This window comes from Neofelis nebulosa, chromosome X, assembly GCF_028018385.1.
Source record: "Neofelis nebulosa isolate mNeoNeb1 chromosome X, mNeoNeb1.pri, whole genome shotgun sequence".
Classification (NCBI taxonomy): domain Eukaryota; kingdom Metazoa; phylum Chordata; class Mammalia; order Carnivora; family Felidae; genus Neofelis; species Neofelis nebulosa.
Window position 1 is genome coordinate 98,651,821 of NC_080800.1, and position 144,179 is coordinate 98,795,999.

At 45.3% G+C, this 144,179-nt stretch overlaps 2 protein-coding genes and 3 long non-coding RNA genes across 8 annotated transcripts in view; 1 reads left to right on the plus strand and 4 right to left on the minus strand.

Annotated features, from left to right (window-relative positions):
* Positions 1-14,678: 14,678 nt before the first annotated feature.
* On the minus strand, positions 14,679-36,980 carry LOC131502822 (uncharacterized). 2 transcript variants are annotated; one of them, XR_009257201.1, is made up of 4 exons: positions 36,367-36,980; positions 31,988-32,089; positions 17,227-17,301; positions 14,679-15,959 (listed from the first exon to the last, which is right to left on the minus strand). It is a non-coding gene; the product is annotated as an uncharacterized LOC131502822 (long non-coding RNA). The 2 variants fall into 2 exon arrangements; XR_009257202.1 differs by lacking the exon at positions 31,988-32,089 and having other exon boundaries at positions 36,367-36,943.
* Positions 36,981-42,678: 5,698 nt separating this feature from the next.
* On the plus strand, positions 42,679-50,276 carry ZBTB33 (zinc finger and BTB domain containing 33). The gene is made up of 2 exons (XM_058713847.1): positions 42,679-42,815; positions 45,299-50,276. The coding sequence occupies exon 2, from the start codon at positions 45,301-45,303 to the stop codon at positions 47,317-47,319; it is 2,019 nt and encodes a 672-aa protein (XP_058569830.1). The 5' UTR covers positions 42,679-42,815; positions 45,299-45,300; the 3' UTR covers positions 47,320-50,276.
* An 865-nt stretch (positions 50,277-51,141) lies between these two features.
* On the minus strand, positions 51,142-107,326 carry TMEM255A (transmembrane protein 255A). 2 transcript variants are annotated; one of them, XM_058713853.1, is made up of 10 exons: positions 107,113-107,326; positions 100,301-100,443; positions 90,082-90,144; positions 87,634-87,723; positions 81,756-81,824; positions 80,397-80,468; positions 79,895-79,983; positions 70,225-70,387; positions 62,935-63,078; positions 51,142-53,526 (listed from the first exon to the last, which is right to left on the minus strand). In XM_058713853.1, exons 1-10 carry the CDS (start codon positions 107,168-107,170, stop codon positions 53,368-53,370), a joined length of 1,050 nt encoding a protein of 349 aa, XP_058569836.1. In that variant the 5' UTR covers positions 107,171-107,326; the 3' UTR covers positions 51,142-53,367. The 2 variants fall into 2 exon arrangements, with proteins under 2 accessions (XP_058569836.1, XP_058569838.1); XM_058713855.1 differs by lacking the exon at positions 80,397-80,468 and having other exon boundaries at positions 107,113-107,325.
* A 769-nt stretch (positions 107,327-108,095) lies between these two features.
* On the minus strand, positions 108,096-116,510 carry LOC131502827 (uncharacterized). The gene is made up of 3 exons (XR_009257210.1): positions 116,477-116,510; positions 110,789-111,000; positions 108,096-108,302 (listed from the first exon to the last, which is right to left on the minus strand). It is a non-coding gene; the product is annotated as an uncharacterized LOC131502827 (long non-coding RNA).
* Positions 116,511-135,367: 18,857 nt separating this feature from the next.
* LOC131502829 (uncharacterized) overlaps positions 135,368-144,179 on the minus strand; it is an 11,011-nt gene continuing 2,199 nt past the window's right edge. For both annotated transcript variants that reach the window (XR_009257213.1, XR_009257212.1), the window contains exon 2: positions 135,368-136,381. This is a non-coding gene — a long non-coding RNA (uncharacterized LOC131502829). The remainder of the gene's footprint in view (positions 136,382-144,179) is intronic.

Consider the following 144,179-nt stretch of genomic DNA (forward strand, 5'->3'; position numbering starts at 1 on the left):
CAGAGGGCTCCGCTTTCAGCGCGTTATTGCAAAACCCCAGAGCAAGCAAGCAGCCCCCCAGCTAATCGTTTCGTCTGAATCGCCAGCCCGGCTCGTGGACTCTGCGTGCGAAGGGAGCCAAACCAGAGAGTCCCGTCCATTAACTACCGACTTCTCGGCGGGGAGAGGCGCGCTCAGAGCCCACGCGGCGAGGGCGACCACCGTCGCTTCCGTGCTGGGGCTGCCAGGGGCCCCGCGCTTTCTCCAGCCCTCCGAGTCCCTCGCCCCGGAGGAGCTTAGGGCGACAGCCCTGCACCAACCTCGGTGCAGCGACAGCCCGGCGGTGAGACGTTCTCGCCACACTTCTCCCAGGGCTCTGGGGGCTGGTGGGACGTTTCGTGCCCCGCCCCCGCCCCGCCCCCGGCTGGCTGGCACCGCCCAGCAAGGCCCCTGCCCCAGGGTAATGCCCCGGGTAAGGGGCGAGTTAAAGCCCTCGGGCACGCCCCCTCCCGCAGCACACTTCCGGCAAGCGCTCCGCCTACCTCGTGGCCACGCCCCAGCCTCGTGTGCTCCCCGGCAGGTCCCGCCCACCACAGCTGGGATGCCGGGTCTCACGAGCTGGACTCGGGCGAGACCGGGAAGAGCCACGGGGTGAGAGCCTGGGCCGAGACAGGTGCTTTGGCTAACATCAGACGTTAACATCTTCCCCTGGGAGAGGCGAGTTGCGGGACGCCGCCGCTGCGCTCCGGTCGCGGCCCTTCCCCGCCCTCTACCCTCTCTGCCTTTCCCCCTTTCCAGATAGGAAGTCTTGTATCTCAGTGAAGGTAGAGGGAGAAGAGGAGGAAATGTGGTCCAAAGTGGGCCAGGGTGGAGGCGGGGTGGGAAGGACGAGGAGGCGGCGGCGGCCCGGAGCCCAGGAAGCAGCAGCTGGGCTGTCCTCCTGAGGTCCCTGAGGAGCAGCAGCCCGGGGACAGGCAGCAGCGCCCCTGCCACACCACGTTCCTGGCCACACCCCCTCCCTGGCAGCTTTTACACCGCACGGAATACTCGCACGCGTCCCTTCCGTGTACGGCGTGCTTCTGGAGATGCCTGGTTCTCCAGGGGCTCGGTTGCCTCTGGATAGCTTCCGGAGAACCCCCCCCCCCCACCTTCTTCAGGGCCAAAAGCCATCTAGCGGGCCCAAGGCCACCCCGGCCCCCATCCCAAGACTCCGGGGTGGGAGCCGACTACTGGGCATGAAGGTAAATATTTTCATGCAGTATTTAAATCCAAGTAGGGAAACATTGGCAGGAAGCCAGTTTTAAGTAATGTTTTAGTAGAGCTGTGGACGATGCACGGTGGAGCAGGTACAGGATCAGGTCCTACCTATATTTAAATTTTGATAATTTGGGGGCACCTGGGTGGCTCAGTCGGTTAAGCCTCGGACTTCAGCTCAGGTCATGGTCTCATGGGGCGGGTGCCAGCGGAGCCCCACGTGGGTCTCTGTGCTGACAGCTTAGCCTGGAGACTGCTTCGGATTTTGTGTCTCCCTCTCTCTCTGCCCTTCCCTGGCTCACGCTCTCTCTCGGCCTCTCAAAAGTAAATAAATAAATTTTGATAATGTTTAAGTCATGAGTTATTTTTGCAATAACTTGTTCATGTTAAATACTGCATTAAAACATGTATGTTGATTACGGATTTACTTGGCTCCACATTAATTTTGCATGGGACCCAAAACTGTCCCCTAAAGCCAGCCTCAAACTGGGTATTACAGAAAAGTGTCCTGGGGGAGGGGGAGGGGTATGAAGGGGAGAGAAATTTTAAAACAAGCATGAAATAACATCCGTATATTTAATCCACATCTCTGAAGACCAAAACACTGGTGATTTTCTCCTCTCAGAAAGGAGCTTGCAATAAGCATGGGTGTGAATGAAGCCAGGGTGCAGGTGAGTCCATCTGAAAAAAGCACTTGGGCCAGACAGCCATTCTAAAACGTGCTTCAGGGCTTTTGTCCTGGACATTCTCATGTTGGTTTGTTTCTATTGCTTTTTTCCATTACTGGAATATAAGTTTTGAATTTGGGGACTTTAAGGGATAGAAAATGGGATAAATTCCAGTTTATGGAAACTGCCCATTACCAGTGGAAACATGAGTTCCTGGAGGAAAAAAAAAAAAAAAAAGAACATTTTTCCCACACCTGTACTATACATGCACGCATTTTTCTTTTTTTGCAACAAAGCTCAATTCCTAACAGCAATCCTTTGGGATGGATGGTAACCCTCCATAAAGGAATATTTCTGTCTCCTGTGTAGTCATGTTGGGACTCCATCTGCCCCGGAAGTATTTACATTAATGCACTGAGGAGCTGGGTTAGAAGAGTTCAGTTGTACTCAATTCTTTAAAATGTTTTTTTTTTTAATTTTTTTTTTAACGTTTATTTTACTTTTGAGACAGAGACAGAGCATGAACGGGGGAGGGTCAGAGAGAGAGGAAGACACAGAATCGGAAGCAGGCTCCAGGCTCTGAGCCATCAGCCCAGAGCCCGATGCGGGGCTCGAACTCACGGACCGCGAGATCGTGACCTGAGCCGAAGTCGGACGCTCAACCGACTGAGCCACCCAGGCGCCCCTCTTTAAAATGTTTAAAACCAAGCAGAACCTCTGAACTAAAAGGAGTAATTTTTGTAAGTATGTTGGCACTGGTGCAAGGGAGTAATTCGTTCACAGAATACAGGCCAGGAGTGCCTAATGTCTGCTTAGTTATGTTGAAACTGAAGGAGGAAGAGAGCTTCAAGTCCAAGTCCTCCTATTGTTGCTTTTAAGCATTCAGTAAAGCAACGTAGGAAGTGGCATCCCTAAATTTGTCTAAAACAAAACAAGGAACTACGAATGAGCGTCCACTGACCTAAAAAGGGTGAAAATGGCAGTTCTGACCTACACATTGCAGATACCACACAAGTTCGATGTTATGAAACTACCAAAGGCAGAAGTGAATATTCTCTTAAAGAATTTCTAACATCTAAGGATTTTTTTCCCCTTTCGGCAGTACAATTATGAACAAGTGGGTTTTGTGGAAATTGCTGGGGGGTGGGGCAGATCTGTACCTGTGTTAATTTGAAATACTTTTTCATTTTCCCAAGCGGTGATGACTTGTAGGTCACGGGATCAAAAAGCGACTACTTGAGATGATAGAAAACCGGAAGTTGCATCACAGAAGTATTGGTAGGGGGAACACCAGGAGGAGCTTATCGCCGGCTTTTCTGCAGAGCGTGTGTGAGTGCACTGTTGGAAACAGGCTGTAGAGCTAGTGATGGGGTGTCTGAAAAGCAGCTCAACAAAGCAGGCCACGTGAGGCCACAGCTGGCCTCACCAGTCTGGCCGGGGCTTGGGAGGCCAGGCCTCTCTGCTTTCTCAAACAGGCAAAGCAAACTCAGAGAAAACGAAAAAAGTTGCTGACTTGCTTTCACTGGGTTTACAAACTGGTCTCTTAATGGAGTTCTGAAAGAAGAGCCACAAGAAAGAAAAAGGGAAGAAAATGTTCTCATCTACTTTCAAACTCTTAATGTATGCTTTTCCCTTTCTCTTTTGCAAATGTAAGAGACTCGTTTTACGAACCAGTACTGGGAATAGAGACCCGATAAATTGGCCCAGATGACAGCCCGCTGTGGGCTCTGGCTGTTTATGGGTTTGACCACTGGTACATTTGAATCTCCCCCAAATGAGCTCTATTACCCTGGCCTTAAGATTATATACTCATGCGGAGGAAGGATCCTAGATCCTGAATCTGAGAGCAAAAGTGAGGAGTCAGACAGGGAGAGGAGACCCACAGTGTCACAATTTATAGTTGGGAGACTTCCAAAAGGATTAAATACAATGTAAATTCCATTAACCAGGGTGCTGAATGGACAGTGAGGTCAACTGACAGTTTTTAAAATTAATTTTATTGAGACATAATCAACATATAACAGTTTCACGTGTACAACATAATGATCTGTATACATTGCAAAATGATCACAGTTAAGTCTAGTTAACATCTGTCATCAGTTACAAAAATGTTTTTCTTGTGCTGACAGCTTGAAGGTCTACCCTCTTAGCAACTTTCAAATATGCAAAGTAGTATTATCTTTTTAATTATTATCTTAGAGAGAGCGTGCGAGTGGGGAAGAGGAGGAGAGAGCGAATCTTAAGCAGGCTCCATGCTCAGCATGAAGCCTGATATGAGGCTCAATCTCACGACCATGAGATGATGACCTGAGCCGAAACCAAGAGTCTGATGCTCAACCAACTGAGCCACCCAGGCGCCCCGCAATGCATCGTTAATAACTATAGTCACCATGCTGTACATTACATCCCCATGACTTATTTTATAACCAAAAGTTTGTACCTTTTAACCCCCTTCACCCATTTCTCCCACCCCCTCCCCACCTCTGGCAAATGCCAGTCTGTTCTCTGAGTTTGGTTTCTTTTGTGTGTGTGTGTGTGTGTGTGTGTGTGTGTGTGTGTGTGTTAGCTTCCACGTGTAAGATCATACCATGTTTGTCTTTCTCTAATTTAGCACAATGTCCTTGAGGTCCATCCATGTTGTCGCAAATGGCAAGGTTTCACTCTCTTTTACGGCTGGATAATACTCCATTGTGTGTGTACGTGTACACACAGGACATTTTCTTGGTCCATTCATCCACTGATGGACACTTAGGTTGTTTCTGTATCTTGGCTACTGTAAATAATTCTGCAGTGAATGTGGGGGTGCCACCCGTCGACCTGATTCTAAAATGCCTAACACCACTCTCCTGCCATAGGAACTGGTGATGGGAACTGGGGTCTCCTCGTGACGGAGAAGAGCCAGCAGGACCCAGGGTGCTCCACCACTCTGGGCAACACCACCTTCCACCCAGAATCCTAAAGCGGGGGCTAGAATCAGGTCAGTTGACAGGGTCCTGAACCCAGGAACGGTGAAGGGTGGGGGCAGGCTGGCACATGCAGAATTGCTGATGGCATGCCGCTTTCCCTCCAAACTGCTGACTGGGCAGAAATGGAGCTGTAATGAATTTGAACTTAGTTCAGCTTAGCATTAAAGGCTAAAATACCGAGACAGTGTCCAGAGCTTCAGCAAGTCTCATATTCCAGCTAGAGGAGCCACAAGCTTCCTTAGCCTCCTTACCAGACCACCTTTTTTTTAACGTTTATTTTTGAGAGAGAGAGAGAGAGAGAGAGAGAGAGAGAGAGAGAGAGAGAATCCGAAGCAGGCTCCAGGCTCTGAGCTGTCAGCACAGAGCCCGACATGGGGCTTGAACTCACGAACTGTGAGATCACGACCTGAGCTGAAGTCAGATGCTCAAGTGACTGAGCCACCCAGGTGCCCCCATCCCAGACCACCTTTTTAACTCTCATGAGGTTTCAGAGGATGACTCTTTAGTCATCCTTAAAGAAACTTTCTAAAAATCTAATGTGCACCTACTGATTAGCTACCTCAGACTGAAGATGGGCTTTACAAATAAGGGGCTTTTATTTTATTTGAGAGAGAGAGAGAGAGACAGACAGACAGACAGACAGACAACACATATCCCAAGCAGGCTCCACGCTCCATGCAGAACCTGACACAGGGCTCAATCTCATGACTATGAGGTCATGACCCGAGCTGAAATCAAGAGTCAGACGCGACTGAGCCGCCCAGGCGCCCCTCCCTCAGACTGACTTTCAAAAGGACCTGCTTTTGACCATGCTCAGCTCTGCCCATCAGCAGGTAGCTCTAACGAGGAGGGGGCAGAGCATCTGGATGGCTGATGGTCTGCTGTCAAGACGGTAACACTGCTTTATGCTGTTAGCAGGCAAAGCATAACAGCAAGGACACCATGCAATTCACTAGTCTTGCATCCAAGGCCTGGAAAATCATTAAAGAACATTTAAAGTGGGAGAAGAAAAGCAAAGCAATGAGCCTAGACCAGAGCTTGGCACAAAGTCCATGCTCACGAAGAGTGAGCTGAACAGAGGGAGTGCAGTATTAACTTTCCGAAGATATTTTAGCAATAATGAAATTTCTCCCATTGTGGTTTAAAATCTCAATAGCATATAGATTGGTACGTTGTGTTTTTCTATTAAGACTTTTTCAATATACTAAACCAATCCCTTTTTTCTCTCTGACTGAAGGTTTGGTTCAAGAATACGAGGGCCGGGGCGCCTGGGTGGCGCAGTCGGTTAAGCGTCCGACTTCAGCCAGGTCACGATCTCGCGGTCTGTGAGTTTGAGCCCCGCGTCAGGCTCTGGGCTGATGGCTCGGAGCCTGGAGCCTGTTTCCAATTCTGTGTGTCTCCCTCTCTCTCTGCCCCTTCCCCGTTCATGCTCTGTCTCTCTCTGTCCCAAAAATAAATAAAAAAAAAAAAAAAAAAAAAAAAAAAAAGAATACGAGGGCCAAGTGCTGGCGACATCAGAGGGTTTTAATTCTCAGAAATATGTCCCCGTTGCCATGGGTCACCTTTCCGTCATAATCTTACATGTGCCCTGTAATGCTGCTTTTCTTCTGGAGCCCAAATCGAGAGGGGTTCTTCTGGTGCCCCTGCAGCCCAGAACACCCACGGCTAATCTATTGGGTGAGATAATGGTATTGTGTTTAAGTAAGAAAATGATTTAAAAAAATTATTGTAGAGACAGAGCATGCGAGCAGGGGAGAGGGGCAGAGGGAGAGAGAGAGAATCCCAAGCAGGCTCCACACTCAGCACAGAGCCCGATGCGAAGCTCAATCTCATGACCGTGAAATCATGACCCAAACTGAAATCAAGAGTTGGACACTGGGAAAAGGGTCGAGATGGTAGAACAGCATGGAAGTTCTCAGCTTCTCTCATCCCTGAAATGCAGCTAGATCAGCACCAAACCACTTTGCACACCTAGAAAATTGACCTGAGGATTAACACAACAATCTGTATAACTTGAGCCACAGAACTCGGCAGGTACATGGCGCAGAGGTGAGCTGGGGGGGAGAGAAGCCCTGGAGGGTAAGGAGCTGTATTTGCAGAGAGAGGACAGAGAAAGGGGGGAGAGTACAGGAAAAACACTCCCCACACAAGTAGCTGGAGAGAAAGAGAGTGGGAACACCCACAAGTGATGGAACTTTCAAGGGAGAATGGAGAAAGGAGAGAGTGTCAACACCACCAGGACTCTATAAACAGGGGAAAGCAGTGTCGGAAATTCCGCAGCTCAATACCTGGTGGTGCTCTGGTGGGAAGGGCGAATCACCTTGCAGGCAGCGAGGTCTGAGGGGTCTGCAGGCTACACAGGGAGAGGCAATTCCCCTGCTGGGAGGACATTTGGTAGAGGCCCTATAGCCTCCCCACAGGCAAAGGTCCCAGCGGACCCCAGAGAACAGCCACGTTTGCTGGTACTGGAACAAAAAGGCCAGGGGGCGGTGAAACCTGGCACTGGCTGTGTGTTGTGTTTTGCCATAATCTCTAAACCTCTGCTGTTTCGGGATCCCACGAACATTCCTTGGGGCAAGCCGGCACCCAGACACAATCGCACGAACGTTCCCGGGGGGCAGCTGGCACCTGGCCACTGCATGGCGAGACCCTCCCCCAGAGGGACGGAGTGGGTCCAAGTTGCAGGGCTCTCTGAGGTGAGGGGTCTGGAAACACAGCCCCATCTGAGATATAACTCAGGAGGGAAGTGCTGCCTGGCGGGCTGATGGCTTGGACAACATGGACAGTGTGGAAGCGGGGAGTGGACAGAAGCCGGAGATAAAAGAAGGGTGCTTGACTTCTGGTCAGTGAGAGCACAGATTTCTAATACCAGACCGGGGAGCTGGGTGATGCCATTTTCACCTCTCCTGCACATGCATATACACTGCACCACACCAATCCACCCCAGCAAGTTATGCGGTGCCACCTAGTGGAGAACGGAGCTATTACACCAAGCACCGCGCAACTGCGCCAACCAACCTCACCACACATCTCTCCTCCTGCTTAGTGTAGGAACTATAAAGTGCTTCATAGTTAGACTTCTAGAGAAATGGATGTAATTTCATTCGGATTTCATTCTGTTTGTTGGTCCATCTGTTTTTTTCATTTCTTATTCTTTTCGCATTCTTGGGTACAGAAAGAGAAAAAAAATATTTTTATTTTCCATTAACATTTTTAAAATTTTTTTACTGTGTTGTTTATTTCTTGTAAATTTTTTTATTCTGTTTTACTTCATTTTATTCTATTTTATTGTATACATCTTTTTAAGGTTTAAACATTTTCTTTTTTTCTTTTCCTTTTTTTCCCTTTTTTCTCTATTCTATCAAGTTTCTTCCAACAAGACCAAAACACCTAGGATCCAGCTTCCTTTATTTGACTTTTTCGTGTTGTTTTACTTTTTTAATTTTAATATTCTATTTTATTAATTCTTTTTCTTTCTCCAAAATGACAAAACAAAGGAATTCACCCCAAAAGAAAGAACAGGAAGAAATGACAGCCAGGGACTTAAGCGACACAGATATAAGCAAGATGTCTAAACTAGAATTTAGGATCATGATAATAAGAATACTAGCTGGGATTGGAAAAAGCATACAATCCCCTTCTGTGGAGATAAAAGAAGTAAAATCTAGTCAGAACAAAACGAACAATGCTATAACTGAGATGCAAATCTCAAATGGATGCCATGGCAGCAAGGATGGACGAAGCAGAGCAGTGACTCAGTGATATAGAAGACAAAATGATAGAGAATGAAACAGTAAAAGAGATGGAAACTAAGGCAAAAAAGCACAACACAAGAATTAGAAAACTCAGTGACTTATTGAAAAGGAATAACATCCAAATCATGAGAGTCCCAGAAGATGAAGAGAGAAAAAGGGGTAGAAAGTTTACGTGAGCAAATCACAGTGGAAAACTTTCCTAACCTGGGGAACATACAGACATCAAAAATCCAAGAAGCACAGGGGCGCCTGGGTGGCGCAGTCGGTTAAGCGTCCGACTTCAGCCAGGTCACGATCTCGCGGTCCGTGAGTTCGAGCCCCGCGTCAGGCTCTGGGCTGATGGCTCGGAGCCTGGAGCCTGTTTCCGATTCTGTGTCTCCCTCTCTCTCTGCCCCTGCCCCGTTCATGCTTTGTCTCTCTCTGTCCCAAAAATAAATAAAAAACGTTGAAAAAAAAAAATTTAAAAAAAAAAAAAAAAAAAAATCCAAGAAGCACAGAGAACTCCTATTAGATTCAACAAAAACCGACCATCAATAAGACATATCATAGTCAAATGCACAAAATACACAGACAAGGATAGAGTTATGAAAACATCAAAGGAAAAAAAGTCCTTAACCTATAAGGGAAGACAGATCAGGTTAACAGTAGACCTATCCACAGAAGCTTGGCAGGCCAGAAAGGAGTGACAGGATATATTCAACATGCTGAATCAGAAAAAATATGTAGCCAAGAGTAGTTTATCCAGCAAAGCTGTCATTCCAAATAGAAGAAAGGAGAAAGTTTCCCAAACAAAAAGTAAAGGAGTTCATGACCACTAAACTAGCCCTGCAAGAAATTTTAAGGGGGACTCTCAGAGGGGAGAAAAGACAGAGAAAAAAAGACCAAAAGCAAAAAAAGACTAGAAAGGACCAGAGAACACCACCAGAAACTCCAACCCTACATGCAACATAATGGCAATGAATTCATATCTTTCAGGATTCTATCTAAATGTCAATTGACTAAACTCCAATAAAACACAAAGAATAACAGAATGAATAAGAAAACAAGATCCATCTATATGCTGCTTACAAGAGACTGATTTTTTTAATGTTTAGTTATTTTTGAAAGACAGAGTGTGAGTGGGGGAGGGGCAGAGACAGAGGGAGACACAGAATCTGAAGCAGGCTCCAGGCTCTGAGCTGTCAGCACACAGCCCCACATGGGGCTTGAATACACAGAAAGCAAGATCATGACCTGAGCTGAAGTTGGATGCCCTACCAACTGAGCCACCTAGGTGCCCCTACAAGAGATTCATTTTATTTATTTTTAATTTTTTTACATTTATTTTTGAGAGACGGAGTGACAGCATGAGCGGGGGAGGGAGCAGAGAGAGAGGGAGACACTGAATCTGAAGCAGGCTCTAGGCTCTGAGCTGTCCGCTCAGAGCCCAATGCAGGGCTCGAACCCACAAACCGTGAGATCATGACCTGAACCAAAGTCACTTAACCGACTGAGCCACCCAAGTGCCCCAACAGACTCATTTCAGACCTAAACACACCTTCAGACTTTAAGTAAGGGGATAGAGAAACATCTATCATGCTAATGGTCACCAAAAGAAAACCAGAGTAGCCATAGTTATATCAGACAATCCAGATTGTAAAATAAAGACTGTAACAAGAGATGAAGAAGGGCATTATATCATAAATAAAGGGTCTATCCACCAAGAGGATCTAACAATTGTAAACATTTATGCCTCCCATGTGGCAGAACCCAAATATATAAATCAATTAATCACAAATATAAAGAAACTCATTGATAATAATACCATAATGGTAGGGGACTTCAACACCCCACTTAGAGTAACAGACAGATCATCTAAGCAGAAAATCAACAAGAACACAATGGCTTTGAATAACACACTGGACCGGATGTACTTCACAGATACATTCTGAACATTTCATACTAAAGCAGCGGAATACACAAACTTCTCGAGTGCATATGGAACATTCTCCAAAATAGATCACACGCTAGGACACAAATCAGCCCGCAACAAGTACAAAAAGATTGAAATCATACTGTGAATATTTTCAGACCACAACGCTATGAAACTTGCAATCAAATGAAACTTGGTATCAACCACAAGAAAAAATCTGGAAAGACAACGAATAAGGAGATTAAAGAACATCCTACTAAAGAATGAATGGGCTAACCAAGAAGTTAAAGAGGACATTAAAAAGTACATGGAAGCCAATGAAAATGAAACCACGACAGCCCCAAACCTCTGGGATGCAGCAAAGGCAGTCATAAGAGGGAAGTATATAGCAATCCAGGCCTTCCTAAAGAAGGAAAAAAAGTCTTGAACACACAACCTAACTTTACACCTAAAAGACCTGGAAAAAGAACAGCAAATACAACCCAAAACTAGCAGAAGACAGGAAATAATAAAAATTAGAGCAGAAATCAATTCTATTGAGAAAAAAAAAAAACAGATCAATGAAACCAGGAACTGGTTCTTTGAAAGAATTAACAAAATTGATAAAACCCTTAGCCAGTTTGATCAAAAAGAAAAAGGAAAGGACTCAAATAAATAAAATCAAGAACGAAATGGGAGAGATCACAACCAACACAGCAGAAATACAAACAATGATAAGAGAATATTATGAGCTATTATACGCCAATAAAATGGGCAATCTGGAAGAAATGGACAAATTCCTAGAAACATATAAACTACCAAAACTGAAACAGGAAGAAATAGAAAATTTGAACAGATCCGTAATCGGTAAAGAAAGTGAATTAGTAATCAAAAATCTCCCAAAAAACAAGAGTCCAAGGTCAGATGGCTTTCCAGGGGAATTCTACTAAACATTTAAAGAAGAGTTAACACATATTCTTTTGAAGCTGTTCCAAAGAATAGAAATGAAAGAAAAACTTCCAAACTCATTCTACAAGGCCAGCATTACCTTGATTCCAAAACCAGACAAAGACCTCACAAAAAGGAAACTATAGACCAATTGCCCTGATGAACATGGATGCAAAAATTCTCACCAAGATACTAGCCAACCGGATCCAACAGTACATTAAAAAATTATTCACCACGACAAGTGGGATTGTTATACCTGGGATGCAGGGCTGGTTCAATATCTGCAAAAAAATCAATGTGATTCACCACATCAATAAAAGAAAGAATAAGAACCACATGATCCTCTCAATAGATGCAGAGAAAGCATTTGACAAAATACAGAATCCTTTCTTGATAAAGACCCTCAAGAAAGTAGGGATAGAAGGATCATACCTCAAGACCATAAAAGCCATATATGAAAGACCCACCGTTAATTTCATTCTCAATGGGGAAAGACTGAGAGCTTTCCTCCTAAGGCCAGGAACACGACAGGGGTGTCCATTCTCACCACTGTTATTCAACATAGTATTGGAAGTCTTAGCCTCAGCAATCAGACAACACAAAGAAATAAAAGGCATCCTAATCAGCCAGGAGGAAGTCAAACTTTCACTCTTCACAGATGGCATGATAATCAATATGGGAAACCCAAAAGATTCTACCAAAAAACTGCTAGAACTGATCCATGAATTCAGCAAAGTTGCAGGATATAATATCAATGCACAGAAATCGGTTGCATTTCTATAAACCTATAATGAAGCAGTAAAAAGAGAAATCAAGGAATTGATCCCATTTACAATTGCATCAAAAACCGTAAAATACGTAGGAATAAACCTAACCAAAGAGGTGAAAAATCTATACACTGAAAACTATAAAAAGCTCATGAAAGAAACTGAAGAAGATACACAAAAAAGGAAAAAGATTCCATGCTCCTGGATTGGAAGAACAAATATCGTTAAAATATCGATACTACCCAAAGCAATCCACATATTCAATGCAATCCCTATCAAAATAACACCAGCATAGAGCTAGAACAAACAATCCTAAAATTTGTATGGAACCAGAAAAGACCCTGAATAGCCAAATACAAATCAAAACCACAATGAGATACCACCTCACACCTGTCAGGATGGCTAACATTAACAACTCAGGCAACGACAGATGTTGGCAAGGATGCGGAGAAAGAGGGATGCTGTTGCATTGCTGGTGGGAATGCAAACTGGTGCAGCCACTCTGGAAAACAGTATGGAGGTTTCTCAAAAAAATTAAAACTAGAACTACCCAATGACCCAGCAATTGCACTACTAGGTATTTATCCAAGGGATCCAGGCAGCTGTTTCAAAGGGGTGCATGCACCCCCATGTTTATAGCAGCACTATCAACAATAGCCAAAATATGGAAAGAACCCAAATGTCCATCGACAGATGAATGGATAAAGAAGATGTGTGTGTCTGTGTGTACACACACACACACACACACACACACACACACACAGACTGGAGTATTACTTGGCAATCAAAAAGAATGAAATCTTGCCATTTGCAACAACATGGATGGAACTAGAGGGTATTATGCTAAGCGAAATTAGTCAGAGAAACACAAATACCATATGACTTCACTCATATGTGGAATTTAAGATACAAAACAGATGAACATAAGGGAAGGGAAGCAAAAACAGGGAGGGGGACAAAACTCAAGAGACTCTTAAACATAAAGAAAAAACTGAGGGTTGCTGGAGGGGTCATGGCTGGGGGAATGGACTAAATGGGTAAATGGGCAAGGGGTATTAAGGAGAACACTCACTGGGATGAACACTTGGTGTTATATGTAGGGGATGAATCACTGGATTCTACTCCTGGAATCATTATTGCACTATATGCTAACTGACTTGGATGTAAATTATAAGTAAATTAAAAAAAAAGAGTTGGGATGCTCAACTGACTGAGCCACCCAGGCGCCCCAAACTGTCTTTTTAAAAAAATTTTTTATGTTTAATTTTGAAAGAGACAGAGTGTGAGCGGTGGGGAGGGGAGCACATAGGGAGGAAACAGAATCTAAAGCAGGCTCCAGGCTCCAGGCTCTGAGCTGTCAGCACAGAGCCTGACGCAGGGCTCATGAACCATGAGATCATGACCTGAGCCAAAGTCGGACACTCAACCAACTGAGCCACCCAGGTGCCCCAAAAATGTTTTTTAAAGAGCTGCAGAGGGGCGCCTGGGTGGCTCAGTCAGTTAAGCGTCCGACTTCGGCTCAGGTCATGATCTTGCGGTCCGTGAGTTCCAGCCCTGCGTCGGGCCCTGTGCTGACAGCTCAGAGCCTGGAGCCTGTTTCAGATTCTGTGTCTCCCTCTCTCTCTGACCCTCCCCCGTTCATGCTCTGTCTCTCTCTGTCTCAAAAATAAATAAACGTAAAAAAAATAAAAAATAAAAAGCTGCAGAGATATTTAACATCAAAGTATGATATTTGTAATTTACCTTGGATAACTCAGCAAAAAACCCATATTTAAAACAAATACGTAAAAATGCTAACAGATGTTAAACCTGAGTGGCAAGTATATGGTATTAATCATCATCAAAATGAAAAGGATATATTCATAATGAAATATATTCATAATGAAAAGGGAGGTAAACCCCATGTGTTTAGGGCAGGGGGCACACTTTCTAGGAGCTCAGTCTAATGGAGGTGACGGAGGTAAAGAGAAAAATAGAATCTGGAATGATACAGGGAAGCATGGGGTACTCTGGGCATATAGAGAAGTGTCAAAAGCAGGCGGACTTGGGGAGGGTGATTAAGGAATGGATGACCAGGAAAGGGGGGCTCTTAAGCTGGTTCTAAAATCAGTTTTATTACATAAGTAAACATTTATGTTTAAAAAACATCAGAGGGGTGCCTGGATGGCTCAGTCAGTTAAGCCTCCAACTTCAGCTCAAGTCATGATCTCATGGATCGTGAGTTCGAGCCCCCCGTTGGGCTCTGTGCTGATGGCTCAGAGCCCAGAGCCTGCTACAGACTCTGTGTCTCCATCTCTCTCTGCCCCTCCTGTGCTCTGTCTCTGCCTGTCTCTCTGTCTCTCTCTCAAAAATAAACATTAAAAAATTTTTTTAAATAAGTAAAGTCAGTTTTATTACAAAAGCACTGCATGCCCGCTGTTGAAGTGAGGAAGGCACGCCGCACGCAGGCAGATGGACTTCTGTACCAAGTAACAGAAGCGAGAGAAAGAACACGGACTACTGAGGAGACGGAAAGCACATCTCAGGCTACAGAGGACGCTGCAAGAGTGACAGGGCACGTGTGATTAGACAGAGAGCCAGCAGGGTCCAAACTTTACCCTGAAGGCCACAGAGAGCCACTGAAGGATTGTAAGTAGGGGACAGACACGCTCACACCTGTGCTCTAAGGAAGTTCGCTCTTCCAGCAGTGAGGAAGAAAAGTGACAACGGGGGCCAGGAAACCCAGGTGACATCAGAGGAAAAGACACCTTCATGTCATGTGTCCCCAGAGGTGGCACCCTCTGGTCAATCATCAGCCAGGAGAGGGCACAAAAAGGTGGCTTTTTGAGAGGCACCACCCCACAGGGGGTGTCTTCCATAAACCAGCTGCTGGCCCGAAAGGGTCCTTTATGATGTGCCTTTTTATTTATTTATTTTTAATTTTTTTAATGTTTATTTATTTTTGAGAGAGAGAGAGAGAGAGAGATGGAGTGTGAGCAGAAGAGGGGCAAAGAGAGAAGGAGACACAGAATCTGAAGCAGGCTCCGGGCTCCGAGCTATTAGCATAGAGCCCGACGCGGGGCTTGAACTCATGAACCACAAGATCATGACCTGAGCCGAACTCAGATGCTTAACCGACTGAGCCCCCCAGGCGCCCCTAGGATGTGCCTTTTTGACAACGGCACCGAGGTGCCCACCGAGCGTGAGGATGACACACAAGGGCCGCTCCTCGGGGCCGACGCGGCCCTATGGCTTGCTCGCTGCCACACGTCTCCCAGCCCAACCTCGCCCCGGTTCGCTTCCACACGCCTTGTGCAGCCACACACAGCCAGTCGGGAGCCACGCTGCTCGGGCTTGAATCCCAGCTGTGCGACCCTGAGTGCCGCGCTTACCAGCTGCTCTGGGCCCCGCGTCCCCGGCTCTAGGACACATTCCACAGTTACCGCGCGGGGCAAGCAGCGACAACGAACACCGAGCGCTTGGCAGGGTGCCTGGCACGGAGGCAGCGAGCGTTCCACAACTCTTGGCTGCCGTTACCGCGTTTAAGAACCTTCTTTGGAAATAAATTCTAAGTAGAATGAGTCGTGAAGCCAGGCTTGCAGAGCGATGCCGGCCTTCTTACCACTGGAGTCCGTTTCAGAGTCAGAGTCACTGTCGCTGTCAGAATACTTCTTGCGTTTTCTTTTAGATGATTTTTTCTTTCTCTTTTTCTTGGACCTTTCTTTTGAATGACTAGACTTCCTCTTCTTCTTCTTTGACATAAAATACAATAATAAAATTAACTTCAGGGCACCTGGCTGGGTCAGTCAGTGGAGCATGCAACTCTTGACCTCAGGTTGTGAGTTTGAGCCCCACAAATTGTGGCTGTAGAGATTACTTAAAAAATTTTTTTAAATATGAAATTATCTTCCGGGGCACCTGGGTGGCTCAGTCAGTTAAACGTCTGACTCCTGATTTTGGTTCAGATTTTGTTCATGGGATAGAACTCCACGTTGGGCTCTGCAGACGGTGCTGAGCACAGAGCTTGCTTGGGATTCTCTCTCTCCCTCTCTCTCTCTCTCTGCCCCTCACCCACTCTCTCTCAAAGTAAATAGACTTAAAAAAACATTTTAATATACAAAATTAACTTTTTTTAAAGTTTATTTATTTTGAGGGAGACAGAGCAAGCAGGGGAGGGGCAGAGAGAGAGGGAGAGAGAGAATACCAAGCAGACTCTACATGTCAGAGCGGAGCGTGATGTGGGGCCCAACCCACGAAGATCATGACCTGAGCCAAAACTAAGTGTCAGATATGTTCAACTGATTGAACCGTGCAAGTGCCCCACAAAATTAACTTCTAAACAAGATTTCTGAGTGTCAGTTTTATTGTATTTGAAATACTGAAGAAGAACAGAGGACAAGCAATTTGAGTAAAGGTAAAGTCTATTGTTCAACAACTTATGAACATTGTTTTTCAACTTCTTAATAAAAAAAGCTCTGCAGTATTTTTTTTTTTTTAATTTTTTTTTCAACGTTTATTTTATTTTTTGGGACAGAGAGAGACAGAGCATGAACGGGGGAGGGACAGAGAGAGAGGGAGACACAGAATTAGAAACAGGCTCCAGGCTCTGAGCCATCAGCCCAGAGCCTGACGCGGGGCTCGAACTCACGGACCGTGAGATCGTGACCTGGCTGAAGTCGGACGCTTAACCGACTGCGCCACCCAGGCGCCCCAAAGCTCTGCAGTATTTTTAAAATACCTTTTGGTGGCACCTGGGTGGCTCAGCTGGGTCAGTGTCTGACCAGCTCAGGTCATGATTTCACATTTGTGAGTTCGAGCCCCACATCAGGCTCTTTGCTGTCAGCACGCAGAGCCTGCTTCAGATCCTCTGTCCCCCCTCTCTCTGCCCTTCCCCTGCTTGCATGCTCTCGCTCTCTCTCTCTCTCTCTCTCTCTCTCTCAAAAATAAATAAACATAAAAAAAGAGCCAAATAAAAGCCCCATGTCTCCTGCATTTGGCTCATACTACAAAAATATGTACCTTTTGAAGTAGAAACAGAAGTGGTGCTTTTCTTTGGCTCTTCATCTCTACTGGTGTGTGTTCATCAAAGCTGAACTGAAAGAAGATGGTTGTAACAATCAGAAAAGTGATAAAATATGAACCATACAATATTAAAAATATGGAATTAAAAATTTTCAGTAATGACACTGATTGTCCAAGAACCACTAAAAGCAAACGGGGGGGAGGGGGGGCTGGCTGGTGCATTTAGTTAAGCGTCCGACTCTTGATCTCGGCTCAGGTCGTGATCTCACAGTTCACCAGGCTCTGTGCTGCTGGTGCGGAGCCTGCTTGGGATTCTGTCTCTCCTTCCCTCTGCCCCTCCCCCACTTGTATGCACATGCTCCCGCTCTCTTTCAAAATAAATAAACTTAAAAAAATTTTTAAAAGCAAACACTGAAAAAATTTTGTTCAAGCGTCTACCATCTTCATAATAATATAATAATCACTTAGGTTTGCATAAAGCCTTGGAGTTTACAAACTGCTATTCGAACTGAAAGCAACATGTAAGATTTATACTTTCAATGCTGCCTACAAGATACTCACGTCAGAACTAAAGGCATCCACACTGAAAGTGAAGGGATGGAAAAACCTGTATCATGAAAATGGAAGCGAAAAGAAAGCTGGGATAGCAATAATTCTACCAGGCAAAACAGACTTTATTGTTTTATTTTTATTTATTTTTTATTTTTAGTGATCTATATGCCCAACATGGGGCTTGAACTCATCACCCCGAGATCAAGAGTCACATGGCCTATGGACTGAGCCAGCCAGGGCCCCTGTTAGTTATCATTTTAAAGTCTATTTTTTAAAAAGTGCCCCTCCACCACCTGGGTGGCTCAGTCAGTTGAGTGTCCGACTCCAGCTCAGGTCATGATCTCACAGCTCATGAGTTCAAGCCCTGCGTCGGGCTCTGTGCTGACAGCTCGGAGCCTGGAGCCTGCTTTGGATTCTGTGTCTCCCTCTCTCTCTGCCCCTAACCCACTTGCATTCTGTCTCTGTCTCTCTCAAAAAAATAAACATCAAAAAAAAAATTTTTTTAAGTGCCCCTCCCCAGCTTGCTCACTCTCTATCAAAATAAATAAACTTAAAAAAAGTCTATTTTGTCTGGAGCGCCTGGCTTAGTCGGTAGAGTGTGCAACTCTCGATCTTAGGGTCATAAGTTTGAGCCCCACATTGGGAATAGAGATTACTTAAAAAAAAAGACTAGCAAGACACAAAGAAGGACACTACATAATGATAAAGGTAATAATCTAACAAGGGGATATTACAACTGTAAATATTTATGCACTCAACATGGAAGCACCTAATAGTGAATACTATACTACCTGAATTACTATTAACAGACACAAAGGAAGAAATTGACAATAATATAGTAATAGTAGGGGGCGTTAACACCCCACTAACATCAATGGATAGATCATCCAGACAGAACATCAACAAGGAAAAAACAGTGGCTTTGACAGACAGATGGATCAGGTGGACCTAACAGATATATTCAGAACATTCCATCCCCAAACAGAATACATATTCTTTTCTTTTAAAATTTTTTAATGTTTTTATTTATTTTTGAGACAGAGAGAGACAGAGCATGAGCATGGGAGGGGCAGAGAGAGAGGGGGGGAAACAAGAATCTGAAGCAGGCTCCAGGCTCTGAGCTTTCAGCACAGAGCCCGACACGGGGCTCAAACTCACAGACTATGAGATCATGACCTGAGCCGAAGTCGGACGCTTAACCAACTGAGCCACCCAGGTGCCCCAGAATACATATTCTTTTCAAGTGTACACAGAACATTCTTTAGAAGAGATCATATGTTAGGCCACAACACAAGTCTCAATAAAGTCAAAAAGACTGAAGTCATATCATGCCCCTTTTCTAACCACATTATAAAACTAAACATCAATCACAAGAAAAAATTTGGAAAGAACACAAATACATGGAGACTAAATACCAAGCTACTAAACAATGAATGGGTCAACCAAGAAATCAAAAGGGAAATAATAAAAAATACATGGACACAAATGAAAATGAAAACACAATGAAAATGAAAACACAACACATCTTTGGGATACAGCAAAGGCTGTATCTAAGATTATTTTAGCGATACAGGCCTACCTTAAGATGCAAGAAAAATCTCAAATAAACAACTGAACTTTACACCTAAAGGAGCTAGAAAAAGAACAACAAATCAAGCCTGAAGCCTAAAGCCAGCAGAAGGAAGGATATAATAAATATTATAGCAGATTGAAGACGAAACCTTGGGGAGGTCAGGCGCTGTCTCTCCTTCCCTCCCAGCCCGGTGGCTCCTCTACACTTGCGACCTGCAGGGGCCAGGCAAACACCACCCTCTGAAGAAGCCAAGTAGCGGACGGCGGCATAGGAGGACGCTGGGCTCACCGCGTCCTGTTGATCACTTAGATTCCACCCACACCTGCCTAAATATCCCAGAAAACCGCCAGAAGACTAGCAGAACGGATTCTCCAGAGCCAAGTGTAGACAAGAAGCCCAGGGAAGAGGGGCTCCTCCCAAAGCGGATCACCAAAAGAAAAGCGAGCTGAGCCTGCCCCTCCCGCCCCTGTGCACCTTGCCGATCCACCCCAGCTAATTATGCCAGATCCCCAGCTCCACAAGCCTGGCAGTGTGCAAGTAGCCCAGATGGGCCACACCACCCCACAGTGAATCCCGCCCCTAGGAGAGGGGAAGAGAAGGCACACACCAGTCTGACTGTGGCCACTGCTGGGGGCAGACATCAGGTCTGACTGCGGCCCCGCCCACCAACGCAAGTTATTCAAGATAGCACAGGGGAAGTGCCCCGCAGTTCCGCACCACTCCAGGGACTATCCAAAATGACGAAAGGGAAGAATTCCCCTCAAAAGAAACTCCAGGAAGTAGCGACAGCTAACAAACTGATCAAAAACGATTTAAACAATATAACAAAGTGAATTTAAAATAATAGTCATAAAATTAATCGCTGGGCTTGAAAACAGTATAAAGGACAGCAGAGAATCTATTGCTACAGAGATCAAGGGACTAAGAAACAGCCAGGAGGAGCTAAAAAATGCTATAAATGAGCTATAAAATCAAATGGAGGTGACCACAGCTTGGATTGAAGAGGCAGACGAAAGAATAGGTGAACTAGAAGATAAAATTATGGAAAAAGAGGAAGCTGAGAAGGAGATAAAAAAAATCCAGGAGTATGAGGGGAGAATTAGAGAACTAAGTGACACAATTAAACGTAATAACATACGCATAATTGGGATTCCAGACGAGGAAGAGAGAGGGAAAGGTGCTGAAGGTGTACTTGAAGAAATCATAGCTGAGAACTTCCCTGATCTGGGGAAGGAAAAATGCACTGAAATCCAAGAGGCACAGAGAACTCCCTTCAGACGTACCTTGAATCAATCTTCTGCATTACATATCATAGTGAAACTGGCAAAATATAAGGATAAAGAGAAAATTCTGAAAGCAGCTAGGGATAAACGTGCTCTAACATATAAAGGGAGACCGATAAGACTCGTGACGGATCTCTCTACTGAAACGTGGCAGGCAAGAAAGGAATGGCAGGAAATCTTCAATGTGATGAACAGAAAAAATATGCAACTGAGAATCCTTTATGCAGCAAATCTGTCATTTAGAATAGGAGAGATAAAGGTCTTCCCAAACAAACAAAAACTGAAGGAATTCATCACCACTAAACCAACCCTACAAGACATCCTAAGGGGGATCCTGTGAGACAAGGTACCAGAGACATCACTACAAGCATGAAACCTACAGACATCACAATGACTCTAAACCCATATCTTTCTATAATAACACTGAATGTAAATGGACTAAATACACCAACCAAAAGACATAGGGTATCATAATGGATAAAAAAACAAGACCCATCTATTTGCTGTCTACAAGAGACTCATTTTGGACCTGAGGGCACCTTCAGATTGAAAGAGAGGGGATGGAGAACTATTTATCATGCTACTGGAAGTCAAAAGAAAGCTGGAGTAGCCATACTTATATCAGACAAACAAGACTTTAAATTAAAGGCTGTAACAAGAGATGAAGAAGGGCATTATATAATAATTACAGGATCTATACATCAGGAAGAGCTAACAATTATAAATGTCTAGGCGCCGAATACGGGAGCCCCCAAATATATAAAACAATTAATCACAAACATAAGCAACCTTATTGATAATAACGTGGTAATTAAAGGGGACTTTAATACTCCACTTACAACAATGGATAGATCATCTAGACACATGGTCAATAAAGAAACATTCAGCATAAGGGCCCTGAATGATACATTGGATCAGATGGACTTGACAGACACATTTAGACCTCTGCATCCCAAAGCAACAGAATATACTTTCTTCTCGAGTGCACATGGAACATTCTCCAAGATAGATCACATACTGGGTCACAAAACAGCCCTTCATAATTATACAAGAATTGAGATCATACCATGCATACTTTCAGACCACAGTGCTATGAAGCTTGAAATCAACCACAGGAAAAAGTCTGGAAAACCTCCAAAAGCATGGAGGTTAAAGAACACCCTACTAAAGAATGAATGGGTCAACCAGGCAATTAGAGAAGAAATTTAAAAATATATGGAAACAAATGAAAATGAAAGTACAACAATCCAAATGCTTTGGGTTGCAGTGAAGGCAGTCCTGAGAGGAAAATACATTGCAATCCAGGCCTATCTCAAGAAACAAGAAAAATCCCAAATACAAAATCTAACAGCACACCTAAAGGAAATAGAAGCAGAACAGCAAAGGCAGCCTAAACCCAGCAGAAGAAGAGAAATAATAAAGATCAGAGCAGAAATAAACAATATAAAATCTAAAAAAACTGTACAGCAGATCAATGAAACCAAGAGTTGTTTTTTTCAAAAAATAAACAAAATTGATAAACCTCTAGCCAGGCTTCTCAAAAAGAAAAGGGAGATGACCCAAATAGATAAAACCATGAACGAAAATGGAATTATTACAACCAATCCCTCAGAAATACAAGCAATTATCAGGGAATACTATGAAAAATTATATGCCAACAAACTGGACAACCTGGAAGAAATGGACAAATTCCTAAACACCCACACACTTCCAAAACTCAATCAGGAGGAAATAGAAAGCTTGAACAGACCCATAACCAGTGAAGAAATTAAATCAGTCATCAAAAATCTCCCAACAAATAAGAGTCCAGGACCAGATGGCTTCCCAGGGGAGTTCTACCAGATGTTTAAAGCAGAGATAAAACCTATCCTTCTCAAGCTATTCCAAAAAATAGAAAGGGAAGGAAAACTTCCAGACTCATTCTATGAAGCCAGCATTACTTTGATTCCTAAACCAGACAGAGACCCAGTAAAAAAAGAGAACTACAGGCCAATATCCCTGATGAATATGGATGCAAAAATTCTCAATAAGATACTAGCAAATTGAATTCAACAGCATATAAAAAGAATTATTTACCATGATCAAGTGGGATTCATTCTTGGGATGCAGGGCTGGTTCAACATTCGCAAATCAATCAACGTGATACATCACATTAATAAAAGAAAAGAGAAGAACCATATGATCCTGTCAATCGATGCAGAAAAGGCATTTGACAAAATTCAGCAACCTTTCTTAATAAAAGCCCTTGAGAAAGTCGGGATAGAAGGAACATACTTAAACATCATAAAAGCCATTTATGAAAAGCCCACAGCTAACAACATCCTCAATGGGGAAAAACTGAGAGCTTTTTCCCTGAGATCAGGAACACGACAGGGATGCCCACTCTCACCGCTGTTGTTTAACATAGTGTTGGAAGTTCCAGCATCAGCAATCAGACAACAAAAGGAAATCAAAGGCATCAAAATTGGCCAAGATGAAGTTAAGCTTTCACTTTTTGCAGATGACATGGTATTATACATGGAAAATCCGACAGACTCCACCAAAAGTCTGCTAGAACTGATACATGAATTTAGCAAAGTTGCAGGATACAAAATCAATGTACAGAAATCAGTTGCATTCTTATACACTAATAATAAAGCAACAGAAAGACAAATAAAGAAATTGATCCCATTCACAATTGCACCAAGAAGCATAAAATACCTAGGAATAAATCTAACCAAAGATGTAAAAGATCTGTATGCTGAAAACTATAGAAAGCTTATGAAGGAAATTGAAGAAGATATAAAGAAATGGAAAAACATTCCGTGCCCATGGGTTGGAAGAATAAATACTGTTAAAATGTCAATACTACCCAAAGCTATCTACACATTCAATGCAATCCCAATCTAATTGCACCAGCATTCTTCTCGAAGCTAGAACAAGCAATCCTAAAATTCATATGGAACCACAAAAGGCCCCGAATAGCCAAAGTGATTTTGAAGACCAACTCAGGAGGCATCACAATCCCACACTTTAGCCTCTACTACAAAGCTGTAATCATCAAGACAGCATGGTATTGGCACAAAAACAGACACATAGACCAATGGAATAGAACAGAAACCCCAGAACTAGACCCACAAACGTATGGCCAACTAATCTTTGACAAAGCAGGAAAGAATATCCAATGGAAAAAAGACAGTCTCTTTAACAAATGGTGCTAGGAGAACTGGACAGCAACATGCAGAAGGTTGAAACTAGACCACACTCTTACACCATTCACAAAAATAAAGTTAAAATGGATAAAGGACCTGAATGTGAGACAGGAAACCATCAAAACCCTAGAGGAGAAAGCAGGAAAAGACCTCTCTGACCTCAGCCCCAGCAATTTCTTACTTGACACATCCCCAAAGGCAAGGGAAGTAAAAGCAAAAATGAATTATTGGGACCTCATGAAGATAAAAAGCTTCTGCACAGCAAAGGAAACAACCAACAAAACTAAAAGGCAACCAACGGAATGGGAAAAGATATTTGCAAATGACATATCGGACAAAGGGCTAGTATCCAAAATCTATAAAGAGCTCACCAAACTCCACACCCGAAACAAATAATCCAGTGAAGAAATGGGCAGAAAACATGAATAGACACTTCTCTAAAGAAGACATCCAGATGGCCAACAGGCACATGAGAAGATGCTCAACGTCGCTCCTCATCAGGGAAATACAAATCAAAACCACACTCAGATATCACCTCACGCCAGTCAGAGTGGCCAAAATGAACAAATCAGGAGACTATAGATGCTGGAGAGGATGTGGAGAAATGGGAACCCTCTTACACTGTTGGTGGGAATGCAAACTGGTGCAGCCTATCTGGAAAACAGTGTGGAGGTTCCTCAAAAATTAAAAATAGACCTACCCTATGACCCAGCAGTAGCACTGCTAGGAATTTATCCAAGGGATACAGGAGTACCAATGCATAGGGGCACTTGTACCCCAATGTTTACAGCAGCACTCTCAACAATAGCCAAATTGTGGAAAGAGCCTAAATGTCCATCAACTGATGAATGGATAAAGAAATTGTGGTTTATATACACAATGGAGTACTACGTGGCAATGAGAAAGAATGAAATATGGCCTTTTGTAGCAACGTGGATGGAACTGGAGAGTGTGATGCTAAGTGAAATAAGCCATACAGAGAAAGACAGATACCATATGGTTTCACTCTTATGTGGATCCTGAGAAACTTAACAGAAACCCGTGGGGGAGGGAAAGAAAAAAAAAAAGAGGTTAGAGTGGGAGAGAGCCAAAGCATAAGAGACTGTTAAAAACTGAGAACAAACTGAGGGTTGATGGGGGGTGGGAGGGAGGGGAGAGTGGGTGATGGGTATTGAAGAGAGCATCTTTTGGGATGAGCACTGGGTGTTGTGTGGAAACCAATTTGACAATAAATTTCATATATTAAAAAAACAAAAAAAAAAACAAAAAAAGATTATAGCAGAAATAAATCTTATAGAAACTATAAAAAAACAAAAAAACAAAAACACACAATAGAACAGATCAATGAAACCAGGAGCTAGTTCTTTGGAAAAATCAACAGAATTTATAAACCTTTAGCCAGGCTCATTAAAAGAGGGGGGAGGGGAACTCAAATTCAGAAATGAAGAAGGAGAAATAACCAGTATCACAGAAATACAAAGGATTATAAGAATATTATGACAAATTTTATGCCAACAAATTGAACATCCTAGAAGAAATGGATAAATTCTTAGAAACATAATCTTCCAAAACTGAATCAGGAGTAGAAAATCTGAACAGATTGGGGCACCTGAGTGGTGCAGTCAGTTAAGCATCCAACTCTTGATTTCAGCTCAGGTCATGATCTCATGGTTTGTGGGATTGAGGCCCCTGTTGGGCTCCACACTAGCCTGCTTGGGATTTTCTGTCTCCCTCCCTCTGCCCCTCCCCTGCTCGCACGTGCTCTCTCTCTCTCTCTCTCTCTCTCTCTCAAATAAACATTAAAAAAAGAAAATCTGAACACACTGATCACTAGTAATGAAACTGAATACTCAATACTCAAAAACTCCCAGTAAACAAACAAACAAACAAACAAATCTCCCAATAAAGTCCAGGACCTGATGGCTTCAGACGTGAATTCTACCAAACATTTAAAGAAGAGTTAACCCCTCTTCTTCTCAAACTATTCCAAAAAAAAGAAAAGGAAGGAAAGCTTCCAAACTCATTCTGAGGCCAGCATTACTCTGAAACAAAATCGGATAAAGACACTACAAAAAAAGAAAACTACAGAGGCTCTTGGGTGGCTCAGTTGGTTGTGCATCTGACTCCTGACATCAGTTCAAGTCATGATCCCAGGGTCCTGGGATCAAGCCTTGTATCAGGCTCCACACTCAGCATGGAACCTCCTCGAGATTCTCTTTCTCCCTCTGTCCCTCTCCCTCTTCACGTGCTCTCGCTGTCTTAAAAAAAAAAAAAAAAAAAAAAGAAAAGAAAAAAGAAAAAAAATGACAGGCCAATATCTCTCATGAACACAGATGCAAAAATCCTCAACAAAATACTAGCAAACTAAATCCAACAATACATTAAAAAAAAGTCATTCACCATGATCAAGTGGGATTTATTTCAGGGATGCAAAGGTGTTTCAAAATTTGCAAACCAATGAACACAATGCATTAACAAGAGAAAGGAATAAAACAATATGATCATTTTAATAGATTCAGAAAAAGCATTGGACAAAGAACAGCATGATAAAAGCCCTCAACAAAATAGGTTTAGAGGGAACATACCCCAACATAATAACAGCCTTATATGAAAAACCCACAGCTAACATAATACTCAATGGTGGAAAACTGAGAGCTTTTACCCTGAGGTCAGGAATGAGACAAGGATGTCCACTCTCATCACTTTATTCAACATAGTACTGGAAGTCCTAGCCTCAGCAGACAACAAAAAGAAATAAAGGCATCCAAACTGGTAAGGAAGAAGTAAAATTTTCACTATTTGCAGATGACAAGATAGCATATATAGAAAACCCTAAAGACTCCACCAAAAAACTACTAGAACTGATAAATGAACTCAGTAATGCTGCCGGATGCAAAATTAATTTACAGGGGCACCTGGGTGGCTCAGTCAGTTAAGTGTCTGACTCTTGGTTTCAGCTCAGGTCATGAGCTCACAGCTTGTGAGTCTGAGCCCTGCATCAGGCTCTGCATAGAGCCTACTTGGGATTCTCTCTCCCTCTCTCTCTGCCTCTCCCTGGCTGGTGTGCACACACACACACTCTCTCTCTCCCTCAAAATAAATATACTTAAAAAATTAATATACAGAAATGTGTTACATCCCTATACACTAACAATGAAGCAGTAGAAAGAGAAATTAAGAAAATAAGAATAAAATACCTAATAATAAACTTTACCAAGGAGGTAAAAGACCTGTACTCTGAAAACTATAAAACACTGATAAAAGAAATTAAAGAAGACACAAATAAATGGAAAGGTATTCCATGCTCAGGACTGGAAGAAGAAACAGTGTTAAAATGTCCATAGTACCCAAAGCAATCTACAGATTTAATGCCATCCCAATCAAAATATCAACAGCATTTTTCACAAAACTAGAACAAGTAATCCTAAAATTTGTAGGGAACCACAAAAAAATCCCAAACAGGCAAAGCAACCTTGAAAAAGAACAAAGCCAGAGGTATCACAATCCCATATTTCAAAATATACTACAAGGATATAGTAATCAAAATAGTATGGTACTGACACAAAAACAGACACACGGATCAATAGAAGAGGATAGAGAGTCCAGAAATAAACCTACATACACTTCGATGGTCAATTAGTCTATGACAAAGTGGGCAAAAATATACAATGGGGAATGACAGTTTCTTCAAGAAATGGTCTTGGGAAAACTGGTTAGCTGCATGCAAAACAACAAAACTGGACCACTTTCTTACACCATACACAAAAGTAAACTCAAAATGGATTAAGGACCTAAATGGGAGACCTTTCTGAAACCATAAAAATCCTAGCAGAGAACACAGGTAGGAACCTCTTTGACATCAGCAAATGATATATCTGATAAGAGGTTAATATCCAAAATTTATACAGGTGCCTGTGTGGTTCAGTCAGTTATGTGTCTAACTCTTGATTTTGGCTCAGGACATGATCTCCCAATTCATGGGATTGGGCCCCACCTCGGGCTCTGTGCTGACAGTGTGGAGCCTGCTTGGGATTCTCTCTCCTTCTCTCTGCCCCTCCCTAACTCACACATGCGCACTCTCTCTCAAAATAAATAAATAAACTTTAAAAAGTACCCAAAATAGGGGCACTTGGGTGGCTCAGTCGGTTAAGTGTCCTACATTTGGTTTTGGCTCAGATCATGATCTCACGGTCCATGGGGTCAGGCCCTGCATCCGGCTCTGTGCTGACAGTGCAGAGCCTGCTTCAGATTCATATTCTCTCTCTCTCTCTGCCCCTACCCTGCTCATGCTCTCTCTCAAAATAAATAAATAAACTTAAAAATTATCTAAAATATATAAAGAACTCACACAACTCGGGGCACCTGGCTGGCTCAGCCAGTACAGCATGCGACTCTTCATCTCAGGGGTTGTAAGTCTGAACTCCAAACTGGGTGTAGAGGTTACTTAAAAATAAAATTTTGGAGTGGGGGGCGCCTGGGTGGCTCAGTGGGTTAAGCGTCTGACTCTTGATTTTGGCTCAGGTCATGCTCTCACAGTTTCGTGGGTTCTAGCCCTACACCAGGCTCTGTGCTGATGGGGTGAAGCCTGCTTGGGATTCTGTCTCTCCCTCTCTTGCTGCCCCTCCCCTGCTCATGCTCTGTCTCTCTCAAAAATAAATAAAACTTAAAAAAAGTTTTTTAAAATAAAATAAAATATTGGGGCACCTGGGTGGCTCTGTCAGTTAAGTGTCCAACTCTTCATTTCGGCTCAGGTCATGATCTCATGGTTTGGTAGTTGGAACCATGTGTCAAGCTCCACACTGTCAGTGCAGAGCCTGCTTGGGATTCTCTCTCTCTATCCCTCCCTCTCTGTCTGCCCCTCCCCTGCTTATGTGCTCTCTCTCTCAAAATGAATAAACTTAAAATAATAAAAGTAAAAAAATAAAATCTTTAAAAAAAAAAGAACTCATACAACTCAACACCAAAAAAATCAAATAATCCAATTAAAAAATGGGCAAAGGTGAGCGCCTGGGTGACTCAGTCAGTTAAGTGTCCGACTTCAGCTCAGGTCATGATCTCGCAGTTTGTGAGTTCAAGCCCCGCATCAGGCTGTGCTGACAGCTCGGAGCCTGGAGACTGCTTCAGAGTCTGTGTCTCGTCTCCTCTCTCTCTCTCTCTCTCTCTCTCTCTCTCTCTCTCTGTCCCTCCCCTGCTCGTCGTGCTCTGTCACTCTCAAAAATAAATAAACATTTTAAAAATGGGCACAGGACCCGAATAGAAATTTTTGAGCCAAAATCAAGAGTCAGACACTCAACAAACTGAGCCACCCAGGCACCCCAAGAGAGAATGAAATCTTGCCATTTGCAACATGGACTGACCTAGAGTATATAATGCTAAGTGAAATTAAGTCAGAGAAAGACAAATACCATATGATTTCACTCATACGTGGAATTTAAGAAATAAAGTGAACAAAGGAAAAAAGAGACCAAAAAACTAGACTCTTAAATACAGAGAACAAGGGTGCCTGGCTGGCCCAGTCAGTAGAGCATCCGACTCTGGATCTCAGGGTTATAAGTCCGAGATGCACACTGGATGTAGAAATTACTTAAAAATAAAATCTTAAAAAAATTACACAGAACTGGTAGTTGCCAGAGGGGAGGTAGGGGAGGAAATGGATGAAACAGATTAAGAGGATTAGGAGTACATTCATTGACATGAGCACTGAATAATGTATAGAATTGTTGAATCATTATAGTGCACACCTGAAACTAACATAATACCATGTTAATTACACTTGAGTTAAAAAACACACGGAAGAATCTTGTTTAGCAAAATACATATTGCTAAGTAAAAGAAGCCAATCTGAAAAGGCTACATACCTACTATATGGCATCCTACTAAAGGCAAAACTATGAAGACAGTGAAAAGATCAGTGGTTGGAGGGGAGAGAGAGATGAACAGGCAGAGCACGGAACATTTTTTAGGGCAATGAAACTCCTGCGTATGGCAGTATAATGGTGAGTACATGTCATGATATGTCTGTTCCAACCCCACAGAATGTGCAACACCAAGAGCGAATCCTAATGTAAACTATGGACTGTGGGTGATTATGATGTATTGGTGTAGGCTCACTGATGTGATTTATATTTTCAGAAGAAACCACAGGGCAAATGTAGGGAACTATAAGAAGAAAAAACTAGAGACAAGAAGGCTGAGGAAAGACCTCATGATTTGATTCTATGTATATAAAGGACATACGGTAGAGCAGCAACTACTCTCTGTCCCCAAAGCAAGAAGAACCTAACACACTACAATATAAAGAGATTTCATTCTGTGGTAGAGAATTCTGAAACTGAATATTGTTAAAATCCTACAATAGGTTAAAAGGGGAATTTCCATATCATATAATCTTTTCCTCTGGAGATGATGTCTGGAATAATTTAAGGTATTGCCTAGAATATTATTTTTAGGGTTCCTTCCAACTCTAATTCTATGATTTCCGATTCTTGTAAGCATTTCTATTAAGAACAAGTATCTGTTTTGTTTGTTTTTAAAGATTTTATTTTTAAGTTAGTTCTATGCCCAGTATGGGGCTTGAACTCACAACCCAGAGATCAAGAGTCACAAGCTCCACTGACTGAGGCGTCCCTTAAGAACAAGTTTCTGATAACGCTTTATCACCCTGTCACAATTACAAAGTTTACCCACCAAAGCACATTGTCTGAACTCAACCTAAAGTAAACAGGGAAGCAGATGAGAGGTGGGGTGCCTGGCTGGCTCAATTGGTACAGCACATGCCTCTTGATCTCAGGGTTGTGAGTTTGAGCCCCATTGTGGGTGTAGAGATCACTGGGGGAAAAAAAAGAAAGAGATGAGAGGGAAGAAGCTGCTTATGAATAGCACCAAAGAGGAAAGAAATAAGGAAAAAGAAGCATTAAGCCTTCAGAGAGTACTGACTTTAGGAAATTGAACTAAACCAAACCATGCTAGTATATTCATTTTTAAATCCCTTTGTAATGCTAAAATCTGGCAAGCAATCTGCTACTGGGTTAGCTGAGAACAGAAATTCAAAATAATATAAACGTATCATTACACTGAACCCTTCTATGAATAAGAGATTAGCATTATAAATTATAATTATAATGAATATAATTTTCTTTAAGTTTATTATTTTGAGAGAGAGCATGTGAGCACACACATGAGTTGGGGAGGGGCAGAGAGGGAAAGGGAGAGAGAGAATCCCAAGCAACGATGGACTTGATCTCACAAACTGAGATCGTGACCTGAGCCAAAACCAAGAGTCAGATACTTCACCGACTGAGCCACCCAGGTGCCCCCCCCGAATTATAATTTAAAGAGAACATTTAGCATCCTAAAATATACTGGCAACATGTTTTAATTCTTACATATGTTCCATGTTTTTATTTTTAAAACTATTTTTTCTATTTCTTATAAAGTAATCTCTATGCCCAACATGGGACTTAAACTCATGACCCCAAGATTAAGAGTCACACACTTCCCCAACTGAGCAAGCCAGGCGTTTTTAAAACATAAAGGATATAAGAGGATAAATCACAAGAAAGAAGAAAAATTTAAAAGGTATTTAAAGTTCTTTACTTAATAAAAAACTTGACAACAGGGGTACCTGGCTGGCTCAGTGAGGACAGCATGCAAATCTTGATCTTAGGATTGTGAGCTCAAGCCCCACTTTGGGTATGGAGCCTACTAAATAAACGAATAAATAAATAATAAGATATTAAAATAAAAATGGGTGAATACTATCTTCAAAAAAAATTTGACGGGGTGCCTGGGTGGCTCAGTCGGTTAAGCATCCGACTTCAGCTCAGGTCATGATCCTGTGGTTCGTGGGTTCGAGACCCATGTTGGGCTCTGTGATGACAGCTCAGAGCCTGGAGCCTGCTTCAGATTTTGTATCTCCCTCTTTCTCTGCCCCTCCCCTGCTCATGCTCTGTCTCTCTCTCTCTTTCAAAAATAAATAAAACATTAAGAAATTTTTTTTAAAAAATTGACAACAGACTCCAGATTTAACAAATGTTATACTTATTTTAAAATTATATTTTTAAACAACCTGCTTTCAGGATTGTTATTAGTCAGCTGTGGCTACCATGATAAAATATCACATAGTGGGTGGATTAAACAACAGAAATTTACTTTCTCACCATACTGGAGGTTAGTAGTCCAAGATCAGGACTGATTTCTGGTAGAAATTTCCTGGCTTGCAGACTGGTGACTTCTCCCTGTGTCCTTACATGGCCTTTCCTCTGTGCACACAAGAGAAGGGGGGAAGATATCTGGTGTCACTTCCTCTTCTAAGGATACCAGGCCTACTGAATCAGGGCTCCATCCTGATGACCTCATTTAACCTTAATTACCCTCTTAAAGGCTTTACTGCTAAATATAGTCACTTTTAGAATTAGGGCTTCAACATTTGAATTGGGGGTAGGGCGGGACACAATTCAGTCTATAACAAGGATTCTCTGGAGAAAGTCTTCATACTTAGCTCCCAAATCTGCAATCCTCTCTCACTTTAATCTCCCAGAAGATATAGGCATGCAAATTACAACTCAATGACTAAATTGTGTTATATGTATGTGTGTATGTGTATGTGTGTATGTGTGTATGTGTGTGTGTGTATATATATATATATCTCAAATTCGAGAGGTCCAGTTAAGTCCTATTTTCCCCTTACATTTTAAACTTTAAATTGACAAAAACTTGGCATAAATGTAAACTCAACACTTAGGAGCTGATGTTCTGAAAGTTCAAATGGTACAGACAACAGCCAGCCTGAGCAGCCGGGCTAGAAATGCAGCCTGGGAGGCTGTCAAGTGCATCCCTTCTGCCTCATGCATGACATAGCTCCTCACTGCTCATTTGATCTTCTGCAATATGTGACACAAACAGTTTTACATTCAGAAATAGCTTCATTTGTTTATACATATTTATGAAAAGAAAAAGAAGTCTGTTTCAACTTGGTTAAAACTTTAGTTTGCAGAAACCTGAGAATCAGTGAAGACAATTTAAAAAAAAGGAAGCATTAGAAATAGATGACACTAAAGGGAGCCCTGAAAAGTTCCATGTCACAAACATTGTACTCAAGGAGATTCAGAGTTTCTTCCAACTCTATGTTTTCCATTTAGTTCCTTTTTGGAAAAGGAGTACATTGTCTGTCTGCTCTTTGGAGGACAGTAAAAACACTTTTAATTTTATTATAATGTTTGTCATTTCTTCTGTTTTGATTTTTGCTGTTTTGCATAAACTGAAAAGAATAACAGGGGTGCAATTCCCCAAAATTTAGCGCTTATGTCTCTATTTGATTTTTCCAAAAAAAATCCTTACAAAATTAATATATTTGGTTTCATTGTTTGAATAAATTTTTATTTCTTTATTCAGTGGAAAAGGTATTGTTACTACACAGAGTTGGACTCAGACGTTCTCCCACTTCAAGAAGCAGACAATCTAAAAATAAACATACAAATAACAGTTCTTGGAATATATGAGGATAGGGGCCAATGCAAAGACACACAGTTCTTGTGCTATAAAGCCTAAAATTAAGGCTCATTATTAGGTACTGCCTTGACATCTGGGAAAACCAGTAGGGCCTCCAATGTCCTAACTGCAAATTCCCCTCCCCACTCTGCTTCTGCAGGTAAGGTCCCCTAGCCAAACAACCGTCTCTAGGACAAGGGAACAGGCCCAGTTCCAGATTATCCCTGAGCATCCCTGAGTGGGTCTCAGTACTGTGCCAGCCAATGGAGTTCATCTGTCCAATATCAGGTATTCTGTGTTCCACCTCCCCATAATCCTGGGAAGAAAATCCCTCCTTCACCAACACGGTGAATAGGACACCATCAAAACAGTCCATACTGCTGCCTGGTTGCATCTGTACTAGTAAGATAAATTATTTATCTTCCACACACACAAATGCAAATTTCATCCAAGCTGTTCTTATATCTCTTACTTAGATTTCTAAAATAAGAAGCTGGTTTGGGGTGCCTGGGTGGCTCAGTCGGTTGGGCATCCGACTTCAGCTAGGTCATGATCTCACAGCCCGTGAGTTCAAGCCCCGCGTCAGGCTCTGTGCTGACAGCTCAGAGCCTGGAGCCTGTTTTGGATTCTGTGTCTCCCTCTCTGCCCCTCCCCTGCTCATGCTCTGTCTCTCTCTGTCTCAAAAATAAGATAAAAACATTAAAAAATAAAAATAAAAAAAAAAGAAGCTGGTTTGACTGGCACAGACCGGGGGCACCTTTCTGAAACTTTTAACCCCTAGAGGCAGGTCTCTAGTGTACTCAGGACTGTTTTTACTCTTTCTGCTCCCAGGCATGAAACCCTAATAATTAACAGGAAGGTACATTATGTTCCAGGCACTCAGTCATTACAACAGCCCTAAAAATATCAGCACTATTTTTATCCCCTTTCTACAGGTGAATAAATGAAGGTAGAGAGGTTAAGTAACTTGCCTGATGTTTTGACATTGTTAAATTAACATTTGTTAAGTGGAGCATAGGACTCCCCTGGATGGTGAGCCCGAAGTTCAACAACAGACCACAAGAGAAATTCAAATAGAACAGTTAATTACTCATAAGGCCTGGAGGAAGTACACACAGCATGCCTCCAGAGGCCACACAAGGCAGTCAAGGCAGAGTACAGATGGAGAGACAGGACCTGGGGCGTGTGCTTTTATTAGGGTCTGTATTGCTTTGGAGTTCCCAGGTTAGGACCAGATCGGTCATTTAAACCAGAAGAGTGGGGTTTGGGTAAGCCCCACAGGGATCTTATCTAAAGGACCTGTAGGGCCTACAGGCACTGGGAGGCAGAGATAGTTGATCACAAGGGCTACTGGGGAAGTCCTATCAGGAACTTATTTGCTTGTGACTCTCTGTGGGCTACCCAGGGCATGTGCTTGCAAGAGGGGGCTGGTGTAAGTTTAAAGTGCCTAGAGGCCACCTGGCCAAACCAAACGGATGCCCAGGCAGCAGTACCATGGAGTAGCTTAGCTAAACTCTAGACACTCAAGGCCACACAGGTATTAAGTGGCAAAGCAGGGCTTCAAACCCAGGCAGTCTGAATCCAGGGACTATCCTCACTCACCTCCCACTGCTGGAAGAAAAAGAATCATCAAGACATTGCCCAACTGTTGTAATGTCAACCTAGCTCTCGATGTCTGTAATGTTTTTAAATTTTTTAATTCAATTTAAAAATTTTTAAGTTTATTTATTTTTGAGACAGAGCACGAGTGGGGGAGGGGCAGAGAGCGACGGTGACACAGAATCCGAAGCAGGCTCCAGGCTGTCAGCACAGAGTTCAAACCCAAGGACCGTGAGATCATGACCTGAACAGAAGTTGGAGGCTTAACCCACTGAGCCACCCAGGTACCCCAAATTTTTAATTTTTTTAACACATTCAAAGCCCTTAGTATGGTACCTGACACATTCCATAAACATTAGATATGAATATTTACACGGCAATAATGAAAACTCTTTTCCTTCTCCTTCTTAAACTACTTTTCCACTCACTTTCATTAAAGGAAAACTCATCTCACCCTCCCCTCATTTCTCAAGGTCAAGACCAAGACCACTTTTATTACTTTTTAATTTTTTTTAATGTTTATTTATTTTTGAGAGAGTGAGAAAGCACGAGCAGGGGAGGGGCAGAGAGAGAGGGAGACACAGAATCGGAAGCAGGCTCCAGGCTCCAGCTGTCAGCACAGAGCTGGAGGCGGGGCTCGAACCCACCAACAGCCAGATCATGACCTGAGCCAAAGTCCTACGCTTAAGTGCCTGAGCCACCCAGGCGCCCCCAAGACCACTTTTAACAAGGCCTTTTAGGTAGCCTCATCTCAGGTTAGCACACTACTTTTTCTACATTCATCCAATCATGTCTTGGGAGGAAGGTTTTTCTACTTTCCAATTTAAACCTGTAATCTCCAGGCGCCTGGCTGGCTCAGTCGGTAGAGCATGCAACTCTTGATCTTGGGGTTGTGAGCTGGAGCTCTACATTGGGCATAGAGATTACTTAAAAAAAAAAAAAAAGAAAGAAAGGAAAAAAAAAGCGCAACCCTTCCCAAGTCCCTACAAAGAATTTCTATTTACATATCCTGTTATCATCTCAAACCGATCTGCTCATTCAACACACAATGGCTGTGCTCTAAGTGCTAAACACTGAATTCTGTAATGAATAAAATCCTCCTTTCCACGAACTCAGTCTAGTGTAGAATAAAAACATGCACATGAATGATAACATAACACAAATCAATGCTGAGCACAGAAATCTGCGACCTTTGGCCATGTCCGCTACCAGACCAGAGGTGGAAGGAGGTGGTGGGAGACCAGGGCACTGCAGGTGGGGGCCCAAGGATGAGTGAGAATTAAGGGAGGAAAGGGGCGAATAACGGGCGGCCGTGGACAGACTGAAGAAGAAAACGGGCGCAAGGATGGGAGAAGGGAGAAAAGCGCAAACGCTAAGAAGCGAGATGAACGATGAAAGGACTCTCAACACAGGTGGCTCCTCACCGCGAAGGTGGGTCCGTCTCACTCACCTCCCTCTCCTTGTCCCAGAGACCCACGGCTTATCGGTCCCGGAGGGGCGCGGGGAGCGGCCGCGACAGGCGGACGAGGAGGCAGAGGCGAAGGGGGTGCCCCGCGACGCAGGGGGCCGCTCCGGAGAACGTGACCGCTAACGGGTCGGCAGGGCTGGTTCCGGGAGGCCAGGCTGAGGCCACTCCGCTGGGGGCCCAGGCCATTCCGGTTCCCGGACCGAGAGCAAGAGTGCGAGCGAGAGCGGCGGCCCCGCGGGGAGCGAGCGGATTTGCTGCGCTCGGGACTCTTCCACGAACTGCGACGCTTCCCCGCGGAGCCCGAGGCCTCTCATTACGGACTGCAGAACGGGACCCTGGAGCTACTGCTGCCGGGGAAATAGGGCACTCTCTCAAGGAGCCTGGGAAAACCTCAGTTGCCTTGGCTCCCAGAAGCCACCTGCGCAACCTCCCAAAGCTGAGAAAAACTTAGAATTCGTTCCGGGTACGTCGGCAAAACCCTTCCCCAGGGCTACGTGGCGTCCAGCCTAAGTGAAAGGGGTGGTGTATCCGTGTAAATAAGCCGCCGCTGCCACCGGCTCCGAGCGCCCATCTTTCCAGTTCCGCAGCAGTCTCTCTCCCCCGACCCCGAATCCCCTCCCCCGCACCCCGTCTCATTTGGTTAGGAGACCAAGTCTTCCTCAGCCTTATACTTGAAATAACCGAAGGGGAGGATGACGGACCACAGGATACATTTCACAGAATGGCCATATCAACAACACAGTCGATTCTGCTTGTTTCAGATGCTTTCTGTGCATACGTGTATGTAACATTTTATAATACTGGGCGCTTAGTGTGTCTCATATGTGCAAGTGTATAGATGGATGTATACATAATATATGCATAGATATGTGTGTATACATATGCATGTATAATATTTCGGAATGGCTCAAATGGAATAACATATTTTTTTCCCTGAGGATATCCTGAATTAAAAACAAAACAAAACAAAACTAAATGGGGAATGGGAAGAAAAAGCACAAAGTATTCAAAGTATTTCTACGCAGCTGACAGTGTGTTTATCTTAGTCTTGTCATATTTAGCAAAGAGAAAAAATACAGTAGGCCCACTTACATTTGAATTTCAGATAAACAACGAACAATGTTTTAGTTTAAGTATGTCCCATACAATAATAGTACAGTATTAAATGGCTAATTTTTGTTGCAGAGAAGGTCACTATTGTACCTCCGCCACCACTTGTTAATTTTATTCCTTATAGTTTTTCATTTGCTGTTTCAGAAGGGGAAGGGGGAGGCCGCCCCTGGTATCTGCAAGGTAGCAGAACGCTCAGGCCATGATCTTCTGTTGGACATAAACTCACACAACATTAACTTAAGAAGTCACTAGGAGATTGATGAAGTGAGACAAAACAAAGCCAATTTATAATTTTGTCTAATCATAGCTAAAAAAGGTCACTGTGTCACTCAGAAAACACCAAACACCCCCCTCTCTTAGCCAAAATGGGTGACTGCTACTTTATCAATTACAGCTTTATTCCTGTTCTCTTCTGCCCTCCCTAGAGTTAAGATGTACTGAAGTGCCCAATGGTACAATTGTCCCTGCATCCTGACAGCAACTGATCTAGAGTGAACTCCCTCTTCCTTAGATCATCCCCCTAAGTCGCCCAAATAATACAATAGGTTCTTTCTAATGTCCTCTTACTGAAACACCCCACACTTGCCTATGGTGTGCCTTCTCCCTCCCTGTAAAGAATAATGAACTCAACTTGTCAACTACGGGCATGTGCCCAGTGATCTTTGATTGAAGGGCATTGACGCGTTCCACTGCCTAGAATGTTCTTCCTCGGATATTTTCATAGCTCTTTCCCCTTAGTTCATTCTGTTGTTTGCTCATTCACCATCTTTTCAGAGAAGCCTTCCCCGACCACACTATTTACAATAGCGCCCTCAAAGTTCTCCAACCCTTTACGCTGTTTATTTTTCCTCACATGTCACATTGCTATCTGATATTATACATTTAGATGATACAGACACAAACATCTATGGTATGTCTTTCCCATTAGAATCTAAGTTTCATGAAGACTGGGACTTCGTCTTGCAGACTATATCCACACTGCCTACCACATTGCCTGGCACAGAGTGGGTATTAAATGATATGTATTGAACAAACATATGAACGAATGGATTTTTATTGTGTCAGGGTTTAGAACGGTTTCATTTTGTCACATATTCATCATCAACCTTGTCATTTGGTCTTAGTCCTCCGTTTAAATAGATTGGCTTGCTGCAAAATGTCTGTTCTTAATTTTTTTATTTTGACACATGTCTTACTTGATTTGATTTCACGTTGCTGAGTAATTTTTCACAAAGAACTCATGGGGAGTATATTCCCTCAATTTTTTTTTCATATTTGAAATATGCTACCTGGTGGTGGTGATGGTTGTTTTGTTTGGTAGATCGTATTCTTGTCAGCAATTGTCCACTTCCTCTTTCTGAGTAGGAGGGCTATCTATCCCTATCCAATTGACTTTAAGAGGTTTTAAGAAGAATGAGAGAACCAGCAGTATCAAACATGTCACTTAAAGAGAAAATTGTTAGGATTAAGCAGAAAAGGGGATACAGATGAACAAGCAAATGTATATTTAGCACTTATTGGGTACCTGACACTCCTTCATTCAACATTAAGTAGCCATATCTACCTACCATTTATTAGATCCAGGCCAGCTCCACAAGAAAGTTACTGCTTGAGTTGCATCTTTCTGGAAGACCAGGCACTTACCAAATAACAGGAGAGGCAAAGTGTGTGGCTATGAAAGGGATGGTTACTCCAAGTGCAGGGTTCTAGGCACAGACATGGAAGCGGTAAACAGCATGTCATATTTTGTTTAAAAAAAATTTTTTTTTCAACGTTTTTTATTTATTTTTGGGACAGAGAGAGACAGAGCATGAACGGGGGAGGGGCAGAGAGAGAGGGAGACACAGAATCGGAAACAGGCTCCAGGCTCCGAGCCATCAGCCCAGAGCCTGATGCGGGGCTCGAACTCACGGACCGCGAGATCGTGACCTGGCTGAAGTCGGACGCTTAACCGACTGCGCCACCCAGGCGCCCGTGCATGTCATATTTTGGAAACTGAAACTCAAAACAATTCTGTGGGAAGGTATTATTATCTCTATTTTACAGATGAATAATCAGGCTCAAGGTCACACAGCTATTGAGTGGCCGTATCAGAATCCTAACCCATTCACATCTGCTCCTCTAGTCTTCGTTTTCCTGCTCTACCTTACTGTGGTTTCTTCTACTTGTGCAGTGAGCTTTCTAACTCTGTGAAACTAAGCAAACTCTGAGGAAAGGCTCTAGGACTTGATGAATGCCATTTTAAAAATCTTTTAGCATCATCAACAGAATATGTATTAAGCACCCACAAGATTCTCAGCATTTTGACACAGGAGAGGACAGTTGCTGTCCTCGTGGAATTCCTAATCAAGTTCAAACAAGGCAAACACTGACAATGTGGGTATACACCCTGAGTCCATAATCAGCCAATCAAAAACCTTTCTGGAATGTGAAGCAGTTGATAACCTCCAAATCTGTTCTTTAAAATCTCCTGGGTCATTTCAAGCAGGATTAAGCCTGCAGATATAAAGGAAGTGAAAGGTGAAATAACTTGTCAAGAAACAGAAAATTAACCAAACTTTCCAATTACCTTGTCTGAAACGCAATTATTAAGGGCACTCAAATTTCTTGGTCTGCTCTGCTTTCCTACAAGGAACTTCCTTTCCTGATCATTGAAACCCCTTTAGTTATAGGTAGATTTTGTTTTATTTTATTTTATTTTATTTTATTTTATTTTTTTTATTTTGAGAGAGAGTGCAGGAGGGGCAGAGAGAGAAGGAGAGAGACAGAATCCCAAGCAGGCTCTGCACTGTCAGCACAGAGCCCAGTAAGGGGCTTGGGCTCACAAACCATGAGATCATGACCTGAGCTAACATCAGACCCCTAGCCGACGTAGCCACCAAGTCACCCCAGTAGCTTTTAAATTTTAGTTTAGCTTTTTTTTTTTTTCTGGGCTGGTGAGGGGTGTGTGGGGAGGGACACGGCCAGAAGAGAAGAGGTTTCCTATGTGGGCTCCACATTTTTAAAGCCCTTTCAGGAAAGGGGGAAAGGCAAGGCAGTTCTTCTGGTGGCCTTGGTGCTATTAATGCTGTTGCAAAAGAAACTGTGTTGCATCTTCCAGTTTACTGAGAGGTAACCAACCGACACTTGGTATGAAGACCAAGACCGCAGCTACTGCCACTGTGATCCGTATTTCAAATAGATGTCTCATTTTAGTTTTTTGTCAACTAAGCTACTGAAAGGTAAATAGGTCCTAAATTTTCAAGAAGTACTTTGTCCTAGTTCCTAAAAACATTTTTTTTTTTTTTTTTTTTTTTTTTGCTACTGAATTTTGGGAGAGGATGACTCAGGAAAATGGTCATTAATCTGCTAACTAGTTTGTTAAATCTGCTAACTCATTTTGTTTATGTTGTTAAGTACTCAATTCCAGGAAAATACTACCTTCTACTTTAGTTTCCTTTATAACAGTGGACTCCTATTTCCTGTGAAATGTCTTTATATTAAACAATGGAACTCATAATTTTAAGTCCTAATTAAAATAAAAAACCAACAATGCAGTAATTCTCACATTAGTTTCTCACATTACAAAATCTGGAAGAGCCTAAGGAATTTCATGTGAATTTCTTGTTTCCATGGGAAAATACAACTCTAATACACCACTTAGGGGTTTTTTTTTGATACACCACTTTTATATTTTACTATGTGGCTTTACTTTATTGAGGAGAATGTAGAATAGATTAGGGATGGATCGATGGTGACATTCTTGTCCAATTTCATGTTAAAGAAAATTAAATACAGTTAGATTTTCATCCTGGAATATGCTGACATTTTCAGCAAGATTTTTGTAGCAAGGAAGCACAGGGATTCTGACTGAAAGGTAAATAGGTGCAAATTCAAGTTTTGAGGAATGGTTACAATATTACCATATACATATATATATCCCTCAAAAATAAACATACATGGCTCCGCACCATCAGAGAGATCACCAACAGTGAGATCACGACCTGAGTCGAAGTTGGACTAACCGACTGAGCCACCCAGGCCCCCCTCCTATACATATTTTTTAAAAAAGAAAATGAAGGTAGTGAATGGCCTTAATTGTTGAAGAAAAAAGCCACTATTTTGGCTCCTTAGTTGGATACGATCAATAATCAGCCTAAAAGGAAATATTTTGCTCTACAAACACCCATTCTGTTTCTTCATTCATCATGGTACTCAGAAATGTATTACCGGAGAGTTTTAAAAAATTACAACTCATTCATGCATTTATTTATTAAACAATTATTGAACACCCGACTATGTGTCAGACACTAAAACCCTCTGAGGAGGAAATGCTATGTAAATAAAAATAATAAATTAACAATGCAAGTATTAATTTATTCGTCTTTCAAGATATACAGCTCAAACAGGAATATTTAGTTGCTGTTTCCTTCTCTGTGTTCTGTACGTTGCACAAATACTTTTGTCGATGTTTGTGTACCCATCTACTGAGCTCTTTGGAAAGGGAGACCTTGGCCTACTCATTTTTGTATTCCACGCAACCTGAGGTTTGGTATAGCTCAGACAGGTGGTCAGTAAACGATAGCTGAAACGAAGGAATTTAAGATAGTACCGCTTCATTTAGTATTAAATTACGAAGACAGCCTGGTGTCCAAACACTAGATTTATTTCTTAAAAATAGTACTGTGATGTCGTTATCAACTTGTTATCCTAGAAACCTGAATCATCCTGAGTCGATCCATTTGATTTTATCATATGTATTCAGATTGTATTTCAAGGTGGCTTAGCATCCAAGAAACGGGCTGATCGAGCAGCTTCCAACTCGCAAACTCGTACAGTCTCTAAAAGTTTTTACGCCCTAGAGGCTGGCGCCGAATCTAGGTGAAAGCGACTCGCTTCCCTCCCATCCCACGCGGGTGCCGGCATGACCCCATCTTTCCCTTCCTTTTTTCCCACCCTTTCGCCCTCCGGAAAGGGCCGAACGCTCCCAGAGCTTCCCAGTCTCACTCCGCCCCCTGCGGAAGGAGCCGAAGGCAGAGCGGGACGCCGACGCGCGGCCGCCGAAGCGCGGCCGCCGGGAGCTCGGGCCCTTCCGGAAAGGCCCGAACCGCGTTCGGAGGAGGAGGGCGCCGAAGTGGAAGGCGCCCCCGCGCTGTGCCCTCTGTCGGCGGCGTGGGGCAGCTGTAGCAGCGGTGGCGGCAGCCGCGTCGACGTCGACCAAGACTGGAGCGACGTTTGAAGAAGCAGCCGAATCGCCACGGAGTCCAGCTTCTGGTTGTTGGAGGGTTCCCACCCGTCCGCGCGGCCCGACGAGGAGAAGCGGCGGCGCCGGGAAGCAGGTGAGGACCCGGCCGGGCGCCGGGAGAGGCGAGGGAGCGCGCCCGCTGCCTCCGTCGCCGGGCCGCGCCTGCGTTTGCATTCTCCTCACTTGAACCAGGAAGCGGCGGAGTCGGAGGCTCCGCTCCTCCGGCCCTTTCTTTGTGTGGGCCCGGGAGTGAAGGAGGGGACGAGCCCGGAGGGCCGCGGCGCGGTCCCCTCCGCCGTCAGGGGCCGGGGGGCCGCCGGTTCCCCGGGTAGGCCCGGCGCGTGGGGAGCCCGCCGCGGGGACCCACTTGGCTTTTCCCTCGCCCTCCGCCTGGCTTTTTGTGCCTGCTTTTTCTCCTCCTAGCCCCTACTTTGATTTAGAGCTTTTCTGCCCGGCCCATCCTCCCCTTCCGTCCCCTTCCCGGGGCATAACAATGCCGCCCGCTTGGCCTCATCCCCTCCCAACACCCCACCCTCGCGTTCGCCACCTTCCACTTTCCCCGGCTCGCCGGAGGACCCCTGCCCTCGCCGTGCCGGTCGTAGCTCCTCCTGGATTTCCGGGACGCTGCCTTTTCGCGTGAATTGGGGTGAAAAACGTCGGTTGCAGCCGGCCGGGCGCAAATGGGGAAGAGGGGGTGGAGTAAGGAAGATGGGGTGCAGCTGCCGCAGGGAGCCGCGTGTCGGCTTGACTCCCTCGCGGATGGCGTTTCTCGCTTTTCCACCTTCACCTGCCCTCGGTCTGGGGTTTGCCTCACAGTGACGCGGAATGGCTTTTCCTTGGGCAGCTCGCAGCTCGTGGGGAGGGTTCAGAGCGATCTGTGCGGTTCCCGGGCCCACCCTGACGGGGAGAAGCGGGAGGAAAGCCACACAAAATGAAACCAGTCCCCAGTGTCACCTGGACACGTACGTTCGATGCATTACCCCGTTCCAGGAACCCGTTTGCAAACGACAAAAATCGGATTCCGAAAAACCTGTCTACCCACTTAGCAGCGACTTCTGTCGAAATCCCCATATTTCGGAAGCCCTGGTTGCTGGCTCGCTGTCCAAAGGTCACCCTCTCTGATGAATGCCTTTATGGTCACCTGGAAATCCTTGGTACTGTTAAACGAGCAACGCCTTATAACGGATGGTGTTTGAAATCCTCATTTCTAGGCTTTTTGCCTACTTTTTGTTTTTAAGCTGTAATTTTGAAAATTTCGAAGAGGCTTGAGATGCCCTGCCCTCCACGTGTATATAACTTAAGCACTGTGATGACAGTGGTAGTGTTTTGGTAACTTTAAAGGGAAAGAATATTAGCAATAAAAGTGTGTGTGTGTGTGTGTGTGTGTGTGTGTGTGTATGTGTGTGTGTTTACGTAAAGTACTTATCAGCTAATTGTTTGTACATAAAATATATGAAAGATAAATACGTAAAAGCTAAATAATATATTTAATACATGTATGCGTTTTAAACAACTCCGCATCCTTATTACCAGGAGTATGTTCTGGAACATGCAAAAAAAGAATGTTTGGGGGGTGGTACACAGCATTGCTCTTTACTGACATCCCGCTCCCTTTTTCTAGAGTAACTGTCCGCTCTGTTCCAGTAAGTTTCTGTTTTCATTGTCACTAACACATCAGGTATAAAAAAGTTCTCCTACGGCTGCCCATAATTCTTTACCAACAAATTGAAATGTTTTGTGTTTTCATGCAAATAAGCATTAAGAAATGGTGACTTGTCCTTAGTCTTATTTTTTCACAGTAGCATCTGTTGACTTCACTTGAAACTCTTTACAAGTCACCTCTGGAGATTGTAAGAGTAGAGAGGTGAGGGGAAGGGGCAAGGAGGATGAGGAGAGGGGAGAAGGTAAAAAAAAAAAAAGTGTTTCATAGTTTATCTAGATGTGGCACTCCAATTTAAATAAGAACAGAAAAATAATGGGCAGTCTAGAGGTAATGATTGTCAGGGTTGATAAACACTAATTCAGTTTCTGGCTGCAGGGAGTAGCTTTTGAATATGTTCTTAAAGATGAGTTAAAATTTAGAAAGTATAGAATGGATATTGCACACACCAAGCTCCTCTGACACTGAAATCATTCATTTACAGGTGGAATAACTTCTGTGTGTTCACGACGAAGACTTCATAAAGTTTTAAGACCGTTAAAAATGAACTCTTAACTCTTCTTGAGGACAAAACCCAAAAAATGGAACCAAGAAAATTCATTCTAATCTTAAGAAATTCTCAGTGGTGATGCATGTATCTGAGATTCAGAGGAAGAGATATTACTATTCAAATCTGTAGATCAGTTAAAAACTTGCTTGTCTCTTCTCGGGGAGAAGTCATGAGATTTGTTACATGGTCCAGAAACCAGCCTGCGTGAATAATTTATATACAAGCCAAAAAGTTAGGCCAACCTTCAGTTAAAACCTGATGCCTGTGACGCCGACGCCATGCTGTAGCTTACATTCTGAATGATAAAGTACTTTTGTTTTTCTTTTCTAATCTTCTCCCACCCCCTCCTCCTCCCTTTCTCTTATAGGCATGGAGAGTAGAAAACTGATTTCGGCTACAGACATTCAATACTCTGGCAGTCTGCTGAACTCCTTGAATGAGCAGCGTGGCCGTGGACTCTTCTGTGATGTTACCGTCATCGTGGAAGACCGAAAATTCCGGGCCCACAGGAATATTCTCTCAGCTTCTAGTACTTACTTCCATCAGCTCTTCTCGGTTGCTGGGCAAGTTGTTGAACTGAGCTTTATAAGAGCAGAGATCTTTGCAGAAATTCTCAATTATATCTATAGTTCTAAAATCGTTCGTGTTAGATCAGATTTACTTGATGAGCTGATTAAATCAGGACAGTTGTTAGGGGTTAAATTTATAGCAGAGCTTGGTGTCCCATTGTCACAGGTTAAAAGCATCTCAGGTACAGCTCAGGATGGTAATGCAGAGACCTTACCACCTGGTTCTGGTGACAAGAACCTTGAAATGCCAAAATCAAAAGATGAAGCCCAAGATAACGGGGCCACTATAATGCCTATTATAACAGAGTCTTTTTCCTTATCTGCTGAAGATTATGAGACAAAAAAGATAATTGTTACCGATTCAGACGATGATGACGATGATGTCATTTTCTGCTCTGAGATTCTGCCCGCAAAGGAGACTTTGCCGAGTACCAATGCAGTGACACAGGTCCAGCCTAACCCAGGTTCCGTTGCTATTTCAGATGTTGCTCCCGGTGCTAGTAATAACTCTCCCCCTTTACCAAATGTCACACCTACTCAGAAACTTCCTACTGCTGTGAATCAGGCAACTCTGAGCCAGACACAAGGAAGTGAAAAATTGCTGGTGTCTTCAGCCCCGACACATCTGACTCCCAACATTATTCTGTTAAATCAGACACCACTTACTACACCACCAAATGTCAGTTCTTCACTTCCAAATCATATGTCTCCTTCGATCAATTTACTTGTGCAGAATCCGCAGACACCAAACAGTGCTATTTTAACAGGAAGCAAGGCCAATGAAGAGGAGGAGGAGGAAATTATAGATGATGATGATGACACTATTAGCTCCAGTCCAGATTCGGCCGTCAGTAATACATCTTTGGTCCCACAGGCTGAAATCCCCCCGAATGCCACTTTTGATGGACCATTGATACAGAAGATGCAGGTTCCTACACTTCTGCAAGAGCCACTTTCTAATTCTTTAAAGATTTCAGATATAATTACCAGAAACACTAACGATGCAGGTTTAGGATCAAAGCATCTAATGGAGGGTCAGAAGATCATTACTTTAGATACAGCCACTGAGATTGAAGGCTTGTCAACGGGTTGCAAGGTTTACGCAAATATCGGTGAAGATACTTATGACATAGTGATCCCAGTCAAAGATGACCCTGATGAAGGGGAGGCCAGACTTGAGAATGAGATACCAAAAACATCTAGCGGTGAGACGGCAAACAAGCGTATGAAAGTAAAACACGATGATCACTATGAGTTAATAGTAGATGGGAGGGTCTATTATATCTGTATTGTGTGCAAGAGGTCCTATGTCTGTCTGACAAGCTTGCGGAGACATTTTAACATTCATTCTTGGGAGAAGAAGTATCCTTGCCGTTACTGTGAGAAGGTATTTCCTCTGGCAGAATATCGCACAAAACATGAAATCCATCACACGGGGGAGCGAAGGTATCAGTGTTTGGCCTGTGGCAAATCTTTCATCAACTATCAGTTTATGTCTTCACACATAAAGTCAGTTCATAGTCAGGACCCTTCCGGGGACGCAAAGCTTTATCGTTTACATCCGTGCAGGTCCTTACAGATCAGACAATATGCGTATCTTTCTGATAGGTCAGGCTCTATGCCTGTAATGAAGGATGATGGTATTGGGTATAAGGTTGATGATGGGAAAGAACCTGCCGTAGGGGCCGCATCTACTCCTCAGAACAAGCCAATGACCTGGGAAGACATTTTTATTCAGCAGGAAAATGATTCCATTTTTAAACAGAATGTAACAGATGGCAGTACTGAGTTTGAATTTATAATACCTGAATCTTACTGAATTTGGAAGTATCAGAAACTCTGGTTTGCATTAAGGGGCAAGGGTTTCAGAAAACCTGTAACACAAATTAAGGTGAAAACGAGTTAATTTGATCTGCCACGCCATCTGAAGGCAGTCTACTTGGATTATTTGTTGATAATTTTTAGAAGCAAATCGTTCCGAAAGTTTGAGTAGAGATTGAGAAGTTTCCCCCCCTCCCAAGTATCTGTTTATATAGTTCTCTTTCAGCTCATTTTTAAGAGGCAAACAACAAAAGCTTGGAGAGATAGTTTCCTGAATAGAATTTTGAAGCAGTCTGAATGTTCTTTAAAAATAACTGGAGTTATTAGCTTACCCTAGTATATCTTCCAACTTTCCCCTTCCATGTTAGCACTTTACTGCTGAATTCTCAATTTTGTTAATATTGAGACTATAAATGTGTGTTGTGTTTTGGATATGGCATAAAAAGTAAACAAGAACTTCTAAAGTTGTTCTGGAAAATTTCAGAATAAGTCTCTGCTTGGTTGTGTATTCTGCTAGTCCAAATGGATAGCAACCTCCTGCCTCCCTCCCGCCATGAAGATGGCCATGCAGACAAGTGTCTCATCTGAAGAAAGAGTTTTTAGTTCATTAGAGTTAAGTTGTAAGTTTCACTTTTCTTGCCATTGTCTGGAAAGGACTTTGGTGGCTGGACTACTGTATATATATACCTTTGCAGTGTGGTCTCCATGGGCGAAAGTGTTCACGGAAAACAAATCTCTGTATTGCAGACTGGAGGAGAGGAAGAGTTCTGTTGGTTTGTTTTGAATTCTGTGTTCTAACGTGATAGAGAGCGGAGGTGAATGGTGATTTCCTTTTTGTTCCTATGGTTAAAAATATTCCCTTGAGAAATTTCAAAGTTTGAATTTGAAAGCCACCAAATAAATCTTTCATTATGTATAAATCTTTATAAATGATAGATTCCATAAATGAGACTCCTACATATTTTAGGCGGGAGGCTACTGGTATATATTTTTAAATGTTCATATTACTTAGAATTTCTAATAGGAAGTTTTTGTTTGAAATAGTTGAATCCGTGATCTAGTATTTTCCTTTCGGCAAGACCTTTTAGGTTGTTACCCCTTCTGAAGTTAAGTTCCATTCCATCTGCAAAGTGCTGCAATATTATAGCAATCAGAAACTGTATATGGAATGTTCTAGAGGCTTGTTGATTCCCATTTCTCTTGAGAACAATAAGTATACCTTTCTTCCTTTTAAAATGACACCTATTTAAACACTTAGAAAATAAAGTCAAAACTCACTGAAGTGCTAGTACTAAAAGGAAGCAGGTTGGAACAAATGTATAGCCTAGCCTTTGTAACAGGATTAACTTGTTGAACTTCTGTAAATTACTTTTTGCAAAGGAAAAAAATTAATAGATACTAAAAAAGATTGTTGTGCATAGTTGTTAGTCATTTGTAACCTTGCTTAAATATTTCTTAATTCAACATAGATATTTTCTTCTCTTTAACCACGTATTTTTAAAAATAGTCTATTTCTTGACTCGGAACTTAAAGCTTTAATCATAATTTCTCATGTATGCATCATTCTTCTGATGGCGAGCTAGATTTGAAGATAATGGTTTCAGTGTTTCAGTTGGCAGTGGAGGGTCTCAGGCCTCCGTATTTGCAATAATACAAGAAGAAAGAAAAATATTATAATGGTTTGCTTACAGAGGGCTAGAGTGATGTGCATCTGACTGTTTCCTGTTCTGTGAGTCTAGACCTTCAAACCATTTTGTAAGCTAATCCTTGGAAGATTTTTAAGTTACCTTACAATTTAAGACTGTGATCTCCGGAATCACAATATCTGTTTAATTTCTGTGTGGATATTGACAACATTACTTTTTGACTATACGGTGCACTCGGAAATATTTTCAGTGGAAATCTGTTTGAGTTTCATTAATGTTGTTTTACCAGTTAGACATCATTACTTCAGCAAGTGTGAATGATACCGATGCCAGCAGAACTTCCAGAACTTTCAAACTCAACTGCTAAGAAAACGAGTTGATCGTAACAAAACTTGAGAGTTTCTACAAGGCTATTATGACAAACCAGTTCTGTAATGGAAAACTCTCCATTTTGAGTAATACGGATCTAACTATTTGCTGCTGCTGTGCTCTATGTAAATTCTGAATATAAAACTTAAACTCTGTGCCTAATGAAGGTATCTTCTAGAGTTTCTTGGGAGAAGGAAAACTGGAAAATTAACTTGTATTTTTGCCAGAAGACTCTTCCCTGCGATGTATGTCAGGGTCTTCAAGAAGTTTCTATATCCAAAGTTCAGAATTCGTGTGGCATACTCGTTCGGGGCTGAAACCATTCACCCCCAGGATTCATTGGGTTGGAAATCTGTAGCAAGATTCTGTTTAAAACTTAACATGGTGTTTTCCTATTTAATATTTAGTTTTCTGGCTATTAGATCCCTTCTTTTTTTCTTTTAAGTTGGCTTCAAGTTTGCTCCTGTGCTAAATTACCTGTAAATGTTCTGGATAGAAACTGTTTGAAATAACATTTTGTTAAAAGAGATGATAGAAAATGAAATGCTCAAAGTAAGCAAAGATTTTAAAATGCCATAAGAATCTTGCAAGATTTACTTTAAAACGTATTTGAAATGATCATTATCGTTTCGGTGGTAATGATCCCCCCATACAACTACTACGAGGAATTGATGAATTTTTTCCATTGTACCAAAAAGATAAATGGTTAAAAATGGTCAAGGTATTTTGTATTGTCAAGGCATGCATATTCTAAAGGATTAAATGTTAATTCAACAGCACTGGCTTCCTCACCTGTCCATCATCTGACTCTACCCAATACTGTAATGTTCATACTTGTACAATCTTCCCTGTCATATGACTTTAAGTTCTTTTCATTAACCATTACCTGGTATTAGTTCATAGAGCTTCTTATGGCAAAAATAAAATGTTATAATTCTGATTTTTTTGAGCGTATTTTTTACGAGATTATCTTTCAGAAATTATGTAGACTTGGGGCGCCTGGCTGGCTTCAGTCGGTAGAGCATGCCAGGGGTCTTCAAGCCCCACATTGGCCATAGAGCTTACTTAAGAAAAGGAAATTGTATACACTTTACTCTTCTGTTGTTTTTCAGTTTTTGTAGTAGGAGACTGGGGGTATTTCTGATGGCAGCATAACAAAACTCCTAGGTTTGTAGGAGTGCTGACAATACCGACTCCCATCTTTGGCTCTCCAGCTTAGTCATGTCTGTGCGATGACCTCCCTTGGGGCTACATGGTCCAGGCCCCTTGGAGGTTAATATATGTCCTGACCAGAATGCAGGAAGGCTTGTTTTGATCTTTCCTAAACTTGTTTAAACACCTAGCAGAGCTAACCATTTCTTCCCCTCCCCTCTGGCACACAGATGGCACCACTTTAGATAAAACTACACTTTGACCTCACCACCACGCTCTGTAAAATCTGTGGATTAAGGCCCGAACTTTGTGGAGGACAGCTTCGTAGCACCTGGGTTGTCGTCCGCTCCATCCCCCACCCCCACCCGGGCCCCAGCCAGTAAGTTGCCCAGAGGGAAACTCTGGAAGCCAAGCCGAATGGAGTGGCTTGCTGCTTCCTGGTTTGGTCTCAAAATGCCTTCTCAGTCTGGATGACACTTTACTGCCACCCGCCCCCCCCCCCCCCACCTTCTAACAGATTTCGCTTGTGGGTTAATTGCATCCTTGTGGTATCTTGAGCCACATTAGTCCGAAGTGAGTAGGCTGTTGTCTGTCACTGGCTTTGGGGTGTCTGTGATATTTTTGTACCTTCCATGAAGACGCACGTAAGTGAATAAGGAGGAGGACAGTTTTATTAATCTGAAACATCACAAAAGCAGTCTGGGTTTCCAACATGGCAGTGATACAGATTTTAAGCAACATCCAGTTTATACAGGTTCTGGATTAATATTTTAATGTTTCATGCCCAGTTCAATACTTTAAAGCAGAATTAGGAATAAAGCAGTAAATATTACAAAATGCAGTCAAGGTCCATATTGGAAATAGAAATTCCTTCATTACAGCAAATGTATTTGCAAAAGAGTAAAGCAGCAAATATTAATTTTTCTAAGGTAACATGCACTGTATAGAATTCAATGTAATAAAAAAAGAAGCTGCTCAAATTAAGTGTTACAAAATCTATTCTGTTTCAAGTTATTTTGTAAAGTAAGAAAAATACATAGAAATGAGTCAGAGTCTTAACACTTTAAGAAATGTGATAAATGTAGGATATACTGTGTACTGGTGCCTTTTAAAAAATCAAATACTCAGACACGTTCACTAAAGCAAAAGGTAAAGTGTAAATGGCAAAAAATGTCACTGAGTATTACAAGTTGGTATTTGTATAGTAAGTCAATTGGTTACTAGTCCCTTTTTGAAATCCAATAGAATTTAATATGCTCAGAAGTGTAGAAAATAATAGTAATTCTACGTAACACAAAAGGATCATTTTCGTTTTCCCGATTTGAACTCTGGATGAGACATCATTCATGGTGCTGGAAGTTAAACCGAATGCTTTGCAAACATTGATTTGTGAACAGCGGGTGCACTTGTCGCGCCTTGCTAATTCTCGATGGCTGGGTGTCTACAAGGTAGATGGGAGCACCAGCATTTGCCTGCTACCTCGAATCCATCAAGTCGGGAGGTAGCGAAATTGGCTGGAAAATTTTCCAGTATGTGTTCTGTGTTTGCAGAACTGTCTAATTAGGTACCCTCCTGTAGCCGCTGTATTTTTACATTATACAAGTGTAGGATTAGCAGCCTGCCTTTAAATCAGTCAATCCTCAGGTTAGCGTAAGATCGCAGTGAAAGTGTTCATTCTGAAGTTGAAGGCATGGGTGCCAGAGTGTTAAATTCGTCAGGTTGATGGTTTAAAGCTATGTGTAATTAAAAGAACTGTACAAACACCTACCACAATGTGCCAGATGGATTTTTAAATCTACGGTAACACTTAAGAATTTGTCAGGTTGGCGACTTTTGAGGTTTTGCAGACTTAAAGCGGCATTGTGACACTTTCATAATCTTGAACACTGTCGTGATTGGTCTCCACACAAAAAAGGATGATTCTTTCGGGGTGGGGTGCAGGATACGTGCGGTCTGCTGGGATTGAAGCACAATATTTGGAGATTAAATAGTCACAAAGATTAGTAACAATTCCTATCACCACCCAAGAACCTAATCTGGCATTTTTAACCGTCAGATTTCTATCTCCCGTAGCAAATGTCTTTTGTAGTACCGCGTCCTGCAGTGGAACCGCGGTCTCCTAAGTTACCGGATGTAGAACTGAGATCTACTCACAGCACTTCATATGTCGCTCTTTGTATTTCAGTGCTTCCTAAACAATCAACCCTGTTCCCGCTAGTCGAGGGAATATTGCACTTTTCCCTTTGGGAGGTACTGATAACAAAAGCTTGAGCTGAATGATCACAACAGCCATTTTTACAATACTCACGGAGAAGAAAAGGAGTACAAGATACGGGCAGCGTTTTTCAACATCCAGACAAAAGCAAACAAAATCTTAGCCGGAACGCTCTGTGTTGGAACCACTGCGTAGCTCCATCATCTGGGAAATTTTCCTTAGGGACCGACGTTGGCGGTAGGGAAAGATAGGGCCCATAAGCCAGGTGCTTCAACCAAGGTGCTAGGGTGGCAATCTACAAGCGTCCGAGGAGGCCCCTGCATTTACACAAAGTGAAACAGGCGGTGACCACGCTTCTGCAGAGCGCAGACGCCAAGCCTGTGGGAAATGCAGGTCCGCGCGGGACACGCCTCTTGCTGGGACGGCTCCGCAGCCTTGCTTAAAGAGTGTGTTGCTGCCCTTCTTGGAAGCACTGGGTTCAGCCCAGCCACCCCTGCTCTGCACTGATGACGCAGAAGCTTCATCCCTATCTTTCCCTGGCTTGGCAAGCCTCTGTAAAACCGTATGCATAAGAATCACACCTTAAACATTGTACCCTACACACTTCCACTAAAGCAGAAATACAAAAGCCACAATAATCTCGATAGCCAACAGGCATTCCTCTTTAGGGGCTGTAAGGTGGTGGTTTTTCAAAAGGCGGGTAATAGGGTGGAGAGTAGCGGGGTGGTGCGCTCGAGGACCACATGTAGCTGGGCGAAGGCGAGGCGGACTGGGGCTCATCAGAAAGTCCGGAGGGAGGGGAGGACGGAAAGACACCCGAATGCTGTGTGATAAAAACAGAACATCAGGTTAGGCAGCCAGGTGGCAAGTCCTCCGAAGTGCATGTTATTTAAAAACGCATTTGGACCGCGTTTGCTTCTGTTCGGAAGCACAGAGCGCTCCCACACCTCGCAAAGATCACGAGGGGCGGGGGCTGGTCCCACTCTCTCTCCCAGTCGCGCTACAAAGCTCCCGCACAGACAGCACGGCATCCTCCTTGCCGGCCCCTTGAGCCCTGCATCCAGTTCCCGATTCTTGTCGCTCCTGCTTCTGTGTCGTCCCTCCAACCCGCCACTCCCTTTTCCACGTTCACAACCCAAGCCTTCGCTACCCCTCCCTCGAGCTATGGCAACAGCATCCCAGCTAAGTCTCCGAAACAAAGGTGCTCCGGGCCTTAAGAACATCTGAGGTGGGAGCCTGGGTGGCTCGGCCGGTTAAGCGTCCGACTCTTGATTTCGGCTCAGGTCACGATCTCCGTTCAAGCCCCGCATGGGGCTCTGCGATGACAGTGCAGAGCCTGCTTGGGATTCACTCTCTCTCCCTCTCCCTCTCCCTCTGCCCCTCCCATGCTCTCTCACTCTCTCAGAGATAATTTTAAAAATAAAGAAAACTTAAAAGAACATCTGAGGTTAAGCCAGTAATACCTGGGAAAGTCTTTGCTACCAGAATATATCACGGAGCCCATCTCGCAGACCAAAACACAAAACAGAAACTAAGGTCAGAGAGGTTAAATGGTGTCTTGGACCTGGGCTCTTTTAAGTCCAGCAATTTCTGTTTCATCTTACTCGTGGCCCACCACCCCCAAATTCAGGGGAGGGCAGAGGAACACGGGCATGGAGGTGAGACTACCAACAGCGAGCACAAGGAGCGATTTGTCAGGTTGCAGAGACACAGGATTCAATGTGACTTTGTGTTGTCTTTGGGAAGAGAGAGGATATAGATTTAAAAAAACCACACACACAGTGGGGCGCCTGGGTGGCTCAGTCGGTTGAGCGTCTGACTTCGGCTCAGGTCATGAGCTCGCGGTCTGTGAGTTCGAACCCCACGTCGGGCTCTGTGCTGACCGCTCAGAGCCTGGAGCCTGTTTCGGATTCTGGGTCTCCCTCGCTCTCTGCCCCTCCCCCGCTCATGCTCTGTCTCTCTCATTCTCAAAAATGAATAAATGTTAAAAATAAAAAAAACAGTGAATTAACTCATGAGGAGTCATTTGCTACTTCTCTTTCCCTGGCCCATGTATATATAGACCCCTGACCCGAACGGTTTTCCTGCTCAAGGAGAGTTGGCCTGTTTTGTTCATTGCTGTATCCCCCAGACCTGACAACAGTGCTTGGCAAGTAGCAGGTGCTCAATACATGTTGAATGAGTGACTGTAACCTCAGGACTACAGAAGATGAACTTGGCATGTGTTTTAAAAATAAAATCCATTTGCAAAGAATACAGTCACATCTTGTAGCTATCGCCGCCTTGCTCCAGCGGCGGGACGTGGCTGAGGCGTGAAGGCTGGAGGGGGGTACGGGGATGGCGGGAGGCCAGAGGCCAGTTCTAGGCTCCCAGGAAGAGTGCACATAATAAACCAATGGACAGGGTGGAGAACTGCAGTTTTCGGGCGTGGCTTAGCTCTAGGAAGACCCACTTACACCAAAATTTCTCAAGAGTTCAAGTGCAGTTTGGGATGGTCGTTCCTTTACTTTGTTCACCTGGCCAGAGTCTGAGTGGATCATGTCATTTTTCCAGGCGTGGGGCAATCTAGAGTCAGCCTCCACATGAGATTTCTTTTTATATATTTCTTTTTTAAAATTTTGTTAATGTTTATTCATTTTTGAGAGACAGACACAGAGCATGAGTGGGGGAGGGGCAGAGAGCGAGGGAGACCCAGAATCCGAAGCAGGCTCCAGGCTCTGAGCTGTCAGCACAGGGCCTGACGCGGGGCTCAAACTCATGAACCACGAGATCATAACCTGAGCTGAAGTCGGATGCTCATCCGACCGAGCCACCCAGGCGCCCCTCTTTTTCTTTTTTAAAGTTTATTTATTTATTTTGACAGAGAGCACAAGCAGGTGAGGGGCAGAGACATGGAGAGACAGAATCCCAAGCAGTCTCTGCACTCTCAGCGCAGAGCCTGATTCGGGGCTCGAACTCACGAACCGTGAGATCATGACCTGAGAGGAGATCAAGAGTCAGACACTTAACCGACTGGGCCCCTGAGGTGCCCCGCTGACATGAGATATCTGGAGCCTGAGACCATCTGGGTGAGTCTCCTTATCCCCAGTCCTCACCCCTGCACTCCTTAGAAAGGGATGTCCAGGTTTCTAGGTGTTGCTTGAGACACTGAAATACCTGTCCACATAACGCTGGGACCGACAAGAGATGTAGGTGCCATTATTCCCTCCACCTCCCCCACCCCATCTATTATTTCACCCTGAGTGCAGGAACGTCAAAGGTCATAGAAACTGCAGAGCCTTTAAAGACAAAACAACTTGGGCACCTGGGTGGCTCAGCCGGCTAAGCATCTATTTTTTTTAAATATTTTCTTCTTTTAATGTTTATTCCTTTTTCGAGAGAGAGAGAGAGAGAGAGAGACAGCGCAAGCAGAGGGCAGAGAGAGAGGGGGACACAGAATCCGAAGTAGGCTTCAGGCTCTGAGCTGTCAGCACAGAGTCGGACACAGGGTTCGAACTCACAAACCACGAGATCATAACCTGAGCCGAAGTCGGACGCTTAACGGACTGAGCCACCCAGGTGCCCCAAGGGCCTGACTCTTGATTTCAGTTCAGGTCATGATCTCACAGTTCGTGGGTTCGGAGCCCTGCGTCGGGCTCTGTGCTGAGCGTGGAGGCTGCCTGGGATGCTCTCTCTCTCCCTCTCTCTCTGCCCCTCTCCCACCCGTGTGCTCTGTCCCTCTTTCCAAACAAATAAATAAACTTTAAAAAACCAAGACATTTGTATGGTGACTGCCTCGTCTTCCATTCTGCGCTACAGAACTCTCTCCTTTTCCCCCTCCCTCATCTTCAACCAAGAGCACTGTCCTCTCCGCCGGAGAGGAGGGCAAAACCCAGCGGGGACAAGAGTCCCCACGCACGGGGACGCGGTCCTCTGCCCTTCTGGATGCCGCTACAGGCCGGTTTTAGGCGCTGCCAGCCCCAGGCGGGAGGCGCAAGCTCCCCACCGCGCGGCTAGGAGGCGGCTGTGTCCCGGGAGGTAGGCACAGGCCACCGCGGGCGGCAGTTGCACGCGGTGGTAGAAGGGGGCGGCACGACAGCCTTTGGTTTTCACTTCTCACTTTCGCGGCTGGGAAGTATTCAAGCGGACGGACGGGGGTGGGATGATTCTCGCTTGGCTTTGGCGGCGGCGCCGGAGTCTTCTTAAGGATAACATGGGAGGACTGGGGAGCTAACTGGCTGCAGTCCACACACCCTTGGGGCTGGGGGTGGGGCCCACAGTACCAGCGCGTCGTTTCCTAGCAACAGGCAGGCACCTTGGGAAGGATTTGGCTCTGTTGCAGCTGGGGAGCTGGCCTGGTGCATTTGGGCTCCTGCCTAGGAGTCGACTCCACTAATGGGACGGGCAGTTCAGAAGAACAGAGCTCTGAGCCCTTGTAGCCACAAAGCATGAAAAGCATCTAAATAGCCTACTGCGGGGCCTACGTCGGTGCATTCAAGCTTCCCGAAGCAGGGGAGGCGAGGCACGGGCTGGTGGTGCTTCCAGAGGAGGGCCACCCTGTCAGGACACACACACGGCTCTCCTCTCCCACCCTAGCCTGCCCCCTGTCTGCCGGGCGGCGGACCCACACTCTCCAGGACGAGCGTGCCCTTCTGTCGCACGAGCTTCTCTCTCTTTTCGGGAGCACTGGGAGGCAGTGACTCTGAAGAGAGCCCTGTGCCCGGGCCAGGTGACCAAGGTCACAGCGGAAGATGCTGTGTCCCCAGGGTAAAATCCAGGCTTTCTTGATTCTTTACATGCCCCCTCGGTTTCTGTTGCTGCCCCAGAAAGCGAGGCCGGGGGAGATGGAGAGAAGAGTGGATAAAAGCAAGAAGAAGAAAAAAGGGGATGGGTCAGAAACGAGAGAGAGAGAGAGAGAGAGAGAGAGAGAGACAAAGTTGGTAGGAGAGGGAAAATAAAGAGAACAGTTGAGTGGCAGCCGCTACCACCTTCTGAGGCTCTCGGCCACCTGGGCCATACGCTGTCCCCCCTCCCCCCGGACCAAGCAATCCTTTCAGCAAATGGGCCTAGTTTTGGGGTGCCTGGGTGGCTCAGTCAACTGAGTGTCCGACTCTTGATTTCAGCTCAGGTAGTGATCCTGGGGTTGTGGGATCGAGCCCCACATCGGGCTCCTGAGTGTGGAACCTGCTTAAGATTCTGTCTCTCTCTCTCTCTGTCTCTCTGTGTCACTCTCTCCCCCCCCCACACACACACACTTGCACACACTCTCTCTCTCTAAAAATAAAAAAATAAACGGGCCCAATTTCTAGTGGGTCAGTTTGGTGGCTGAGATGAAATCTCATGGACCCCCATGTGATTTCATAAAGAGCAGAAACAGAGGCATTTGCATTTTGCACAGGCTGAGACTTTTGTTTTGGGCTAAACTTGGCAACACACAAGTGGGTGGGAGAGGAACCAGTCCACGGTTAGAGTGAAGCAGGGGGGCTGGCCCAATAGGCCAGACTGGGAAGGATGGCTGGAATCCTTGAGGGTTTGCATAAAGCTACGCTGGGTTGAATTTCCCAGCAGGAGTAGAAACGGATGCTTTACACCCTATGGAATGTGGACTACTTGGCTGAAACTGAGGTTACGCGTAGTAGGGAAATGAATTGGGGCGGCCAACAGAAGTGAGTATTGGGAAGATTAGCTAAGAGGCAAAGGTAGTCTCAATTTCTATCCTTCCTGCCTTGGGGGATGGGGAGTTCATTAGAAGCCAGGACAACTTAGGGGCGCCTGGGTGGCTCAGTCGGTTGAGCGTCCGACTTCGGCAAAGGTCATGATCTCAGGGTTCGTGAGTTTAAGCCCCTCATCAGACTCGCAACTGTCAGCACAGAGCCCGCTTTTGATCCTCTCTCTCCTTCTCTCTCCCTGCCCCTCCCCTGCTCATGCTTTCTCTCTCTCTCTCTCTCTCTCTCAAAAAGAAGACGAAGGAGGAGGAGGAGGAGGAGGAGGAGGAGCGGGAGAAGGAGGAAAGAAGCAGCAGCAAGGACACCTTGGAGGCCAATGTTTGCAAAAGTCCTGCTTCTGCAAGCTCAGCACTCACAGCATCCTCGGGGCCATCCGACCAGAGCGAAGTCATCTGACCACAAGGAATGTTTCCCAAGCTTTCTAACTGGACAGCCACCTCATAAGGGTATGACTTTGAGGGGTTAAAACAAAACCCTATGCGTCTCTTTCCTCTCCCTTCCATCAGCCTTGGGGTGAAAAGGAACAAACGCAAAGTCACATATAGTCCTATTTGGAAACGACCAGAATAGGGAAGTCATTCAGAAGAAACGTCTAGAAAGTTCACTTTTCCTGCTGTACTCTGGGCCCTTTTCCAATCTGAGAAGATCAGAAGGGAGCTCTGGTTTTCTGGCGTGTGGTGGGGGGAGGGGCGGGTCCGTGCTGCTGATGGTTTTATCGTCAGAGCTGGTGTGCGTTTTGCTGGCTGCTTTCTATTTATCTGGGAGCCCAAGCAGATGTTCCCCCATCCTCTTGGCCTTCCTGGGTAGAGACTGGTATTTCCTCCTATGAAACTATAAGGGAATTAAACTTGGTGAACAAAAGAAAACTCAATCCCAACACACCATTTAAGTTTTAGAGGGAGGGGCACCTGGGTGGCCCAGTAGGTTAAGCATCCGACTCCACCTCGGCTCAGGTCATGATCTCACGGTCATGAGACTGAGCCCGAAGTCGGGATATACGCTGACAGTGTGGAGCCTGCTTGGGATTCTCTCTCTCTCTGCCCCTCCCCTGCTTGCTCTCTTTCTTTCTTAAAATAAATAAATAAACATTTTAAAAATGTCTCCTTTTTTTTGAGAGAGAGAGAGAGAGTGAGTAGGGGAGGGACAGAGAGAGAGGGAGACACAGAATCAGAAGCAGGCTCCAGGCTCTGAGCTGTCAGCACAGAACCCTATGCGGGACTTGAACCCATGAGCAGTGAGATCATGACCTGAGCCACAGTTGGACGCTTAATCAACTGAGCCACGCACGTGCCCCATCATTTTTTAAAAAAGTTCTAGAGAGAAACAAATCGCTTAAAAACACATCACTCAGAACCCACACCACACAACTCTACGGTCTCCAAAAAGGAAACACGAAGACAGCTCGAATCTAGAAAAAGAACCGAGAGAGGTGTAAGAGGTATTCCAGCAGCCCCTGGAGGGAGGAGCAATTTCATAATTAATCAGAGAGAGTTTACTCTTTAGAGACCCTTTCTGAGTCATGATTAGGAAGCCCATAATTTAAGTCAGTAAAAAATATAAATATCCTAAAATTAACCAGGGAAGAGATCTATGCTGTGCTCAGATATATAGCTTCTCCAAAGAATTCTTGAAGCCAATTGTAGAGTCAGACTCCAAGGACAAGACACTGGTAATGACAAAAGTGTTTCCCTCAAAGGATTAAATAAGATGACCCTTGTAAAGCACTCAACACAATGCTTGGTGCATAACCAGCGCTCAATGAATAGGAGCTGTTACTAAAAAGCAGAGGCTTCGTGGGGCGCCTGGGTGGCTCAGTCGGTTAAGCGTCCGACTCTTGGTTTCAGCTCAGGTCATGAGCTCACGGTGTGTGTGTTCGAGCCCCACATCAGGCTCCGTGCTGGCAGTGTGGCGCCTGCTTGAAATTCTCTCTCTTCCTCTCTCTCTCCGCCCCTGCCCTGCTTGCTCTCTCTGTCTGTCAAAAATAAATAAATAAACTTTAAAAAATTAAAAATAAAAAAGCAGAGGCTTCCACAAATCCCTGACGTCTGTGCTATAAGCCCACGTGTAGGTTTGGCTTAGGTGGCTAGATTTGGATCCCTTCGCTGGGTTAGGGACCCTGTTTCTGGGTTTCCATCGCACTCTGGGTAACAGTCTATTTACATTTTTTGTCTCCACTGCTGTCCCCTGACCCCCCCCCATCAAGTCCCTAGACTGATCTCTTTTTTTTTAAGATTAAAAAAAATGTTTATTTTATTTTTGAGAGCAAGGGAACATGAGCAGGGGAGGGGCAGAGAGAGAGGGAGACACAGAACGGGAAGCAGGCTCCAGCCTCCTCGCTATCAGCAAAGAGCCCGACACAGGGCTCGAACCCACGGACCGCAAGATCATGACCTGAGCTGAAGTCGGACGCCTAACAGACTGAGCCACCCAGGCACCCCCCCCCCCACCAAAACTGATCTCTTAATGCAATCAATCTTTATATCCACAGCTCCTAGCACAGTGCCTGGCACATGGGAACACAGAGTAAACCCTGATTGAAATGAAGCCAACAGCCTGAGTCACCACTGGCATTGTCGATCTTGTTTTCATCCCTGGGGTAGTATTTGAATAAGGAAGGAGGGACAGAGAAATGTCTCCATACCCTAAAGAGAGTCTTCCCATCTCTCAATCTCTCTCTCTCTCTTTTGTTTTTTTGCAGCAACCATAACCAGGGAGATTAATGTTCCTACTTCAGGGGTACGTTATAAAGTGAAAATTCTTAAAGTCAATGTAATGAACATAATTTACCTCGATATAAAATAAATGGAGGCAGCCTCTTGGGCTGAACTTATGTGTCTGTGGCCCCTCTATCCCAGGATGACTTTTTTTTTTTTTTAAAGTATGCTCTACGCCCAACGTGAGGCTTGAACTCACAACCTTGGGATCAAGACTTGCGCACTGTACCGACTGAGCAGCTGGGCACCCCCTGGGATGACTTTTTATTACTTTTTCTTCCTGCGTTAATGTCCACATCCCTGTATTCTCTTAAAAGACTCTTTTTGCCTCCATCACTACTGAAATGATCTATACCCTTAACATTTTTTAAGTTTATTTATTTTTGAGAGAGAGAGTGCAAGTGCACGCAAGCGGGGGAAGGGCAGAGAGAGAGGGAGACTGAAGGTCTGAAGCGGGCTCCGTGCTGACAGCAGAGAGCCCCATGCAGGGCTCAAACTCATGAACCTGGAGATCATGACCCGAGCGCAAGTTGGACGCTTAACCGACTTAGCCACCCAGGGGCCCCACTGCCCTTTTTGAACATATTTGTGTTTCCCAGTCTGTATCCTATCTGGGTAACAAGTGCCCTCAGTTGTCTAACCTGTAAATACTGTAGGCTTTGGAACAAGTTCTAACATAATTTTTTTCGCAAGCTTTAAGGGACACCACCTTGTTCTGGTACCGCATTTTGTAACAGCGAACACATCCAGGCTCACGTTATCTATTACTATTGCAATAGAGTCCTAGACCCCCACGACAGTATCTAGACCAAACAAAAGTACACTTTATTCAACAAAATGGGGTTTTCTAGTTTCAATTATTTTGTTAATCGAAAGCTGAAATTAGGTTGCCCGAGGGCTTTGTATTTGCAAACTGGCTGCTTAATTGGAAGCACCCCCAAACACTCATGCTTTTATGTCCCCTTGGAGCATTCAGGGACCCTTAGTCAGTGAAAGCAAATTCATTACGGGCTTCTCTCCTTTCAAAGGTATTTCCTTTGGTCCTCAAATTTTTAATTAACCAGATTTCAATGTAATCCCCTTCTTCTATGGTCAAGGGTTTACAATCACTGTAAATGTTTAAAAGACCATTTTGCTTGTTTTCCTGAAGTGCCTAGTCCAGTGCTCAGCACATCATGAATCCCTTTTAATTAAGTGCCTTTCTTGGTTCTGTTTCTCTGTGCTTAGCCTCAGCTCAAATGGGAAAGGGGAAAGCGCAAATTTGGTAACTCTATTTCTGACCCATGTAATAACAAGGCAAAAAAGGGGCGAGGAGTGTTACTAAAAACAACAACAACAACAACAACAACAACAAAACCCCAAAACAAAACCTTTCTCTGTATAGTCCTAGTTAGGAAGTCTGGAGAAAAACAAGGAACTTCTTCCTCCTTACAGATTTCATTCAATCCCTTGTGTGGCCAGAGTCCCTTGTGCTAAAGAACAGACTAGGTCTCTCTATCTGGCAGAGGAATGAGAAGAGCCATGCGCGGCTGGACCGGAGTCCATACGGACACATTAATGAGTGTCATCTCCTGGGTGCCGGTCAAGGCAACCTGGGACACCTTGATCCCAGCTCCTCCTCTCCCCGTCTTTCCCATCTCACCTTGCCGCTGTCTTTAAGCTGGTCACTGGTACCCACAGGCTGCTGGAGGCCATCAGGGTCAGAGCCCGGCTACCTCGTACATATTAGGGAGCTTCCATAATTAGGGAGACCACAAGAGAGCATGGACGGCAGCAAGAATAATGGAGAGTTCTTTTTCTCTCCAAGCATACCTGAAAGTCATACGCAGAGTACGGTGGCAGGTGAGGAGGGCTATGGTAGTAGGTATTATACGATGCTACTTGAGGACGAGCATAGTAAGAAACAGTTGGATGGGCATTTTCAACAGAACAGTTCAGTGCTGGCAGAGTTGGGTTCTGTAGAAAAACACAAATTAGAAACGACATAAACGTTCGTTAGCAGGAGAGTGATTAAATAAACTGGCACATCTAGCCCGTGGAATAACATGCAGCTATTGATAAACAGACAATGATGTGGACCTATGTTTAGTGACAGAGAAAGTTGTCCAGGATATATTGTTAAATTAAAAAAAAAAAACAAAAAAAAAAAACCACCGGCGGGGCGCCTGAGTGGCTCAGTCGGTTAAACTCAGGTCACGATCTCAAGGTTCATGGAGTCTGCTTCGGATTCTGTGTCTCCCTCTCTCCATGCCCCTCCCCCACTAGCTCTCTCTCTCTCTCAAAAATAAAAAATAAACATTAAAAAACAGTCACTGGCAGGGGCGCCTGGGTGGCTCAGTTGGTTAAGCCTCTGACTTTTGCTCAGGTCATGATCTCACAGTCCGTGAGTTCGAGCCCCACGTTGGGCTCCGTGCTGACAGCTCGGAGCCTGGAGCCTGCTTCAGATGCTGTGCCTCCCTCTCTCTCTGCCCCTCCCGCACTTGCACTCTGTCCTCTCAAAAATGAACAAACGTCAAAAGATTTTTTTAAAAAGTCACTGGCAAAACTAAGGTCACAGTAGAAAGATCAGTGGTTGCCAGGGGTTGCGGTTGGGGGGATGAATAGGCAGAGCACGGAGGATTTTTAGGGCAGTGAAACCAGTCTGTATGATATTACAATTATGGACACATGTCATTATATGTATGTCCAAACCCATAGCATTACCACACCAAGAGTGAACCCTAAGGGAAACTATGGGCTTTGGGTGATAATGACTTGTCAATGTAGGGAAGTTCGTCCTTGATAACAAATGTACCACTCTGCTGGGGATGTAGTTAATGGGGGAGGCTATGCGGGGGGTGGGGGCAGGGAGGACCTTCCTCTTAATTTTGTTGTGAACCTAAAACTGCTCAGAAAAAAACAAGTCTTAAAAAAGCCACTATTATATTAATATAGCATGATTCCCAATTTATGTAAAAACAAAGACCCAAACAACTATGTACCTATGTGCATTTGTAAATGAAAAGAAATTCATCTGGAAAGATTCAAAATAGACTGTCAACTGTGGTTATCTCTGGGGAGGGGAGTAGTATCAGGAGGTATATGGGGACCCTTCACTCTATTTCTCTTTTGAGTTTTTTAAAAATGTATTTATTTTGGGAGAGAGTGCACCCCCTTGAGATCATGAGCGGGGAAGGGGCAGAGAGAGGGAGAGAGAATCCCAAGCAGGTTTTGGGAGCCAAGCAGGCTCACGAACCGTGAGATCATGACCTGAGCCGAAATCCAGAGTCGGGCACTTAACCGACTGAGCCACCCAGGCACCCTTCTATTTTTTTTTTTTTATAGTATATTACTTGTGTCATTCCCCCCCAATTTATTATTTTGAAACATTCAAACCTATAGAAAAGTTGAAATCACTTATTTATGTGGTTTTCAAAAACCAAAAAGACAAAGACAAGAATAAGGCCCAAAATACAACACGTCACATCGACAAGGCTGAGCAGGCTATTGCGCTTGCTGTGACGGAAATGTGACGAATCACAAAGGGTTTGTAAAAGTCGTGAGGATTCCTGCAGGTTGCAAGCTTGCTAAGGAGCTCTCATGCACACGTGAAGGGTACGTGTTTCTGTGTTTCTCACCGGCCCTGCCGGCGGAAGGCAACACCCTAGCAGTACACAGAACCCATGAAGGACCAAGCAGAGTATATCGATCCCCTTTTGTTTTTGGCACACAAAACGGCGCTGAAAGAATTTAATGCATTTTGATAACATGATGGTGCGTGTAGCCCTTCAAGGGTTAAAGCTGATCTTGTCCAGGATGGGGAGTTCCTGCTCTCAACAGGGCCGAAACACTGCTAAAGGAAGTCACAGCTCATTAGTGCCCAAGTAGGGCTGTCCCAAGCAGGACCTGACGTGTGCCGCGTGGGTCAAGGCACGGGGTAAATGTTTTTCCCGTGTTCCATGGCATTGACACGGCTTCCATTCGTGTGGATAGCCAAGGGCTGTCTGCAAAATCAGTGTCTTCGTTCTGGTATGTATCTACTCCACGTGAACGGAGAGCAGACGCTTCCTCTCAAGCGATGAAAATGTGTGGGCAGGCTTTGGCAGTGGCCACGGGCAGCCACGTTGGGGTGTTGGCAGAGGACTCTTCCCTTATAGCAAGTTTCAACACAGTTCTACTGCTCTCTTCCTTGGAGTGGGTTACTGTTTACATCTCTGGGAGCTTTGAAGAGCTACAAACCTCAAGCATCACAATGCAGCTCACGGAGAAGCAGAGAGAAATGTCTGTCAGCCCCTCCCATGGGTGGGAGGGGGCTGAGGTCCTCGACCAACTCCAAGGGCTGGCTCGCTTTCTAGAGAAAGAGTGCTCACAAACGCCTTGACTTCGCCACCAGAATTCTAAGAAGAAATCTCATCCCTGAGGAGGTCCCAGAAGTCATGTTCCCTTGGCCTTCTGTTAGTTAAAAACACGCCCTCCAGCTCTTGCAAGATGAAATCAGTTCATCTATGCAAATAAACTAAGCCTAGCTATAGAGGAACAATCACGCAATGTAAACGTTATCTATAAAAATTGTTGTGTGCTCAGCGAGGCTGGGGGCCCAGGCTAATCTCTGAAAGGAAGTTCACTATTACAGAGAAAGCAACACAAGAGGAAGATTGAATAAGCCCAGGAAAGCCACAGAAGACAGGAGAGTCAAGGGTAGAGGGCGTAGAGAGAATGGTGTGTGTTTCCGTTAAAATTCTGGGGCTCCTGGTGCACCTGGGGGGCTCAGTCGGTTAAGCGACCCACTTCGGCTCAGGTCATGATCTCGCGGTTCCTGAGTACCAGCCCTGCCTTGGGCTCCTCGCCGACCATGTGGAGTCTGCCTGGGATTCTCTCTCTCCCTCTCTCTCTCTGACCCTCCCCCACCTGCGTGTGCTCTCTCTCTCTCCTCTCTTTCTCAAAAATAAATAAACTTTAAAAAATAAATAAATAAAATTCTGGGGCTCAGAAGTTATGACACCCCCACTACTGATCGGTAACATTCTGAGCTCCAGGGAAACAAAAGGTTACTAGGAAGCACAGGAAATGGTGAAAGCAATCTTGCCTGGACAAAACTGACTTTATTCTGAGGCAATGATTGTGGACTTTTTAAAGAGGGTCACTTTCATTCCTCCCCACTTTACTCCAAACCATAGACACCAATTAGGAGAAAATGGCAAGATATAGTCACTTTTGAAAGACTCATCTCAAATTCTTATATCTTTGGTCAACAAACACTTCATCAAACATTTCTCAAAGCTCCTTTGCCCCAGGGCACCTGGGTGGCTCAGTTGGTTAAGCGTCTGACTTCCGCTCAGGTCAAGATCTCGAGGCTCCTGGGTCCGAGCCCCCTGTCGGGCTCTGTGCTGACAGCTCAGAGCCTGGAGCCTGCTTTGGATTCTGTGTGTGTGTCTCTCCCTCTGCCCCCCACCCCCACTTGTTCTCTCTCTCTCAAAAATAAATTAAAAACATTAAAAAAAAAAAAAAAAAGCTCCTTTGCCCCAAGCCTCCTCTGGTCAGGGAATGAAGACATCCTTGTTCCTCTCAAGGCAACACATTCTGCAAATGGCGGCTCCTGGCTAATCCCGTTGACAGCTGCCAGCTAGCCCTTGGCTCCTGTCCTCACTCCCTGGGAATGGCTTTCACCAGCCAGCACCCCTGGGCCTCCCTGCGGATCCCAGGGCATTCCACTCACGGGGGTGGGGGGGGGCACACCACAAGTCACCAACTGCGTTTGGACCCAGGTGGAGGATTTTATTGAGGTTCACTTGTTGATGTTCCAGGTTTGTCTACACCACGTCTCAGAGTGACTGAAGCGGGGCACCTGGGTGGCTCAGTCAGTTAAGCGGTTAAGCGTCCGACTCTTGATTTCAGCTCAGGTCATGATCTCCCTGAGCCCCGCATCAGGCTCTGCGATGACAGTGCGGAGCCTGCTTGAGCTTCTCTGTCTCCCCCTCTCTCTCTGCCCCTCCCGTTCTCTCTCAAAATAAAGAAATAAACTTAAAAAAAATAAAGTGATCGAAGTAATGGCTCCTTCTTGGCACCCCATCTGAACATTCCCACTTAACTCTCCCATCTCATGAATCGGATGCCCTGCCCCTGATCTTTGCTTTCATCTTTCGTTTTCCCCATTGGTCCTCCATTTGAGTTCCCAGGCCCGGCATTTGCATTTCCCTTGCCCTCCTCCTCGTTTCCTCTTAAAGAAGCTCCGGACAGTTGGAAACAACTCGCTTTTAATTGTTCTAAATTAAAGCAACTAAACAAAGGAGGTAATGTGTGGTAAAACACTTGGAGAACCGGAAAGGGCTATCCAAATGTCGGTCCAGGCAGCTGGGACGCGGTAGAAAGAGCAAAGCTCTGGCATCTGACAAACCTGGGCTCCAGTCCCAGCTCTGCTATTTAGTTCTGGGCAAGTCACTTGACCTCTGTTGGCCTATTTCCTCATCTGTTAAATGGGGGCAGTAATACTTACCTCATAAGGTAGTAATAGCGGGGAGGAACGAAGGAAGTTAATTGCGCAAAAGCCCTCTGTAGAAAGTAGAGGCTCGTGATTCTACCTGTCAGGACAGACCCTCAACAAACCCCCCTTTCCCCTAAAGATCAAAGGTCACAGTGAAATGAAGAGTCTAAAAATAAACCTGTACATCAAAGATCCACTGATTCCTTGCAGGAACCCCACGGAGCCTACAGAGTAGTCGCCCACCACCCACTGCATTTGCGCATCAGGGTAGCTCGGCCCCCTGGGTCCGAAAGCACTAGGAACGATCCAGATAACCCTTAACATCCATCCTGATGTGTGATCTCCTGAACCCCTGACCCCCCGAAGCTTCCCTTCCAGCAAGAGCGGCTCCCATTCTACTCAGCGCCTCCACTTTCACCGGCCCCCTGGGGAAGGTCTCCAAGAACACAGAGCATCCTTTGTTCAACCCACAAACAGCTTTTCTGAAGCCCTCCCGCCCCAAAGTTCCCTCAGGCCCAAACCTACAGGGCCTCCTCCCTCTGAGGGTCGCACCTCTGCTGGTGTGCCCCCACTCCTTAGTGCTTGGGCATTCCCCGGTGGGGGGCGGGGTGTGGGAATGAGAAATGCGTGTATGAGAAAGGGAGAGAAAAAAAGAGACAGACAGACAGACAGACAGACTGGACGTGAGTAGGGATGGAATTCTCTTGACTTCCAGTCACCAGCGGGAACACTCAATAACTTCCCGTCAACCTGCTTCTGCTGCAGTGTTTTCTTTTCCCCCATCTTACCCTACCTTTCCCTTTCCATTGTTTAGCCTTTTGACAGGCCAAGGTCAAATTACAAACTATCTTTCAGGTTCCTGTTCCTCAGGGACCCCAGAATGGGACAGAAACACCCAGGGGCTTAGGGGCTATCTGACTCATTTCTGGGGTCAAAGGAGAACCCTTTTAAGCACAAAATAATTCCCTAAACATATGTGGGACGCTTCTTTAAAGCGGAGGCACTCAACACTGGCTGCGGAGCAGAACCACCTGTGGAATTTTTAAAAAATACTGAGGCCTGGGGCGCCTGGGCGGCTCAGTTAAGCCTCTGACTCTTGGTTTCAGCTCAGGGCATTACTTCATGGTTCATAAGTTCGAGCCCCACATCGGGCTCTGTGTGCTGATAGAGAGGAGATTGCTTGGGATCCTCTCTCTCCCTCTTTTTCTACCCCTCTCTGGCTCACACTCTCTCTGTGTCTCAAAAATAAATAAACATTAAAAAAATATATTGATGCTTGGGGCGCCTGGGTGGCTCAGTAAGTTGAGTGTCCGACTTCGGCTCAGATCATGATCTCACGGTTCGTGGGTTCAAGCCCCGCATTGGACTCTGGGATGACAGCTCAGAGCCCGGAACCTGCTTCGGATTCTGTGTCTCCCTCTCTCTCTCTGCCCTTCCCCCGCCTGTGCGCTCTCTCTCAAAAATAAATAAACATTAACAAATTTTTAAAATATTGATGCCTGGGCTTCAATTTAGACCAATTAACTTAGAATCTTCGGTGGAGAGGTCCAGGCATCTAAGCTATTTTTTAAAGTTGTTTTTTTTTTTTAATTCTGAGAGAGATTGAGAGACAGAGAACAAGCAGGAGAAGGGCAGAGAGGAGAGACAGAATCTCAAGCAGGCTCCGTACCATCAACGCAGAGCCCGATGTGGGGCTTGAACCAACAAACTGTGAGATCATGACCTGAGCCGACATCAAGAGTTTGACGTTTTAACCAACTGAGCCACCCGGGTGCACACAGGCACCCCCAGGCATCTGGGCTTCTTGAGCCCCTCAGGTGATTCTATTCTAAAAGGAAGCCAGGTTGACAACCATAGTTCTAAAACTATTCTCTCCATAATTAGAGATCAAAGTTTGTTAAATAAGCAAATGAATGCTTAGTAATGCTTTCAAAGCAAAGGAGGGAGGAAGCCCACTCTTACAGGGAACTTACTGAGCGTTCAGTCTCCTGTGACTTGGCACGCGCGCGCGCGTGCACACACACGCACGCACACACACACAAATATGGAAAGGAGTTGAGAGGGAGGATAAGGAACTTGGGGAGGCTGAGGTTGAGGACAAGACCCGGCAAGCAGCTTAGCCCAGGGGTGGCCCTTCAGATGGAGAAAGAGAAGAGCCCAGATGCTCTTTCTGGAGAAACTCCAGGATGAAATTCCTGGGGACGGAGAGACCAGCATTACTCTTACCTGAGCTAAAAACCTCTTTGCTTCTATTTCTCCCGAAGTCAGTTAGGGGAAAAACTGCCCAGAAAGGTTTCTACTAAAAGTGTGTGTGTGTGTGTGGGGGGGGGGGGCGGCATGAGCATGAAAGGCTGTGTTTATATGACCAGCATGAACGGGAGAATTGAGGACACTGGCTCTTCATCCCCGCCCCCAGAATGTACCTCAAGAACACAGACAACTCATGTTAACAAGAAATTTTTGCCCACTAATGACATCGCCTGTCTCCTTCAGTTTGAGATGTTTGAAGGCAGCTATATCCTTGAAGCAATTGCTTCGGAGTCCTCCCTTTGAAACGTGGGTCCCCCTTGCCTCCAACCTCCTAGCCTCCACCCTGGCCCCTGACAGGGGCCTCTGGGATAAGAAGCCGCTTCCTTCCTTACCATGTCCTTAAAGCCTCCAAGAACAGCGGCAGTGATGATGCCCAGGAACAGGCCGACGATGTTGAGGATGGTGGCGGACCAGAGCAGGTGGTAGAGGTGGATGATGTCCTGGCAGCTGCTGACGTCGATGTACTCGTAGTACCCACCGGTGATCTCCACCCGGCTGGACAGGGAGAAGCACACACCCGTCAGTCTCCCGGGAGCAGGCTGTCCCCTAGGGCTTTGGCTACTACGCAGCTCAGCGAAAAGACAGGTGAATAGGTGGGGAGCTATGGTGAGGGACGTCAGAGCCATGAACGCACTGGGGAGCAAGGCACCGTAATAAATCAAAGCGCGATTGCTGCTTAGGCAAAAAATAAATTGAAAAACTCACCTCCTACCTACCAGACAAACACTTGTTGCCGTCACCGACACGAATCCTAGACAGCGCACATTCACGTTTACTATGTGCCAGGCACAGCGCTAAGCATTTTACATACGTGAACTCATTAAATCTGTGCTGTCTAAGATGGTAGGCTACTGGTCACTGTTGAAATGCAAATGAGTTAAAATTCAGTAAAACAAAAAATTCAGGGGCGCCCGGGGGCCTCAGCTGGTAAAGCGTCTGACTTCCGCTCAGGTCATGAGCTTACAGCTCGTGAGTCCCAGCCCCACATGGGGCTCTGTGCTGACGGCTCAGAGCCCGGAGCCTGCTTCGGATTCTGTGTCTCCCTCTCTCTCTGCCCCTCCCCCGCTCAAGCTCTGTCTCTTTCTCTCTCAAAGATAAATAAACATGAAAAAAAATTTTAAAAATTCAGTTCTTCAGGCTCACCAGCCACGTTTCAAGTGCTCAATAGCCACACTTCTTACAACGTTTTTTTAACGTTCATTTATTTAGTTTTGAGACGGAGGGAGGGGCAAAGAGACGGGGAGACAGGGAATCCCAAGTTGGCTCCTCGCTGTAGCGCAGAGCCCAATGCAGAGCTCGATCGCACAAACTTTGAGACCATGACCTGAGCCGAAATCAAGAGTCAGAGGCTTAGCCAACTGAGCCGCCCAGGGGCCCCCTAGCTACACTTCTAAGAGCCACACTAGTGGCTGGCTACTGCTCTGGACAGAGCGGATGACATTTCTGTCACTGCAGAAGGTTCTATTAGACAGCACTGCAAATCCTTACGATATTCTATGAGGTAGGTACTATCACCATTCCCATTTTCCTGACGAACAAACTAAAGCAGAGAGAAGTCAGGAACTCGCCCGAGTCATAAGTGAAAAAGCTAGGATCTGAATTCAAGCTTCAAAGATTTCACCGTTTCTCCTCTTTCAAAACAAAACATCAACAAACACAAAGCAATGTCCCAGTAAAGAACTAAAGCCAAGTTGCTGCACAAAACCTGAATCTCACCTCCTTGTGGAGGCTTTCCCTGACCACTCTGTCCAGAGACACCCCCGCTCAGCTCAGTCACTGTCTATCACATTAGTTGCTACAGACTGAAGTGTATCCCCCTCCAAAATTCCTAAGTTGAACACCTAACTCCCAAAATGATTGTATTTGGACACAGGGCTTTTCAGAAGTAATTAAGGTTAAATGAAGTCAGAAGGGCAGAGCCTTAATCCGACAGGACCGATGGCTTTATAAAAAGGAAGAGAGAGAGAGAGAGAGAGAGCAAGTTCTCTCCGTCTGTAAGCGCTGAGGAAAGGCTGCGTGAGGACACAGTGAGAAGGTGGCCATCTGCAAGCCAGGAAGAGAGCCCCCACCAGAACCCGGCCATGCTGGTGCCCTGATCTCAGACCCCGAGCTTCCAGGTCTATGCAAGAGTGAATGTCTGTTGTTTAAGCCGCCTACTCTATGGTATTTTATTATGGCAGGCAGAGCTGACACGTTAGCCTTCTTGAGCTGCTCTCTAGCACTCACTCATTACTGTCTGTCTCTTCACTTGAATGTGAGCTCCGTGATGGCAGGGACTCAGTTCCTTTTGTTTGCTGCTCTCCCTGACACCTGGTCGGTGCTACATAAATCTGTGTTGAATTGATTAAGTGAAAGTTCCTGTCTTCTGGGATGTTGCAGACTAGTTTACAACTTGGCCGCTGGAATCGCTAATGAATCTCCAACATTGTGGTTCTTAAAATCACAACCAAGTGCCCTGGCATCAGGATGGATATTACGTGTGACTCCCCTGTTGTAAGAACACTGGATGTGAAAAAGGACAAAAATGAAAGGTTAACCTCCAAAGGCAATCAGGGAGGGATTATTCACACAAGAAAAGACTTTTAAACTTTACAGGTGATTTTATTTTATCTCAGGATCCTTTAAAATCAGTGTTTTTCTGAGGAACTGAAATCAGTGTGGTTACCGGACAGACTGCATCGGAACCATTGGTGTGTTTGTGTGTACATGTGCCTGCCTGTGTATCAGTGTGCTGTTTGCGTGTCTGTGTGTGCATGTGTCTTTGAGAAACAGATGCTTAAACACACAGGTTGCTAGGCCCAGCCCCAGTCCCACAGAATCCGGCAGAAAATCTTAGGGTGAGCCTCGGGAATCTGTGTTCATGAGCTCGCTGATGTTTGAAAGCCACTGTTTTATTTATTTTTTATGTGTTAGGTAAACTCTGCCCCCAACGTGGGGCTCCAAGTCACAACCCTGAGACCAAGAGTCACATGCTCCACCCGACTGAGCCAGCCAGGCGCCGTGAAACCCACGGTTTTAAATAGTAAGCTTCCATGCTGAAATTTTAAAGGTGTCTTAATTCGTCCGAATTTGAACCAGATTTCAGTATTTTCAAGACTATAACTGGAGACCACCCACAAGCAAGGCGGACACACAGAAAGCTTATTCCCACTACCAGTGGCTCTCTGCATACATCAGGGAACACAGTAACTCTCAAGTAATTATTACTCTTGGCAGGTAGAATATTTTCTTTCTGATATTAAGAATATGTATAGCTATGTACCATCATAGATGTAGGTCAAATCTGTGATTTTGAAAAACGAATACAATTATAATAACAAAAAGTTCTATAGAGTACTTACCATTACCTGGTACTATTCTTTGTTTTTGAATTTATTTATTTATTTTGAGAGAGAAAGAGTGCATGCATGCAAGCGGCGGAGGGCAGAGAGAGAGGGAGAGAGAGAGAATCTCAAGCAGGCTCCCCACTGTCAGCACAGAGCCTGACCGGGGCTCGATCCCACCATGAGACCGTGACTTGAGCTGAAATCAAGAGACGGACGCTTAACCGACTGAGCCACCCAGACACCCCCACCTGGTACTATTCGAAGCAGTGTGCAAACACGAACTCACTTAATCTTTAGAATAACCCTATGTGGTAGGGGCTATTTTTATCCCTGTTACCTACAGATGAGAAAATCAAAGCAGAGAAAGAAATTAATTAAGTAGTGGAGGTGAGCTTTGAACCCAGACACGCTGGCCTTGAGTTTATACTTTACCATGACATTTTCCTGCCTCTCAAAATCAAAACGGAGCCCCACTGACATAAATCATTGTTGAATTCTGTTACTCTATCATTATGAATTATAATCGAAAAATCAGATTTATATTTCATGCTACATTTTTTCAGATTACTTGCACATATCTTTTATTCTTCACTGAACCCAGAAGAAAACCATGAACCATAACATTGGCACCCAGGATATTAGACACTGGATGAAGAAATGATCCATTAAAGAGGGATCAAGAAAGAAGACATATTTCATTAACCTTTAAAAAAATTCTCTCTTCGGATATAAAATATTAACATATCCCATGTTTATTGGGATTTTAAAGCATTACTCTCATCAGTATCATATATTAATAAAGAGATTTATGCAGTGAGAAGAAAATTGTTTACTGCCACGAAAGGCATAGCTGTACAAGAGCTGTAAAAAGGCAAGCCTGTGAGTAAGGGTGAGTGTGGGGTTGGAGGGCTTGACAGTGAGCTTCTGACTTTCCTGAATGATCTTTGTCTACCTCCCAACACATGGAGGGCAGGCTGGGCTGGGAGTGCGCACAGACAGGCAGCACTCTGGAGTCGAACTGCATCTGGGTCCCAGCTCTGTCCCTTATTTGCTGAGCAACTTTCTTAACCTGGGGGATTTCAGGAGACAATGCAAGAAAGCAGCACTCCAGCACATAATAAGAGCCCCCCACAAAACATGTAGCTTTGTTGTTGTTTTTCCCTTCTAAGAGCCAGCCTCTGGCAAGGAATCTTTGAATCTTGTTCTTTTTTTAAAAAAAGTTTTAAATGTTTTTATCTCATTTTTGAGAGAGAGAGAGACACACACACACAGAGTGCAAGTGGGGGAGGGGCAGAGAGAGAGGGAGACCTGAAATCCAAAGCAAGCTCCAGGCTCTGAGCTGTCAGCACAGAGCCCGATGTGGGGCTCGAACTCATGGACCATGAGATCATGACCGGAGCTGAAGTCGGACGCTTAACCGACTGAGCCACCCAGACGCCCCTGAATCTTGTTCTTAAAAGCATTGACACCTTGGGGCGCCTGGATGGCTCAGTCGGTTAAGCGTCCGACTTTGGCTCTGGTCATGATCTCGCAGTTCATGGGTTCTGGGTTCAAGCCCCACGACAGGCTCTGTGCTGACAGTTCAGAGCCTGGAGCCTGCTTCGGATTCTGTGTCTCCCTCTCGCTCTCTGCCCCTCCCCCATATGCACGCTCTCTCTCTCTCTCTCTCTCTCTCTCAAAAATAAGCTGTTTTTGAAAATGAAAAAAATAAAAGCATTGACACTTTAAAGGCACAGACCACACCATGGTGCATAGGGTAGCAGTCTGTTTAAAAATACTCAATTATTTTAGATACTATATGTTTGGTTCCGGTTTGAGCAGGTTCGGCAGCTACTGAAATTTTTTTTTTTTTTTTTTTTTTTTACTTAACCATGAAGCAAAAGAACATTAATATTTAGGTGTGGTTCAGGGTTTAACAAATTAATGCGGTTTGTTGCTGTTGGAGATTCATGATTCCACTTGGTTCAGTGTCCATGCCTGCGAGGCCCGCCTACCAGACCCTACCACTGCTTCATTAAGCTTCCTCAAACATTCTTAAAACTAAATCATTCATTTAACCAAAATCTTCCCATGGCTCCCCGTTACCTTCAGGAAGAAGGATCCAAATGCCTCAGTTGGCCACAATCCGGCTCCAAAATGGAGTCCAGTCTCCAGCTAGGCCAGAGCCCTGAGAAACCCCAAACTGGCCATACTGGGTACTTCTTCCGAACCTGTGCTCAGATTTGTCTCCCTGCACGGAAGGTACTGCCTTCTGTTCTCTGCCTGTCCTAGCCTTTCCCACTGCTCAAAGCTTCCACAGCCATGTCTCTAGTGTCTTCTTCAAGGACTCCAGTGCCCACTCATTAGCTTTTCCCCTGGACTCCCATAGCCTCAGACAGTCTGTTCCTCTTAGTTTGGCACTTTGCGTATGTCAATAATTCAGTTAGTCACTTCGTCTAGTGTTTATTGACAGTCTACTCAGCGCTGAGTACGGTGCTGGGTGCTGAAGCTACAACCAAGGTAAACATAGCGCCTCCGTCTCAATTATAACCTCTTGAGGGTGAGGGGCATCTCTTACACTTCTTTTGTGTCTCCCTCGCTGTCTAGCACAGTGGCAGAAACACTGCAAGTCATCAATAAATGGTGAATGAGTAACTGAGTTCAAAGCCTGATTGTGGCATTGATCATGAGGTTGATTGCCCAATATGGGCTTTCACCCTCTTGCTCTCAACTTCCTGGGTGTGCCTGGAGAAAAAGATAACCTCTCTGTTTCCATCCCCATTTAACAAAGCAGGAGGCAACAGATCTTGGCTAAAGCAGAAGGGCCTCCTTCTGCTCTTCCATAGGTGCCTGGAACCATCCACCAACTCTTGGTGGACAGGCAACGCCAATGGACAAGCTTGTGCATCTCTCACTGCATGTATTCTGTGTATGGGTCTAAGCTGCCCTCCCCCCAGCCCCTCTGGTAAGCCGAGTTCCTGAAGGGTAAGATTATGCTTTCCCCATACCTATTCTTCTTGAACAGTCCCTGGCACATAGTAGGGGCTCAATACAACTTTGTTGAAGCGGGGGAATGAATGAAAGTAAGCTGTCTTCTTCCATGTTATTGCCAGCTGAAGCAGTTCACCAAACCACCCCCATTTCCTTCCATTTCCTTTAGGTTACACACTGAGAACCAGTGATATTGACTTGACCTCTCCAAAGCTGAGCGAAGTGCTCTGAAAGGCAGCTGCTGAAGAGCTGTGTCCTAGAGAAAGCCACCTTCCTGCATAAGGCTAAATGGAATCATCTATGTTTGGTATTAAAACCTGACTGCCTTGACGTCAAAGAAGGTCTGTGGGTTTGAGGGGACAGTAGAAACTCTGTTTCCATAGCACTGTACAAATGACTGCCTGATGTTTTTGTTCCCTCTTTTTTTTTTTCTTGGCCTCCTTTCCAGGAAATGGACTGGAGGAGCTGGCAATTGATTAAAAATAGGTTTTGTGTGAGGAAAACAAATACAGGCTCTGCAAAATTAAAGTCCCCGCATCTCTCCGAATGCTTGCTGCTAGCTATATTTAGGCCTGGAGTTCAGGTCTCTTTGGCACTGGCTAGAAAAAGCCTCAGGTCAAGGAAAATCTTTTCCCTCTATTGTAGGATCATTACCTCTTAAGTCTCGTGGCCCTGGTTTATGACCCTAGTGGGACTGTTTCCTGATGGAAAGTTCAGTAAAGTCTTTTCCTGGTGGCTTTGCCCTTGGAAACTTAGCACCACAGACAGGGCCTTGACTGATGCCCGGGGCTGGGGTCCGGGCCCCAGGTAGGCGAAAACCATTTCCAGGCTTAAGGACCACGTCCCCGTGACCCCTCTTCGTTGCCTAGTTCAATATTTTATCTTCCTGGTGAAAAGGGCGTTCTTCTTTTTGGTACTTTCCAACAAATGTCACTCCTGTTTCATTAGGCCTTTACTCATGCCCGCTCCTGTGCCAGGGACTGGGGATAGAGATAAGATGAAGTCATGGTCCCTGCCTCCAGAGAACCCAGAGTTTAGCACCACTCCTCATAAAGTTCCTTGAGAGCCTTGAAGACAATACTGCATAACTTGCTTTAAGAAAGTAAGAAAGTCAGGGGTGCCTGGGTGGCTCAGTCTGTTAAGCATCTGACTTTGGCTCAGGTCACAATCTACTTACTCAGTTTGTGAGTTTGAGCCCCTCGTCGGGCTCGCTGCTGTCAGCCCAGAGCCCGCTTCGGATCCTCTGCCCCCCCCCCCACCTCTGCCCCTTCCCTGCTCAAACTCTCTCTCTCTCTCTCAAACATAAAAGAAACATTTTCTTAAAAAAGTAAGAAAGTCAGTTATTATGAAGTTCAGATTGACAGGAAGATAAACTGGGCTTAGTCTCCACTTTTGAAAAAAAAAATGCACCTAAGGACTCAACTGAATGGAATTTAAAGTAGGATTTAGTTTATTCAAACCTTTTCCAGAAACACACCTAAATTCAGAGAGAAAGGCGCCTGCAAGGAATCACTTCGCAGCCTCCCGGGGGGCCTCCGCTCCTCTCCATCCTGGGCCCACAGGTGTGAGCCTGCTCCCAGCACCCCCCACCAGGAGGCCAGGAAGTGAGAAAGGAGGGGGAGCAGGCCAGAGGAGGGAGGAGAGCGGCGAGCTGGGCGAGGGAGGGGGGAAAAGGAGAAGGAAGGACAGCGGCAAGGAGGGGGGCATCAGGGGAGGCCAAAGGAAGGATAGCAAAATAACCCCAATTCCCCTAGGACCCATTTTACATTCCTTTGGCCATTTTTGGAAGGATGAGCTCAGGAAGTATAATTATAGCCATCACTGCTGCTGAGGAGGGAAGTCCTTTACAAGTGTTAGTTATTATTTCAACATGAATAATTGAACCTCCCAGATAATCCCCAAACCTCATTTGAGGCTTTAAGTTTCTCTTCCTCCGCCGCCAAACCTTTGAACGAAACGAGGCTGGTGCAAGGGAAGAAGGCAAAAGGCTGGTGCCAGTCTCCCCGCCTCCCCGCCCTACCTCCAGTCAGGCAGGTCTTAATCCTCAGACCGCAGAAATGGGCCCCCCAATACCAAGAGTAGGGGGTGGGGGTCCGGAGGATGCTGCATCCATCTGACTCCTCTGGATCCAGCTCCCTCCGGGCCCCCTCTGCCAACTCCGCCCTTCCCCTTCTGTCTCCGGGCCCTCAGCACCCCATCTTTCATGCAATACCATTCAATGGCTTATGGGGTCAAGCCCAAACTGCTTACGGGGTCAAGTCCAAAGTCACTCCTGTGGCCAGTGAGCCCTCCATGATCTGGCTTCTGACTACAGCTCCGCCCTTACCTCCTACCCCCTGTAGAACTCTCCCGACCCTACAACTGTTGGGAATACCTTCCCCACCTCTTCCCCCTTCTGGTTTCTTTCCCAACTCCTTCCCTCCCCTTTAAATTTCAGCTCCCATGTCACCTCCTCCTTGACACTCCCCCAGCAGCCCTGGCTTTCAGTCATTTGGGTCATCAGGGTCCCCAGTATATCCACTGGTCCCCACTGTACCTATCACACTCTGTTGTATATAATCAATTCTTCTCATGTCTGTCTTCCCTATGAGTCTGTGAGTTCCTCAGAGGTATAGACTCTGTATTCCCACCACCTAAATATGTTTTTTTTTAATTATTTTAATGTTTATTTATTTTTGAGAAAGAGAGAGAGAGAACGCAAGAGGGGGAGGGCACAGAGAGAGGGAGACATAGAATCTGAAGCAGGCTCCAGGCCCTGAGCTGTTAGCACAGAGCCTGATGCAGGGCTAGAACTCGATGAACTGTGAGATCATGACCTGAGCTGATGTCAGACGCTCAACTGACTGAGCCACCCAGGCACCCCTAAATATGTTTTGAAAAAAGGAATAAGTGACGTTTTTGCAATTAGAGGGCAGAGAGCCGAGTGACCAAACAAGACTAGCACTGAGCCTGCTCCTGCCTCAGGGCCTTTGCACTTCTGTTCTTGCTGCTTGAAAACACTCTTTCCCCAGGTATCTACTTGGGTTGCTCTCTCGCTTTGTTCCGGTCTCTGCACAAATGTCACCTCCTCGAAAAGACCTTCCCTGGCTCCTCTGTCTCACACAGCACCCTCACCCTCACCTACCTATCTACCTCTCCTGCTTCATTTTTTTTCTCAGAGCTCTGATCAACACCTGGCATATTTTATATCCATGTATTATTGACTGTCTTCCCTATTAAAATACAAGCTTCATAAGGGAAAGGACTTTTATCTTGTTTGCTGCTGAGTCAGCAGTGTCTAGAACAGGCCCAAGCCCAGAGAAAGTGCTCAGTAACTATTTGTTGAATGTTGTTGAACTTGGACTTAAGACAGAACTGGGTTTGAACTCTACCTCTACTGTTTTCAAGTTCTGGGTGACCTTGGGCCAGGTGTCTGCCTCCTCTGAGCCTCACTCTCACCATCTGTAAAATGGAGAGAATAATCCTACATACATCATAGGTAAGAACAAAATGAGATCAAGTATTCCAAAGCACTTAGCGTGATGCCTGGCACGGATAAGGCAGGTAATGCTTACTAGCTGAACTCTGTTGACAGACCAACATCTTCCATTTCTCGGATCCCTACCATGTGCCCTTGCGCTCCCCCCACCCCTCCGCCCCGCCTCAGCCCTCCTAGTGCCCACTGTGGTCAAACCATCATTCCTGTGCCGCGGCGCTCAGCACTTACTTGCCACAGTTGTAGAGATCACAGCAGAAGCAGGTGTTGCCCCGGATGCGAGGCGTGCAGAATCCACGGCTGAGGTGAGGGCAGTTCACCTGAGGGCACACAACAGTGAAGAGATGGGCTGGCACTGGATGGGAGGCAGGACCCTCTGGGACTGGAAATATGAGTTAGTGACTGATGGAGGCGGTGAGGATGGCTGTGAAATGAACACACCAACGCAGGAGAGGGATGGGGCTGGGCACGGGGCGGGCTGACCTGTGCCTGACATGAGCCACCGTGTAGCTGGGGTCCGTCCAGCCTCAGCCACAGCCCTCAGTGCCCCATCCCTGAAGGGCGGAGATGCAGAGGAGGAAGGATGGACGGAAGGACAGGCGGAAGAACAAATGACAGCAGGAAATGAAAGTAAGTGGGGAAGGGGAATGGTGGGGGGGGGGACAAGGGGCGGGGGATCAGATGGGGAGGAAGACAGAAAGGCTGTCACATGCACTTTGAAGTACAATAGTACCTCTCTAGCTGCCTGGGTAAGGTTCCTCAGAACCCTCGCGGAAGGAGAATTTTTGGTTGAGGAACTTATGACCTTATATAGGAAAAATAGGGTTAGGGGGACCAGGGTTACAAGTGAACCTATGGAAGTCATTAATATTTTTACAGTCACCAAGTTAACACGAGAAAGCGATCGCCACGAAATCAGAACAGCAATGACATTTCACACATCTCGAGTTTGCAAAACATGTAAAAGATCCATTTCCATTTACCGTCTTCTGTTGGGAAGAAATTTTCCAGACTCTCGTCCTTTATGGATGCAAGGAAGTGCTTGTGAATGTGTTTCACTGTGTTATAGAGAATATTTGTAGTAAACAGGCGCTTTTTCTATATCGGGTCCTCCATCCAAATGCTCACTGCCTTTCTGATAAGCTGTTGGCACGTGAACGTTTCTACTCCTCCCTTTGAACCCATGGGTAGTTAGAAAAACAGTAAATTTGGGATTGGGTGCAAAGTAGGGGGAGAAGTGAAAGGCAGAGCCATAATAGAAATATCTGCCCTGATGCGTTGGGAGGAGGGCCATCGCCCCGCCTAACTCCAAGGGCACCATTCGCATTGTATTTTATGTCAAATGGTAGTTTCATATCAAAGGAATCTCTGGGCAGGGGGGCAATTATTGTGCACACACACAAGCAGGCAGTGGGATTGCGTTAATTTCTGAAAGTACCCCGGAGTCGTGCTTCACCTCACTGCCTGCTGCCTCTAGTTCCGCGCAAGGCGGCGTGGAACACGAGGAGAGATGCATAGGGCAAGCGAGAGAAGTCGTCGTGCATTAGCAGACTGGCCTCTTGGGGTGTCATGAGAGGGGCCAAGCCCACAGTCCAGGCCTTCTCAGAGCCTTAGAGTGGACCGGGCTTCTCGATTACCCTCGTTTGGCTTCCTGACCCCTCCTGCGTGTGAGACCCAGGCTCTGCCTCCCTGGTCCAGGCCCAGTGCTCTGGTGAGGCTCCTGCTTTCCCTCCAGCTGGGCACCGAGTCCAGACAACCAAACCGCCATCCACAGAGCTGGGGGAGTGGCCTGCCCTGTGGCCTCTGTACTCATCTGTCCCTCTTGGGATCAAAGCCACACATGGAGAGGCTGCCTGCTGGGGTCAGAGGGGCAGCCTGTGGCCACAGAGCAAAGTAAATCTGATTAGGCCTCTTGAGGCTCCAACCTATGACTGTGGCCTCATTAACACTGTGCTCTGACCCACTGAACAAATCAGCTACAGACACCTAACAGCAAGCCTTAGGCCTGTGAAAAGGAGTACAAGGAAGGGGGTTTCAGGCAGAACGGAAGACTTTCCCCAAAAGTAAGACATGCAGCCTCATTCTGGCTCACCTCCTCAGCCTCCTTCTGGGATGTCTTGGGGACATAGTGGCACCGGTTAGCATAGAGTGGTTTCAGATCCTGGAAAGGGAAACACCAAACCAAAGAAGTGTTGGTTTTGGAAAATAAAGCAGCAAGTGCTCTGATGGGTAATAAAAGATTTGAACACACACGCGCGCACACACGCACACACACACACACACACACACACACACACGAGTAGGCAGTGGGTTGGGTTAATTTCTGAAAGCGGCCCTCCTATGGACCCTGAGAATCTGAGGATTAGATTAAGATGTTCTAATAACTGCTTTCTGTTGGGCCACTTGGTTAATGAGAAATTCGGAAACTGACTAAGAAATGGTTTTCTTGAAATTTCCTCTCTGGTTTTCTTTTATTTCCAGTCTTTGTCTTCTTCCAAAGAGTCCCCAGGGAACAAGATTCAAAATTCTTACAACACCATACTCTTAAAAGGAGGGAGCCCAACTCCATCAATGAGTTCTCATCATCACCTGAGGACAGGACACGGGCTGGCTGACGTGTGCTCCCTGCTGTCATTGCCACAGCTTTTCCAGAAGGAAGAGCTCAGGAAGCAAGCCCCAGGGGGCTGAGCAGCTACTGAGACCACTGTAGATTGCTTTAAAAAAATTTTTTTTAATGTTTATTTATTTTTGAGAGAGACAGAGGCAGAATGCGAGTGGGTTAGGGGCAGAGAGAGAGGGAGACACAGAATCCGAAGCGGGCTCCGGGCTCTGGGCTGTCAGCACAGAGCCCGACGCGGGGCTCGAACTCGCAGACCGTGAGATCGTGACCTGAGCCGAAGTCGGACATGCAACCGACTGAGCCACCCAGGCGCCCCTCTTTCAAAAATTCTTTAAGTTTATTTATTTATTTTGAGAGAGACAGAGAGAACATGAGTGGAGGAGGAGCAGAGAGAGAGGGAGACAGAGAATCCCATGCAGGGCCCGCACCGTCAACACAGAGCCTGATGCAGGGCTCGAACTCACAAAACCATGAGATCATGACCTGAGCTGAAACCGAGAGCTGGACACTTAGCCAACTGAGCCACCCGGGTGTCCTGAGACTGCTGTAGAGTTTAACTCAACTACACTATGAGCCATTTCCACTCAACTACACAGATTCTAGGGATACTAGGTAAAGACAGTGAACTCCAAACACACTGCTAAAGCCCAGAAAACTAACATGGGGCTCAAGGGCAGCTGGTTTACCCTCCTGGCTTGGCCAGCTCCCTGCTGAGGGAACTCCCAGGCACGGGGGTTGGGGTAGAGCAGACAGGCACCATCCAGGGCTGCCTGGAAACTTGCAGGCAGGGGATGCTGTTCACTTCTGGGGTGATGCTAAACATCTCCTGAGTGGTGGCGGAGCTCTGGCCAAAAGCAGGTTAGGACGGGACAAGAAGTTCATGCAAACTGACCTGGGGGGTGGGTGGCCAAGCACCTTCCCTCCTGCCCCCACTTGCCATTTTCAAATCCCAGTGGCTGCTTTTCCCACGGATGATTTAACATCTCCTGATCCTGACACCCCAGTGCCTCCTGCCTCCCAGCCCCATCGAGCACCTAAGACTTCCCATCAGCTGCTTCTACAGGGACCTCTTGTTTGTTCACTGTTCTGAAAGTACATTGGCCTGTTGGCTGAGGCTGGAGTTAGGGGGGAAAGGAGCGAGGGTTCTCATGTTCACACGCAGCAGGGTTTATTTTCCGTGTTTGCACAATAGCAGAGACCACTATTATCTTGTGGAAAGGGAGGCTTGATACGCTGGTCACAGCCCTCCCGACCTCCTGGTTCTGCAAAAAGCATTCAGCCGCCAACTGCCCCAGATGAAGACAGACGTGTGTGACGGTTGCCCCTTTGCTGCCTCTGGCTGCTATTCTGCATTGAGACCCCCAAGAAGGAATAAGCCCAGGCAACTGGGAGGTAGGAAAAAGTCACTTCGTGAGGGCTCGGTGACCTTTCAAATCCGAAGGGCTTCCGACTCTGGAGCGAAGAGATGGAAATGGACATTGCTTTATGTTGAGTGCCTACTCTGTGCCAGGCCCAGTTTGCACCCATTACTTCATATCACACTCAGGTTGAGCCTGAGAGGTAGGTCACTATTACATCCATTTGAAAGAGGGGAAACTGTTACAAAAAGGCAAAATGACCTTCCCAGATGGTTAAAGGCCATGTTGGGGGCGGGGAAGGAAAGAACTAGGAGACAAGAGAGAAGGAAGAAGACATATTTAGAGGGGCGTGTAAGAAGGTAGGTCTTGAGAGGTAGCTCACACATTCCCAAGCCAAAGGACAGGGCAAGATAGTGCTGAGAGATTTCAACAACAAGAAAGGCTGGCTTTAGGGGCACCCGGCTGGCTCAGAGGAGCACGTGACTCGTGATCTCGAAGTTGTGACTTCGAGCCCCACGTTGGGTGTAGAGATGACTTAAATATAAAATCTTTTAAAAAATTCATTGTTTATAAAAAGAAAGCCTGGCTTTAGCCCACCCAAGCAGTGCTAGGATCCAAAAGGGCCTTTCGTTAAACTGGCCAACGGATATTGCCATACATTAACAAAGCCTCCTTTCTCAAAACTCTCTGGGTGTCAGTGAGGGCTGGCAGATGTCTTAGGACAGGTGCAGTGTAAGCAGAAAGGTTTTCTAAAAGATTCATCCAGCCTTAATCCAAATCCACGAATCAAATACTTTGCTGCAGGCCACTAACTGTAGGAAGTACAGAGGGCCTGGAGTCAGAGACACGTAGGTGGTTGTTAGAGGAAACTTCCAGTAAGTATAACTTGGATTTTTCTCCATTGCCTTTGACAGAGGCCAGTGCTCAAAAACATTTAGGAGTGTCAAGGAAACGCAAATCAAAACCACACTGAGATACCACTTGATTCTCACTGGGATGGTTAGTGGGATACTAGAATCAAAAAGTCAGATCATAAGAGTCGGCAAGGATGCAGAGAAATGGGAACTCTCCTACATACACTTCTGGTGGGAATGGAAAACGGTGCGGCTCTTTTCGGAAACTGTCCAGTAGGTCCTCAAAAGGGTAAACGTGGTTACCATACGGCCAGGCAATTCCACTCCTAGGTATATACCCAAGGAAAACAAAAACATATGGCCACATGGTACATGCATGTTTAGAGCAGCATTATTAATAAAAGCCACAAGCTGGAAACAACCCAAATGCCCATCGGCCACTGAATGGACAAACAATATGTGGTATATCCATACGGTGGAATATTATTAGGCCATGAAAAGCTATGAAGCACTGATACATGCTACGACATGGGTGAGCCCTGAGGATAGCACACTAAGTGAAAGAAGTCAGGTCGCAAAAGACCATGATATTCTATGATCCCATTAATATGAAAGGTTAATTAGCATAGGGAAATCTATCAAGAAAAAAACAAGTAGACTAGTAGCTGCCTAGGGCTGAGGCGACTAGGGGTAAAGGGAGGTGAGAGTCAAGAGCATGGGGCTTCTTTTGGGGGATGATGAAAATCTTCTAAAATTGATGTGGTGGTGGTTTCCACGTAACAGTGAGGATACTGAAAACCACTGAATTGTACACTTTAAGTGGGTGAATTATATGGGATGTGAACTACATCTCAATAAAGCTGTTAAAAAAAAACACACTAGGAGTGGGAGGAGGAGGGAAAAAGAGGAAGCCATTTTAGCTCATGATGCCATCAAAATCTACTGCAGGCTTCTTGGCCACTAGGCCTCTGTTACCATGGAGACTGCCTCAGAGTGAATACTGCTTGTCAAATGGGGATAATAATGCTTGCCCTACATATCTCACAGGATTGCTGTGGGTCTCCAATGAGACAATAGATGTGAAGGCACATTTAAAAGCTAAATACGCTACACAAAAACAAGGCATTGTTGTTATTAAGATGGCTCCTGTTGAATACCAATAGCACGCATGCCATGATTGGCTGCAATCACGCTACACACAGCCACACAACTGGGTGCTTACTCAGAGGGTCATATGCAAAAATGATAAGGATTGCTAAGTTAGGGTGGTGGGCTTGTGGATGTTACGAGTTCCCCATGTATCACTGGCCTTTTTAAGAAGAAAAAGATTAAGAAGATGGCTGTTCTCATCTAAAATCAGAAGGGATGGGTCTGATAGAGGGGCCTACATTTAAATTCTCGGCCCGGAAAGAAAATCGGGTAAAGACCCTCTCTCTCTCACCCCTTACTCTGCCCTCTGCCCAGAAATCTTCTCCTGAGACACCAATTCGGAGACTGCTTGTGGGGAAGCACCAACCACATGAGTCCCTCCAATCTTGGCAAATGATGGACTGACTCTTACTCCTGAGAGGAGGGTCCAAGAGCAAGTTGGAATTGAAATAATAACGTCACGGATCATCCTTCCCCAGATCCAACCATACCCACGAGGCTCCCTCAACATGACCTGCACTATTAGCCAGTGACTGAAATGGAATAAAGTGCCATTGATCCACAGAAGATTCTGGTAATACAATTTTGCTCCAATTCAGTTGTTTTGGAAAGCAAAACAGTTCCAACTAGTTCACGAGGTGTTTTCATTCTCCCTGCTGATTCAGTAGGAATGAAAGGAGTACTTGTGTTGGTTGTGGGGGCCCAGTAAGTTGCTGTGGCTCGCTTTTGATTTGGGTTTGTGGGCTGGATCAGGGCTATGTTACAGCCTCCCTGGGACCTAGGTACTTTTGCTTTTGTGGGTCCGTCTCCCCGTTAAAAAATATTGAAAATTATATTTTCTTTATTTTGTTTAAAGGTTTATTTTGAGAGAGAGCGCTAGTGGGGGAAGGGCAGAGAAAGAGGGAGAGAGAGAATCCCAAGCAGGCCCTGCACTGTCAGCATGGAGCCCGACACGGGGGTCAAGCTCACGAATCGTGAGATCATGACCTGAGCTGAAATCAAGAGTCAAATGCTTAACTGACTGAGCCACCCAGGCGCCCCTTCTTTATTTTAATTATATCTAATGACTGCATTGGTATAAAGACAAATATATTTATATTATATGGGAAAACTTTTTCTTGACCTAAAAGCTTATCATGTTTCTACGGATTTGAAAAGAAATGCTAATATTTTACTGAAACCCTGAAAGTCCTATGGGCCACAGGCGTTGTGCCTATTGTGCCTGATGGAGAAGTCAGCCCTAGCAGAATAGTCTGGAACACTATGGAATGGAAAGTACTGAAAGAGGGGCGAGGGCTCCTGTAGACAGCCACATAGGAATGCCCTGAATCCCAGGCTTCCTCAAACAAGAGCACAGGTTCGGGTTTCAGGAGTAAAATGGCCTTTCTCAAGGTGCAGCTTCTCCAGAGGAGGAAGAATTTGGCACCCGCACTCCAGGACTGGGCTCTGAGTGGAGGCTTCTAGCTCTGGGGCCTTCTCTGGAGCCCAATCCTATCACTAAACGCCAACCATGGTTGTAGGGACAGCAAAGTTCAGGTATCACAGAAAAGGTGACTCTGTCCTCATGGTCTGTTCTTGTGGCTGCTGAAGCCTCCAAGGCTCTCAAGTCATCGGCCCCCCTGCTCTTCCCTGCCTCCTCGCTCCCAACGTCACCTCCGAGTCATTCCCCCGGCCCCAAAGCCCTTCCCTCTGCCTTTCCAAATCTCAGTTACGTGTCAGAGGCTTAGCTCCCACCACCACGGGGAAGCCTGTCCTGGCCACTGGAGTCCAGGATAAACCGCTCTGGTACTTAGAGTTTATACCCCTGGCTCAGCCCCTGTTCTCTAGATGACCGTGTGTCCCGTGGTGTCCTCGACTGTCGGCAACCTGAGACACGGATCTTGTTTTCTCCCTCTTCTGTACCCCTCACAGCACTCGGCGCACATCTCAGCACACACTCAACTTTGCTGTATCGTACAATGGCTTGAACCCAGGACTGAAAGTACTCACAATGTGTCTCGCAGCAAAGACCCCGTCGACGATGGCACAACAGAAGGCCGCAATCACCCCAAAGCTGATAAAGACGATGGAGGCCACCAGCTGCGAAGGTGGGGGGGGAACAAAAGTGTCTGTTAGCCTTCCACTCTTGCTGCTTCTGGAGACTAGATGGTCCCCAAGAGAATGCCAGCCAATGCAGAACTCTGGCTGGCCACCCCATGAGGGTGCTTTCTTCAATCATCCAGGATGAGTGGGAGCCGAGGGAGGCAGGGAAGGGGCCACTGAAGCACGTTCCCCATGTTCAGGGCAAGCTAAGAAACTCATTCAGTGAGTCTGTCAACACCAAATGAACATCCAGCCTATTGTCCAAGGAGGAACGCGTGTGGCTCTTCCAGGCTCAGACTCAGAAAGATGTCGGAACTTTGACATCATGCGGTCCAACCCCCCATTTTATTTACTGGTGGATTGGAGGCTCAAGGAGGGGAAGTGGTGTGCCCGGGGTCACCATCCGGTCTGATGCCCACCAACTCCTAGTCCAGTGTTCTTCTCAACCCCTCGCAGTGGGCACTGATGAAGACAGGGATGGTTCTGAGGCCCCACACAACCCTACGTGGCCTTCTGCATTGTTGAAGAAAGAACAGTCAACTTAGTAAGATGTAAATACCAAAGACAAATACCAAAGTAAATACCAAAGACATTTGACAAGGGTTGAAGTCTCTGGAACTGATCAACTAACTCTGCATAATATATACAAAAAGTTTTCTTTTTTCTTTTTAGTATTTATTTATTTTTTCTTAAAAATTTTTCAAATGCTTATTTCTTTTTGAGAGAGGGAGAGACAGAGTGCGAGCGGGGGAGGGGCAGGGAGAGAGAGGGAGACACAGAATCTGAAGTGGGCTCCAGGCTCTGGGCCATCAGCACACAGCCCGACCCAGGGCTTGAATTCACAAATCTGGAGAGCATGACCTGAGCCAAAGTCGGACGCTGAACCGACTGAGCCACCCAGGCACCCCCCAAAATTTTTAAGTAAGAAAATGTTTGCTTGAACCAGACCGCCCTATACTCAACATGTTATATGATGAGTATATATGCATATGTATATGCGTATATATGTATATGAGTGTATATATAAATGTTATATCATGTTATATGATCATGTTAAATGACAAGTTTTCCTAATAATTCGTCTTCCACTACAAGGGTGATACTACAACCCAATGCGGGGGAAGGTGCTTACAGGGGCAGGGGCAGGCGCTGCCTAAGCCTACCGTCTGCCCGTGTTGACCCTCAGAACTAGATGGAATCAGTGTTTTGCTTTCTTCAGGTGTTTGGGGGCAAAGAGGGGGGAAATAGCATGGCATTAAACTGCTCTCCCGGGCAAAATCAAATCAAAGTCAAGGCCACCCTAAGGTTCTCCCTCCTCTACAGGCCAGGAGGAAATACTCATCTCCTTCAGGAGTTGTTCAGAAGCCTCTCCCCATAAATCTCACTTCACAGCGCTACAGAGAATTGGTAAATAATGGATGAACGATGTCATGAAATTGGCATTATCAGCTATGCTATGATCAGCTCTACAATTAAAACTCTCGCGTTATTTTGAATAATGTAAGCCCCAAGTGCAAACACAACTGGCAGGGGAGGCGGGGAGTCCAGGTGAAATGGAAGAAGAGAACTATGATCTCTCCCTTGAGGGCGATTCATATGAGAACATATGGTTAGAGTTCTCTGTCCCTGGAGCTACGACGTTATCTGATTAAACTTGCTGTTAAATAGACCCCATTATCAAAGTCTAGATGCCACAGAGGCTTGTACTGGGGGAGCCTAATCAGTCCACCATCTGACCACTCACCAGGCATCTTGATTTACAAGCCAATAAATCTACAATATGCTTGCAATTCGGTCCATACCAGGAAACCCAACAGCTTGCCCTTGTGGCCCCTGTTAGGACATAGAACTTTCTAAGTTTTACCTCCTGTTACATGTTCCTTCTTCCTTTGAACATTACAACACACTTAGCTTTGAAGTATGAGTCGTGGGAATACTTTAGGTTGGCTTCATAATTTTGTCTTTTGTGTGCCCCAAGTGTGACTTGTCCTCTTGATCTAAGTCTCCTAGATTGTAATACCCTAAAAGGCAGGAGCCCTCTGCAAAAACCTTCCCCAAAGGTTATGCATATGAGAGGGAGGAGGAGAGCAAAGGGCAAGATCCAGAATATTCTATCTCTTTCACTTAAGGAGACCAACCAACTAGGGCACTGAGGGAGCATCGGGCAAGATGAGAACAAGTCCCATACCACAGGGTCACTTTCGAACAAGTTCCCTGGAGGCTGAGGAGAAAAGGCAAAGGAGCAGTTACTTTTGTGGCCCAATGTGGGCAACCTTAAGAAGTGTGTTATTTAATTCATAAATATATTCAGCTTTTTCAGACAAAGAGTGTAATTCTATAGCGATGCAGACTTACCATCTGCCGTTTGTTCTCGACAAGGTTTGATCCGATGATTCCAAGGAACGATCCAAAGCCGAGCTGCAAAGCAACATGGCAAACATAGCATGTGGGAAGGTGGCCAGCCTGGCCACACGATCATTGCAGCTCCTGGATATGATTCAGGACAACGGAAAAGAACTGGGGTATAGATGCTAAAGCCACATGCAACTGTTACACAGATACAAGGTGTTCAATAAAAGTGCTTCCCCCACTATTTGCAAATTTTTTCCTCATAGAAATAAATCATACCTAAAAGCTACAAGTAAAGGTCAACCAGAGCGTTTCAGAGCCTGCCTATCTCAATGTCAATATCCATTACCTAGCGCGTGACTGGTGAGTCAGTAAGAGACATGTAACGGTGAAAAGCACACATTATATTCTGATCTGAATCTTTTTTTTTTTTGAAAAGAGGCCTTCTACTCTGATGCATGGATTACAAAATGAAGATTTGAAATAGCAATTTTCGATGCATCCGGCACACTAATCAAACCCAGGAAGTACTTTAGAAATCAGCAAGCACCTTAACCTAGACTTAAAAAAAAAACAAAAAAACCCTATTTTTTGAAAGCTTGTATTTGTGGCTGACCCACTGCAATTTATGTTAGCACTTATTCACCTCTTCTTCCATCTCTGCTTCATTTATGGACAGAAAGCATTCATTAGAGGGTGAACAGAAATGGCAGCGTAAAACCCTGCGAAACAATTTCCCTGTCTAAGTGGATAGGATGATGGCTCAGTGTAGCGGGTCCCACTTTCCTCTCACTTCTGCCATTAGCGGACTGAGGTGGCCCGTCTCAGCTGAACACGATCACTAACGAAGGCTGTCGATAGGGGTAAAAACGGAAGAAAGTAAAGAGTGGTGAGCATGGGCCAATAAATCTTAACACAAGCTCAGCAATGTAGCTGCGAGTCTCTTAACCTCACTAATGGTCCCGGTTTCCATCTGCAGCCTTACCATGGCTAACAGGGGCATCTATTTCAGTCTGAGGCCCCCCCAAGCCTTACACCTGTGGTTGGAAATCTAATGGCCTGGAGGGCGAGGCAGGAATGTGGTGGACTGCATGGGGGGGCTGGGTCACTGTCTCAGAAACCCAAGGATGAAAGGGAATGAAGGGAAGGAATGAATACAAGTTTCCAAGGACTCATTCTTCAGGGCCACTCAGCCAGCAACCCCTCTTGGGAAACAGAAGCCGAAGTGTATGAAGAGTATATCGAAAAAAAAAAAAAAATTAAAAAAAAAAAAAAGGGGCGCCTGGGTGGCGCAGTTGGTTAAGCGGCCGACTTCAGCCAGGTCACGATCTCGCGTCTGTGAGTTCGAGCCCCGCATCGGGCTCTGTGCTGACAGCTCGGAGCCTGGAGCCTGTTTCCAATTCTGTGTCTCCCTCTCTCTCTGCCCCTCCCCCGTTCATGCTCTGTGTCTCTCTGTCCCAAAAATAAATAAAAAACATTGAAAAAAAAAATTTGAAGAGTATATCATGTGCCATCCAAGACTCTACTGAGAACATCCTCACTCAACAGGTAAACTATGCCCATCTCCCACCTGTTCTTATTTGTTTGTTTGTTTGTTTGTTTGTTTGTTTGTTTAGAGAGGGAGAGAGTGGGGGAGAGGCAGAGAGAGAAACTCTCAAGCAGGCTCCTCATGGTCAGCACAGAGCCCGATGCGGGGCTGGATCTCACAAACCACCGTGAGATCATGACCTGAGCCGAAATCAAGAGTTGGACGCTTAACTGACTGAGCCACCCAGGTGCCCCAACACCTGCTCTTAGTTTAAATGTAATTGAAATGTGTTGTTTTATACAGTATACTGATTAAAACCTGGTTCTCACACCAGCCTGGCTTCCTGCCCCAGCTCTTCCACCTTTGTTTGTGGGATCTTGAACAAACTGATTGGCTTCTCTAAACCTCAGTCTCCGAATCTGGAAAATGGGGACTAGAGTGGTGGCTATCTCGTAGGGCTTTTGCAAGCACAAACCAGGATGATACATTGAAAGAACTTAGCACAGTGCTTGGCACACAGTCAGTACTCAGGAAATATTAATTATTGTTCTAGTGATTATTACCATTAAAAACTTTTTTTAATGTTTATTTATTTTTGAGAAAGAGAGAGAGACAGAGCACGAGCCAGGGAGGCAGAGAGAGGGAGACCTGGAATCCCAAGCAGGCTCCAGGCTCTGAGCTATCAGCACAGAGCCCAACACGGGGCTCCATCTCACGAGCTGTGAGATCATGACCTGAGTCGAAGTTGGACGCTTAACTGACTGAGCCACCCAGGCGCCCCTGATTAGTATCATTTTTGAAGACATTTAGTTTCTGAGCAACTCTAACCCAATTTGAGCTGGAAAATCTTATCATTGCTTGCTGTATTTCATAACACAGCTTCATGTTTTCTCTTATCCACACCTCCAATATATTCCACAGCTTTTATTTTTTAGGAAGAATTCCATGAATAGTTTGTGTTCATGGCACTCTGGACCACTTGTGGAGACTGTGAGAAAATCAGAGGCAGTCTCTTACATGGAAAATAAGTCCTTTGAGCAGCTTATCAGTTTCCACAGATATTCACTTAATGGTCTCCTGGACCCCAACAGCAGTCTTGACCTTCAGACAGGAAGCAAAAAACCTCGTCATTCCTGGCACTCTCAAATAACTCTGATGGTAGTGGCCAGGAAGAGGTGGGCTGAAGCCTTATGGAATTGACTGGAAAGACAAGGCACTTGGGACTGAAGTCCCAGGTTAGACAGTTACTTTATCCAGTTCCCTCCTTTCCTTTCCATTCCATTCTAATCCACTCCGATTCATTCAACTTTCCAATATTCACTAAGCACTTGTGCCAGATAAACAGGATGTGGTCCCTGCCCTCCAGGGGCTCCTAGTCCAGTGAAGGAGAGACAAACTGTGGGTTAAGGACCGCAGGCAACATATAAACGTAGTGCTACAGGAGAACAGAATCATTCATTTTGTATTATATCCTTGGCTCTGCTATTTTTAAACTGTGTGACCTTGGGCTAGCTCCTCAACCACTCTGTGCTTCAGGTACCTCACTTATAAAATGCAAACCATGATGGTAACTACCACACAGGGCTGCTGTGAGGATTAAATGAGATAAAGTATGTAGTGTGACTTCTACTAGGTATATACCCAAAGAAAACAAAAACACTAATTCAAAAAGATACACGCACCCCTCCATTTATTGCAGCATGATTTACAATAGCCAAGATATGGAGGCAATCTAGGTGTCCCCTGATAGACGAAGAGATAAGGGAAGATGTGGTATGTATACGCAGCCATAAAAGGGTGAGATCTTGCCATTTGTGACAACCTGGACGGACCTAGAGGGTGTTATGCTAAGTGAAGTAAGTCAGAGAAAGACAGATACCATATGATTTCATCATATGCAAAATCTGAAAAACAGAACACATGAATAAACACACAAAAAGCAGGGTCAGACCTATAGATACAGAAAACAAACTGATGGTTCCCAGAGGGAAGGGGGTGTGTGTGTGTGTGTGTGGAGGATGAGCAAAATAGGTGAAGGGGAGTGAGAGACACAGGCTTCCAGTTATGGAATGAATAAATCATGGGAACAAAATGCACAGCGTAGGGAATACAGTCAATAATATTATAATAACGTTGTACGGTGACAGATGGTAGCTATACTCGTGGTGAGCACAGCACAATGGTTGAATCACTATGTCATACACCTGAAACTAGCACAGCATTGTGTCAACTATACTCAAATAAAAGAAAACCTTTTTTAACAAAGGTAGGACGCTAAATAAATGTTAAGTCTAAGATTTCACAGAGGAGGAGACATTTTAACATGGGGTCAAAGATAGGTAGAGATCACCAGGCAGGGAACTACTGTCTTTTGAGTCATGCTGGAAGAATTCACTCACCTGGATGACAGGCTGATGAACGCACCAGTGTTGCAAAAACTACCGTACATTTGAAAAGCATTTTAACTTAAAGCAACATGTGCCCTCCATTTTGGTCGCAGTAACGCTATGGAGTTCGGTGGAGCTGATACGATTCCCATTCGATAGATAGGAAAATGGTGGCCTAGAGAATTGTATGGACTCATCCCCTCTTATAGCAAGTTACGTCAGTAACTTGCCAGGAGTCCACAGGTGCCCTGACCAACAGCTGGTGTTCTTTCAGCCACACTGTGCTGCATTTGTGGTGTGTCAGTAGAATAGTGACTTTCGTCACTTCCCCTCCCTCTCCAGGAAAGAGGTTTCCTGCAAGGATGGAGTGAAAAATCCTATCTGAGGAAGAGCTGAGGGGTTGAAAATAAAAAGGGGAAAATCAACAGAATTTCCTGAAAGTGGGCAGCTACTTCTAATCGACTGTTTACTCTCCTGAGACCCCAGAAAGGTAAGCTCTTTGGCTATCCCTCGAGAACTGCAGGGAATCATGGCAAGTGTAGGCCTTTGGACCTCCATCTTGATTCCCCATTACCTGAATAAATAACCAATTTGCTTTGATTTGGCTGCCCTCCACTCGTTGAAGGAAAACACAAATCGTTAGACATCAAAGTCAGATTTAACGGCTCTTTTTGGACTAGGCCGATTCCCATTCACTGCACCGAGGCTCAGAAGGATTAGTCGTTCAATACATGTTAATTGGACATTACTCTGTGGCAGGCACCGTGCTACATCTGTGATTTGGAGGCCAGAAGTAGGGGCGGGGGATATGATACTACAACCAATGAGACTCACCCTCAAGGAGCTATAATTAGGTAAACTGGTCCACAATTCCTTCCCATAAACCTGAAATCCACAAAGCTCTTAAAAACGAAAGGTTGTTTTTTTTTCGTAACTAACTTGGTGGCAAAACCTTGAACTGATGTGAGATTATTTTACAATCTTTATCCACTTAGTATAAAAACTCAGTTTATTAGAGGAATATGAAAGTACTTGATTATGGGGTTTTTCTCAACCCCCCTGGGATGTTAGATAATATAATATATGCACTGTATTATCCTTCTAATATAAAAAAGAAATCTAGGGGCACCTGGATGGCTCAGTCCATTGAGCATCTGACTTCGGCTCAGGTCATGATCTCACGGTTCATGGGTTCGAGCCCCACATCGGGCTCGCTGCTGTCAGCCTGTCAGTGCAAGGCCCGCTTCGGATCCTCTGTCCCCCTCTCTCTGCCCCTCCCTCACTTGTGCTCTCCATCGCCAAAAAATAAATATTAAAAAAAGAGGGGCGCCTGGGTGGCTCAGTCGGCTGAGCATCCGACTTCAGCTCAGGTCATGATCTCTCAGTGTGTGAGTTCGAGCCCCGCGTAGGGTTCTATGCTGACGGCTCAGAGCCTGGAGCCTGCTTCGGATTCTGTGTCTCCCCCCCCCCGCACCCCTCCCCTGTTTACGCTCTGTGTCTCTCTGTCTCTCAATAATAAATAAATGTTAAAATTTTTTTAAAAAAATATTTAAAAAAAGGAAAGAAATCTAAATTCTCCAACACATCTGGCCCAAGGATTCAGATAAGGGATCGGGGACCTGTAAAAACAAAACTAAATGAGAATATGGCCCTACAGATGCCACAAAGCAGGATGTATTTTCCAGGAACCATGAGTAGGAGAAATCTATGGCGGGGAGTTCAAAGATGGCAGACGCCACTGTGGACTCCCCGCGGTTGAAAAATGTCCTGCCTTGTCTTTAAGTTGGGATAGAACAGAGCATTTGGATAAACAGAGAGGAAATGCAGGGAGGACATTCCAGACCAGGGGGAACAATGAAAATGACAGCAGCAAGGCAGAAAAATCCAAGTTGCGTTCAGGGCCATGAACTGACAGTTTTGGCAAAAGAGGGGGGAATGGGAGACCAGACCAAAGGCATGTTTGGAGTGCTGTGAATGACAAAACTAAGGAGGGAACAGGGAGCCAATGAAGGTTAGAACTTTACGGCATTACAAGTCTTATTTAGCAAATCCAGATTCAAGACCCATCTTTGAAATGTACCTTAGGGGTAGGAACTTTATTTTAGAATGATTTTATATTTTAGAGACATTTTCAACAAGAGGTGGACAAATTTCTCCCTAATTCACAATAAACTACAAACTTCTACCATCCAGAGCTCAGTATGTTTCCTTAGCATGCTTTAGTCTAAACTTTGTTGGATTTATCAAGAGTCTTTACATGTGAAGCTGAAGCCACATCTGCCTAAAGAAAGTTTCTGGGCCATTATTTTGAATGATCCCTGCTGTCTCAGTTTCCTACTATCCCACGGTAACTCTGATATAATTTTTCCATTAACTCACACACACACACACCCCCACCTTGTGAACGGGGCTGAAACTCCTCTTTTTTTTCTCCTAAAGAAAACCCAGGCTGGCATGGGTCTTAGCAGTACAACAACTGGGGAGAGGGTACAAGAATGAAAGATTTCCATGCTGATCAGGTGGCCAACCCCATCTTGTGGGTTGCTTGGGAAACACATTTAAAGGCTTCATTCTCCCGGATCGAAGGTTAAAGTGTTACAGACAAGGAGCGCGCTCTCTCCCCTGCCCTTTTCAGCTTTATACAACAAGTGAGCCTCTTGCCTTTTTTAGGCCTCCGGTGTAGGAAGCTCACTGAACTCTTCTGGAATGGAATGTCTGGAACATTCGTGGATAGTAAAAATCCTAAACCAGTTTGTCTTTCTTCACCGATTTTAAGTTTTTAAAAAAACTGCGCCGTTCCGCTTGGACAGATTAGCACCTTTAAAGATGCATACATGCGTGTGTGTGTCTTAGGATGCTGGCACCACATTCTAGCTCAGATCAAGTAGCTCATGACCTATTATAATGCACCTTGCTGTACAAGGGCACCTCGCTTGGCAAAATGAATATGCCCCAGGAAAGTTTCATGTGAGTTTGAGCTGTACAAATGTAATTATATTTTAAAATGCCCGAGTCTCTATATTTAAGTGAGTTGTATGTATAATAAGCCTTCTTTTAATGTAATAACTGCGCCCTAATTTGTCTGTTTTGAAATTTTGAATTCTCATTTATTGTTAAAGCATTTAACCCGCAGAGCTAACCCCAAAACATCAGAGTTCCAAGTAGCCTGAAATTTTTCACATTGCTATACACTGATCATTTATATTCAGAGTGACCAATTTGCCAGTATGGAATCTTAAAATGCCTGGGTTTATTGCTGAGCATATTTTATTTATTGGGTTTTAGTCCTCCAAGTGGTTGCCGGTTCATTTGAATGAGGCTCCCCTGGGGTAGTTAGTAAAATGCAGATTCAATTTGTATTACTTTTCCAATCAAAATTAACTCATCAAAAGGAAATTCAGGTTCCTGGGCCATACCGAACCTACCAAACCAGAATCTCTGGGGGTAGGGACCTGACGTCTGCATTTCCCACAGCTTCATCTGGTCATTCTTCTGCACACCAAAGTAGGGAAACCACTGGCTTAGAGTTTATACAGTACCTACCTCTCTAATAACCAAACGGGTCAATGAGCGAAAGCATCCCACCCCCGGATAAATCTGGATTGTCAGGCACACGCTGTTTCAGAGGCCTGAGTCGTCACCGTATTTGTTACAACATGATTTGACCTCTAAACCCAAATGGATTTTTCTGCCTTTCGATCTGCAATCTTCCCCATTCTCTTTCTATAATTAAAACCCATTTTAAAGAAACAAATCTACAGGAACTCTAAGAGCACATTTTTAAAGGGTAAACCATGGGGCACACTGTCTGTTAGGGATGGTTCTCCTCTTAACATTCCCATATTAGCTTTTAGTGAAACACACACACACACACACACACACACACACACACACACACACAGAGGCACGCACCCCTTCAACTACCCGAGCTTGCTGAACATCAGGTACTCGAATACCAACAATCATGCGCCCTCCTTCCTTTGTTAATGCATTCCAACCTAGCCACCCACAGGCAGCTATTCTACAGAGCAGGTTCATAGCCACTGTTCTAGAATAGGAGTTCCTACTCTTAAATGACAGGGAAAATACCTTTTCCTCACCCATGGGGAGTCTGACTCTTGGCTTTGAGCATCTGTTCATCCGTCAGAAATATTTTACAAAACGCAGCTACCTGAAGCACACAAAGTCACACAGACCCTATAAATTGCTTTTCCAAGCCACCAAAATGCAATCTTACCTCCCCCTTCCTCCTCGCCCCCCTCGCTTGTGCTTAAAAATAAAACCCAATTCTGCTGACAACTGGTTTTCTTGCCTCACCACAGGAAGTGGACCGGGCGAGTTCTCACATCACACATTTAACAGAGGGACACCTGCCCTTGGTTGGAGGGAGCCCTGCCTGCCCAAGAGTGGCGAAGGAACTTCCCAGGCAGCCTGTGGGAGGTGGGAGGCACGTCTGGCGCCAGCCAGCTAGGGCTATTGAGGAGGCTGACTGTGGAATCCGTGGCCTAGGCAACCCTCGTCAGGCTTGGTCACTCGCAGCAGCTTGGGCTTGTCAAAGACATCCATCTTTAATCCTTTCCTCTCCCTTGACTTCTCTCTCCAACCCCACCTCTTCAAAAAAAGAAAAAAGAAAAACAACAACAACACAAACACATCTGACCTCTTTGCTGTACTAACTGTACATAAAAGAACCATCCTAAACTTCCAAACTTCCTCCCTGTTCTCTACAATCACTTACAATTGACAAGTTATATAATTGATGGTGAAAATATGACCCTACCTCTAGGGTTAGGCTTTTGGGATCAGCAGCCGTGTGTGTGTCGATCCAAATGAGGCTCATGTTTGTTTTTGTTTCTCTTTCCTCTTCTTTTCCCCAGATTTATTGAAGTATAAATGACAAAAGAAATTGTATCTATGTCATGTATACGACACGATGATTTGCTATAAAGTGAGGCTTTGTATGTCAAGAGTTCGGTGGTTTCCAGAACGGATCCCACGCACCCTGGTGATGGATACAACAATCCACTGATGTACACTAAGAAACTATTCGAACTCTTTTTTCCTATTTACTGTTTATCTAAACTAGTAAGAGAAATTAAGCGGTACAAATATTCAATAAACAGACTGTCACTGGCGCCCTCCCCCGGTGTGAATGTCAGATAACAAGGTCAGCCGTCTTGCAGGGAGGAAAAGGCAAGATCCCAGCAGCAACCAGTTGATGGCGGGGCTTTTGACGTGTGCCCGGACTGCGTTATCTAGCTTTAACTAAACTGGTCCCTATCAAATGGACAGGTGGTTTGGAAAGGCTCCTGTTGAGAAACCGCAAATTGAAGATGACCCTAATAATGTAAGTAAGCAGAAGCGAGCCACAAGAAAATGGCACAGTTGACACTTGTCTCGGGATGAGCTTTTTGTCAGCTACGCAGTGGGATCGACATTAAAAAAACAATGACGCCACGCTGTATGGTGACAGATGGCAGCTACGCTTGCGGTGAACACAGCATAACATGGAGAGATGTGGACTCACTATGTCGTACACCAGAAAGTAGTGTGATATTGTGTGTCGACTCTACCCCAATTTGAAAATTTCCAAAAATGATGCCCACGGTAACCTAATTGTACCTGATAAGTCAGCCAAAACTGTTCAAAATGATCTAGCGGGCTACTTGAAATAAGGGTTCATAGCCACTACCTTTAATGACCGACTTCACACGAAGTGGATGTCATTCTTTGAAGTTAGCATGAGGATAATAAAAGTTATTTCTTTTGAATCTAATTCTTGAATTTCCATGTCTGTATGTTTTAGGAACATGTATAAAACCTGTAAATGGATAAATATACCTATCTTAGAAGTAAATGTTCCACATGTGTTTCCTGGTAGGAATGCAGGCTCACTTTGGAGGTCAGCAGTGACGGTCAGAGTGTCAAGCCGTCGTCAGGTTTCAGGTAGGGTCAGGTGACGCCTGTTATACGTGGGAAAGCAGGTGCCCAGAGAGAAAGGGACCTTAGCCTAAAGCTAACCCTGCTGGTTGGTGACACCTCGTAGACCAGAAAATCACGGGCTTAAAGGGCGAGGTGACTTGCTCAGCAGCACACTGCTAATTAGGGACACAGCTGGGATTCCTCTGACTCTCAGTCCAGTGCTCTTCTTAACGGGCCCAGAGTTTCCTCTCTGTACACATACAGAGAAATATACAGGAGGAAACCTGAGCAAACACTGGAAACTCAGACAATCAAAAACCCTCTGAGTAGAACCCGAAAGACCGCAGCCAGCAAGCCCCTGAGACCTACCTAGGCCTTTTATACTTACAATAACTCCCGGGTAATAACCTCCGACGGTCACATTCTGGGTCCTGGTGGTTGCGGCAAGGCCCACCGTGAGAATCAACACCGACACAATAAGCAGAGTCACGGTGACATAGATGGAGTTTCGTTTCCTTCGATTGAAGGCTCCTGAAAGCACACAGAGAAACTGAAGTGGTTCATTTTGGCCGGAGAAGGGCATGGACTTACAGGGAAAAATCACTGGGAAGGTCTTCCTTTCCTACCCCAACTGGTAGCTGGGGTTATCTCTGGGGAGGGGAATTATGGGGAAGGGATGGAACTTCCGGTATTTTGCAATCATCAGGTGCCACGTTTACAAGAAGAAAATATATATATATATATATATATATATATATATATATATATATCCGGTTTGAAAATGAACAGATGGCATCTTAGCAGTTACATTAAAAAAAAAAAACCCACAACAAATTTTGTGCTTTTGCCATTCCATGAAAGATGTGTCGTACCCACTTAGTAGAGTGTTTTTTAAGGCCAAATTACAAGGCCTATGATAAATGGGAAGTGTACGCATGGAGGCATTAAATGAAAATATTTTAAAGCCAAAATGCAACTAAGAAGGGTTATTTTTTATAAGCCGGAGATATGAAATTTCATTTTCAGTGTAAATATCACAACCAAGCCAGGTACTGGGATTCTTTTTTTCACTTATTTCTGACATTTGCCACCTCGTGTATAAACTTTAAAATGGTGTGTTGGCAAGATTTGTCACATAACAAATGTGTGTAATAAAGTAAGTGTTTGGAGGCCATTAGTCCACAAAGATATGTATCGGGGGAGGTAGATGGGGAAGATTATAACTTACACACATTTAGGCCTATGTGAGGGTGACATAAATATTATAAATGACAAGAAACCCGTTCTCCTACTCAGTGCTTATCAGACACGATAGCGCAAACCAATATTTTTTTTTTTCCGAAAACAGGCTTATTAAGTCAGATAGAAAAATGGTATCGAGACTCGCTTTTGAATATAATTTTTTTGGAAAGGAATCGAGCACCGCTTCGCGCGCCGCCGTTGTTTCCCCAGCGAGGGGAAGGGACTCCCCACGGGGACCACCGGGGATGAGTTCTCACCTCTGCGTTCCGGGAAACCAAGCAAGTGGGGGGAATGGTAGGGGCGTCCAGTTCTCTAGTGAGAAGGATGAAGCGGCGGGGAGCCTTACGATGGGGGTCACCCACCCATGTGGCTTGGCTGGCGTTTAGGGGCCCAAAGAGGCCCCCAGAAGCCGCTCCCAGGACCCCACCGTCCCGGGAGGCCTCACTTCGGCCTCAGGGCAACAGCCGCCTCTGAAGCCGCCCAGACCGCACCACTGGGAGGGAGAGGAGCGGGGAGGAAGGATGGGGGAGGGAGGCGAGACAGGCAGCGAGACCCCGAGGCCAGGAGGGCAGAGGGCAGGGCTGTGGCCGGGCCCGCGCAGCCCCCAGAAGATCCGCCCTCCCGGGTGGACGGAGCGCGCCCCCCCCCGCCCCTCCCCCCCGGGTTCGCTCCACCGTCCATCTTGTCTTCCCCGGGGCCGTCCCCGCCGAGGGCTCCAAGGGAGGTGGGAGGGGCCGGCGGTCTCCCCTGACGTCAGCCTGGAAAGTGAGCGACGTGACTCATCAGGGTCATTTCTAATGCGATCCCGCTCTAAGACACATTGCAATGTAGAAGGGGCTGGAGCGCTTGTAGGCACCCCGATCTCGCCCTGGGAGGCGAGGCAGGGAGACTTGGGAGATGAAGGCTCCTCTCCAGTGGGGCCCGAGTCCAGCCTCCACGGGGAAGAGCATAAGGGACCACTGGGGACACCTGTGACATCAGGGCCCTTCGTGAGAGAGGGCTATTTGGGATGCAAATGGCGGGCTGACTGGTGGAAACACCGAGAGCAGAGCTGCGGACTGCGGGGGGGGGTGGGGGGGGCGGGTGAGGGGGGCAGGATTTATTTTCTGTTCGCCCGGAGGTTAGTTAGCCTCCGTCTGGATCTCGAGGGGTTCCTTTAAATGAGTGTCTAAACCAGGGTCCTTGAGTCTGTTGATAGATGCTTCCCGGTGAACCGAGGGGCTCTAACATAAACCTACCTGCCTCGCCTTCCATTCCGTCTGCCTTCTTGTCGCTCACCCCATCTGAGCCCTCCCCTGCCTCAAATTAGCAAAACACACTGAGGGAACATCTGGAGCCGCCAGCGGTATCTTTGTGACGCACGAAAAGTGTCTCAACACCTCACACAGAAAACATATAACTTTAGAGACTAAACTGAGGGAGTGTGTGTATGGTCTTTCTAATTTTTTTGGTATCACTCGCCTGCCCACTCCTTCCCTGCCAAGTGGCTTTAAATCCTATTCACAGCTCTTGGGTCTCCTTTGCAAATATCACTCTAGCTCTTAAAAGCACAGGAGCCAGGTCAGAAAAGTGACTCAGCAAACCACATGGTGTCATTTGAAAATGTATTTTTTTTTTCTCCTGCTCGAGAACCTGAATTGAAAATCCAGTTGGTTGAGAAACCCAGGCAAAGATCCTACAGATTTCCAGGGGCCTTGCCTCCAAATAGGATTTGTTTTGAAAAGTCCCATGAAAACTCTCTCATCACTAGGTTGAATATCTATTCTCTGTCTCCCCCCCCACACCCTCCCCCAAGTCACTCCCTACTTTACACTATAAGGACTATAATTGTGGAAGATGAAATTATTTCTAGTTGTACTTGGGGAGTTGACCATCATAAGGAACTGCGGGGTGAATGCTTTTGAAAAGTGAAGAATCACCTCTCCATTTATCTTTAGTGTCAATTTGACTTAAAAGTCACATCTGCTTAGAGCAGATGAACGTTCTCTGAACGTGTGGTCCAGGCTACTAAAGGTAAACTGTTTCCGTTTAGGACATATTCCTGGTGGTTGTTTCATTTTAGAAGGAAGCCCTATTCTTATTAGGGTACAGTTTTGGGGCCTGCCCTAGATGTTCCCGCGAACACAGGAACATCTGATTCCGACTCTGTTTAGTTAATCAACAAATCAAAAAACTTCGGATACCAGGAGGTACTTAAATAAAGCAGGAGGTACCAGAAAACAGTGCCTATCGTAGTGGTTGATACTTAGAGAGCAGTCAGTACTTGTTGAATAAACCAGAGGCAACATATCAGAATGTCTTCCCTTCTAATCAAAAAGGCATGCGGGGAATTGTGTGAATAAATATAAGCTGTGTTCATAGAATTGATTTTTTAAATTAGGGTATACCTGACGGGTCCCCAGAACTCTAAGCCTCTGGTCAACTAATGTCACAAAACCCCAATGTCTCTCACTAGCCCGACGACTTGGCGCCCAGTAGATTTCTGTTTAAACAACGACAACCACCCCTGCAACCAAGAGCAGTGGGAGAGTCTGAAATCCCGTCATGGGCATTGCCTGCCCCCCTTCCGCCCCCAGCAGCTTCCCTGCAGAGCTACTGCGGCCCTCCCTCTCTGCAGTGCCCCACCTCCACCCCAGATTCCTGACGACCAGGATACTCAGCTCTAGAAGCGCCCAATTATTTGCTGCCTCCACCCTTCCAGATACAGCCTGGTTTCCCCCCTGGTCAGATCCCCCACCTGCACTGCGGTCTTTGAATCTGAGTCCCTCCCTTCCCCTAAAACCTGCTCAAAACTAACCTCCTCCAAAAGTTTTCTTACCAAGCTCACTCTATTCTAATCGCTCATTATTTCATGTCCCTGAATTCCTGTATACCTTACTCAATACATGTATCAATGGTAAATTGATTACCCTTGTAAATTGGGGGTCTGGCACACAAGTCATATGACAAATCCAGGTCCAAGATTGTGTATATGACAGGAACGAAGATGTGGGTTGCCAGAAGGTGGGATGATTGTCTCTGCTTACTCCTGTTTTACCTGTACGAGCTCTTGATGACCCCCTTGATTATAGGGTGTGTAATCGCTATCGGCGTGCAGCAAGGACAGGGGCCCAGTAGTCTGTCCTATACACCATGTTGTTGACGACTGGCTAATTTGGAAGGCTCATCTTTTGAACCAGTTAGGATTTGCTTACCTGAGTCAGTTTTGCCACACAGGGAGGGTCCCAGGAAGTCCCAGCCTTGCACATCGGTGGAAACAGGTGCCTGCCCATGCAAGAGCCTCAAGGCCGCCAATCTCCCAAACATTTTCTTAAGGGTGCTGATATCCTGCGTCCCCCCCCCCCCCGTCCCCACCCCGCCTCTGGCAGTTCTTTGATCAGAGATGTCCCAGGTCACTGGTGAATTACAAATGTGTTATTTGGGAGAGGAGTGCCGGCTGTAGTAGAGGTGCCTTAGCGCCTGGGGGCGGTGTTGCCAAAAGGGAGAAGGGGGTTTGCTGGAAGGGGATGCAGGGGCGCTGGAGTCAAATTACCATCTTCGTATTGCCAAGCGCCTGCTCTGCTCCAAGCCTTGTACTAACCGTTCATCCCCAGGCAGCCAGCAAACGTAGATGCAGGCACCTTGGTGCAGTGTGTGTCTTAAATTTTACTGTTTGGGCTGCAGTTGTGTCTTGCCTGCAGAGGGAATCCCCTCAGAAATGCTGCCCCTTGGGGGCTGAAACACAACCCCCCCACTTCCACCCCCCCACCCCCCATGCAAGGGAAGGTGGCGTTGCCAGAGCTGAGTTAAGTGGGAGTAGCTCCTAAATAGCCTAGACGCTGATTCAGGCCTGGGTTGTGCGGGACCCGAGCCAGGGAACTCCGGGGAGACTCCCCTGTCCAAACTGGAAATCCAGGGTTACCACTCGACTCAGGAATTTGCTAGTGCCCTGGGTCTGCAGACTTTACAAAGCGGGACGCGTGGAGCAGGCTCGCGCGTCTATGAGGGATCTAGGATTCTTTTCCCCGCAGTGTAGAGTCTGGGCTGGGAGAAGCCCACTCAGCTTCTTGTTGCGCAGACCTTTCGGGAAACGCCAAGATTGGCTGAGGGCCCCCGGGAGCCCAAGAAAGAACTCTCTTCATCTTGTTTCCCAGCCCACAGTGCCATGTGCCAAGTAGCAACGTTTTAAGCCCTGGGCCCCTAACCTGCCCACTCCCCCACTGGCAGACGGCCAGACGCGGGGGCGGGCTTTGCAGGTGGTTGTGGCCCACTGCGGGAATGGGCGCTGCGGGCCCTCGCACTCTTCCACCCAGCCCTCCCTGGCGCAACAGTCTGGCGTCGGGGAGCCAGGGGCTGCGCTGGCGCCACAGCTGGCCAAGGTGAGGAGTGCATTCTGTGTGCCTGTGTGCGCGTGCGTGTGTGTGTGTGTGTGTGTGTGCGCGTGTGCGTGTGTGTGTGCGTGTGTGTGTGTGTGTGTGTGCGTGTGTCGTGTTAGAAAGACAGCTGGGGGGAGTCTGGTACTGCTGGGTTCTGGATTCGGACCCAAGTCCTTGGCCTCATTTGGACCACGTTGCAAATGACTACACCCTCAAAAATAAAAAAGAGCAAATTCTCATACTGCATATGCAAAACCATTGAAAATACGAATCTTCTCACCATCTAGGAGATGACACTTTCTGGGGTCCCTCCGGTGAACGAATTCTGTGGAGACCGGGCCTTCTGCAGGCAGTAAGGAGCTCACACAGGGGGTTCAACCTTCTCCCCGCCCCCTCCTTTTGAGATGTTCCCGCAAATTCGTCGGAGAAGACCTGAGCAGATTGGATGGCAGGAATTCGGGACGGAGGAAATTTGCAGAATGCAAAGTATGTTGGCAAGAGATAATTCGATTATGTTAAAGTGTACCCGAGGCGAATTTTAAGATTAGGTGGGATCATGGTTTGCCAATCTCCTCCCGTTCTCCTGGGCTCCAAATTAATTTCTCCGCCCAGTGAAATCATAGGGCTTGGGAAGGTGCCTAACAGCTGAGGGGGACTGGGTTTGTGTTTTGTTTGTAACTACCAAAAAGCAGCTTCGAGGGGCAGCCAAGTTGGCGCCTGATTTGATGAGCTGTCCCCCAGGTTTGATGAGGAAAAGTGTTGAACCAAATCAGGCTAGTGGGTCTCCCCCCCCCCCCCCCACTCCACCCCGAGAGGGAAAGCGCTACTTCAGAAGATGCGCGGGCTCGCGCTCGCTCTTTCTTTCTCGCGCTCTCACTCGTCTCTCCCCCCCCCCCCCCCAACCTCTTTTTTCACACTCACGCACATTCCGTGCATTTGGAGCAGAACAGGAATCAAATTCAAGGAATGTTGATCCTGCCGCTGCTGACTGCAGGGCTGGGCTGTCTTGAGTGATTCCTTAGGAATTCCCCTCCCGCGAACCCCCCTCCCCCCCCCCCGCCCATCCCCCAGGGTTGCGCAAACCCCCCCACCAGCGAGGTGCAAATCTGTCCCCACCACCACCACTGCAGCTCTGAATTTCTGGGCAGCTTCGACAGAGTTGGGAGGGGGCGAGGACTCTGCTTCTCCTAATTGTCGTTAGTCGTGAGCTCTTAGAAGTGACGGGGACTTTGCAAAGAGGGAGCGTCGAATGGAAAGCGAGGGCGCAGGTTGCGGGGAAGTGTTTGGGTCTCCAGACAGCTGGAATTTACCACCAGCTGCAAGTCTGTCGGCGCCCGCACACAAACACGCACACACCCGCACTCCGGGGCAGGGATACTCCGACGCAAGCTTGGCGCTCCAGTCTCCGCGCGTCGCCCCCGCCCCCGCTGGGCCGCTCCCCTGGGGCTCTGGTCGGCGACCCAGACGCAGGGGAGCTCGGACCCCCTACCTGGCCCCGCTTCCCGCTCCCCGGCTCTCGGGGGCGGCCGGGGCGCTTGTGGTCCAGAGGGCAGCGCACTCACCCCAAGCTGCCGCCGCCCCTAGGAAGGGCGGCTGGACTTACCCATGGAATCGGGCAGGGACATGTCGCTGGACCGCTGCTGAGTCAGGGACTGATGCATGGTGAAAGCTGCCCTGTGGCCCCGGCCCCCGAAGCTGCTTCACGCGCCCCCGGCTCAGGGCGCCCCGCAGAGCATCCTACTCCGCGGCTGCCGCTCCCCGTCCCTCCAGAGAGCAGAGAGAGACTGCCTCTGGTTGCGAGCTGCAGCCCAAGTGCCGCCTCCCCCTCCCTTCCCCTCTTCTCCCTCCCTCCTCTTCTGCCTCCCTCTGCTCCGGGAGGCAGCAGCATTGGCGGTCCGAGCAGCGGCGTGCGCTTGCGCAAGACCCCCCCACCCCTCCCCCTCGGCCCCCCCATCCTAGTTATCCACCTCCCAGCCTCCCAAGCCAGACAGGGAGCCGTTTTAGCCCCTTGGGGCCAGGGCTGCGCAGAGAAAGAGGGGGAGGCTACAGCCTGGGGCCAACCGGCCTTCTCTGTAGTTTGGAGAGAGGGTCTTGGGCAAGCATCCTGTTCTAGGATTTATAACTGGGGAGGGGGCAGAGTCAGAGGTTCAGGGCTGATGAATACACGCACACACACACACACACACACACACACACATTCACGCGCTCGCGCGCGCGCGCACACACACACACACACACATTTGTGCAGGTTTGGTCTTAGTGCTTCCAGAATGACATAATGGAGCTGGAGATGATCCAGAGAAGGGCCACTCTACAATCAAGGGGATGGGGGAGGGTAGAGGGGGCTGCCATATGAAGATAGATTAAACAAACGCAGACTCTTTAGTCTAGAAAGATGAAGGCTGGGAAGGGATGTGACCAGCGTGTATAAAATTATGCAGAGATGGAGAGAGGGAACACAGCCTTATTCACCAGATCTGAGAATTCTAGAACCAACAGCCCCCTAAGAGCTAGAAGGAGTTTCAGCTAAAGCAAATATGACTCGGCATCAGCACCACCCCGGTTTGTGCTTCTGGTCAAGATGCTTTTATGTAGATGATCTCATTTTCTTATCACAAGAGCCATGCAAGGCAGGAAGAGGAAGTATCGATACTTCCATTCTACAGATGAAGAAACTGCATCTCCGAGAAGGGATGAACACTTCCTGCAGCCACTAGGCCAGTAAGTGGCAGAGGTGGGATTTGAACATAGATCTGTTGGACTCCCAGGTTAGTGCTCTTCCTGTGGTGGCAGCTGAAAAGAAATATTACTCTATATAGCATATTGGAAACCTAAGTAACTCATTAGCCCTAAGAAGGGCAACAGGATGAAAACACAAGGAACTGTGGAAAGAATGAACAAGCCATGCCTGCCAGAATCCACTGGGGGGATTGCTAAGGGAAACTGAGAGTGAAGTGTGAATGGCCCTGATCTTGGAGGACAGCAGAGTCCTTCCCAACCAGTCCTTCCAGACCCCACTAGACCCCAGTCACTATGTTGTCAGCCCAGAGGGCGGTTTTGAGGTCTTGAAACAGCAGCAGAACAGAATGAGGCCAGAAAGTGAAGAAGACGATAACAGTGGCAAGTAGGCCCCCGTGGGTCTGGCCTCTTATGGAATTTATCTGTTTTCCCATTTGAAGGCATCCATTCTGTCCCCGTGAGAGCTCCCAGGTTCTGATCGCCAGGCCTCCTTCCAACCACCTCGCCTGATGATTGTGACAACACTCTTTCCAGGTCCTCCCACCAAAACAAACAAACAAACAAACAAACAAACAAGTAAAAAACTCTTCCTGAGAGATGGGATGAAGACGAGAACTTGGTTCTTTCCAGCTCTGGCTTGCTAATCCACTGCGAGGCCTTCTTTCCTTATCCACCAAATGGAACCAAGGGCCCTTGCCCTTTCCCGTCTTCCAAAGGAAGAAAAGACACTTCCTGAAGGTTAAAAAGGAAGCCCTTTGTAAAGAACTTGGGCACCCCAGGGGCCAGGCTGAATGCTGTGTCAGGTATTATTAGCAGCCTTAGGCTATAGATGTGGTTTAGAAATGTGTGAGATATGTCCCAGATAGAGACAAGATGCCCACTGGTGTAGAGGTGTGTGTCTTAGGCATGCTTGGCTTGTGTCAATCTCCATATGCTCCACAAAGGCAGAGAGAGGAGAAGCCCTGTGTTTATACTCTTGCCGTGTTTGTCCTCAGTTGTGTTTACTTACCTCTCCCAACCCCCTTCGCTCTAAATATCTCATACATTACATGCGAAGGTCTCCTGCAACCAGCCTTGGTTTCTCAGGAGTGCTTCATAACTAACTGATTTTGTTTCTGTGAAAGTAGCCTTGAAGAAAAGAGGGTTTATACGGGCTGGAAAAGACGGCTTTGCACATTCTCTAGAGATTTTGGCTCCCCTATGGCAACCACACGGCTGGAGATCCCTAAAGAAGCCAAGTAGAAACTTGTCACCTTGCTGGTTTCGATGGACAGACTGAGGCCTTTTCACTTTAGTGCACTGCCCATTGACTGACCTTTATAATCAAAGCCAGAAATGAGTGAGGTACCCTTAAGGCGGGGGAGCTTGCTTTATCCACATCTGTATTCCCGAAGCCTGCGTGAAAATTAAAAGCTATTTTAAAAAGTACTAGAGGAGGTAGCTACTTAAAAGAACTTGCACACTGTGTATTTCCTTCATACGGTCTCTTGGGGAACCTTATGGGACTTGGAACACAGCAGGCTCTCAGTCAAGTTAAAGATGACTTTGAGACCAGTAGCAGTGACAACGGCAGCCGCCACAGCTCAGAGAGCAGTAGCGGTCTTGTCCCTGGAGATGGTGTGCTTATTTGGACAGAGGATCTGGGATAAGGGGAGGGACTAGAATGGGAGCTTGGAAAAGAAAAAAAGCAACCCGCATTTCAACCAAGCCTGGCACAAAGACCCCCTTTCCGCCAAAAAAAGAAAAAAGTTTATTTTACTCAGAATGAGCTGGGCAATTAAAAAGCAAGAGGCAATTTTGCATGGGCTCCATCCTGATTTTTCTCATGTCAAAACACGTGTAGATTTTATACAGTAAGAGGCTCACAGTAAAATTTACCAATAGGAAAGCCACCTAGATGAAGGAACGGGTCTCTCATGGCAGCGAAGGCTACCATAAAACTGCTTGGTTAGCTTCTGATAAACAAGAGATCATTAAAATGGTTTAAAATAAATCCTTTTCATTGCAAGCTTGATCAAGCGTACAGTTGCCCTAGGTTGCAAACTGTTTCATAGCATGAGGAAACGTTTGCCGATGGGGCTGCAGCCTGCTTATTTCCATCTTCTTCAAACCAATGGTGAGAGCGTTCCCCAGGAGCCTTTGGACCACTAGAAGAATACCAGATGGTTCTGTGTCTCTAACACATTTACCCTGGGAATAGCCGTATTACTCTATCACCTCCTTATTTTGATGATCAGTTTCACTAAATTACTGTAGGGCCTTCCTGATTCCATATTTGGGGAACGTGAACTAGAGGAGTCACGTGCACACAGCTACATACACATAAATGCATTCACGCGTACTTGGAATGGTGGCCACACAAGTATTCGCAAATGCACACAGACATAGATACATCCCAGCCATTCTCTCTCCACCCTGATTATCACCACCCACCACTCAGCTCCCAGACTTGAGTTGACTAAGGGTAGAGAGAAGCTTCGAAATAATGGAGAACCTCAAAGAGTCCAAACGTCCTTAACTGAAGTTGCAGTTGGACCCACCAGACTACCTTAGGTCAATGCCTAAGGTATTGGCGTTCAGCTGCTTGAATCTTCACTGAGGAGAACCATGGTTGATGTTGTGATTTCGCCCCCGAAGCTTGACTGGTTCCCATCGTCAGCTGGTCATTTTCTTTGGGTACCAAGACAATCACCACAGCACCAGGGAACAACGCTGGTACCTGTATTTACTTCGCCATTGATTTCTTCCTATCCTAGTGACCAAACACAATACTTACCACACACTAAAAGTGTTTTTCAATACGGGTAAGAACGTTTTGATAACATGATTTTAAATGAATGGAATAACACTTATTCACCACTCCCTGCTATCAGATACTTCAGAGGTTTCCAGTTTTTTAACATTTATAAGGAACACAATGAACTAAACATTTGCATTTTTGTTACTGTAGGATATAATGTTATAGCAGAATCATTGGTTCGAAAGTTTCACATATATATTTTCTTTTTTAAAATTTATGTTATTTTAATTGTTTTATGTTTATTTTTTAAAGTTTATTTATTTATTTTGAGAGAGACAATGAGCGATCAGGGGAGAGGCAGAGAGAGAGGGAGACAGATTGTCTGAAGCAGGCTCTGTGTTGACGGCAGAGGGCCCGACACCGGGCTTGAACTCACAAACCTCGAGATCATGACCTGAACCGAAGCCAGATGCTTATCCAACTGAGCCACCCAGATGCTCCTAATGTTTACTTATTTATTTTGGGAGAGAGAGAGAGACAGAGCAAGTGCGTGCGAGTGAGTGGGAGTAGGGGGGGGAGGGGCAGAGAGAAAGAGAGAGGAGAGAGAATCCCAAGCAGCCTCTACGCTGTCGGTGCAGAGCTCTACATGGGGCTCAATCCCACCACCCTGGGATCACAACCTGAACCTAAATCAAGAGTCAGATGCTCAACCGACTGAGCCACCCAGGCGCTCCTTTTAATTTTTTTTCACATATATATTTCCTAACAAAATATTTTTAGCACCATGCATACAGTAAGATACACAGGTATTAAGTACACATAGCAATACATTTTCACATACATACTCTTGTAGCCCCCACCCAGATCAAGATGATGAACCTTTCCAACACCCTGGATGGCTCCCTTGAACCCGCTCTTGGCCGATAACCCTCCTAGAAGCAACCACTATCCTGATTTTTATCATCAAGTCTGCATATTTTTCAGGCTTTTAATACATATGGCCAAATTGTCCTCCAAAGTATTTGTAGCAAAGTCCCTTCCCAATATCAGCACATGCCTGGATCCTCACACTCTCTCGGCTTTACCTTGCAAAGGAGATGTTTTAGCACTTGAAGACACACCCGGTTACAGCCCGTGAGGGGAAGGGCCAGTCAGGAAGCGGGATCGGAGGTCAGCTGGGCACTAGGCATCTGGTGAGAACCACAGATCTAGGAGCCAGAGGCTGAGAGCAGTCCCAGTAGGCAGGCAACACTGCGTCACAGTCCACAAGAACCCGAGAAATCTCCAACTGCTTAGTTGTTTTCATTGTTGTAGTCATTATTGTTCTCTGTTGCAGTCTTCTTTTTTTGTAGCTTTCAAAATTTCTATAATGGTCACTTAGTTATGCTTCCAATGTAGTAGGGGCTTAAACACCTGTTGAATAGATGGCCCTTTTCATATGTTGCTTTTTTCCTGTTTACTGGAATAAAACCTGACACTGTACAAATTCTCCAAACTGCCGAGGCACATGATGCAGCAAATTACCCTCTCCCCCGCAACTCTACTCCCCAGAGATGACAATTTACGGGTTGAAATGCGGTTTTTTCCTGATTTTTTTCTCCATGCATACTTCTACTTTTGTTTGTTTTGAATATGAAATACTCCTTTTTGAAAGTGAACTTTTGCAATACAAAATAAAATGTGTTTTGTTAAGCTTTGTAAGTTGCATTTAGTAGCTTTCAAATACACTGCATCAAAGTCCGTCTTCAATCAATCAAACCCAACAGTAGCTCATTCTTGCACAATAAAACTCCCCTCAACTTATATTACGACACCTACTTAGCCCTTATGGGCAAGGAATGGAAATTACAACTCATTTCTGATCACTAATGTGTGATGAAGAGCGTCCGGAGAATTCTGTGAAAATGAATACAGAGAAATGGCTCTGGTTTCAAAGCACATTGTTGGGAAACATTAACAAAAACGTCCAAATGCTACAGGTATATATACATGCTTCTAATAAATTCTTGATAGGAAAGCTCAGAAAAACATCTGTTTCTTACTACAGAAAGGAGGGTTTCTTTCTAAGATCAAAGTCTGTTTTTCCACAGATTTTCACACGTTCCTAATTTGAAGGCATAAAACAGCGACAGAGAACAATAATGCGCGCATCAGTGAATACACTAGGGAAATCCTGATACTCAAAAAGGCTAAATAATGCTTGCTTGAATTTTAGAATAAATTTAACAGAGGTTAATATTCACCAAATGTTAAGGTTAGAGCAAAACCTGTCAATGAGTAAATATAATTACCATATTTTATACAGTAAACTATTTATTGAAGGAAAATCCATACAGAAAAATTCGCCACATTTATTTCTTTTTAATCAGGGTGGGGAAAGGGCAGGAGATGAGAGTGAGTGGCCTTAAGCCCACAGGAATGGGTCAGGGGATCATTCTGTGGGTCTCACAGTTTGGATGTTCTGGTTTACCTGCCAGAGATGGCGGTTGGTGGGGATAGCGGAATAGCATTCAGTTAAGCAGTAACTGCCCCGTTTCCTTCCTCTAATTAATTACAGAGCTGAGTACATCCTTTCCCTGTATCCCCATCAAAAAACATCCATTAAACACCTAATTAGATGTGGCATCGTCGCGGGCGGGGGTGTGTGTGTCCAACTGTTTGGTTCAGGTTTGCACTGGAGAGGATTTCTGTGTTCAGTAGTTTCTGGGAATCAATAGATTTGCTCCCAGTTCAAACTGCTCCACAGAGCCTTTCAAAATGTTTATGCTCTGTGACCCAGTAATTCCACTTCTGGGAATCTGTACTAAGGAAAGAGAAATCTGGACTAAGATTTATGGGCAAGGATGTCCATGGCAATGTCATTTATAATAAGGAAAAAATTGGAAAAAAAATCTGAAATGTCCCAAATTAAGGGTATGATGAACTAGAAGGTACCACAGCCAAAAGGTGCATATGTTGTATAGCTATTGAAATTGTGTTTTCAAATATTAGGGACATAGAAATATCCATAATGATGAGTGAAAAAGTAGGCTGTACAGTTTGATCCCAATTTTGTTTGAAATTGCATATATATGTAGAGAAAAATAACCAGAAGGAAAAACCGTGAAGATATTGACTGTAGTCAATGCAGGGTAGTAGAATTACAAGTGACTACCTTCTTTCGTATATTTTTCTGTACCTTCCAAATATATTCAGTTAGCATGTATTATTATTTTTTTAGGGTTTATTTTATTTTTGAGAGAGAGAGAGACAGAGCACGAGCAGGGGAGAGGCTGAGAAACAGAGGGAGACACAGAATCCGAAGCAGGCTCCAGGCTCTGAGCTGTCAGCACAGAGCCCGACACGGGGCTCGAACCCACGAAACATGAGATCATGACCTGAGCCGAAGTCGGACGCTTACCCGACTGAGCCACCCAGGCGCCCCAGTGAGCATGTATTATTAAAAAAAAGCCCCCCAAACCCTCCAAATTCTACCTTTTAAAAATGTTTATTTATTTTTGAGAGAGAGAGAGAGAGAGAGAGAGCACGAGTGGGGGAGAGGCAGAGAGAGACAGAGAAAGACAGAATCCCAAGCAGGCTTAGCACTGTCAGCACAGAGCCAGACGCCGGGCTCGAACTCACCAACCTCAAGATCGTGACCTGAGCCAACATCAAGAGTCAGATGCTCAGTCGACTGAGCCACCCAGGCGTCCCTCCAAATTGTATTTTATAAACAAATTAAACATGTGAATGCTTCGTAAATTGCACTCTGTCTTCCCTGTAGCCTGTGCTTCGGGCCGCTCGGGACCCACTTGCTTTGGTTTCCTCTGTCTCTCTATCTCTATCTCTATCTCTGTCTCTGTCTCTCTCTCTCTTTCACACACACACACACACACAGCTCTGCTTTCAGTCTTCCTTGTCTGAGTGCAAGTTTCAGGCAATGTGTCACCTCTTTCAAGGGAATTTGTACTTCTCTTTCTTTGTGTGATTAAAGCTTGTTGGTGCTGGCAGGTGGGCAAGTACTCTTTCTGGTCCAGCTCTTTCTATGCCCCTGAAATTACACCGGTAGGGGGCTGTCTACTCTGTGGATTGCCTGAAAGGAACAGCTTTTCTGAGACACTGACCTGTCTGGGAAGATAAAAGGAACTCAGCCCTGGGTGGGGTGGGTGGGTGGAATCTGAGGGAAAGAGTAAAGAGAGAGAGAAAATGAGCGTCTTTGTTTATTAGGTTGGATTCCTTTGGTAAGGTTGCATTTTAGTGTCTTCGTGTTTAGAAGAAACACAGCTTTGCGGTTCAGCTGGAGCCGTAAGTTCTGTCGAAGATGAAATGCACCTAACTCTAGACCTGCCTCTCGGCCCTGCCAGGAGCGCAGAATCCTGCTGTAATGAGGAAGCGTTGTCCAAAAAAGCCTGCCTTCCTCTAGCAAACAGCCAACAATTGCAGAAATGAAACACGTGCCTCGATTTCAATCACGGAAGTGTATAAACTAAAAAGTGAAAGTGTTTTCCCTTTTCCCAATTTCACTCTTAAGAGGTAACATGCCTGGGCGCCTGGGTGGCTCAGTCGGCTGAGTGTCCAACTTCGGCTCAGGTCATGATCTCGCGGTTTGTGAGTTCGAGCCCCACGTCGGGCTCTGTGCTGACAGCTCAGAGCCTGGAGCCTGTTTCGGATTCTGTGTCTCCCTCTCTCTCTGCCCCTCCCCTGCTCACTCTCTCTCTCTCCCTCTCTCTCAAAAATAAATAAACATAAAAAAAAATTTTAAAAGAGGTAACCTGTTAAAAATCTGGTGTATATTTTCCCAGACTTCTCCATTTTTCCTACGCATATACAAGTACCCACAAGTACACACGTACACATTTACACACATAGGTAGTGAGCAAAAATGGAACCAAACTATAACTCTTATTCTGCAACTTACTTTAAAAGAAAAAAAAAAAACAATTCTATTTCATGGGCATGTTTCCATGTCAGTATACATAGATTTACCTCATTTTTTTCCCCGAAGCTGCCTAACGTTCCATCGTGTGAATGTCTCAGGCTTATTTAACCAACCCCTCCCCCCATGGTTGAACATTTAATTTAGTTCTGGTTTTTCATGGTTACAAGCAATACTGCAGTAAACATCCCCGTACATATACCATGGAATCAATTTCAGGGGAAATCTTATTTCCATCAGCTGTGCATTACCTAACCATTTGCAATTAGTTTCCTGGGCTCTGGAGAACAGTTTTTAATGGCTATGCCAAATGTTCTGTAGCGTCCCGAATGGTCCAAGGCATCCTTTCCAATTAAGTTGCAGTCTGCCACACTCTGCATTTTCAACGACATTATGCGTTAAGGACAGGGCACTGTCTTACATTACTGATACAGTGTTATAATGCTCCGTCTTAATGCTAATGTCCTGGACTTGAATGAGCCCTGCCTGAAGAGAGTGGGCGGCCGCAGACTGCCGGTACACATCACCATCACCAAGGGCAGCCCAACCCAGGGAACGAAACATATGACTTACCGTCCTCCACTTGCTTCCAGCCTCGCTCCACTTCTGACAGGAAGGGCCAACTAGAGATAAGGCACTTTATTTGCCACCTACGGGCTTGAGGGAAAGAAACCAGGGGGCGCAAATACTAACATCCAAACTGAAGGAGACCGAGCTGATTTCTGCACCTCTCACCCCCTGCCCCCCAATCTGCCTCCTCTTATCCAAGTGCTCATTGTCCCCACCATGACTTCTGGCTCCTTATTTTTTCTTTCTTTCTTTTTTTCAGAGAGAGAAAGAGGGAGAGAATCTCCAGCACGCTCCACGCCCAGTGTGGAACCCCACGCGGGACTCAATCTGATGACCCTAAGATCATGACCTGAGCTGAAACCAAGAGTCGGACGCTTAACCGACTGAGCCACCCGGGTGCCCCTGAAGGCTTTTCCTTTGACGACCTATTGGTGGTGACCTCAACCATTGCCCCCCCCCCCCACTCCCCGTCAAAACACATCTCTTTTTAGAATTCTCAGTTGCCAAGAGTCATTTGTGTCAGGGTGAGAGAGAGGGCTTAAGGCCCGGCATCAGAAGACCATTTTCTAGCCCCGGGCCTTCGACCAAATCAATTAATGTCTCGGAGCCTCCATCTTGACGGCTGCAAAATGGGGATAATAAGAGTATCTTCCTTACCGGGCTGATATATGATGAAATGAGATAGCATATGGCCAAATACATGGAAAGCAAGAAAAAGTGCTCCGTGATTATAAAAGGTGCCATTATTGTTTATGGATTCTTTCTTCCGGATAAACCAGTTTTATTTTGTTTTTGTTTGAACAGAGGATTTCTGGAGATGACGGTGTTTTAACTGGAAGGAATGCTTTCTTACAGTGAAAATGTCAGGCCGTGGAGTAGGCCAGTGGGGAAGCTATTCTGAGGTGGGAAAGCCTTTCTAGACTTCAAATCCACAGATGTAGGGGGTTGCTGGCACCACCAAGGCTGAAGACTGACCAGAGTCCCCCAGGCAAACATGTCAGAAAGGTCCCTGTTACCCCTTTCTGTCTCCAGGGGAGAAGAAGATGGGTTGGAAGGGGGCGAGGACAGCGTGTATTTCTGAGGGCCGGCCTGAGGACCTGTCCTCCCTAGGGAGATGTGTTCTAGCAACTGTTTGGTGTGTTTTTAAAGGTCAGAGAGGCTTTGGCTCTATAGGATGGAGTGGCTGTGACACCTGATTAATGTCTGTGCAGTACTTTCCAGAATGAAATTTAATCAGCAGAATGATTGCAGCAAGCAGCTGCCTGGAGGAAAATGATCCTGTTCTAATGGTGGCTTGTTTGATGTGTTGGCATTGTAGTGGGGCACGTACATTATTAGTCTGGCCCAGGGGGCCCCGAGTGGGACACTGGATGAGCTAGTCACGGAGTGCAGCAAACACCAGCAGCCCGTCTACGGCTCCTGTGTGGGGTCATCACTGTCAGATCCTCAGCTCCTCCCCACCCCAAGGACCTTTACTGTCAGCCTCCCTCTCACCCCCAGGGTCTTTCCGGTCTGCTCCTTTAACCCCCCTCCTATCATGAGTACCCATTCCCGGAGTCCCTCAGACCCATCATTCTTAGCCGCCCCTCCCCGGCTTCAAGGCCTTCACTGACAGCCTCCTCCAACACACTCACACCGACGCACAAGCACCTCTCCCCGCCACCTTCCGCTCCCCCTCCCTCCCAGAGGTGTTCTCAAGGCTTCAATGGAATGAAAAATGGCCTCTCCTCACAAAATGACTGGAGTCCCCTGGTCTAATTAACCCTTCTTGGCCTACTTTTCCATCAGAAGCACAGGGGTTATTATACCGGCCTGCGAAAATTCCCTAGTCAGTATTACGTTCTCTAACAGGTAAGGAAATCAGAGCCCGAGGTGGCCGCCACAGTCACGCCACGGTCCCCACGGCCGCCACAAATGACCCAATGCGTTTTACACCCAAGCTGATGGGCACCCGGCCTCCCTCAACAGGATGTGTGATGTGAGGTGTTTTCCCAGTGGTAGGGATAGGCTGGGTGAGCCAGGCACAATTGCTTGTGGATCTTTGTTCCCGAGCTTGAAAATCGTCCACGAAACCCCTGCAAAGCGTATTGCAGCATCGCCACGGGGATCCGACCCAGGGCAGTGCTTGGAAACATGGAAGTCCCAGCTTACATTGGAAAGGGTGACCCTTCAGGACCAAAAGGATCCAAAGGACGGTGCCCCAGCCTCCCTCTCTAAGCTCAGACAAAGGGCTGAGCCATCTCTTCTCGGTGGGCAGCTGAACGGAGTTACTTCATGACTCCCAGGCCCTGATGGAAGAGCGAGAAACGGGAAACGGAAGAGGTCAAGGGAGAAGCAGTGGGAAAAATACAGCCACTGTCAGCGCCACCTCCCTGCCACCACGTTTGGGGTAAAAAGCTGCCCTCATTGGGGCGCCTGGGTGGCTCAGTAGGTTGAGCGTCTGACTCTTGATCTCGGCTCAGGTCATGTTCCCACGGTTTGTGAGTTTGAGCTGAGCATCGGGCTCTGTGCTGGCAGCATGAAGCCTGCTTGGGATTCTCTCTCTCTCCTCTCTCTGTCCCTCCCGCCTCCCCCACTCGTTCTCTCTCTCTCCCTCTCTCTCTGTCTCTCTGTCTGTCTCTCTCTCCCACGAATAAATGAACATTAAAAATTGTTTTTTTAAAAGCTGCCCTCGTGGTAGGTCAGTGCACCTGCCATCGTGTCTCCTCCGTCTCTTGGCCCTGGGGAAGGATTTCCCCAGTGCGACAATGTACAGGGTGGGGAGTGGACACTCCTGTGTGTGTGCAGGTGATTAAATGAGAGAGGGACAGAGAGACGGGCATCTCAAATAAAAAAGGGGGAAGCCAAAAAAAATAAAACAAGGATTTCTGCTCTTAAAAAAAAAAAAAAAGACTCCTAAGCTTTGCCTGAGGCGTGCCCCGGGGGCCCCACGTGTGAAATGAATCTGGGATCCAGGAGAAACAAAACACTGCCTAGTGTTCCTGGACACATTAAGTTGGTATGTGTTTGGCGATGTCTGGAGGTGGAGATGGTATCCAAAGTTAGAAGACGCTTTGAATAGCGCAGAACAAACCATCGTTGAATACTTGCTATGCGCCAGATGCTAGAAATAATTAAAATTCAGATCCTGCTCTCAAGAAGGTCACAACTAAGTGGGGGGGGAGAGATTTGGAAAGGAAGAGAAAGAAAGAAAAAGAAAGAAAGAAAGAAAGAAAGAAAGAAAGAAAGAAAGAAAGAAAGAAAGAAAGAAAGAGGAAGAAAGAAAGAAAGAAAGAAAGAAAGAAAGAAAGAAAGAAAGAAAGAAAGAAAGAAAAGATAATTTCAGCACAGAAAACTAAACGCAGTGGTAAAAGTGTATGCTGGATTCTGAGAAAGGACTGGGAAGGGTTTCCTAACCCAGGCAGGAGAGATGGGGGAAGTGGTGCCTGATTTAAGTTTTACAAGATTGACTCCTTCATCCATTCTCTACGATGTAAGGCCCATGAAGTCAGGGACTTATTTTGTTCACTGCTGTAGGTTCAATGCCTAGAACCGTACCTGGAACGTGGTAGCTCAGTATTCATCGAATAGATGAATACATGCCTACTGTGTGCCAAGCATTGTGCTAAGCACTTGGGAGACTTGGAGGAGGGGTGATGGAAAGGGAAGAATCAAGGAAGGTTTCTAGGTTTCTGGCTTGAGAAGAGGATTGTGTTAATTCTTCTTTAAACTTTTGGTTGAATTCACCAGCGAAGCTTTCTGGTCCTGGGCTTTGTTTTGGTGGGAATTTTGACCACTGATTCTATGTTTTCGCTTGTACCTGTCTTTTCAGACTTTCTATTTCCCCTTCAGTCAGCGTTGGCAGCTTGTGTCTTCCTACAAATTTCTCCATTTCATCTGGTTTGTCTAATTTTGTTGGCATGCAATTGTTTATAGCACTTCTTTAAAAAAAAATCTCTATAATGTTGGCGGTAACGTCCCCAACTATTGTTGTTGAATTGTCTATTTCTCCTTGCAATTCTGACAGAGTTTGCTTCACACATATGGGGCTGGGCTGTTTTTAGGTGTGTATATATTTATAATTGTTGTATTCCCATGAATTGCTGACCTCGCTGTTATTATAAAATCTTCCTCCTTGCCTCTACTAACAACTTCTGTCTTAAAGTCTAATTTGTCTGGTATTAGTGCATCCATTCCAACTCTCTTCTGGTTACCGTTTTCATGATACATCTTTTCCATCCTTTTACTTTCAACTTAATTGTATCTTTGAATCCAAAGCACGTCTCCTGTAGACAGCATATAATTGGATCATGCTTTTTTATCCATTCTTCCCATCTCTGCCCTTTGATAGTAGTGTTTAATCTATTTGGATTTAACTTAATTACCAAAAAGGTAAATTTTATGTCTGCTCTTTTGCTATTTGTTTTTTTCTATTTCATGTCTTTTGTGTTCATCAAATCCTCCACTACTGCCTTATTTGGTATTAAATGCATTATTTTCTGGTCTACCATTTTGATTACCTTATCATTTCTTTTACCGTATTTTCAGTTATTTTCTTAGTGGTCTCCCTGAGGACTGCAATTAATACATTCACCTATAAAAATCAAGTTGAAATTAATACCAATATTATGTAAGAACTATGCTCCAAGATAGCTCCATTCCCTCCTCCGTCCTTTGTGCTGTTATTATCATACAAGTTACATCTTTATGCTGTATGTCCACGTACACAGATTTATCATGATTGTTTTATGCAGTTGTCTTTTGAGTCAGAAAGGGAAAAAAGGAATGTGGCACACAGTCTAAAATTAATATTACATGTTGCTTTGACATCTGGTAAAATTGGGAAGGCCTCCAGTGGCCTAACTGCAAATTCTCCTCCCCTGCTCTGCTTCCATGGATAAGGTCCCCTCGCCGAACAACCCTCCTTATCACGGACACCAGACACCGTTCCTGCTTATCCCTGAGTAGTGGGTTTCTGTTCCCTGCCAGCCCATAGAATTACTTCAACAAGCCAATCACATCCTCTTATGGGAACCAGGGATCACCCCATCTTCTTGATACTACAAAGCCTGCCCTTCACAACGCTTGGTTGTACATCCCGATCCCAAGTGCAAACCGCCTGTGGCTCTATGTGACATGCAGTGTCCTCCTCCTCCCTCAGGCTGTCAGTATATGCGACTAATAAACTGCTGCCAAGCTCATGTGTCCAGTGTTGGGTGTTGGGTGTTCAGTCATCCCCATAATTCTAGGGAGGAATCCCTCCCTCATCAGTAGGGTAAAGAAGAGGTGATCAAAACAATTGGCATCATGAAGAGGATAGACCAACCATGACCAAGGACACCTGGTTAGTTTTAATTCACTGCTTATGGCTAATTAACAGATTCCATGATATGGCGGATGCTGTCTGGAACAGAGTTGTCAATTGCTAATGGACTTGCTCTTTGGCTTACAGGGCACTGTGTGGTCTTTGCCACGTATTGGTAGCTCTTACTCTAAATGTTCTAATCCTGGGGCACCTGGGTGGCTCAGGGGGTTAAGCGTCTGACTCTCGATCTCGGCTCAGGTCATGATCTCACAGTTCATGGGTTCGAGCCCTGCATCGGGCTCTACTGATGGTGTGGAGCCTGCTTGGGATTCTGTGTCTCCTTCTCTCTGCCCCTCCCCCGTTTGTGCACGCTCTCATGCTCTCTCACTCTCTCAAAATAAATAAGCATTAAAAGAGTTTAAATGCTCTAATCCTCACAACAAGAATTGTTGCTAATTGACATGTCATTGGGTTTGGTCTGGGTTTGGCAGGTGGGCGCTGGGCCTCCTGCCTGTGAAGACAGCACACACAGTATCCTAATCACTTGGCACTTGACTACCAAGAGTGGAGCTATCGCTCTCTGGTTACTGTGTCTAGCCTGGTTATTGTCACCGGCTGCTTGGGCAGCCGTGCAAACCTGTTTATGATTGCGCGCTGCCAGGATGGGCCTGGGGACACCTCTCTGTGAGGTATGTGGAAAGGAAGGAGACTGCCGTCCTGGGGAGAACTAAGCATGGCACCCCGGTTGCCTAATAGTCATTGTTGTTTAGACAAGGGTAGTATCTTTGCTTCTGTCTCCTGTGCTGCTACCTCCCTTGCTACTGTAGCATGTGATCTCCTGACCCCCCCAAAGATACCGAGGTGCACATCTATGGTGACCCACGGCCCAGGTACTGATGACTTTTACAAATGGGAAGGAGTATTTTGTACTTAATTGCTTTCCCCATGCACAATCCCTAGCCAGTGTGCCTGAGCTTTGCCTAGCCCTGCCGCCCACCAGGAGGCCCAAGGGCTAATCTTGCAGTCATGGGACTTGATGGATCCCATTCAGGTCACAGACAGAATGATTTTATTGGTTGTGGACCTCAACCCTGGAAAGATTGACTGGCATCCCCTGGAGGAAGAGACAGCTGCCCATGAGGCAGGCCCCAGGGCCCCTGAACCTTTCCCCCTAACCACCAAGAAGGTCCATATCACGGGTGATTGGACAGAAACAGAAACTAAAATTGGAGGCTTTGCTTGGCTGGAAATCTAAATTACTGTGAGAGAATTTTTACAGAGAGAAAAATAGGGGGGAAAAGGAAAGCCCTTGTGGGGAAAAAAGTCGGGCCATACCAGAATTGTGGACCCAGTGCTCTCCCGCTATGCCATTCTGCTATGCCTCCTTTGCAACAAAGAACTCACCCCTCAGGGTTGCAAGGAAAAAACTTAAATCAAGACAAAGGCACGCACTTTGATACTACTGGAAATCCAAAATTTCCTAAAAGAATTTATACAGCAAAAAGACAAAAGGGCACTGACTGACTTTTGTGCCTCTACAACACAGGTTCTGAATTAACGTCCACATTTGCTTAAATGCACCAATTGGCAAACCTACATGGACTTGATCAATAGTGGGACTCAAATTACAGTTATACCTGGGGACCCATTAAACTTAAACAAGGTACTCTATAATCTTAAGGGAGTTACTGAATATAAAATAAAGGACAGATAGGTATGCCTCACCTTAACGATCAGAATTAGTATTTTGCCAAAATTTCCCATGGTCATTGCACCCATGACCCTAAACTATCCTCCAGGGGGCACAAACATTCTGACCCAATTGAGTAATAAATTAAAATTATATAAAGTCTTCGGCCCTTATAAATTGGCTTGACTAAATGAGATGCCATGGATTCCCCAGTTTAAAAAGTTAATGGGCCAGTGTAACTCAAAACAGGGCCCTGAAGGATTAAAAGTTATGATATGAGATCTAATTAGTGAAGGGGTGAGTATCCCCACTGCTTCTTCATTTAACATCCCAGTTTGGCCTGGTCTTAAACCTGAGGAGAATGATCGGTGCCTCACAGTGAATCACTGTACGTCAGTGCTGTGGTCCCAGCCATTAAGACCCCCATATCCGACACTGACTATTGGAATTAGTGACTCCATCCACTCAGCAACTGGCAGATATTTTGCTATTATAGATTTGAATAATATATCCTGCTCGGTGTCTGTTTCAACAGTCTCTCAACTGCTGTTTGCTTTCCTCTCTGAAAGGAAACAACACATCTTTTACCAGGCTACCCATGGGATACCTCAGCAGCCTTGCCATTATGCATCATCTTTGCCGGCAAGATCCAGGATCCTAACAGCATCCACCTCTGTCTAGAAACACAGATATGACATGACATGCATGACACCCTCCTCCAAGGAGAGTCGTGTGACACATTTATTAACGACATGCAAATACTGATAAAGGAACTCACAGAAAGGGGACAGACCATTGCCACACACGTAGTCAAGGCTCCACCACCTCTGTTACATTCCTGAAAACTCTTTGGTATACTGAGGGCTACTCCATCTCTGGCAGTTAAGAAAACAGCTGCTGACCCTTTCAGCACCCACAATGTTAATACAAGTCCAACATCCTCTAGTATTTTGTTGCTGTTTTGGAAATACCATAGTCTTCTTCTTTTTTTTTTTTTTGAAGTTTATTTATTTATTTATTTATTTTGAGAGAGAGAGAGAGAGAGAGAATGGGAGAAAGGCAGAGAGAGAGGGAGACAGAGAGAATCCTAAGCAGGCTCCGCCCTGTTAGCACAGAGCCCAATGCAGGACTCGAACTCACGAAACCGTGAGATCATGACCTGAGCCAAAACCAAGAGTTGGATGCTTAACCAACTGAACCACCCAAGTGCCCCGACCATAGCCTTCATTCACAGATTTTACTTAATCTCACTGATGCTGTTACATGCAAATCATTTTGCCTTGAATCGGTCTCCAACACAAAGCTCCAGAATCTGTCCAAATTGAAATCAACAAGTACTCTAAGAGTGTCCTCAGAGACTCCGTCACTGTAGCTTTAGCAACATCCTTCCATGCCTCCTGGAATCTCTGGGCCACCTATGATGACCATAAGTGGTCTATAGGCCTCTAATATAAGAAATTGCCCTTCATAGCCCTGCACTATGTACTATTAGGGCAACAACTGCTGGCCACATAGTGAGCCTGAAAATCAAGGCTCTCACAGTCCCTAAGCCTGTGGCCTTCGATACCCAGCTGCCCATTATGCTTTGGGTCATGGAAGCAGCACTCCATAAGCACATTACAGCTACTGAGACCTCCTTGTTACAGGATAGAGCTAAACCTGGGCCCTCTAGTAGATCCCACATACAGGAGGATGACCTTCTCTATCCTCTGTCACTTGCCAGATGCCATGATGCTCGAGGAGGTCAACCCTCTCCCAGACCCCTGGCTACCTAGAGACCCCTTTAGGATCAACTGAGTGACCAACAATGGGAGTTCATACACTTTATAGATGGCGTTGCACCATCATACATGATGGAGTTCAGTAGAATGTTGCTGGGTTTCCTCCCTTAACCAGAATGTCCCTGAAAAGCATGGCACTGAAGAGTCAGCACAATTGGACATACTTTAGGTAGTCATTTTAACACTGGATAACTGGCCAACAAATAGTATCATTTGCACATTTTTAAGAAACCCTTGCGCCATTGCCCAAGAGTTGCCCCCTTTTGGAGTGAAGAACTCTGGGAATCTCTTGCCTCACAGATATCCAAAATATGAATGAAGGTCACATGTCTCTACATATACTAAGGCCACACACAATACAAGGCCCTACCAGGATATTCCTGATCACCTTTGTAGTTACATTATTGCCAGTGACAAGGACACTCATTTCACTTCTCAGAATACACAATGAAGGCTCTTAAAGAAGGCTTTCAGAGGCATCTGGGTGGCTCAGTCAGTTAAGCATCCAACTTCGGCTCAGGTCATGATCTGCTTCGGGTTCTGTGTCTCCCTCTCTCTCTGCCCCTCTCCTGCTCATTCTCTCTCTCTCTCTCTCTCTCTCTCTCTCTCAAAAGTAAATAAACATTTAAAAAAAGAAGACTTTCAGTGGAATTTTCCCTCTAGGATCCAGGAAGTTGGTTTAATTGAAAGGCATAATGAATGGGCTCCTCAGATAACTCTTATTTAAGTTACAGAGTGGCAAATGGGCCCCCCCACTGGGTGTCACTATTGCTACAGGCATTGATTAGTCTAAATTCATGGCCCCTGGAGACATGCACTCCCCGCATTAGTGCCACACAGGTCCCTCAAATGCCTTTTTTGGCCATAAAGGGGGGCATCTCTAAAGTTCAAGTTTTTGAAAACTATCATTTCACCATGTGGCCCTTTTCCTCCTGGTCAAGTACTTACTTCACTTCCTAGGGAGGCACTTCTACTCTCTAAAACTCTCAGTCATAACCAAGATTGAAACCAATAAGACATTCAAGGGGTCATGTGTGATGCCAGTCCTAAAATTAATATTAAGTGCTGCCTCGACAGCTGGTAAAATCAGGAGAGCCTCAAATAGACTAACCACAAGTTCACCTCCCCACTCTGCTTCCATGGATAAGTTCCCCTAGCCAAAACAACAAAACAAAACAAAACAAAACAACTTCTGATCATGGGGACCTGACACAGTTAGTTCTTGCTCATCCCTGACCAGCAGGCCTCAGTTTCCTGCCAGCCTATAGAATTATTCAAAAAAGCCAATCACACCCTTCTGTGGGAACCAAGAGTCACCTCACCCTTTTGACACTAGAAAGTCTGCCTCCAACAGACCCTGTTTGTTCACTCTGTGCTCAAGTGCAAACACCTTGTTTCCCTGCACGGCATCTGGTGCCCTCCTCCCCTGGCCTGTGAGCGTATGTGACTAGTAGACCACTGGCTTTCTCATCTACGCAGTGTCAGATGTCATGTGTTTGGCCATCCCCATCATTCTACATTGGGGAATCCATTCTTCACCAAAGCGTTGAAGAGGAGGTGATTAAAGCAAGGAGTCACAAAGAAAAAAACCACACTTACATTGTCTTTTATATTTACCTATGCAATTAAGTTTATCAGGTTTTTTTCTTTTAATGTGGATTCAAGTTAGTGTCCTTTCACTTAAGCCTGAGAAGTTCCCTGTAGCATTTCTTATAGGTCAGGGCTGCCAGCAATGAATTCTCTTAGTTTTTGTTTATCTGGGAATGTCTTGGTTTCTCCTTTATTTTTCAAGAAAACTTTTGCTGGATATAGAATTCTTAGTTGACAGTCTTTTTCTTTCATCACTTTTAACGAGTCATCTAACTGCCTTCTGGCACCCTGGTTTCTGATGAGAAATTAGCTGTTAATCTTCTTTGCGTGACGCTTTTATCTAATGAGTCATTTCTCTCTTGCTGCTTTCAAGATGATCTCTCTGTCTTTGTCTTTTGACAGTTTGATTATGATGTGTCTTAGGTGTGGATCTTTTTTGAGTTTTTCCTACTTGGAAAATCTCCTTTGTTTGGCTTCTGGGTGCGTAGATTCACGTTTTCTTTTTTTACGAAATGTAGGAAGTTTCTGACATTATTTCTTCATCTGTACCTCTTGCCCCATTCACTCTCTCCTCTCCTTCTGGGTGTCTTATTGTGTTTATGCTTGGTTGTGTCCAACGGGTCCCAGAGGCTCTGATCACTTTGCTTTCTGCCCCTCAGATTAAAAAATCTCAACTGCCTTATTCTCAAATTCATGGATTCTTTCTTCTGCCTGCTCTATTCTGTTGTCAAGCCCCTTTGCTGAATTTGTCATTTTCTTATTGTCCTTTTTAACTTTGTACTTTCTATTTCATTCATTTTATAATTTATTAAGTTTATTTATTTGTTTTGAGATAGAGAGAGACAGAGAAAGAGAGAGAGCATGAGTGGGGAGGGGCATAGAGAGGGGAAGAGAGAGAATCCCAAGCAGGCTCTGCACTTATTTCAGGCAAGAATCATCAATGGATGAGAATATAATCAGAAAAAGAATATCTATATAGTATTGAAGTATCTTTCCATAAGATCTGTATTAATTACAGAGAGTAAAATGTAACTTTACATTAGAGAAGCCTGTGAGGGACCACCTTCACCAAATGGTTGAAGTTAATTAACATTATGAGCAAAAGCACAAAGCAATATCATGTATCTCTGATGTGATGCACTATAAAAGACACAGCATCACTCTTTGGCATTCCTGCCAAAAATGAATAACCTAAATCTAATAATGAGAAATCATCAGAAAAATCTAAATTAAGGGACATTTTATAAGATAAATGGCCTGTACTCTCTAAAAAGTCAAGGTCCAGGGACACCTGGGTGGCTCAGTCCATTAAGTCTCTGACTTCAGCTCAGATCATGATCTCACAGTTCGTGAGTTCAAGCCCTGCATCCGGCTCTCTGCTGTCAGTGCAAAGCCTGCTTCAGATCCTCTGTCCCCTCTCTCTTTGCCCTTCCCCCACTTGTTCTCTCTCTCTGTCTCTCTGTCTCTCTCTCTCTCTCTCTCTCCCTTTTTCTCTTCCTCCCTCTCCCTCTCTCCCTCTCAAAATAAATACATAAATTCAAAAAACAAGTCAAGGTCCAGAAAAAGAATGAGGAACTATGCAAGGTTAAAAGGAGACTAAAAAGACAATTAAATGCAGTGTGTGATCCTAGGTTGCATCCTGGACCAGATTTTTTTCTTTTTGCCCTAAAGATAACTAGTGTGACAATTGATGAATTTAAATTTGAGTACATTTGATAGTAGTCTGTTATTAATGTTAATTTCTGATTTTGATAATTGTTCTGTAGTTATATATGAGAAGTTCTGTTTATAAGAAATGCTTATTTTGAGGTAAAGGAACATCAAGCCCGCAACTTAATTTTAAATGTTTCAGCAAAATATATAGGGGAACAGAAAGCAAATGTTATAAATAGTTAACAGTTGGGCAATCTGTGTCTGTGAAGGGTACAGAGTGTACCCGGGCAATTTTTCTGTAAGACTGATATTATTTCAAAATAAAACATTTTAAAAATTCCTAGGAAAAAATCTAATAAAATGTGTGCAAGACGTCTATATGGAAAACTATAATACTTTCCTGAGAGACATCGTAGATATATAGAAGGGATATACATTATTCATAAATTAGAAAACTTATATTGTAAAGATATTAATTCCCTCAAATACAGACTCATTGAAATTGCAGTCACGACCCCCCCAATGTTGTGTGTGTATGTGTTTGAAAGAGAGAGAGAGACAAGAGAGACAGAGAGAGAGAGACTTAAAAGCTAAATTTTATTTATTTATTTATTTATTTATTTATAATGTTTATTTAAAATATTTATTTTTGTTTTTTATTTTTTAATGTTTATTTTTGAAAGAGAGACAGAGCACGGGTGGGGGAGGGGCAAAGACACACACACACACACACACACACACACACACAGAATCTGAAGCAGGCTCTAGGCTCTGAGCTGCCAGCACAGAGGCCAACATGGGGCTTGAACCCACAAACAGTGAGACCATGACCTGAGACAAAGTTGGAGTTTAACCGACTGAGCCACCCAGGCGCCCCTAAAATGTTTATTTATTTTTGAGAGAACACAAGCAGGGGAGGGCAGAGAGAGAGGGAGACAGAGGATACGAAGCAGCCTCTGTGCTGACAGCAGTGACTCTCAACCGACTGAGCCACCCAGGCACGCCTTAAATTTTAAACGCATAGAAAAATACAAGAGGTATTGTAGACACTTTTAAAGAAGCAGAGGCAGAAGTGAGAGGACTTACTTAACCAAATATCAACATATTATAAAGCTATAGTAAACAGGATGGTATAATATCGGCACAGAGAGACAAAAGAGAGCCCTAGAACAATCCATATATATGGAGACTTGTTATATGACAGAGACGGTGCGGGGAAATGGAGAGAGGATGGTGTGTCGTCTTAAGACCCCTGATAAACAGAAGTTGAAATGGGGCTAGAAATGCGGGAGGTTTATTGGGAGTGGGGTGGGTATCACCTGTGAAAGATAAAAGAGAAGGAAGCAGGATTGTGTAGTAGGAGCCTCAGACTGGCTAAATTTTTGGCCAGTGCAACAGGGAGCTCTAGAGCAAAGATTACCGGGTAGAGGAGTCCCACATCGGGCAGAATTGCCAGGATGTAGCACTCACTCCGCATTGAATGGCGAGTTCTTTCTCACGGGGAGGTCCTCCGTGGCTGCCACAATCCATCTCTTGTGCTGAGCACATCAGTTTCTCTGTGCATATTTGGGGACAAGTTTTTGTTTTCCCATAGGCCTCTCTTCCCGAGTGACAATTAGAAGAGGGAGAGGCTAGTGGGGGAAAAAAACTGCAGCTCCCACTGCCGCAGGTGGTCTCAGAACTACACCCGGAATCCCTCATCTCCTCCCTAATTGTCTCCATCCTAAATTCCTCCTGCCCCCCCCCCCCCCCCCGGCTATCACCTCTGCTGGTCCCGGCGGCTTACATGGTGAAGTGGGTAAAACCCTCATTACTGAGAAACCTGAGCCCCAGTAACGAACCATACATAACTCGGTTTGGGCCTGCTGCACTCGCCTATTCACAATTAAAACGGAGCAAGGCAAAAGAGTACCAAGAAGGGTCCAAATGGATTACGTAAGCTCCCTCCCTATCTCGCCCTGTCCGTATTGTGTAACAGCAGTCCGTGTTTTGGACCCGGGACTTGCCAGGAACTCTCCAGTGCGTGTGTTCTCACGCCTTACTCTGCCCACTCCACAGGGTCTGCTGGATCGTGCGAGTTAAGCATCAGGGCTGCTTTTACCGCCCTGTGACTTACTCAAAAGTGGTAGACTTCCATGCCCCTGACTGCGCCGAGTGAGTGGATCTGTATTCCCAGGTCTGGAGTGGTTTGCTCTAAAATCCAAATGGTCCGTCCTAGTGCTGTGCTTTGTTTTACAAGACACCACAATTTGTCATCTACTTTGGCAGGGATTTCCCTGTGTGTTCCTGACCACTGGATTCTTAAAAACTTCATTAAATGTTTATAGGCTTTATCTCCTACAACCTGGAGCACATGTGTCTTACCAAGGCCTCCAGAGTGCTAGCCATCTCTCGCTCATCCCGCTCAATCAGCACAGTGAGGTCACCGATGCAATGGATCAGAGTAATGTTCTGCGGGTGTCCAGAGAGGCCAGATCTCTTTGAACTGTGTTATGACAGAAGGCAGGAGAAATAACATGTTCCAGAACAAAACTGTAAATGCATATTGTTATACATTCTGCGTGAATGCGAGCTCTCTCTGATTCTCTCTCTTGATTGAGATAGCAAAGAACACATTTGCCACATCAGTGGCCATCTATCGTGTACCTGAAGCCAAATTCATTTGCTCTAGTAAAGGTACCATGACTGTCATAGAAGCTGTGATTGGCTTCTACCTGCTTGAACTTGTAGTCATCTCCAGTTATCGTTCAAGTCCTAGTCAGTTTCTTCAGGGTCTATACTGGTGTATCAAATGGGGAACACCATCGCTTCATCCCTGAGATCCTTAAGGGTGGCACCAATCTATGCTACACCCCATTCCGGGGCAGGGGATGGAGTATTCATTTTGGTTTACTATCTCAGCTGTGGGCTGCAGCTTCAGAGTCGTGGACTTGGCCTTTCTACTATCGTAGCTCTTATGCCACAGGACAAAGACCTAATGTGGAGGTTACTCCAGCTGCTAAGTATGTCAATCCTAATGAAGACTCAGTGACCAGAGAAATGACCACCTGGTAGGTCTACAGGTCCATGGAGCTGAGTATTAGTGTCCAGTAGTCCTCGAAATGGCTCCCCTTTCCCCAGTGTACAGTCACCCACATAAATGGCCCTAGATCCCTTTGGAGAAGAGCTGAGACCATGGTGTATAATATCCATAGTGATAAAGGGTCCTTCCTTCTGGGGAAGTTCCCACCTCTGCAGACAAGGGGATCTAGGTCTGAAAACTGACTCAGGTCCAGGGACTCAGGTCCGGGATGCAAGGGATCATAGTTTGCTCAGACTCCCGTGTACATATAAAGATACAATATTTTTATCTCTTTTTGGCTGTCCATCTATTTGGCCCTAGGGACCATACCGCATTTCTTTTAATTTTTTTACTTTTGAGAGAGAGCGAGCACATGCACAGGGGAATGGCAGAAGGAGAGAGAGAATCTTAAGCAGCCTCCCTACCCAGCACGAAGCCCAACACAGGGCTCTGTCTCACGACTGTGAGGTCATGACCTGAGCAGGAATCAAGAGTCAGATGCTTAACTGGCCAAGCCACCCAGGCGCCCTAGGGACCATACTGTATTGATCCTCTTGACTCCCCGAGTCAGGGAAGGGGTGGGGCACTTGTGCAGGTTCTAAGGGTGCAGAGAGGTCCAGGGTTGGGGTATAGATAATCAGTGGGATGCCCAGTTAAATTAGAATTTCGGATAAATTGTTAGTGGAAGTATATCCCATGAAACCTTTTTTCATTTTTATTTTAGAGAGAGAAAGAACATGAGTTGAGGAGAGGGGCAGAGGGAGACAGAGAGAGGGAGAGAAAGGGAGAGAGAGATGGAGAGAATCTTAAGCAGGCTCCACGCTCAGCATGGAGCCCAACTCAGGGCTTGATCCCATGACCCTGGGATCATGACCTGAGCCGAAATCAAGAGTCAGATGCTCAACCGACTGAGCCACGCAGGTACCCCGCCCCAAAACATTTTTTTATTTGTCATCCTTATTTGCTAAATCTGGCAATGCTTGTCTGGGGAGCTGCTATGATCTGAACGTTTATAACCCCCACCCCAATTCATATGTTGAAATCCTCATGCCCAATGTGATGATATTAGAAGGTGGGGTCTTTAGGGTGATTAGGTCATGAGAGTGGAGCCATCACGATGGAGTTGGTGCTCTTATAAAAGAGACCCCACAGAGCTCCCGAGCCCCTTCTATCAGGTGAAGACACAGCTAGATGTCTGAAACCCAGAAGAGGGCCCTCACCCAGACCATACTGGCACCCTGAGCTCAAAATTCCGGCCTCCAGGGGCGCCTGGGTGGCTCAGTCGGTTAAGCATTCAACTTGGGCTCAGGTCATGATCTCCCAGTTCATGGGTTCGAGCCCCGCATTGGGCTCTGTGTCTCCCTCCCTCCCTCCGTCTCTCTCTCTCTCTCTCTCTCTCTCTCTGCCCCTCCCTCACTCATGCTCTGTCTCTCTCTCTCTCTCTCTCAAAAATAAATGAACATTTTTAAAAATTTTTTTAAAAAGGAAGAGAAAGGAGGATGGGGCCCAGAGAACCTCAAATTGTGAACGTGTTCGCATCTGGAAGAACCCATTAGAGAAATTGCTCACTGGTCGAAAGGGATCAGGTCTTAGTAAGCCTCCCGCACGCAGTCACTGGCCAGGGGCTGCCTGGGAGGAGCCTGGCTTCTGCTTAAATGCTTTAGCAGATCTCCAATGGGCTGCAGCTTGAGGCTGACCGCTAACTGCTCTCTTGGCAGCTGGATGGCGAGTTCTTCTTCAAAGAATAGCCAAGAGGCACAGATGGTTATTTTCAAAAATGGCGGGGAGATGATTGGGTACCCGCATGGAAACACTGAAATAAATTGGGCCCTTCAATTAATACGCTCAAATTAGTTACAAGTAGATTATACACCTAAATTTAAAGGGCACAATTATGCTTTTAAAATGTACATGATGGGGCACCTGGGTGGCTCAGGTGTTAAGCATCTGACTCCAGCTCAGGTCATGATCTCAGGGCTCGTGAGATCGAGTCCCAAATCGGGTGAGCTCGAGCCCTGCTTCGGGTGAACACTGCTTCTTTTTCTCTCTCTCTCTCTCTACCTCTCTCTCTCTCTCTCTCTCTCTCTCTCTCTCTGCCCCTCCTGAGATTCCCTCTCTGCCCCTCACTCACTTGCGCCCTCTCTCTCTCTCAAAAAAAAAATAAAATAAAATGTACGTGATTTTGTTGACAACTTTGGGATAGTGAAGAACTTCTTACACAGTACATACAACTGCTAGCCATAGAGGGAAAAGAGTGATAACCTTGATCACGATAAAATTAAACAGTTCATCAAAAGACACCATTAAGAGAATTAAAAACTGAACCGCAGGGTAGCAGAAGGTATTTGCAATATATATGTAGCAAATAAAGTTCGAGGACCTAGAACGTTTACAGAATTGCTGGAAAACAATAAGAAAATGAGAAAAATGGGCCAAAAGTCACAGACAGTTATTCTGCAGAGGTGGAAATCCAAATGACCAATAAACATATAAAAATGTCCTCAACTTTTTCAGGGAAATGCATATTAAAACCAGTATGTGATATTACCACACATTCACTAGAATGGCTACATTTTAAATATGTTTTTTTTTAAGTTTATTTATTTACTTTTTGAGCAAGACAGAGAGAGAGCACGCAAGCAGGGGAGGGCAAGAGAGAAAGAGGGAGAGAGAGAATCCCAAGCAGTGCAGAGGCCGACATGGGGCTCAAACACAACGAACCGTGAGTTCATGAACTGAGCTGAAACCAAGATTCAGCCACTTAACCGACTGAGCCATATAATTTGATTGAAACACTTTGAAGAAGCTTGCCACTGTCTTGGAGATTTGAAGCGAATACATTTTGTGACCCAGCAATTTCACTTCTAGTTATACACCCAACAGAAATGTGTACGTGTGTTCCTCAAAAGGCACGTACGAGAGTTTTTTGGCAGCATTAATAGACCTTACACTTGAGTCACCCAAAATGTTGGTCAGCAGGCAGTAGAAAAGATGAAAAATTGTAATATAGCCATACAATGGAATACTATTCAGCAATGAAAATTAACGAACTGCAGTTCCATTCAACAACATGAATGAACCTTACAAACATAAGAATGATACAAACAAGACAAGAACAAATACAGTCGACCCCTGAACAACATGAGTTTCAGCTGCACGGGTCCACTTCTATGCAGATTTTTTCAATAAATACAGCACAGGACTGTGAGTGTATTTTCTCTTCCTTATGACTTTCTTAATAACATTTTCTTTTCTCTACCTTAATTATGAGAAGACAGTATATCATTCACATGACATACAAAATATGTGTTCATCGACTGTTCTGGTTATTGATAAGGCTTCCAACCAACAGTAGGCTATTAGTAGTTAAGTTTTGGAGGAGTCAAAAGTTACAGGTGGATTTTTTGACTGCACAGGGAGTCAGCGTCCCAACCCCTGTGTTGTTGAAGGGTCAATTATATTACATATATACCGTATATCACATACCGTATGACCCCATGTATATATAGTTGAAAAACAAGTAAAGTTGAAAAACATTGTTTAAGGAATCATATATAGGTGGTAGCTATAAAGCAAAGTAAGGGCATGATTAACCCAAAAGCTAGGATATTGGTTATTTCTTGGAAGAGGAAAGGTGGGAGCAATGAGGAAGGCACACATGGGAGGACTTTTTCTACTTTTTCCAATTTTTTATTATGGATATTTTCACAGACATAGGAAAAATTGAAAAAAAATAACACAATTAATACTCATGCACCCTCCAGTTAGATGTAATAATTGGTAACATTTTGGTATTTGTTTTATATCCTTCTGTGTATACATACATGCATATATATTTTTTTAATTTTTAAATTTTTTTAACGTTTATTCATTTTTTGAGACACAGAGAGAGACAGAGTGTGAGTGGGGGAGGGGCAGAGAGAGAGGGCGACACAGAATCTGAAGCAGGCTCCAGGCTCTAAACTGAGCACAGAGCCCAACGCGGGGCTCAAACTCACGGACCGTGAGATCATGACCTGAGCTGAAGTTGGAAGCTTAACCGACTAAGCCACCCAGGCACCCCTATTTTTTTTTTTAATTTTTAAAGAGAGAGAGGGAGAGAGATCATGAGTGGGTAGAGGGGCAGAGGGCAAAAGAGAGAGAGAGAGAGAGAGAGAGAGAGAGAGAGAGAGAGAGAGAGAATCTCAAGCAGGCTCCACGCTCAGCACAGAGCCCAATGTGGGGCTCAAACCCACAACCCTGGAATCACGACCCAAGCCGAAATCAGGAGTCGGACACTCAACCGACCGAGCCACCCAGGCACCCCTACATATATATATTTTAACAACTTTATTGACACACAATTAACAGCCCATACAGTTTACCCATTTTTAGTCTACAACTGATGGTTTTTAGTATCGTCACAGATACATGCAGCCATCACCGTATTCAATTTTCGAACATTTTCATCACCTCAGAAAGAAATTCCATACTTTCAGCTATTAACTCCCCATCCCTCCATCCTCCCAGCCCTAAGCAAGCACGAATATTCTTTCTGTCTCTGTAGATTTGCCTATTCTGGGCATTTCATATCCATGGAATCATATACGTGGTTGTTTTTGCAATTAGCTTCTTTCACTTAGAATAATGTTTTCAAGTTTCATATATGTTGTAGCATGTGTCGGACCTTGCATTAGTCTGTTTCGGCTGCCATAACAAAATGCCACGCACTGGGTGGCTCAAACGGTTCTGGAAACTGGAGGTCCAAGATCAAGGTGCCAGCAGGTTTGGTTTCTGGTGAGGCCTCTCTCCTCAGCTTGCAGATGGCTGCATTTTTGCTAGGTCCTCACATGGCCTTTGCTCTGCGTGCCTGCAGAGAGAGAGAGAGAGAGAGGTTTCTCTGGTATCTCTTCCTCTTCTTATAAGGCTGCCAGTCCTATCCGACTAAGGCACCACCATTCTGACCTTATTTAATCTTTATTATCTCCTTAAAGGCTCTGTGTCCAAATACAGTCCCATTGGAGGTCAGGGTTTTCAACATACACATTTTTGGGGGGACACAATTCAGTCTGTAACAGTACAGCATTCCTATTTGTGACTGAATGATGTTCCATTATATAGATAGATCACATTTTGTGTATCTATTCATCAGTTGATGGACATTCGGGTTTTTTCCACCTTTTATCTATTACGAATACCGCTACCATAAACAGTGGTGTACAAGTTTATGTGTCGACATGTGTGTTCATTTCTCCCGGGTTGTATCCCTAGGAGTTGAATGGCTGGTTCATGTGGTAACTCTATGTTTAGCCATTTGAGGAACTGACAAACTGTTTTCTTTTTTAAAAAATTTATTTTTTAATTTCCATCCAAGTTAGTTAGCATATAGTGCAACAATGATTTCAGGAGTAGATTCCTTAGTGTCCTTGACCCATTTAGCCCATCCTCCCTCCCACAACCCCCCCCCCCAGTAACCCTCTGTTTGTTCTCCATATTTAAAAGTCTCTTATGTTTTGTCCCCCTCCCTGTTTTTATATTATTTTGGCTTCCCTTCCCTTATGTTCATCTGTTTTGTCTCTTAAAGTCCTCATATGAGTGAAGTCATGATATTTGTCTTTCTCTAATTTCCCTTAGCATAATACCCTCTAGTTCCATCCATGTAGTTGCAAATGGCAAGATTTCATTCTTTTTTGATTGCCGAGTAATACTCTATTGTGTATATATACCACATCTTCTTTATCCATTCATTCGTCGATGGACATTTTGGGCTCTTTCCATACTTTGGCTATTGTTGGTAGTGCTGCTGGAAACATTGGGGTGCATGTGCCCCTTTGAAACAGCTGCCTGTATCCCGTGGATAAATACCTAGTAGTGCAATTGCTGGGTCATAGGGTAGTTCTATTTTTAGCTTTAGCTCCATACTGTTTTCCAGAGTGGCTGCACCAGCACTGCAAAAGAGATCCTCTCTCTCCGCATCCTCGCCAACATCTGCTGTTGCCTGAATTGTGAACGTTACCCATTCTGACAGGTATGAGGTGGTATCTCATCGTGGTTTTGATCTGTACTTCCCTGATGATGAGTGATGTTGCATATTTTTTCATGTGTCGGTCGGCCATCTGGATATCTTCTTTGGAGAAGTGTCTATTCATGTCTTTTGTCCATTTCTTCACTGGATTATTTGGGTTTTTTTTTTTTTTTTTGAGAGTTGAGTTTGATAAGTTCTTTATAGATTTTGGATACTGACCCTTTATCTGGAAGTGTCTCTTCATGTCTTTTGCCCATTTCTTCACTGGATTATTTGTTTTTTTGGGTGTTGAGTTTAACAGGTTCTTTATAGATTTTGGATACTAACCCTTTATCTGATATGTTATTTGAAAATATCTTCTCTCATTCCATCGGTTACATTTTAGTTTTGCTGATTGTTTCTTTCGCCGTGCAGAAGCTTTTTATTTTGAGGAGGTCCCAATAGTTCATTTTTGCTTTTGTTTCTCTTGCCTCTGGAGACGTGTTGAGTAAGAAGTTGCTGCAGTCAAGGTCAAAGAGGTTTTTGCCTGCTTTCTCCTCGAGGATTTTGATGGCTTCCTGTCTTGCATTTAGGTCTTTCATCCATTTTGAGTTTATTTTTGTGTATTGTGTAAGAGAGTGGTCCAGGTTCATTCTTCTGCATGTCGCTCTCCAGTTTTCCCAGCACCACTTGCTGGAGAGATTGTCTTTATTCCGTTGGATATTCTTTCCTGCTTTGTCAAAGATTAGTTGGCCATACATTTGTGGGTCCATTTCTGGGTTCTCTATCCTGTTCCATTGATCTGTCTGTTCTTGTGCCAGTACCACACTGTCTTGATGATTGCAGCTTTGCAGTATAGTTTGAAGTCCGGGATTGTGATGCCTCCCGCTTTGGTTTTCTTTTTCAAGATTGCTTTGGCTATTCGGGGTCTTTTCTGGTTCCATACAAATTTAGGATTGTCTGTTCCAGCTCTGTGTAGAATGCCGGTGTTATTTTGATAGGGATCGCACTGAATATGTAGATTGCTTTGGGTAGTATCGACATTTCAACGATATTTGTCCTTCCTCTCCAGGAGCATGGGATCTTCTTCCATTTTTTTGTCAGACTGTTTTCTGAAGCGGCTGCACCTTCTTACGTTCCCACCAGCAACGTACATGTGTTCTAGTTTTACCAATTCTTTGACCATTGTTACTATCTGACTTTTTAACGTTTATTTAAAAATTTTTTAATGTTTCTTTATTTTTGAGAGAGACAGACAGACAGAATGTGAGCAGGGGAGGGGCAGAGAGAGAGGGACACAGACTCAGAAGTCGGCTCCAGGCTCTGAGCTGTCAGCACAGAGCCCAGCTCGGGGCTCGAACTCACGAGCCGGGAGTTCACGACCTCACAGACGCTTAACTGACTGAACCCCCCCCAGGCACCCTTTTATTTTTTATTTTTAATTTTTAAAAACGTTTTGCTTGATTTTATTTTTGAAAGAGAGAACGTGCAAGCGGGGGAGGGGCAGAGAGAGAAGGGGACAGAGGATCCGAAGCGGGCTCTGTGCTGACAGCAGCGAGCCCCTTGTGGTGCTCAAGCTCACAAACTGCGAGATGGTGACCTGAGCTGAAGTTGGACACTCAACCGACAGGAGCCCCTCTGGGTTTTCAGTATAGTCATCTTCATTTTTACGAGTGACATCTCATTGTGGTTTCGATTTGTATTTCTTTGATCGATCACGATGTCAAGCATCTTTTTTAATGGGTTTATTGGCTATTTGTATTTGTTCTTTGGAGAAATATTTATTCAAACCCCTTGCCCAATTTTTAATTGTGTTGTCTTTGTATTATTGACTTTTAAGAGTTCTTTATATGTTCCTTGTTTCGTATTTCTTTCATTTCCTGTTCTGGTCTCAACCTGAGCCATCTAGGCGCTCCAACAACCTCCACTATCTTTGAGAGCTCCTTCAAACTAGAACTTCTCTACACTGTTGCAAATGAAGTCAGTTCCTTTGGGAAGACATTCAGAGCCCTCTGTTTATGGCCTGCTTCTCTCCCCCGAGCAAAATCTCTGATCCACGGCTCTGGAGCTGGGGGTGGAGATAATGGTGCACTTTTCTCTGAGTGGCACCTCGATTCTAGAAGCTTAGTGTTCGGTGGAACGGGGAGCGATAGCCTCAAGTTTTCTAGGCTTGCTTTTCCCAGCACAGAAGCACCACCTCACAAGCCAGCGCAAGGGTGAGTGGGATCTCCATATTTCTCAGTGGTACCATGCCCAAGATAGAGGCCTCCACCCCACACGTGGGGGGTAGGTGGAAGAAGGAAGCCTGTACCTTTCCACACTCATCGGATCCTAGCCTCAGCAACAGGTAGCTAAGGGCCAAATGAGAAACACTCACCTCTTGCCCCTCCGGAGAAAACAGCCCTCCACCGGGGAACTAGGAGAAGGCGGAGCCCTATGTCCTCAGCTGCACCAATCTGGGGTGGAGTTCCGTCCTCACGGAGCTAACAAGGGGAGATGAAAGTTCGCCTGGGTGGCTCAGTCAGTTAAGGTTCTAACTCTTGGTTTGGGCTCAGGTCACGATCTCACCCTTTTGTGAGTTCGAGCCCCACGTCGGACTCTGCGCCGCCAGCGCTGAGCCTGCTTGGGATTTTCTCTCTCCCTCTCTCTCTGCCCCTCTCCCACCGTGTGCTCTGTCTCTCTCAAAATAAATAAATAAACTTAAAAAAAAAGAAAGGGAGATGGAGGGAATGGGTCGTGGCTCAAATCCTATAGATACTCCATGTCCTCACCAAATTTTAGTAGACTTTCTTGAATAGAAGCTTCTTAATTTGTTGTATGTCCTTGGGATCATTTCTAGAGAGATTTAATGACTGCATGTATATTTTCCATAATTTTCCCCAGTTTCATCAGAGAGCCGGTCCACAGAGCTCCTCACATTGTCATGCTGGAAGTGGAACGCCTATATATATTTTTTGCTGCGCCATCTCAAAATAAGTTGCAGACATCAGGAAGCTTTATCCCTAAATACTTCAGCATGCGTCTCCCCAAATTGAGGACATTCTCCTACATAATGACAATACTATTATCATTCTTGAATAAATTAACATAATTCTATAGTATCGCCTAATAAACATGCCATATTCAAATTTCTCTAAGAATGTCTTTTATTAATCTTTTTTGGGGGGTGAGGAGAGACAATAACAAAACAAGGTTCACATGTTGCGTTTTGTTACTTTGTCCCTTTAGACTTCTTGAATTTACTATTATTTTTAAATTTTTTAATATTTTTGAGAGACAGAGACCAAGTGTGAGCGGAGGAGGGGCAGAGAGAGAAAAGGAGACACAGAATCCGAAGCAGGCTCCAGGCTCTGAGCTGTCAGCACAGAGCCCCATAAGGGCTCGGAAACCACGGACTGCAAGATCACGACCTGAGCTGAAGTTGAATGCTTAACCACTGAGCCACCCAGGCGCCCCAGAGTTCTTTAATTTAAAACAAACCTTTCGGGGCACCTGGGCGACTCAGTCGGTTAAGCATCCGACTTCGGCTCAGGTCATGATCTTACAGTTTGTGAGTTCAAGCCCCGTGTCAGACTCTGGGCTGAGAGCTCAGAGTCTGGAGCCTGCTTTGGATTCTGTGTCTCCCTCTCTCTCTCTGCCCCTCCCCTTCTCTCTCTCTCTCTCTCAAAAATAAATAAACATTAAAAAATTTTCAAACAAACCTTTCAACTTTTCTTTTTATTTATTTATTTATTTTGAGAGAGACAGAGACAGTGCAAGTGGGGGAGGGGCAGAGAGAGAGAGAGAGAATCCCAAGCAGGCTCCATGCTGCCAGCGCAGAGCCCGACTCGGGGCTCGAACTCACAAAACCATGAGATCATGACCTGAGCCGAAACCAAGAGTCGGACGCCTAACCAACTGAGCTACCCAGGCGCCTCCCAACTTTTCTTTTCTTGTTATTGATATTTTGAAGATTCCAGCTAGTGTCTTTTAGAAGTTCACATGGGGAGAAGGTTATTTCTTGAGTGCTGTCAATCTTCTATTTCTTGACCTCCGCAGTGGTGTAGCAGGGTTCTTGCACAGAGAGTCGTGACCCCGAGGCTTTTCTTTCCAGGAAGCAACTTTATTCGTGCCGGCACCGCTCAGTTGGGTTGTACCCGAAGAACTGAGCCTCGAACGCCACTTGGCGTAGTTTTTTTAAATATATTTTTTACTTCCCTGTCTCCCATTTATGGTAACATACAAACATGCAGTCTGATTAAGTGGTCTCATGTTACAAGGTCATGAGGGATGTTGTCACGTACGCATAAAACCAGGTTGCCTTGAGGTTTTTTTTTTTCTTTCCATATAGAGAGGGGACCCTACCACAGTGGTTTCCCTATGGTGTTAGCTTTTTAACATTTTTCATTAGGCTACACAATAATATTCTATGCATCAAATTTGTTTGTCATCAGTACTAAAAAGAAATGAGCTCTCATGCCACGAGAGGACCCTTAAATGAATGAATGTACTTAGAGATACCAATCTGAAAAGGTTATATACTGTATGATTCCAACTATGTAACATTCTGGAAAATGTGAAACTATGGCTACAGTGAAAAGGTCAGTGGTTGCCAAGTGTTAGGGATGGGGTGGGGATAGAGGGAGACAGAGGATTTTTAGGGCAGTGCGATTATTTTGCATGATACCCTAATGGTGGATACACAGCATTATACACTTGTCAAAATGCATAGAATGTCCAGCACCAAAAGTGAACCCTAGTGTAAACTGAACCATGGACTTTGGGTGATAATGATATGTCAGTGTAGGTCCACCGATTGTGACAAACATACCGCTGTGGTGTGGGATGTTGATAGTGAGGGAGTGGGCAGGGGATATATGGGAACTTTCTGTATTTTCCATTCAGTTTTGCTGTGAACCTAAAAAATAATCTATTTAAAAATCTGTAAGAATATTTCACAACTTTTAGAAATGGAGAAGTATCTAGAAAGGAGTGACTGTAGTTCTAGTGCTCTAAGTGTCTCACTGTTTTTAGGAGTCATGTCAATATATTCATTTTAGACTTAGTTAAGTACACTGTACTGTCAATGCCCAAATTCTTTTTTAAATTTTATTTATTTATTTATTTCTGTTTATTTATTTTTGAGAGAGAGAGAACACAAGTGGTGGAGGGGCAGAGAGGGAGACACAGAATCTGAAGCAGGCTCCAGGCTCTGAGTTGTCAGTGCAGAGCCTGCTGTGGGGCTCGAACCCACAAACTGCGAGGTCATGACCTGAACCGAAGTCAGACACTTAACCGACTGAGCCACCCCGGTGCCCCCAAAGTCCAAATTCTATGCTTTTCCATTACGTCATCCTTCCCCTCTAGAATAAAGTTAGGAGTTGTTGACTTCCCAAGGCCTCCTAGATCCAGTCCTGAGAAGTGAACAGCCAGATACAGTGCCTGGACTCATGTTTGCAGTCGTCATAGCTTCTTCCTCTTCCCTTCTTGTGAGAGTCTCCCTGCTGCCATGTTTGAGAGTTCCTTCCAAATCTCACTCTCTCCAAAGGGTTATTCTGTTCCCTTGACCTGTTGCAATAGCTGAGAGGTAATGACCTCTTCCCTCGTGCCTTCCCCTGAAGGTGATCGCCATTTGCCCCCTGCCCCGGGGAGGGACATTGACAGAAGACTTGACATACCATTGGAAAGGTCTCGGACTCGTGATCAAGGGGATTAGACTAAGAAAGAGGCCGAGCTAATGATTAAAAGGAGAGTTAGGGATGAAGTTCCCTCGCTTCTATTCCTAGCAGTACGGTACCAGCAGGGGATTGGTTTGGATAAGCGCCTGACTTTCTGATCTGTGAAACTAGGCAGGCCAATCTGTTTGGGCTCACAAAATACTTGGGGAAAAATGTTTTTGTTGATGCCGTAAGAGTGACTGACCAGAGAAGTCTGAGAATTTTTATAAATAAAACAACCATGAATCTGCTTTGTAAACACACCATTCCACAGTGTCATTTTTTCTTCTTCTTCTTCTTCTTCTTCTTCTTCTTCTTCTTCTTCTTCTTTTAGCTATGTATTTATTCATGTATTTCTTTTTGAGAACAGATTGTTTGTGTCCCTGAGTAGATGCAGGCTTTGCTGGGAGGGGAAGGAGTGGCGGTGAGTTATAAGTAAGGTGCGGGCTCTGCCTTCAAGGTTCTTACATCCTTATTGGAGAGAAAAAACATTCAGCTAGGATGAGAACGGGCGGTGGCAAACCCGTGAAATACCTCACTGGTTTGGAGACCGTGATCATTTCTTTACACACCAGAGGTGAGACTGACCTTTGAAGAAAGGGAGGAAGGTTTTGTAGCTAATTAATCATGAAAAATGAGGGCACTCCGTGGGTTCCTTAAGAGTGAAGGCTAACAGATTAGCTTACAAACGCTCTTTTGGCAGCTGTGTTTTGTCTTAAAGAACGGCTCTGCTTATGTCAACTGGGATCTGCTCTTTCAAGTTCTCAGCAGATTCTAGAAGCCTTATTTCCCTGACCCTCCTTTCTATCACCAGTGTCTCGGCCTGTCTTGGAATGTAATAGGACTCCGCTCTTTGGACGGCGTTCTACATCCTAGCCGGTTCACAAGTTTAGGTCGACCTTTCACCTAGTTAGGGCCCAGGAGTGAAGTGTGATTCCATCAAGGAAAAGTGGTAAGAGATACGATCC

What these genes read in the sequence shown, in the direction of transcription:
- ZBTB33 (XM_058713847.1), top strand. Translation starts at nt 45,301, where the DNA reads ATGGAGAGTAGAAAACTGATTTCGGCTACAGACATTCAATACTCTGGC.
- TMEM255A (XM_058713853.1), bottom strand. Translation starts at nt 107,170, where the DNA reads ATGCATCAGTCCCTGACTCAGCAGCGGTCCAGCGACATGTCCCTGCCC. An exon ending in CCCAGAAGGAGGCTGAGGAG is followed by an intron (nt 80,469 to 81,755) that starts GTGAGCCAGAAT and finishes TTCCTATATAAG; the next exon opens with GTCATAAGTTCCTCAACCAA. An exon ending in TTACCCAGGCAGCTAGAGAG is followed by an intron (nt 79,984 to 80,396) that starts GTACTATTGTAC and finishes GTGTGCCCTCAG; the next exon opens with GTGAACTGCCCTCACCTCAG.